Consider the following 105,664-nt stretch of genomic DNA (forward strand, 5'->3'; position numbering starts at 1 on the left):
TGATATGGCATTTGAGTTTCCTCTCTCATTAGTGCCCCATGCTCTTTGGTCCTCCCCCTAAGAGTAGAAGAAAGAAGTGACAGAGAAAACTTTGACTCTTTAACGAGGGTAGAATGTAAAATATTAGTGACGCTGATATAACATCCTTAACCAGCAGTTAGAGAAAAAAAACAGTTCAAGCTTAATTTTGATTTACAAAAAAATCATATCTTAAAAAAATGTTTAGTTTTGCTTGGATCCGTCCAAAAAGTTTCTGAAAATATGCCCATTCTTTTAATTTGAACTTTTCATTATTGGTTACAAAATAGCTAGGAATGGGTCAGTAGGTAATACAGAGACCAGTTTTGTCTATGTGCACAAATATATCTAAATATTCTTTTTACGTGGTTGGTGCCTTTGTCTTCGACCCTATGCAAAGCAACGGTAAACAACAAAAAGCACAACTTTAAATTTATTTAGGTTTTTACATATAACTTTATGATTTCGCTGTGCAACACTAGGTGCTAGTGGTTTTTTTTTCTCAAAAATAAATGCTCTTTGGCTTGTTTCTGGGAATACACGAACGATAAGATGACCCAAATGATGACAAAATGGCGTAAGTCAGCATAACTCACAACGCCAGCTGGGATCAACACATGGGCACTGTGGCATCCCATAAACATTGCCATACTTGTACGTGTAAATATTCACAAGAAAAACAACTCAATTTAAATGACAAACTGACCTGGCATGCAAGAGTGTAGCTCACAAAATCAATTGGGAGTAGCACAACAAGTTTCAGGGTACCAACACTTGCACCTTCTCGTTTAAGCTGTCAAAATCCGTTAAGCACATTTCCTCACAAGTTCGGCCAAGCTAATCACTCGACAACAGCCTAACATGCGCACATAGGATTTAGCTATAACTGGCATGCGATATATCACGAAATTGGCGCAACAGGTGTTATGGCCCTAGTAATTGCTAACTTTTGATATCAGATGTAAAATGACTTAAGCACATCTTCTTACAAATTTTAGATGTCGCTCACTCCAGAAATGCCTAAAACACACGCGCGGAATGTAGCTATAACTTTCATGCGAGGGTATACCTCAAAATATCAGTTGGAATAACAATAGAAGTTACACACCGTTATAATACAGCACCAAAACTCACACACTTTGCGTTTCAGATGTGCAACAGATTAAATAGCCTACACTTTCAGTATCACAGGTTTTAGACTTCCTCACTGTGTTAAATTCGCACATGGAAGGTTGCTACGAAGTCAGGGGCTCTTTCAATAATATGACTGAACTCCATAACGCTAAGCTTGCCATCTGAGTCCATGTCAATTTCTTCAAACACCTTTTGTACAATTTCTTCCATTTCTTCTGGTTTTAGTTGTCCGTCTGTCAATGTTTCCACCACCCTCGTAACATCATTACTATCTATGAAACCATCTCCATCAAAGTCTGAAATTACAGCGTTTCGCTATTAGCTTATTTAAAAAAAAATAATAATAAGCTTGTCATTTATATACAAGTAACAAGCCAAAATTAAACGAAAAATTTTCTTTACTGTATAGTTTTTTTAAGTGAAGGGCCAAACAAAAATTTTAAGTTTTAATACTTTTTTATATAAGTAGATAAGAAGAAAAAAAGTTCTTTTATTTAAGATTTGAGCATTTTTATAATAACAATTAACGGTATTAATGCACACTACCAACGGATTAAACCCCTACCCTGCAAAAAAGATTAAAAATAAACAATAAAAGTGATTATTTAAATGGCGCCTCAACAAATACTGCAGCCGGGGACAGGCGTAGCCCTTTGTCTCGTAGCTTCACCACTTGTTAACAATGAAGTTGTATACGCTGTTACACACTGGTCTGACAGTTGGTAAGAGAGAATTGGCCACGAGGACAACTTTCTTTGTTTGCCCCTTTGATTTTTCGTTTTTTCAATAGCAAGACAAATTCAAAGGGAGCCAGTAGGCCTGAGTATTGGAAGCAAAGAGGCACATATTGCAATCTCTGCTTCTGCTGCATTCAAACCCCCCGGCTATATATTAAACCATAGGTTCAAAGGAAGGCAGTAGGCCTGAGTATTGGAAGCAAAGAGGTACATATTGCAATCTATGGTTCTGCTGCAATCAAATCCCCCGGCTATATACTAAAGCACAAGGTTCAAAGGAAGGCAGTAGGCCTGAGTATTGGAAGCAAAGAGGTACATATTGCAATCTCTGCTTCTACTGCAATCAAATCCCCCGGCTATATACTAAAGCTAGGTTCAAAGGAAGGCAGTAGGCCTGAGTATTGGAAGCAAAGAGGTACATATTGCAATCTCTGCTTCTACTGCAATCAAATCCCCCGGCTATATACTAAAGCATAGGTTCAAAGGAAGGCAGTAGGGCTGAGTATTGGAAGCAAAGAGGTACATATTGCAATCTCTGCTTCTACTGCAATCAAATCCCCCGGCTATACACTAAAGCATAGGTTCAAAGGAAGGCAGTAGGCCTGAATATTGGAAGCAAAGAGGTACATATTGCAATCTATGCTTCTGCTGCAATCAAATCCCCCGGCTATACACTAAATCATAGGTTCAAAGGAAGGCAGTAGGCCTGAATATTGGTAGCAAAGAGGTACATATTGAAATCTATGGTTCTGCTGCAATCAAATCCCCCGGCTATATACTAAAGCATAGGTTCAAAGGAAGGCAGTAGGACTGAATATTGGAAGCCAAGACGTACATATTGCAATCTCTGGTTCTGCTGCAATCAAATCCCCCGGCTATATACTAAAGCACAAGGTTCAAAGGAAGGCAGTAGGCCTGAGTATTGGAAGCAAAGAGGTACATATTGCAATCTCTGCTTCTACTGCAATCAAATCCCCCGGCTATATACTAAAGCATAGGTTCAAAGGAAGGAAGTAGGCCTGATTATTGGAAGCAAAGAGGTACATATTGCAATCTCTGCTTCTACTGCAATCAAATCCCCCGGCTATACACTAAATCATAGGTTAAAAGGAAGGCAGTAGGCCTGACTATTGGTAGCAAAGAGGTACATATTGAAATCTATGGTTCTGCTGCAATCAAATCCCCCGGCTATATACTAAAGCATAGGTTCAAAGGAAGGCAGTAGGGCTGAGTATTGGAAGCAAAGAGGTACATATTGCAATCTCTGCTTCTGCTGCAATCAAATCCCCCGGCTATATACTAAATCATAGGTTCAAAGGAAGGCAGTAGGCCTGAGTATTGGTAGCAAAGAGGTACATATTGCAATCTATGGTTCTTCTGCAATCAAATCCCCCGGCTATATACTAAAGCATAGGTTCAAAGGAAGGCAGTAGGCCTGAATATTGGAAGCCAAGACGTACATATTGCAATCTCTGGTTCTGCTGCAATCAAATCCCCCGGCTATATACTAAAGCATAGTGTATCCTGATTCTTATACTGCAGATCGAGACACTTACGGGGGAACGATGTAGAACAACACCTGCTTATTTCTTCCATGTTAAATATTTTTTGTTTGTATGATGACAACAAACGTATAAGGGCATTTTAGTTTATATTTATTTGCTTTGTCAAGTACTATAGGCTGTGTTTGCTTCTTTTCTTTCTTTTTTTACTTTTTTTTACTTTCTTTCTTTTTTTAAATTAAGCTTTTTCATGCAAATTTCATGTCAATTTGGATAAGAAAATGGTAAATACAAGTTTGATGATTCTAACAGAGAATTGTAGAGGGCTTTGTAAAGAAGAATTTGGCTAAAAAAAAATTTCGAATTATCCCCAAAAAGGGAGTTTTCATCAATCTGGTTTTTGCTGCTGCAATTTGTTACCATCAATTTTATATTGGAAACCCCTGAATGGTTGAATAATTAGCTTCGATAGGCGGTTCACATCCAGGTAGGCGGCGGATCCAGGCACTTCAGCTGCAAGCAATTAGAAGGAGAGCGAACATTTTGGGGGAACAAGGTAATTAAAAAAAACGATAACATGAAAGAATGTCCTTAAAAACAACAAAAATGGCCCCTACACATCCAATGGGTCCATGTTTTGGGGGAAGTTCATCAGAACAACAAACATAGAGCAATTGTTACGATTATCCCAAAACTGTGAGAGGAGGCGTACGTGCCTGGTTAAAGCTTTTGAAAATTTTCTATCGAGTGGAAGATATGTTTTACAAAAAGTGTGGAGCAAAAACTAGGCTCAGGACCCGGGAATTTCGCTCTTCCCTCTCGTCGGGAAAGCTTACCATATATTTTAAAAGCATAGTGAATCTTGACATCTCTTGACGCATTTTCACTGAATACTGAAAAACAATCCAGAAAATCTTCAAAGCTCATATCACCACTTCCATCGCTTGAAAAAACACTGCAAATCCGCTGTTTGAACGGGTTCTCCTTAAAAATTGGAAATTTTCAACAAGATTAAAATACTATCAAAAACTACGAGCATAGAAAAATAATAAGAAAGAAGAAGACAAATTCGCTTCTGAGGAAAAAAAACCAACACCATCTAGCTTTACCCGACAAAATGCTAAAGCTGGTAACAAAACCGAAATAAAAATAGGAGCATGTGGTCGGAGAGCGGTAATTTATCGTAAGGGGAATCAAGGCAATCGAATGATAGCCATGAATTTTTTGGCCAATGAAGACAGGGGAGAGGGGCAAGATTTGGGTATAATATCAATTTCTGCTCTCAGTATCAAATACAGTGAATCTAGAAATTGTGTGCTTACTTAATTATTTCACATATTTTAGACCATTAGTCACCTCTTGGGATGGACAAAAACTGATAAACATAACGTGAAAAGGCCAACCATAACATAAAAATTAAAGCAAAATTAAACACACTCACTATCATAGGAAGCGCGCTAGCGCTGCCTAAGTAAAGAACAATGTGGGCACAATGTGTTGTTTTTTTTTTTGTTTTTTTTTTCTCCATACCCGGGCACTTTGTATCGAAGGAGTTGTGGTAGAAAGTTCGAAAAGGGCTCATTCGATTCCAAATTGGAGTGGCTAGTGCCTTTTTTAATAGTCGAAAGTGATAGGAGGGCAACTAGCCCCCCCCCTCCAACGCCCATCATTCCCCACAACACATTCAATCAAAATTTTGAGACAGCCATTTTGTTCAGCGTAATTGATTTCCAGATAGAAAATATCTTTTTGAGGAGGACACTCACCTACAACCCTCGGGGCAAGGGTTTTAAGTTATGCCCTGGGGGCATTTAAGGTTTTTATAGAAGGCGTTGTCGTAGAAACTTCAAAAAAGGCTCATTCGATTGGAAACTCAAAGGGCTAGTGCTCTTTCTAATAGTCGAAAGACATTGGAGGGCAACTAGCCCTCCCCCCCCCCGCCACGCCCATCATTTCCCCAAACACATCCAATCAAAATTTTGAGATAGCCATTTTGTTCAGCGTAGTTTATTTCTGATAGAAAATATCTTTTTGAGGAGGACACTCCCCCACAACCCTCAGGGCAAGGGTTTTATAGAGGGCGTTGTCGTAGAAACTTCAAAAAAGGCTTATTCGATTGAAAATTCAAACGGCTAGTGCCCGGTTTAATAGTCGAAAGTGACTGGAGGGCAACTAGCCCCCCCCCCGCGCCCATCATTCCCCCAAACAGATCCAGTCAAAATTTTGAGATGCCATTTTTTTCAGCGTAGTTGATTTCCAGATAGAAAATATGTTTTTGAGGAGGCCACTCCCCTACAACTCTCGGAGCAAGGGTTTTTAGTTATGCCCTGGGGGCATATAAGGTTTTTATAGAAGGCGTTGTCGTAGAAACTTCAAGAAAGGCTCATTCCATTGGAAATTCAAAGGGCTAGTGCCCTTTTTAATAGTTGAAAGTGATTGCAGGGCAACTATCCCCCCTTCCCCACGCCCATAATTCCCATAAGCAAATCCAATCAAAATTTTGAGATAACCATTTTGTTCAGCGTAATTGATTTCCAGATGGAAAATATGTTTTTGAGGAGGGCACTCCCCCATAGCCCTCGGGGCAAGGGTTGTAAGTTATGCCCTGGGGGCATATAAGGTTCTTATAGAAGGCGTTGTCATAGAAACTTCAAAATGGCTAGTGCCCTTTTTAATAGTCGAAAGTAATTGGAAGGCAACTAACACCCCTTCCACGCCCACCATTTCCCCAAACACATCAAATCAAAATTTTGAGATAGCCATTTTGTTCCACGCAGTTAAAGTTAAGGAAATTAGACCTTTGAGAAAGACACTCCCCCCACAGTCTTAAGAGCAACTGTGATAAGTTATGCCCTGGGGGCATATAAGTTTTTATTGAAATCTTTGTCGTAGAAACTTTAAAAAGGCCTAATTCGATTTGAAATTCAAAGGTTTAGTGCCCTTTGTAATAGTCAAAAGTGATTTAAGGGCAACTAGCCCCCCTCTCTCGCTTACCTTTTCCTCAAACACATCAAATCAAAATTTTTAGATAGCCATTTTGTTCAGTGTTGTGGATTTCCAGATAGAAATTATGTTTTTGAGGAGAACACTCCCCCACAGGCCTCAGGACAGGGGTTGTAAGTTATGCCCTTGGGGCATATAGGTTTTTTTTTTCTGAACGTGTCGTCGTAGAAACTTCAAAAAGGCCTCATTTCATTGGAAATTAACATGGCTAGTTCCCTTTTTAACGGTCAAAAGTGATTGGAAGGCACCTTAAACCCCTTCTTCGTCTACCATTTTCCCAAAAATATCCAATCAAAGCTTTCAAATAGCCATTTTGTTCCACTCAGTTAAAGTTCAGGAAATTATACCTTAGAGCAGGACACTCCCACCACAGTTTTCAGGGCAAGCGTTATAAGTTATGCCCTGGGGGTATATACGGTTTTTATTGAAATGTTTGTTGTAGAAACTGGAAAAAGCGCTCATTCGATTTGAAATTCATAGGTATAGTGCTCTTATGTTAACTTGAAAGTAATATGAGGGCAAGAGACCCCCGTCTCAAGCCAATCTTTCCCCCCCAGACCATCAATCACAATTTGTAGATAGCTGGTTTATTTAACACATTGGGTAGATGTAGACGTTAGGCCATTAAAAATGACAACCTATCCCCCCCTCACAACCCTCAGGATCAGGTTTGTAAGTTATTCCCTGGGAGCATGTAAGGTTTTTATTGAAGGTGATGCTGTAAAAACATCCAAAAGGACTCATTCAATTGAAAATTGAAAGGGCTATTGCCCTTTTAATAGTCAAAAGGGATTGAAGGGCAACTAACCCCCCTCTCACGCCCACCATCTCCCCAAACACATTCAATCAAAATATTGATATATCTCTTTTGTTCAACGTATTCGAAAGTTCTGGAAATAAGGTCTTTTAGGATGATAAAGATGCTCAGATTTTAGTATGATCAGAGCTTTCATTGCATGGTTGTAAGTTATGCCCTGGGGGCATATAAGGTTATATAGAAAGTTGTTGTAGAAATTTGAAAAGGGGCTCATTTGATTGGAAATTGAAATTGCCCTTTTTAACAGTCGAAAGTAAGGGGAGAGTAATTAACCCCCCTCTTACGCCCTCCATTTCCCCAAACACATTCAATCAAAGTTTAGAGACAGCCATTTTGTTCAACGTAGATGAAAGTTCTGGAAATTATGTATTTAAGGATGACAAACCCCCCAGAGTCCCCAGGGCGAATGTTGTAAGTTATGCCCTGGGGGTATATAAGGTTTTTAATGATAGAGTTGTCGTAAAAACTTCAAAAGAGGCTCATTCAATTGGAAATTTAGAGTACTATTGCCCTTTTTAATAGTTGAGTGATTGGAAGGTAACTAACCCCCCCCTCACGCCCATCATTCCCCCAAACACACCCAACCAGATTTTCAGATAGCCATTTTGTTTAACGTAGTAGAAAGTTCTGGAAATTAGGCCTGAGAGAATGACAACCCCCCCAGCCCTCAGGGCAAGCTTAGCAACTTATCCCCTGGGGATATATACGGTTTCTATTGAGAGAATTGTCATAGAAAATTCAAAAGGGCTCATTTGATTGGAAAGTGAAAGGGATATTGCCGTTTTTAATTGTTTAAAGTGATTGGAGAAAGACTAACCCCCCTCTCACGGCCACCATTTCCCCAAACACATCCAATAAAAATTTTGAGATAGCCATTTTGTCTAATGTAGTTGAAATTTCGGGAGATTAGGTCTTTAAGGATGATAAACACCCTTACTGCCCCTTGGGCTAGGGTCGTAATTTATGCCCCGGGGGCATATATGGTGTTTATAGGAAGTGCTGTTTTTGAAACTCAAAAAGGGCTCATTTGATTGAAAATCGGAAGGCCTAGTGCCCTTTTTAATAGTTGAAAGTGATTGGAAGGCTTGACATTTTTATAGTAAAGATCGATGTGGGTACAATGTATTATTTTTTTATTTTTTTTTGTTTAGACCAGGGCACTTCGTATCGAAGGAGTTGTCGTAGGAATTTTGAAAACGGCTGAATCGATTGAAAATAGTAAGGGCTGATGCCCTTTTTAATAGTCGAAAGTGATTGGAGGGAAACTAATCCACCCCCATACCCACCCTTCCATTTTACTTTATTTTTAAAATCTAAATGTTGCCATAAGATTAAATCAAAGTGCACTGTGTTAATGATATTTTCCAATAAGGCATCTCCGTAGTATACCAAGAACGACTGAGGAAAAGATGTTCAAACTTTTGGGGCTGCTTTTGCTCGTAAGATTTAACCAAATCAAAATAGCGTAAGTGTATTCAAGCTATCAAAGAAAGTAAACAGATTTTTTTGCGATTGGTAGCAAGTCTTCAATTTCAGGTCAACTAAACGAGGTATGAAACTAAATTAAAAGCTTCTATTTGTGTCCAGATTTTTAAGAGGTTTTATGTTGTTAAAAATTGCTGAAAATTTTTCTCCAGAATACAAATAGCAGGACTAACTATAAAGCTTAAAAAAAAAGAAAAGATTTAAAGTATTATTTTCTTTTTCTCTGAATAGACTGTATCAATATAAAACGAGCAGAAATTAATTAAAAAAACTTTTTCCACAAAAAAAGTTTTTCAAAGAAAAGTAAAGAACTCCATTAAAGAAAAATGAGCAAAAATCAAATAATCTACCAAGTGTGAAACTACCACAAATCAGCATCGATAAATACATGAAACCCAAACGAACAGAAATTAAAATAAATAACCGAGTCAAACTCAAAATGAGCAGAAATTAACATAAGTTAGGCTCAAAACCCCTATGCCTTCCCAAGGCCAGAACATAATTTGCACTTTACTGAAAAAAATACAAATGAACGTGCATTGTCAGTTTAATATACACACACTGATATTTAGTAGTCAAAATCTTAATATTAATTGATTTATTAAAGTTATAAAAGTAAAAACATTTATATTTTTTTCAGTAAAGTGCAAATTATTTTCTGGCCTTTGGAAGGCATATGGGTTTTGAGCCCAACTTATGTTAATTTCTGCTAGTTTTGAGTTTAACTCGGTAATTTATTTCATTTCTGTTCGTTTTGGGTTTCATTTATTTATCGATGCTGATCTGTGGTACTTTCACGCTTGGTAGATTATTTTTTTTCTCATTTTTGGTTTAATGGAGTTCTTTACTTTTCTTTGAAAAAATTATTTTGTGGAAAAAGTTTTTTTAATTAATCTTACTAATATGTTCAAAGAAACTTATTCAACTTTCATTTTAACCGTTCATTTTAGACGAGTAAATCTTCCGATGCCAATTTCTTTGGAACCAATTGAGTTTTCCCTAAAGTTTAAAGGAACTGGTCAACTTCAGGCCATAAACCTTGTCCAAAAGAATCAAAAACAAAATAACTGAAAAAAAACTTTGATTTCACTCAGGAAGGTCTATATTTTTAATATAGATACAAGCTTAAAAAGGGAAGGCAGAAGCTCGTTTACCTTTTCCATTATTTTTTTAGAGACCATCTCTGAAAGTTCCTAGCTAATTGGGTAGCTTAGATCAAGCATGTCCCTTTCTTTCTTCCCACTATAAAACCCACCTGTAAACAATGGGCAATCTTCAAAATCTAAGGGCTTGGCATGGATTATGTCATCCCTAAACTACAACTACTACTACTAACAACTCACTGCAGCACCAAGCCGCCTGAGGCCAACACAGCTACGCACGCTCCCCCTCCATTCCAATCTATTTAAAGCCTCTATTTTTACACCCTCACAAGAAGTTCCCACTTCCTTTAAATCTTTCTTTATGACTTCTTCCCACCCCAGACGAGGACGACCTGCTTTCTGTTTAGCCTTAGACGGTTTGCCGAAAAGGACAATCTTCGGCAATCTGTCATCCTTCATCCACACAACGTGCCCTAGCCACCTCAAACGTTCTTTCATTATGCCCCTAGAGAGTGGTTTTGAGCCCCATTTTTCGTACAGCCTATTGTTTGAAATACGATCAGTCAGCCGGGTACCCAGAACAATCCTTAAGCAATTTCTCTGGAAAATATCTAGCAAATCTTCATCCGCTTTTCAGAGCGTCCATGCTTCAGAGCCATATTTGACCACTGTCATCAGTAGCTTCTAATATTCTAATCTTGGTTTGCAGACTTATCTTCCTATTCTTCCAAACTTGTTTTAACTGTGAAAAAACACTCTGAGCCTTGGCTATTCTACTTTTAACATCTTCACTGCTCTCATTATCCTTACTAAAATACTACCAAGGTAAGTGAAGCTGCCCACCTGATCAATCGTTTCGTTACCCAGCGTCACCTTTTCATCTTCACTGATTCCTAGCCTTAGTGCACAGTTCATATAATTATCCAGTAGGCTTATCGCAGATCATTTCTGGTCTTCCTTCTCGGTGCGAACAAAAAGCTCCTCCCACTTCTTTCTGCATTAGCGGGTTAGTCTGTTTCCGATTGTTTCCAACAAAGTACATTATTCGTAATAGCGGGTTTCCTCTTGTTTCTGATTAGATAACAGTCTGACTTGTCTACCCGTGAAAAGATCTGATGCCGCCTATGTTTCTATCTGCAAAAACGTTCTCTGGAGCACTCGCACCTTGGTCCGGGTTTTTATAATGGGAAAGATCATACTGGGAAAGATCATACTGGATAATTATATAAACTGTGCCTTAGTGGCTTTGTCTTCTTAACATTAATTTTCAAACGTATTTTGGCACCCTGGACTCGCAAAACCTCTAAACGTTCATTCATTTTGCTCACACTTTCATCTAGGATGCGTAAATCGTCAGCATAATCTAAGTTCAGGAGGCTTTTTCCTCACCATTTGATTCCGTGGTCTCCCATTACCTTTCCTGTGCTCCTTAAGACAAAGTCCATCAAAATAATCCATATAAAGGGGGTAGAACACAACCCTGCTAACTCCTGATTTAATGCAAAACCAGCTGCTAACCTCCTTTCCTACCTTAACCGCAGCAGTGTTATTCTCGTACTTAGCACTAATCACTTTAATGTATTTGTGTGGTATACCATACAAGGATAAGATCTTTACTAGAGCTCTTCTATCAACATAATCAAATGCTTGCTCAAAATCTATAAAACTGAGGACCAAAGGTGTTTGAAAACTCAGGCACTTCTCAATTATATTCAAAACTTACCATGTTTACTAGATACAGGCGCATCTAAATCATTAATTCGAGAGGAAGTTTTTAAGAGGTTTCCTCCTAGTGCCAAAAATCGCGTAATCAGATGCCACAATACCCTGACATCAGTGACGTGCCACAGGCTGACAATCTTGGGAGAATGTCCATTAAAATTTAGTACAGGAGATAAAGAAATAACAGTAACAGTGATAATATGCAAGCAGCTACAATTTCCTTGTATTCCAGGAGTAGATGCCATCAGAAAATATGGGATCGTATGGGAACCCATATCCGATACAATAACCATAAACCAGGCAAATGAAAATAATAGGAAAATTTACGTAACAACAGATAACGAAAGTGACGATTCAAATTATAACCTAATAATAAGCGGAAAAATCACAATAGAAGGGGGAACGACAGCTCAAATTCTAGTGACATTAAATACAAAATAAGGAAAGGTTAAAACCATGGACGCCATGATAGGAGGATACACCATAAGAGAATACCACATGACTTTCGTGGAAAATCAAGTTATAAAAATTGAAAATGGTATAACATACTTAAAACTATCAAATCTAAGTAGTAATAAAGTAAGATTGAACCAGATAGAACTTGGATCAGTGGAAAAGATTTGAAATTCAGAAATAAAATCTCTAAACAGTCCAGAATTAGGCATAGATTTCACTAGCCACGAACATTTATCCTCATTAAAACCGCAACCACAAGAAAAGTATGGAATGTCGAAAACGGATTTTTTGCAACAATTTGATTTAAAACATTTACCAGAAAACATAAAAACGAGGGTGGATAATATTCTTTGGGATTTCAAATGGACTTTTGCAAGACACAAAGCGGATTACGGATTAACTCACTTAATCACGCACAAAATACTAATAGAGGGCCCTTCAATCAAAAAGTCATCACATATAAAACCTTATGCTTTAATATCTTTGTTCGAAAGCCAATTAAAGGAAATAAAAGAGCAAGGAATAATTAAAGAAAGTATTAGCGATTGGCATTTTTCACTAGTTATAGTCGGAAAAAAAGATAACACTGAAATGCTAGAGGTATTTTTTCAGGGGCTAAATGTCATCAAAGTTAGCAAAAGGACAAAATTACCAGGAATTGACACAATTTTAGATGTGCTGAGATGCAATAAATACTGAAATAGTTTTGACTTAATAGCAGGATATTGGCAAATCACTTTAGATGCAGAAACAAAGCATAAAGCTACAGTAATCTTAGACGATGGAAGAACGTTCACATTTGAACATATGCCTTTTGGCTTATCATTTAGTCCAAATTATTTTAGTCGACTAGTGAATTTGGTGTTAAAAGATAACGAACTAAGAAGGAAAAAAGATACCTTGGCTTATTTAGATGATGTAATTTTGTTTAATGAAAACTTAGAATACCCCTTGGTCGTACTTAGAAAAATACTAAAGAGGGTTGAAAAAGCAGTCTTAAAATTAAAACAAGAGTGGGTGAAAATAGTAGTATCAAAATTAGTTTTTCTTGGACACCTGATAAACCAAGGTACTATTTCATCAAATCCAGAAAAATTTACAGTCATAGAAAATTTACAGCCTCCTAAAGATCAAAAAAGCTGCAGATAAGTTTGTGGTTTGTTAAGCTATTTCAGACGATATATTAAAAATTATGCAACAATAGCGCAGCCTTTGACAAACCTTTTGAAAAAATCAGGTAAATTCCCATGTCCAGCGGACGCAAAACAAGCGCTAAATGAAATAAAATGGCAATTATTACTGGCACCAATACTTAAACTACCAGATTTGTCACAAGACTTCTGTTTGCAAACTGATGCTTCGGGGTACGGTATAGGAGCCATATTATTTAACATCAATTCTAAAGGAGTAGAATCAATAGGACTGTACACCGGCAGATAACTGTTGGAGGCAGACAGAAAGTATTCAACAGTTGAGAGGGGGTGCTTTGCAGTTGTAGTTTTTACAGAATATTTTTGACAATTTTTACTTGGAAAAAAATTCATTTTACACGGAGACAAAAATCCTTAATTTGGCTACATACGATGCAAAATACTTTAGCCAGACTGACACGGTTGATACTACGTCTACAAGCAAATTCAAATACCCCAATATATATAAAGAACCTTATTAACATTTTACCAGATTATTTGTAACGAAATCCTGATACGGAATGAAATTTGATAACAGCCATCCAGAAAGAACTGAAAGGGTTAGAAATACTATCTAATGAAAATATTTCGAATCATCAAGATAAAGATGATTTTTGTTTAGCGATGAAATCCTTTTTATCAAAAGGAACGGAACTGCCAGAGCACTTTAAACATTTTTTAAAGGACTTAGATAATTTTGATCTTGACGAAAGTAAAAATCTTTTTGTAAGATATCAGAGACCATCGCAAGAATATAGAAAAAAGGTTTTAAAACTTATTCCAGTATTTCCAAAATCACTGGAAGGAGAAATTTTACAGATGGCACATGCAACGATTGGCTGTCACATGGGAGAAGCAAAAACTATGGTGAGGCTAAAAGGAAATTTTTATTTTCCGAGAACGCACTCAAAAATATAAATTTTCATACAATGCTATCAAGACTGCGCCAAACAACATTCACCACCAAAGATCCCTAAGGCCGAATCAGTTCTCTACCCAACTCCTTCAGGGGTAAGAGATTTAATGTCTAGTGACATTTGGGGGACAGGAGGAAGTTTACCAGTTTTCAAGAAAGAAAACAGGTGCGTACTAACCGTAGTCGATTATTTTAACTCATACTTATACGCTTTTCCAATTAAAGACGAAAAGACAAAAACCATTTCGAAAGTTCTGGTCAATCGCCTATTCTTGGAACACGGAATTTTTCCTAGAGTTTTACTTAGCGACAATGGGCCATGTTTTAGAGCCAAATTATTAGACAAAATTCCAGAATATCTGGATGTGAGACGATGGTTTACATCGTCTTATTTGGCCGCAGCTAATAAATAGGTTGAACAACACATAGTGAATTAGCTCACATACTAGGAATACATGAATGAGAGGAAAATGACAGTTGGGATGAACATTTACCATTTGTAGTCTTAGCAATAAATACGGCTATTTCAAGTTCCTTAAAAGAAACGCCATTTTTTGGCAACATCTAAGAGATCCCAGAATTTGTTTAGATGAAATACAAAATGATAGAATATATTACAACCAAGACCAATATAAGCAAGAGATGGTGATGCGAATGAAAAAAAACTATGGAACAAGCTATAGACAATCTGGAAGATCCGAAAAAAGAACAAAAAGAAAACTATGACCAAAAAAGTAAAAATAAAAAAAATTACTGTCTAGGAGACTTGGTTTACGTGTACAAAACCACCCTTGAAGGGACGAAAAAGTTCATGCCAAAAAGAGATGAGCCGGATGGGATTATAAAGATTCTACCAAATAACTAAACATATGTTTTAAAGCATCAGCACAGTGAAAGGGAAGAAGCAGTACACCGCAATAGAATAAAAAAGGGATTTTTTTTAAAACCTTGGAAATTAGAGCCTATTCTTTCAGACGAAGAAATAGAGGAAACCAATTCACCAGTATATATCAGAAGACCGTATGAATTTTATGACCTTTTTAATGACCACAAAGGTTGGGAGGAGTGAAAGAAGTATTTAGCCCAGTCTTGGCTACAAACTCTCCACAACAAACAAGAGAAAAGTAGAAATATTCGATGCTCATCGGATACTAGCGATGAAGAACATCAAACACAACATAAGGGTTTAAAACGTGATAAACCAAATGTAAAATCCACAGATGAAGAAAAATTGGAGGGAACCAATGAATTATCTGATTTTTCTACACATTTGACGAGGCAACAAAACCGCGCTCGAATTCAGAGCCTTGTAAACCACACTATAGAGACCACGGAAAAACTTGCAAATATTATAAAGAAGAGAAGCAAAAATTTGGAGTCCAAAATTCGGACCAGGAAACGGAGAAAGGCAGAACAAGCTTAGCCCCCAGCAGATTAATATTTGAATAAAACAATTATAACGGAAAAAAATAATGAATAAAAATAAAACGAGTAAAAAGCCTCTAAAGAAATATCTACATTTTCTTTTTTTAATCAGTATGTAAATAACATCAAGTTTTCTTTCAAATACATATCGCAAGTAAAAATTATTACCGTCACGTAGAAAAGAAATTCAAAAATTTTTAGCCTAAATACTCATAAGTTCCCAGAAAAAATAAGCTCCGATCTAAAGTGACATCAAAGGTTCCTGCAAAAAATTCATCTCCGAGACTAAATAAAACTTCGCGAATTGTTTACCGAGAAAACTTTTCAAAACGAACAAGACTACGTTTCATAAAATAAGATACGTAAGGCCACATAACTTATTAACAGGTGTTGTTAAAAAAATTGAATTACACATGTTTATAATAAACATTAGAAGCAAATTATTTTTATACTTATATCGAAAAAAAAATATATTTTGGGAGAATAATTTAAAAAAGAAAAAAAACGAAAAAAAACGAAGGAGGTTAGTTTACTGAAATAGGGTCATTGGAAGCTAGCAAATTTGGAGTTGAGCTTAATCACTGCTTGTCTCTCGTCGATAAGTAAATGCGAAGCATCTATTAACCTTTGACTCTCTGAAGTGGTACTTTCAGTCGAATTTGAAAAAAATTGCTTTGACGAAAATTAAAAATAACAATAATAGGAAAGGCAGCAAGCGTTTACATTAAGTCAACCACTTGTACAAGCTAGATGTAATCTTATTATAATTAGTTATAGTATAATATAATATTTTTTTTATTAGTTACAAATAGTAAAAAGAAAAAAAACAAATTTTAAAGAAGGGCTATAAAGGTTTAAGCAGAACTTAGAATAAGCTTAGAAAGCAAAAAGAGGGCTTAGTAAAGGAAACGAAAAGCGATATAAAAATAAATTATAACCTAAAAACTTACCAGGAGGTAAAAGCCAACGACAAATCAATTAAAAATAACCAATAAATCTCATCGTCACAAGCAAACCGTAGTAGTTCAAGGTAATAATTTTAACTCTAGCGATGTATTGGATCTGACAAAACGAATTGGCACAGGAGATCCCTAGTTTAAACAATTGGCTTTCACCTGTTCCAACCCAAACACCCAAATCCCAATCCGTTGAACCCTAACAGAAACTTCCACTTTTTCTATGAAAATAAAATATAACATTACACAACAAAAAACTTGCAGTAATGAACAGAAATTCATTCATACAACGTTCCCAGATTTAAGCTTATCAATAAAGCACAGATAGTGGAAATCGCGTTCCAAGTATGTAGGCTTGCAAAGAGAATTGTTGTCTCCCTTTGGCAAAGAAAATAAGACCATAATTAAAATTAAAATAAAATCTGTAACCAGTTTGTCATAAATATTGCCTTTTTCCGAAGAACTGAGAACTAGAAAATGCAGTGAAAGACTTAATTAAAAGTGTTCCAAAAATCAGCTGAAAAAATACAGTGCTTTTCTAACACAAACACTTTTGGACAGAAAAATTTGAATAATGTCAAAAAAATGCAGGTTGCATAAATCCTTTTCAAAATAAGGAGATAATGAATTTGACCATAGAAGGGCAATCAGCATAAAAACTTTTCAAGGTTATTGGAAAAAAACATGAAACATATAAATATAGGCTTAAAAAAAGACCTATTTTACTTAAAAAGCAGAAAAAGACTTGAAAAAAAACCTTAGGCTTCATTGAAATAAAGAATCGAAAAAAACAAGAAGGGTTCAAGTTGAAAATATAGTAGACAAAACTAAAGGAGAAGAAAGTGAATGGAGTCAGTTAAACTCTGTTATACGCATATATTGAACTGACCGAACGAGACTAGTATGGAAATTGCACTAAAAAGGTACAAAATAAGTAGCATTAATACTACGGAGCCACCGTTACAGTGGCTAACTCGGGCCGAGATGAATAGAAATATTGGAGAAAAGCTCCAAGTAGACAGGAAAAAATTTTGCTCTCTTATGTGGGAGTCGTGCTCAGAAAATTTAATAACATGGCATGAAAAATTAAAAGAATGCACATAATATACGTAAGGACTTAAGTTTAAGTTTAAAATAAAGACAGACCACAAAAAGTTGAGAAGTTAAATTGAAAATAGTCATTGTCACTTGTATGTCTAAAAGTAAATTACTATGTGCCCTGAAGGCACGGTATTTTTATACAGAAGGGCCACTTTTCTGATAAAATAAAAGCCCAAGAGGTAACTGTGGCCACAAAAAAGTGTGGTAATAATATAAATAATTAATTATTGTGTGTTGAGGCTCATAATAGTCCTTTTAGCTGTAGCTGATGACAAGAGGACCTGGAAACGTTATAGGGAGCTACCAGAAGGCAGCCCTAATAAGCAAACCTTCAGAGTACAGGCACGAGTCAATTGATAATGGCTAACAGGTATAAGGTGAACAGCAAAAATTTTTAACTTATCAGATCCAAGCTGTAAATGAAGCCTTAACCCAAAAGGACATTAAAGCTGAAAAAAAGAGAGATTACAGGCAAAAATGTTATTAAACCGTCTCAAGTACCAAAAATTCTAAAAGAATTAGAAAGCTCAAAAGTCTGAATAAACAAACAGGCATATAGTAAGCTAATGACAGTTAATGAGACAAGTGGGTTCGAAATAGAACCAAAATTGTAAAACAAAGATAAGAAAATGTATATAGTCGTATATGGGAAAAGTTGGATAGGGTAAAAAATTAAATTGAGAAAATATCTTCGGTTATAATGGTTTTTTTAAAACCTTTTATCAATATAGAACTGTTACCGTAAAAAAAAAAATTGTAAATATAGAAAAGTAAATAGTAAAGTTATATCATATTAACTCCTGCCAAACCCTTATGCGGATGCTAATGACAATTCCTAGTTATAGAGCATAAATCTATTCGTTGGAGTTGTGTCTTTTTTTTAAATATTTTCATTTCAGTTATGACTTATAATATAAAAGTATTTACGGACTTATTTAAAAGTTGTATAAATAAAGTAAATATAGCACTGATTAAATAAATTATTAGAGTACATAATTATTATTTGTTTTTAACAATTAAGTTATGTATCAACATAACTTCTGTTAATTTATATATATGTAACCTAAACTATCCATGTAAATATAATGAATCAATATGTTGAGTATTTGTGTTTTTTTATTTTTATCATTCAAGAAGTATTCTACATTAATACTTCATAAGCAATTCATAAAACACTAATTGGAATTAATTCCAATGCTAGTCTATACCGTGTTTCATTTTTTTTAAATGTTTTAAGTTTTAACCAGTAGTTAAATATCCTATCGAGTTTTGCAAATTAAAAAAAATACTTGTGTAAGCTATTACACAATGCTTGTACATATATATATATATATATATATATATATATATATATATATATATATATATATATATATATATATATATATATATATATATATATATATATATATATACTATGTTTTAATTTACTTTAAGTTAACTAGTGATTTAGTGTTTTATGTAAATGTTTGACTTCGAGTCAATGTATAAATAATTTTTATTGTGAAATAATCCGTTAAGTATTAAGTTTGAAAGAATAATCCAGCAAGAAACATAATATTTCGATTTAAGCGGAATATTATTTTTGAAGTAATTAAAAGAGAGAAAAGTAAATAAAAGTAATTAAACTTTACGAAATTGAGTGTTTCATTTCTACTATATATGTAAAACTTTATGCTTTATATGTATTCTAATGTGAGTATTTATTTTAGATACAGCCTTAGCTTTTTTTTTGGAATACAAATTTTTCGTAGCATCCTTTCGGATCCATTTTTTTCAATGATTCTTTGACGCACTTATGGGAGGTAACAAATTTTGAAGCCACTTCAATTTCATCTGGTACTATAATCTTATACCATCAGAAGCCAAAAGGTACCTGATCAACTAGAATTTTCGAAACTGTAGCAGTATTGCCGACTTAATTAAAATTTCTTCAGAAAATAAGATAAAATAGGAACCTATTTTAGACCAAGATAGTGGAATACATAGCACAAATGGCTTATGTATTTAAAATATGTCAAAACGCTGTGTGCTGGAAAAAAAATATGTGAAAATTTAAAAAGCAAAAATGTTATGTGTAAATTATCCAAGGCAATGCTAAAACGAAAAATAAACGGTATATCAACCACATCACACAGATAAATTAAATTATTAATGTGAATTAAATTTAAACTCAAATAATTCATAAGCTTTTCTAATATAACTTGAAATATAATTTAAGCAAAACCACTAATATAATGTTTGGGGTCAAGTTAAAACAGAAGATGCATATGAAGAAGGGTAAAATGAGTATTTTTCAGTCCTAGAGACAGAGAAAAAGAGAAGCAAGGATGAATTTCAAATAGAAATCCTTCGACAAAAAAAAGAACATGGCCTATATTGGACCAGAAACATGACCCTAAGGAAACGCATTGAGGGTATATGCACATAATGACCCAAAGATGACAGCATAATAGCTGTAAACAAAATTAAGCTGTTTTAAAAGTAAAATATTGAGAATTGGGACAAATCTTCTTTAAATGGGGAGTATTGTGGTAAAGCTTTCTAATTTAGTCAATTATGAATTTACTAAAAATATATTAAGACGCAAATACAAAGTTTAGAAATACCACTTTTTATTAAGATAAGGAATATATCCTGCCAAGTTTTGCTTAACGGGAAATTGAGAAATCACCACTTCCTAGCTATTGCGTTGGTTGATAAAAATGTAGGTGTGGTTGATAAAAATGTATAAAAGATACATTTTATGGGAAGGGGCAGATTTAGACTGATACTGATTTTATAAATAATTTCTGAGACCACACTGCCTAATCATGATAAACAAAAAATCGCGAAGAAAGGAAACGAGGACAATTCTGGGTAGTGGTGTTTATAGAATTCCTTGTTCTTGTGGCTGTTTTTATGTTGGTAGAACCCAACAGCAATTGGGGGAGAGGTTATCCGAACACAAGTCCTCAATCGACAAGGCAATGAGGTTACGCCAAAGGCCTGAGGTTTTTGATTCCGCCTTGGCGCAACATGTGTACGAGAATCCACACCATTTCATTTTGTTTGATGAGGCCTCTATCGTTGCCCCCGTTAAAGGTCTCACGCAAGTTTTCAGGGAGGCAGTTGAAATAAAAAAGCACATTCACCAAAAGGTAGCTCTCAATAGAGACACTGGAGAAATTTTTCTAAGTCCCATTTATGACAAAATTATTAATTCTGATCGTTTTTACATACATCCACAAAGTTATATTGTGCAATCGAATAGAGTCTCCGATAACAATCAAACTGGAAAACGATCAGCCTTTAAAAGTGCTTTACGCAAAATTAAATTCTGAAATGCCATTTAGACTTGTGTTTTTTATTCAGTTACCCTTTCACCGTTACTAGGAAAGGGTCGTCTAATTTTAGTTTGGTGTTTTTATTTTAAGGTTTGGTTTTTAAATTTTTATCAGTTTTATTCTGCACTGAGGACGGTCAAGCGGAGGTCTTGACCGAAATATTTGCATAATTTTTCAATTTTTTCACTGGCTGTTAATTGTCCTCGTTTCCTTTCTTCGCCATTTTTTGTTTATACTGATTTTATGCCGGACTGACCTCTGGTCTGTTGTTTTTAGAAATACCTTGGAATCTTGTCGGATCATTGTAAGTGTATAAGTATCTTATTATATATTATTGTAGTTTTTCCGAGACTTGTGGTCTACTTGGGACAGCCAGTCCCAGTAGAAAATATATATCTGTTATTATTATATGTTAACTGAATAAAAGTATTGTGTTATGGACAACCTCTATACAATCTACCTTTAGCCCCTCGAACATACCCAGCAGGTACGCCTCATTAGTTCGGTCATAGCCTAAGGCACGCTACCAAAGTTTAAATACCTTAGGGCCATAGTTTATCTCCCCTATAAAGGGAGAATAAAGGCATCTACGACTACACCACCCGAATACCATAAAATACACTTCACAACATATCTCTTTTACCTTGACCTCTCTCTTCTTAAATTTTTCAGATCTATTTCATACATTTCCTGATAAATGATGAAAAATAAGTCAAGATGGCTAGGCCACAGTTACGTTACTAATTAAGGACGACCGATTGTCAAAAGATTGTGTTTTTTTTGGCCATTCATTTGTGGTCAAACGAAAAAAAGATCGGCCCCAAATAGGCTGGGAAGTGTTCAAAAGAAAGGATTCACTGGGAGCAGGAAATTCTTTGGTGGTTGGGGGGAGTGAAAATTAGCATATATTTGGAAAAAGGAGGAGCGCGCAAGTTGTTGAGTGGTGGTGGCTTTATGCTGCTATGAATTGTTAGTAGTAGGGCTGTGGTTAAAAATGTAAATTTTCACAGAAAATCAAAATTTAGAAAAAAAATACATTTTATCTTGGTCATCATAACCACTTCATGTATGGATAATTTTAATGTTTCAAAGTATATCTCAACTGGTGCAACCCAAACATTTTGTTGGAAAAATATGGCTAAAAACAAAATTTCAGGTTGTTTTTCAAATATGATAAATAATTGTTGGGAGGTTAGTCAAATAGAAGAATCTGAATATTTTTTCAGTTTCACTGAAATATATCACGAATACAAATGAGTCTTTCAGAGGCTAATCTGGCCAAGTCGAGTTTTTGCTTCTCTTTTTGATATAGCGTAAAGCTCTTGATTACCTCACAGCTTTTTACATCCCCAAGTGTATTAAAGTAAGGATTAAGACACAAGAATGGATAATAAACTCTTTGCAATCAAAAACTAAAATAGTTCTTCAAGAATAGTTATTCTTGCTGAGTTTCAACTCTCATTTCTTTTTTTAACCTCGGCACCCGCCATTCCCAACGGCAGAATCACATATGTGAATAGTTTTTCATCACAAATTTAATTTCCAATTTTTCTAGTCTTTTACGATGCACATCGCTAATGCTTCAACCAAACTATTTCACACAACAAGATCCCACTTTCACTGTCTTCGGTAATCCAAAAATTTACAATTTTCGTCACATGCATGGTGTGTACACGGCTAAGCGGTTATTGTCATTGTCTATAACATTCAAAACTCGTGATTTACTTACCCGCAACTCTGGAAGATCGCACACCACTTCCATAGGTAAGCGAAAGCAGCGGGCTTCATCGATGCTCAATACGTTAGGAACAATTTCTGGGGATAGGCTTTTGTACTTTTGATAGACCCTAGAGAAAAATAATGTCAATAAATAAAAAAAGAAGTATGCTTTTAAATCTGAAACAAGACTCAGATTTGAAAAGTATACAAAGAAGCATTTAGAAATCATACAGAATCCTTAATTAGTGGATAGTTTTGTGAATGTAGCAAAAATAATTTGAAAGAAGATAGTTTGCTCCTCCAAGTTTAAAAATAAATGTTTTATCGTTCTGATATGAGAAACGTGACAATTTTTAACTTTTATATCTCTAAGAGCCTCATCAACCATTAATGAAGGGATGCGAAAATTTATGGAATACAAATAAGAAGGAAAAGTAAAAAAAATACTTTTTGACCTTTTAAGCCCAAGAGCGGATCCCACTTAAATAATATTTATTTCTATAAACCGCATTTTCAACAAGAAGAGATGCATTTTCCACGAAGTGTATTTTTCTCCGACAATTTCCCAACTCAGTGAGACTTGGGAAATGCATAGAAAGAAGGGGGGATATGGGATATTTCCACCCCCGATCTCTTTTGGTCACGAAGAATTTTTTTGGATTAAGTCTTTAATAGATTGCTGTGGCGCAAAAGCCCTTATTGTAGAAATAACTGAACCGTAATTCAACAAATTACATTCCCTTGCACAGAAGGGGGCAGTGCAGAGGGTTGGGAACACGCCCTATAAAAATATTTGTATAAAATTATCGAATAAATGTGAACAACTTGACTTTTGGGAACCCTGACAATTTCTTATTTACTTTCATTGTTCTTGTGGTTATAATCATGCAAATTACATCTTAAAGCGATCTTAAAGCGACTAATGCTTAGATTGAATATGAAAATCAAGCATAAGACAAAAAAATATTTTCCTATTGAAGTATAAATGAAACTTAAAACGAACAGAAATTAAATAAACAATCAATACGAGCAAACATACAATAGACATTAATGTAAATTAATAAATAAATCTTAAAACGAGTGAAACTTAAATTGAATATGCAAATAAAGCTTAAAACGAACAAAAATCACCATAAACAAGAGTTTGGGTATGACCTCCTTCTTTCACTGTAGAAGTCTAAAACCTAATGAGTCATTGGCGCTTTAATGAAAATGAATTTTACTACAAATATTTTTTTTTGCAGTTTATATTGCTACTAATCACTAAAATTACAATAGAATTTTGAACTGATAAGCTATCAGCAATTAATATCATTATACATCATATTCAGTTTAATTTATTAGCTCTTTTTAAAGTCGTTAAAGACGAATATAGTTTCACTACAAACAAGTGTTTAGATACTACCTCCTTTCCTAACTGTAAATAAAAACCAAAAGCCTACTGCGTCATTGGCACTTAAATGAAAACGGATTATATTACAAATATTTTCTTTTCCAGTTCTTACAGCATTGAAAATAAAAATACAATTACAGTGAAATAAATTCTTGAATTGATGGATCTTTCAACAATTAATATCAATATACATCAAATATTCAATTTAATGTTGTTTTTACTTTCCAAGACTGATCAAGACGCATATAGTTTTCAGTAAAGCGCCAATGACGCAGTAGGTTTTAGACTTTTACAGTGAGAGAAGTAGGTCATACCCAAACTCTTGTTTGTTGTGATTTTTGTTCGCTTCAAACTCGATTTGCATATTCAATTTAAGTTTCACTCGTTTTAAGATTTATTTATTAATTTACATTAATATCTATTGTATGTTTGTTTGCATTGATTGTTTATTTAATTTCTGTTCGTTTTAAGTTTTATTTGTACTTCAATAACAAAATATTTTTTTTGTCTTATGCTTGATTTTCATATTCAATCTAAGCATTACACGCTTTAAGATCTATTTATTCATTTATATTATTACTTATTGTATGTTTTTGCTATGATCGTTTATTTACTTTCTGTTCATTTAGGGTTTCATTTATTCTTTAATAGTAATGTCTGATCGTTTTGAATTTGAATTTTAAAAGGTATTTGTATCTGCTGAGCTTAAGTTTAAAATGGCCTTTACTTTTCTTTGAAAACTTATTTTTCAGAAATTTTTTTCTAATTAATTTTTGTTCGTTTTTTATTGCAAAAAATTTCAAGTTTTTAAAAATTCCTTATTTCAAAATCAAACTTAAAAAAAAAAAATCGAATACTCATCAAAGAATCAAAACTGATATCAAAGTAACAATATCAAAGCGAAAAAAATGGGTTTGTGTCAACCTCGGAGTTTTTATTACCTGATGTTTGAACAATTTTTAACAAAACCGCTATCTCAAAATTTTTATCGGATGGGCTTGGGGAAAAACGGCGTGGGGGGACTAGATTAAGCTTCGGTATCTTTTGAGTCTTTGAAAGTGAACTAGAACTTTCTATTTTCAATCAAATGAGCCCTCTCTGAAGTTTATACGAGTATCCCTTTTATAAGAACCATATATATCCCCAGAGTATAACTTACAACGCCTGTCCCTGGGCCCTGGGGGGATGTGTCGAACCTGGAGTTTTAATATCTGATGGTTGAACTATTTTTAACAAAATAGTCACCAGAAATTTTTATCGGATGGGTTTATCCATCCGATACACCCAAAGGCGTGGAGGGCGGAAGGGGCTAGTTACCCTCCGATCTTTTTTCACTCTCAGAGAAATGAACTACAACTTTTAATTTCCATTCAAATGAACCCTCTCTCAAGTTTATACGAGCATTCCTTTCATAAGAACCATATATGCCCCCAGAGTAATACTTACAACGCCTGCCCTGGCCCTGGGGGTTGGGGTTGTGTCGACACAAGAGTTTTTCTTATCTAACCTTTGAACTATTTTTAACAAAATGGCCATACGTAAAAGAGATTTTTTATATGATCTTTGAACTATTTTTAACAAAATGGCTACCTGAAATTCTTTATCAGATGTATATGGAGGAAAAGGGCTTGGAGAGGGGGCCAGTTGCCCTCTGATTACTTTTGACTCTTAAAAAGGACACTAGAACTCTCGATTTCCAATCGAATGAGTCCCATTTGAAGTTCATACGACGACCCTTTCTATATGAAGTGCCTTTGGGAAAAAAATAAATGGAGCGTGGGGGAGGCTAGCTGCCCTCCAATCACTTTTGAGTCTTAAAAATGAATTACAACTTTCAATTTACAAACAAATGAGCCCTCTAGGAAGTATATACGAGCATGCCTTCCATAACAACCATATATGCCCCCAGGGCATAACTTACAAAGCCTACCCCCGGGCCCTGGGGGTGCTGTGTCGACACTGGAGTTTTTTGTTATCAGAGCTTTGAACTATTTTTAACAAAATGTCTATCTAAAAACTTTTATCTGATGCATCTAGGCGTGGAAGAGGGGGGAGGGTCAGTTGCCCTACGATCTCTTTTGACTCTTAAAAAGTGAACAAGAGCTTTTAATTTCCAATCATATGAGCCCTCTCCGAAGTTTATACGAGCATCCCTTCCATAAGAATTATATATGCCCCTAGAGCATTACTCATAACACCTGCCTCCGGGCCCTAGTGAGTTGCTTCGACACAGGAGTTTTCCTTATCTGACCTTTGAACTATTTTACATGAAATGGATATTTTAAAAATTTTATCGAATGGGCTTGGAGAAAAAGGGTGTGTGGGGGGGTGGCTAGTTGCCCTCGGATATCTTTTGACTCTTAAAAATTGAACTTTTAATTTCCAATCAAATGAGCCCCCTCTGAAGTTTATACGAGCATCCCTTTCATAAAAACTATATACGGCCTCAGGAAAACACTTACAACGCCTATCCCCCGGGCTCTGGGGGGGGTTTGTTTTTATCTAATTTTTGAACAATTTCCAAAACACTGGCTATCTCAAAATTTGTAGCGGACGGGTTTGGGGGAAAAAGCGTGGATGGGCTAGTTTAACTCTCTTGACTCTTAAAAGGTGAATGAAAACTTTCAATTTTCAATCAAATAAGCCCTCTATGAAGTTTATACGAGCATCCCTTTCATAAGAACCATACATGCCCTTAGGGCATAACTTATAGCGCCTTCCCCTGTGCCCTGGGGGGTTCTATTGACACCGGATTTTTTCTTATTAGACCTTTGAACTATTTTTAACAAAATGTATATCTCAAAATTTTCATCAGATGGGTTTTGAAAAAGAAGGCATGGGGGGGGGGGCTAGCTGCATAAGATCTCTTTTGACTATTAAAATGTGAGCTCGAACCTTCAATATCCAATCAAATGAGCCCTCTCTGAAGTTTATACGAGACTCCCTTTCATACGAACAATATATGCCCCAGGGCATAACTTACAGCGCCTGCCCCCGGGCCCTGGGGGGTTGTGACGACACCTGAGTTTTTTTTACATGAATTTTGAGCAACTTTTAACGTAATGGCTATCTAAAAACTTCTATTGGATGCATTTGGGGAAAAAGGGGCGTGGGGGGATAGTTGCCCTCCAATGTCTGTTGACTCTAAAATACTGAACTAGAACTTTCAATTTCAAATCAAATGAGCCATCTCTAATTTTTTTACGAGCACCCCTTCAATAAGAACCATATATTCCCCAGGGCATAACTTGCCCCTGGGGGGCTGTGTTGACCCCTGAGTTTTCGTTATATGGTCTTTGAACTATTTTAGAAAATAGCTATTTCAAAGTTCTTATCGGATGGGTTTGAGGAAAAAAGGGAGAGGTGGAGGGGGGGCTAGGTGCCCTCCAACCTCTTTTGACTCCTAAAAAGTGAACTCGAACTTTCAATTTCCAATCGAATGAGACCTCTTTAAAGTTTATATGAGCATCCCTTCCATAAGACCCATAGATGCCCCCAGGACATAACTTAAAACGCCTGCCCCCGGGCCCTGGGGGTTTTGTCGACACCGGAATTTTTGTTTTATAATCTTTGAACTATTTTTAAAAAAATAGCTATCTTAAAATTTTTACTGGATGCATTTGGGAAAAAAGGGTTCGCGAGGGGGAAGCTGGTTACCATCCAATATCTTTTGACGCTTAAAAAGTGAGCCAGAACTTTCAATTTCCAATCAAATGACACCTCTCTGAAGTTTATACGAGCATTCCTTCCATAAGAACAATATATGCCCCCAGGGCATAACTTATAACCCTTGCCCTGGAGACCATGGGGGGAGTTTCCTGCTCAAAAATATAATTTCCAGAACTTTCAACTACGTTGAACAAAATGGCTATATCAAATTTTGATTGGATGTGTTTGGGGAAATGGTGGGCGTGGAAGGGGTGTCAGTGGCCGTAGAATAACTTTCGACTATTAAAAAGGGAACTAGCCATTTAAATTTCCAATCGAATGAGCCCTTTCTGAAATTTCTACGACAACGTTGTCCATACAAAACTTATATACCCCCATGGCATAACTTACAACCCTTGCCCTGAGAGCTGTGGGGGAGTTGTTTTCCTCAAAGACCTAGTTTCCAGAACTTAAAACTACGTTTAACTAAATGGCTATCTCAAAATTTTGTTTGGATGTGTTTGGGGAAAAGGTGGGCGTGAGAGGGGGATTAGTTGCCCCCCAATCACTTTCGACTATTAAAACGGGCACTAGCCTCTGAATTTCCAATCGAATGAGCCTTTTTTGAAGTTTCTACGACAATACCTTCTATAAAAACCTTATACGCCCCCAGGGCATAACTTAAAACTCTTGCCCTGAGGGTTGCGGGGGAGTTTCCTCCTCAAAAACAAATTTTCTATCTGGAAATCAACTACGCTTAACAAAATGTCTATCTCAAAATTTTGATTGGATGTGTTTGGGGGAATGCTGGGCGTGGGGGGGGGGCTAGTTGCCCTCCAATCACTTTCGACTATTAAAAATGCACTAGAACTCTCGATTGCCAATCGAATGAGCCCCTTTTGAAGTTTCTACGACGACCCTGCCATGTGAAGTGCCTCTGATAAAAAAATAATAAATACATACGTAAATAATAATAAAACATTGGAGCCGTATGGCCTTTACTATAGACAACGCTATAGCGTCGCCTCTGATAAGCCCCCAGGACATAACTTACAACCCTTGCCCTGAGAGCTGTTGGGGAGTTGTCATCCTCAAAGACCTAATTTCCAGAACTTAAAACTACGTGTAATAAAATGGCTATCACAAGATTTTGATTGGATGTGTTGGGGGAAAAGGTGGGCTTGAGAGGGGTTTAGTGGCCCTCCAATCACTTTCAACTATTAAAAAGGGCACTAGCCCTTTGAATTTCCAGTCGAATTAGCCTTTTTTGAAGTTTCTACGACAACACGTTCTATAAAACCTTATATGCCCCCAGGGCATATCTTAAAACCCTTGCCCTAAGGGTTGTAGGGGAATGTCCTCCTCAAAAACAAATTTTCTATCTGGAAATCAACTACGTTGAACAAAATGGCTATCTCAAAATTCTGATTGGATGTGTTTGGGGAAATGATGGGCGTGGGGGGGGGGCTAGTTGTCCTCCAATCACTTTCGACTATTAAAAAGGGCACTAGCCCCTTGAATTTCCAATCGAATGAGCCTTTTATGAAGTTTCTACGACAACGCCTTCTATAAAAACCTTATGTGACACCAGGGCATAACTTAAAACCCTTGCCCTGAGGGTCGTGGGGGAGTGTCCTCCTCAAAAACATATTTTCTATCTGGAAATCCACTACGGTGAACAAAATGGCTATCTCAAAATTTTGATTAGATATTTTTGGGGGAATGATGGACATGGGGGGTGGGGTAGTTGCCCATCGATCACTTTCAACTATTAAAAAGGTCACTAGAACTGTCGATTTCCAATCGAATGAGCCCCCTTTGAAGTTTCTACGACGACCCCTTCCATATGAAGTGCCCCTGGGGAAACAAATAATAAATGAATAAATAAATAATCAGAGGCAACGCTGTAGCGTTGCCTATAGTAAAGGCCATACGGCTCCAATGTTTTATTATTTATTTACTATTATTTTTTCCCAGAGGCATTTCATATGGAAGGGGTCGTCGTAAAAACTCAAAAGGGGGCTCATTCGATTGGAAATCGAGAAGTCTAGTGCCCTTTTGAATAATCAAAAATGATTGAAGGGCAACTAGCGCCCCCCACACCCATCATTCCCCCAAACACATCCATTCAATATTTTGAGATAGCCGTTTTGTTCAGCGTAGTTAATTTTCAGATAGAAAATACGTTTTTGAGGAGGACACTCCCCTACAACCCTCAGGGCAAGGGTTTTAAGTTATGTCCTGGGGGCATATAAGGTTTTTATAGAAGGCGTTGTCGTAGAAACTTTAAAAAAGGCTCATTCGATTGGAAATTCAAAGGGCTAGTTCCCTTTTTAATAGTCGAAAGTGATTGGAGGGCAACTACCCCCCCCCCACGCCCATCATTCCCCCAAACACATCCCTTCAATATTTTTAGATAGCCGTTTTGTTCAGCGTAGTTGATTTTCAGATAGAAAACATGTTTTTGAGGAGGACACTCCCCCACAACCCTCAAGGCAAGGGTTTTAAGTTATACCCTGGGGGCATATAAGGTTTTAATAGAAGGGGGCGTCTCAGAAACTTCAAAAAAGGCTCATTCGATTGGAAATTCAAAGGGCTAGTGCCCCTTTTTAATAGTCGAAAGTGATTGGAGGGCAACTAGCCCCCCAACGCCCATCGTTCCCCAAACACATCCAATCAAAATTTTGAGATAACCATTTTGTTAAGCGTAATTGATTTCCAGATAGAAAATATGTTATTGAGGAGGACACTCCCCCACAAGCCTCAAGGTAAGGGTTTCGAGTTATACCCTGGGGGCACATAAGTTTTTATAGAAGGCGGTGTCGTCGAAACTTCAAAAAAGGCTCATTCGATTGGAAATTCAAAGGGATGGGCCCTTTTTAATATTCGAAAGTGATTTGAGGGTAATTAACCCCCCACTCAAGCCCACATTTCCCCCAAACACATCCAATCAAAATTTTGAGACAGCCATTTTATTAAACGTAGTTTTAAGTTCTGGAAATTAGGCATATAAGGTTTGTATAGACAACGTTGTCGTGGAAACTTCAGATAGGGCTCATTCGATTGGAAATTTAAATGGCTAGTAGTAGAGATGCCTTATTGACTCCGATCCCTCACCCCTGCTGCCACCTACAACTTTTTTTTACATAATTTATGTCTGTTTGTTGTCAGTGAGAATGAAAAAACAGGAATTTTCTCACATTGATGGTTGTTTTTATGGATGGTTATGTGTGTTGGTCAATTTATTTGATGTTTTTCATGGATGTCAACAGCAATTTATGTCTGTTTTATGGTTTTTGTCAGTAAAAATGGAAAAACAGTATTTTTCTCACTTGAAAAAACAGGAACTTTCTCACTTTAATGAATGTTTTTATGGACGGTTATGTGTATTGGTCAATTTATTTGATGTTTTTCATGGATGTCAACAGTAATTTATGTCTGTTTTATTGTTTTTGTCAGTGAGAATGAAAAAAAAGGAACTTTCTCACTTTGATGGATTAGTGAGTCTAATGGGGACAGGTCTTTGACACTTCCTTCAAGATCATGTTGTTGTTGTATGTTCTCAGCGAATGTTATGAGTTTCAAGGAAACAGTTAGATCACGTGTTTCCTTCTCAGCCAATCAGAGGGCTTGTTTACATAACAATTTGACCTTGAGATTTCGTATATAACGGGCATGCAATGTGATTAAATTATCAGAAAGTATTTTTACATAGTTCAAACAACAATGGATACATTTGATGAATTAGAAGCCATGACAACCTCAATTTGCAATGTAAGTAAATTTTTTTTTTTCAAAATAAAATTATTTTCCTTGGTCACCCTCCAGTATATTCAGGTATATCCCCCCCCCATACAATACAAACATTACAATACAATCTTTATACTTGATAGAAAACGTAAAATTTATTTTTTTTACCCTCAAAACCTAACCCCCCCATTGTTTTACAACCAAATTCTCGCAAATAGAAATAATTATCTTTTCGTTAAATTCCTGTTTTTTATTTTCAAATAAAGTTATTTTCCTTTGTCACCCTCGAGTATATTCAGGTAAATCCCCCCCACTCTAGTACAAACATCACTATACAATCTTTATACTCGATAGAAAACGTAAAATATATTCTTTTTACCCTCAAAACCTAACCCCCCCCCATTGTTTTACAAGCAAATTCTCGCAAATAGAAATAATTATCTTTTCGTTAAATTCCTGTTTTTTATTTTCAAATAAAATTATTTTCCTTGGTCACCCTCCAGTATATTCAGGTAAATCCCCCCCCCCACTCTAGTACAAACATCACTATACAATCTTTATACTCGATAGAAAACATAAAATATTCTTTTTACCCTCGAAACCTAACCCCCTCCCCCATTGATTTACAACCAAAATTCTCGCAAATAGAAATAATTTTCGTTTCGTTAAATTTTAGCCTTTCTCTAATGTGATTTAAAGTGTCTACTGACTTCTGTCAATTTTTAAAGAAAATGTCGCTCTGTTTTGACACAAGGCTCTATGCGAGGTTTAAATTAGCTGTCACCCTTTTCCCTCTGTGTTTACGAACGCGACGGCCAAAGTCAAAGGAACTATTCTTCCGTCAAAATTAAAACACTATGATGCATTTGCAATAATTAAGCGCAGACGTGATGCTCTGTTTTGGAGGTGAAACAGATTATTTTCAATTTAAGGTCTAACAATATATTTAGGACATTATGTAAAAGGGGGGAGAGGGGGCAATGCCGCACTTCTAACAGCATCGTTGTAGGTAAATTATGTAAAAGTAAGAGGGAGGGGGCAATGCCTCAACTCTATCGCCATCATTGTAAAATGAAAACAAACTGTGCAATGCTGATATGCAGGGCTAGAAAGAAAAGTCTTTGGGAGTTGCATAAAGCTTATATTATGTGTAAATTGAATAGCATTTTAACCTATGTTTGCAAAATTTAGGTCTATAGGCCGCTGGGTTAACGATATTTTTTTTATCTAATTTAAAGCCTATAGACTGGAACATTTAATATTTTTCTAAATGGTAAAAATAGAAACAATGATTTCTACCCTATGGCTATAGACTACTGATTGTCGTGATTTATTTTTTTACAAGTTGTCTAGTAAAAACGTTTGATTTCTAGGCCTAATATATTCCTCGCGAAATTTTTACTTTTTGTTTTGCTGAAAAAGGGTGGAGGAGGGGGCTTCTTTGAGATAAATTCTTTTCTAGACAAATTATGTCTGACAATAAATTCTGTAGAAGGGGGTACTACTTTCTTTCTTTAAAATAAAGGGGAAAATTATTTTGATACTTATTTTTTTCTCTTCTTTTTAAGGTTAATTATGAAGAATGTATTTCGGCCCCTCCAGCTGTAAAGAGAGCTAGGGGTAATGCAAATAGTGAAGAAGGTGCCCCACCTTCTAGTAAGAAAGCAAGAGAGGGTGAGGCAGCCCCTGTAACAGTTGTTCAATATGGCCGTTGGCCGAAACCCCCCAGCTCCACACTGCCGGCCAAAGTGCAGCCATCTGTGCAAGCCCATGACATCACTGGCTCGACTGCACAAGTCCGTACCATCACAGGTCCTACTGTACAAGCCGCAGCCCAATCTGCGCAAGAAATTAATGACGTCGGCCCGTCCGCCCTCCAACACGCACTACCTGGACCTTCGGGCACCCAAGTGCAGCCAGGATACGGAAATGTGAGCATTTTTTCCCTACCTATCTTATAGTGATACATATCTATTACTTCCAATGTTTTTTAGTCTTTTCTTTTCACTATTTTTCAATTCCAATAAAAACTTGTCACAGAGATATTAACCCCTCACCCCCAACCATTATTTTCTCTGCCCCCCCCCCCTCAGAGATATCTAAATGTAATTTTTTGCAAAGAAACCGCTCTTTTTTCTAATCTTTGCTATTTTCTCTGTTGCTATCTCTTCACTATCACATATAGTTTTAGATACCTTTGAAACTCTGTGAATGCTATTTTTTTCACATAGTTTTAAGAGAGAGATTATTCCATTTATCTATTGCACATATGGATCTCGTAATTTACACTGAATATTTCTAAATAACTTTCTATCGTGCCAAAGATTTTAGCGAGGGGAAACCAAGTTAACGGTTCCCAGCATTTTCCTCGTCTGAAGTTCAATCTTGGAAATCGGAACACTCGCGCGCGACGGGATACAATAATTAAACTCATGAGTTCACTGAATCTGTATGGAATTAGAAAGAAATAGCGAATATTTCAACTTTTGACGAGCATTCTGTAAAGGGGGCTGGGAGCCACGTGGTGGGGTCCGAAAAGCGCTGCGGGCCCAAGAAGCACCGCGGGGAAGCGCCGCTGGGTGCACCGCGGGATGCGCCGCAGGCCAAGAAAGCGCCACGGGATGTACTGTGGGCCCGAAAAGCACCGCGAAAAAAAAAAAAATGCTGATTTGAACACATTGAAAATAAACTATTTTTGAACAAATTGCCGCCTTCTATGTAAAGCGATGTTTTAGATTGTAAATATATTAAGTTGGAAATTGACTGCTTTCAGTTGAATTAACCAAATGCTACTACTAAGCGTTGACTTTAAATAATAATCCGAATTTTTAAAACAGTAGGGATGATTTGAACACTTTGAAAATAAGCTATTTTTCATTTATAGGTTGGAGCATTGGTCCCATATTCGCCATCGTCATCGAGTGAAGGAGAGGAAGAACTCATTGAAGGGGCAATGGAGTTTCATGACAATGAAACATCAGCTATCAATGACTGGCATGGTATCATTAACTCTGATGAAATACCTTTTAATATTTACGTTTTTCTAATTAATTATTTCAATGTAAAACCTAGCACAGTTGAGCAACGCAATTTTCCTAGTCCAGAGGCGGACTTGCCTTTGCTAAGTCCAAATACCCTACAAAAGATGATTTCACCAACGAATTAATTGGGAACCCTCTTCACACTGATTTCCTACTTCCACTTCAAACAACTGAGTGGAGCATACCCCAAATATTGTTGAACAACTTTGGGGAGGGGGTAATGTACAAGAGCAGGTTACAACTTTTCCCGATTTTCAATTGTCAAATTCAATATTAAATAATCTAGTTGTTTTCACTGCAATGTTTGGGGATCCATTTAATACCCTAATGGGAGGAAATTTTGTTTTTAATCCTGTAGAAATTGTGCAGGACTAGTTAGATAAAAATCGTGCAGCGCTGTCGAAGCAAATTCAGTTTTGAGGAGGTCAGGATTCAAATGAGGTTTCTATTGTTTTAAAGGTTTTTTATTTAAATGACGGGACAAGTGAAGTTTATTATCATTATATACATTCCGAGATGCGCATAATTTATCCAAATTTAAAAAATGTTTAGGGAGTTTTTTCCGAGTGGGTAGGGCAAATTATAGCGCATCTCGAGAACTATAACGAAAATGGGAGCGGGTCTGTAGTTTTATTTATTGAAAATTTAAGTGTAAATTTTTGTAAATTTAAGAAAGATTTTATTTTAAGAGGGGGGGGGCTAGGTCTGAGAGGGATGCCTTTTTAAATTATAATCCAGATCTAGTATGTTGTCAAGGTGTCCAGAAGATTTGTTTTGAAACAGATCAAAAATGTTTCATGTATGATTTCCTCATATCAGCATTCGAGCCTCTAGCACGTGACGCTACCAAGACGAATTTAGATCACTGGGCTGTACATGGGAAGGACGGGTCCAATTTCCCAATTGTAGATTTCTCTTGTTTGGAAGGAAAATACCCAGCAACGCTACGATCTATTGATATTTTTGAAAGGGCTAATGTCTATTTAAATATCGGCGTTACTGTGGTACACTACGAAACTGAATTTGAAGATGGGGCTCGTTCTAAAAAGAAGGGGGTGGTTATCCCCGTAAGGGGCCCGTCAGTTGATTTGGTTAAACATTGGGTTTGGTTATTATACACACCACCTAGTGAACCAAATGCAATTGGCCATTTTAATCCGATTACAGATATTAGTAGAGTTCTGGGGGAGGGTAAGAAACAGAGTGCCCGTTTCTACTGTCCAACATGCCTGTCTAGATTTTGGAGTGAATTAAAACTACGGGATCATATGAAGCACTGTAGACGGCATGGCTATCAGACAGTGGAAACGGGTTCAGGGGATAGGGGCATTTTACGCTTTAAAAATTATCAAAACACCCTTCTCCAGTGCAACAGTATGTCTTTAGACTGTGAAGCTAAGCTAGTGGAGGTGAATGACCCTCAATTTCCAACCTGAATCATAGAACATCAAGCCATTGCAGTGTTTCGTTCTCCCGCGCAAAGAGATAGTTCTAATACCATGCAGTTGTTAAAAATAGTTGAGACAGTGGTTGAGAACGAGTGCATGGTCAAGGCATTGACTAAACTAATTGGCACGGCTAATGGCGCTATTTCTCGTTTGAGAAATACACATTATCCAATGGTGTTGTCTGCGGAGGATCGTCTCGCGATTAAAAATAAAAAAATATGTTAGGTTTGTAAGGGGGAGTTTGTAGAGGTGGATAAAGGGACTAAAGGGAAATGAGGGGGAGGGGGAAAGTCAGAGACCATGATCACTTGTGGCAGGAAATATCATCTGGGGGTAGTAATTTTAGGGGGGGGTAGCGCATCAATCGTGTAATTTAGATGTTAGTCAACAGTTTTTTATCCCTGTTTTTATCCACAACTCTAATTATGACTTAAAATTTATTTGACCGGCACTGGCACGTATGCACAGGAAGGGATGTGGAGTAGACAGTCCAGGGGTGAATAATTCATTTACCTATTACATTATTCCCAAATCGGCCGAGAAGTTTTTGCTTCTCGAGCTGAAATGGCAGGTAGTGGATAATGGGCGTACGTGCTGGAATAAAATCAGGTTTTTAGATTCTTTTAGTTTTTTTCCCAAGGCATTGAGTCAACTGATTCTAGTGCAGAAAAGTGATGTTTTTTATAGCTTTCATTTTCTTAATCAGCTCTTTCCAGACTGTGAAATGTATGTACTTCTAACATGTCAAGACATGTATGTATTCTATTGTTGGTTTTCGTGTAGTTAATTTGGTGGGGAAACAATACTTCTGCTGTGAACCTTATGCAATTCAAAAGTCGGTCGCATCTTAACAGTAAACCAGTCAGAATTTTACAAGGAAGTGTGGGTTATGGGAAATTGTAAAAATGGGTGAGATTATTGTAGACTGTACTTGGCCAGTGACGTTCTAACTCTGTTGGATATAGTCTGTAAGAATACATACCAAATTTATTCAGAGCTCGGGTTAGATATAGGCTATTATTTTTCCATACCCAATTTAGTGTTGGATTTAATTTTGAAAATTAGTAATGAGGAACTAGGCCTAATCACAGATTTAGATCAACACCTTTCTGTAGAACATTCAATGAGGGGAGGGTATGTTTTTCACGGGGACCGCGTCTTATCAACCGATCCGAGCGGACAAAGCGCCGGTGTAAAGTCAAATGCAGTGTTCTTGGACATGAACTCGTTATACCCCTCGGCAATGTCCCACTACTCTTTGCCGTGTGGCAAGTATAAATGGCTTGAGAATCCTTGTGAGTTCACCGACATTACCACCGTCGAGGACAACGGGCCACAGGGAGGGTTCTTTGAAATTGACGGTCACATTCCACTGGCACTTCACGACTCAGTCAAAGATTTTGTCTTTCCCTGTATCAATCGACCAGTGACCAGGAACTCGCTGAGCCCCTACAATCGATCACTGGTTGAGGATATGGGGATGCATTGGACCCCCTCTAAAAAAAACGGATTGCTGATTTGGACCCTAAGGAGAATATCGTTGTTCACCATGTGCTTTTGCACTGGATGGTGAACAATGGTTTCAAGATCACCAAAATACATAGGGTTCTGCAGTTCAATTAGAAACCTTATTTGAAAACGTTCATCGATACTTTTGTTGATAAACGTCCTAGGGCAAATTCCAAGGTAGAGAAGGATTTATACAAGCTCATTCTAAATTCAGCTTTTGGCAAAATGTGTGAAAGCGTCCGTAACAAATCTCGCTGCGACGTCGTGACTGACCCTCTAGAGTGTGCACGAATTATTGCCGATCCCAATTTTAAATCATTCACGAGCATAGAGGCTAGCATGGTTCTTCTAAAAAGGAAAAAGCTATATGTAGTACTGAACAAGAATATAGCAGGCGGTAGTTCAGCACTATATATTTAAAAAAAACTCAGGTTGTCGTTCTCTTACAATTTTTTCAAGGCGCACTGCCCATGAGAGGGGACGGTTCAAAATTACTGGGTGGATACAGATTATCTGCTGTTAAAGGTAAATAGGACTGAGGATTTATTGGGTGATTTAGAAAATGGGGAACACATCAGCTCGCGGATGGATTTCACCAACTGGAATCCATCCCTCTACCCCGAGTTGGTGAAACGTCAAGCCCACAACCAACTATTAATGTTAAAATCAGATACGGGGAGTGATTTGATATCCAGGGGGGTATTCCTGGGCCCCAAAGTTTATTGCGTTAAAACACATAGTGGGGATGAAAAGCAGGCTTGTAAAGGGGTGCCTACACATTTTGTAAAGAGCAATTTCAACATGAGCGTGTACAGAGACTGTTTAGAAAGTAGCCAAGTGCCAAGAGCACAACTGCTTATAATTCGCTCTCTACAGTATATAAATTACACTGTGAGAGTGGAAAAAAATGCAATGTCATGTATATCTGACAAAGTTTATGTGCTCGAGAATGGTGTGAGTGTCCTGCCTCATGGTCACTATCGTATTTCAGATCGAGTTGAATGCATAGACTATCGTAATCAACTTGGTCTGGATAAATTAACCTAATCTGACTAACCTGCTCATAAATTAACTAACCACCACCACCACCACTGACCCAACTAACCCAACCACTAACCTGCAGTGACGACAACTATTGTTTTCTCCTCCGCGGCTCCCGGGGGGTGGGGGGGGGCCCTTCCCGCGGCCGGCTCCCGGGGGGGCACCTTTAAATTCACTGTAATGTTCAACTGTGCTAGTTCATGTTTCAAGTGTTTTTTTTGTATAGAAAAGTGTTTTTTGTACAGAAAAGTGTTTAAAGACAATAAGTGCTGTTGATGGACAAAAGTGTTGTACAGAAAAGTGTTTAAAGACAATAAGTGTTCTTGATGGACAAAAAGTGTTTTTATTGTACATAAAGTGTTATCATTGTTCATGTTGAACAAATAGAGTTTTCATGTTGACCATGAAATTTTGTCAGGTTCTTGTTGAACAAGTGTTATTTTTATCATTGTTCATGTTGAACAAATATTTGTTTTCATATTGTCGAAATAAATGCTGCCATGAAATATTGTTTTTTGTTGCTCTTGAATAGATAGATCAACGGAAAAATTATTGCTACTACTTATTCATTGGACACATATGATTTACAGTTAGTTGTAGTCTGACTGTTGTCAACAGCATGTATCAATTTAAAACACCCTTCAGATCGTTTCTGTATGGGCCCTCAATGTCAGGGAAAATAACACTTTTAGCTAAAATAATTAAAAATTGCGATAAAATGTTTTTGGAAAAGCCGAAAAAAATCTACTATTGCTATAGTATTTGGCAGGAGTCCTATGACCAAATAAAAGCTATTGCCACAACCATACCAATACAATTCATACGGGGACTTGATGTTTTCAATAGTATTGAATCGAACTCGTGGCTGATTATTGATGATTTGGCTGAATCCATTGAACAGTTCTCACAGAAAATGCTACAGCAGCTCACTGTCCGATCTCATCATGAACACATTTCCATAACCATGGTTCTACACAATCTGCTTCATCAGAGCAAATGTATGCGAACTCTTGCATTGAATTGCACTCTCTATATTATCTATCGAGTTGTTCGTGATTCTAGCTCACTAATAACTCTCAATAAACAGATATACCCCAGCGCCCCAAAATTTCTGTTGTCAGCGTACACTCAGACGACTAGCAAGCCATACGGTTACATTTTGCTGGATCTTAATCAGAGCACGCCCGAGGATCTTCGTGTAGTCACCAAGATTTTTCAACAAAGAAATTACAGTATATCTTCCAGTGAACAGTAGATAAGACTATTAGTTGACGTTATGACACTGAAGAAAGTACAAGAACAACGGCCTTTATTTTCCCTTTTAGGCACTTCAAAACCATAACTAAAAATAAACTGACTAAAACTAAACTAAGCAATAATAAAATCTAAACTAGAACATTAAACTAAAACTCCAAACTAAACTCTAGCTAAATTTCTAAAGTAAAACGAAAACTCTTAACTAAAAAAACTAAAAGTAAACTAAAACTCAAACTAAAACTCATAGGTAAAACTCTAGCTAAACTAAAACTCTAATCTAAAACTAAACTAACTAAAACTCTAAACTAAAACTAAACACTAATCTAAAACTAAACTAAAATTAAACTAAAACTGAACTAAGCTACTAAATTAAAACTCTAACTAAAACTCTTATGTAAAACGAAAACTCTTAACTAAAAAACTAAAAGTAAACTAAAACTCAAAATAAAACTCATATTTAAAACTCTAGCCAAACTAAAACTTTAATCTAAAAATAAACTTAAAAAAACTAAAATAAATATAAATTCTAAACTATAAACTACTAAACTATAACTCTAACAAAAACTAAACTACATAAAATTATACACTAAAACTAAAAAATACTCTACCAGTGAACTAAAATTAAACTATCACTTAAATAGGAAGCTAAATTAAAACTCTTAATAAGACTCTTAAGTTACACTGTAACTAAACAAAAACTTTAATCTAAAACTAAACTAACAAAAAAGGTAATGAATAAACTTAAAATAAACTAAAAATCTAAACTAAATAACTAATAAAATAATAAACTAAACTAACTAAAACTCTAAACTAAAACTAACTAAAAATCTAAACTATAACTCAAACTAAAACTCTTAACTACTAAACTGAATAAAACTCTAAACTAAAACTAAACTACTAAACTAACTAAAATCTAAACTACTTAACTAACTAAAAATTCTACACTAAAACGAAACACTAATCTAAAACTAAACTAAAATTAAACTAAAACTGAACTAAGCTTCTAAATTAAAACTCTAATTAAAACTCTTAAATAAAACTCTAAACTAAAACTAAACTAAAAACTAAACTACTAAACTAACTAAAATCTAAACTACTAAACTAACTAAAAATTCTAAACTAAAACTAAACACTAATCTAAAACTAAACTAAATTAAACTGAAAATCCAACTAAAACTCTGAAATAAAACTAAACGTTAACCTAAAACTAAACTTAACTACTAAACTAAAACTAAACTCTAGCTAAAAACACTAAACTAAAACTCTAATCTAAAACTAAACTAACTAACACTAAACTAAAAAACTAAACTACTAAACTAACTAAAATCTAAACTACTAAACTAACTAAAAATTCTAAACTAAAACCTAAACACTAATCTAAAACTAAAATAAATTAAACTGAAAATCTAACTAAAACTCTAAAAGAAAACTAAACATTAAACTATAACTAAACTAAAACTAAACTAAACTGCTAAATTAAAACTCTAACTAAAACTCTTTAGTAAAACTCTAGCTAAACTAAAACTCTAATCTAAAACTAACTAAAACTAAACTAAAAATAAAGGTAATAAATAAACTTTAAATAAACTTAAAATCTAAACTAAAACTCTAAATAAAACTAACTTAAACTAAAACTAAACTAAAAATCTAAACTAACCTAAAACTAAACTAAATTGCTAAATTAAAACTCTAACTAAAACTCTTTAGTAAAACTCTAGCTAAACTAAAACTCTAATCTAAAACTAACTAAACTAAAAATAAAGGTAATAAATAAACTTAAAATACACTAAAACTCTAAAATAAAACTAAACATTAAACTAAAACTAAACTAAAAAAATACAAACTAAACTAAACTAAAACTAAACTAAACTTCTAAATTAAAACTCTAACTAAAACTCTTTAGTAAATCTCTAGCTAAACTAAAACTCTAAACTAAAACTAAAGTAACTAAAACTAAACTAAAACTAAACACTAATCTAAAACTAAACTAAAATTAAACTAAAACTGAACTAAGCTACTAAATTAAAACTCTAACTAAAACTCTTAAGTAGCACTCTAGCTAAACTAAAACTCTAATCTAAAAGTAAACTAACTAAAACTAAACTACTAGACTAACTAAAATTCTAAACTAAAACTAAACACTAATCTAAAACTAAAATAAATTAAAGTGAAAATGTAACTAAAACTCTAAAATAAAACTAAACATTAAACTAAAACTAAACTAAAAAACTAAACTAAACTAAAACTAAACTAAGCTGCTAAATTAAAACTCTAACTAAAACTCTTTAGTAAAACTCTAGCTAAACTTAAACTCTAAACTAAAACTAAAGTAACTAAAACTAAACTAAAACTAAACACTAATCTAAAACTAAACTAAAATTAAACTAAAACTGAACTATGCTACTAAATTAAAACTCTAACTAAAACTCTTAAGTTGCACTCTAGCTAAACTAAAACTCTAATCTAAAACTAAACTAACTAAAACTAAACTACTAAACTAACTAAAATTCTAAACTAAAACTAAACACTAATCTAAAACTAAACTAAATTAAAGTGCAAATGTAACTAAAACTCTAAAATGAAACTAAACATTAAACTAAAACTAAACTAAAAACTAAACTAAAACTAAGCTAAGATTCTAAATTAAAACTCTAACTAAAACTATTTATCAAAACTGTAGCTAAACTAAAACTCTAATCTAAAATACTAAACTAACTAAAACTAAACTAAAAAAATAAACTACTAAACTAACTAAAATCTAAACTACTAAACTAACTAAAAATTCTAAACCAAAAACTAAACATTAATCTAAAACTAAACTAAATTAAACTGAAAATCTAACTAAAACTCTAAAAGAAAAATAAACATTAAACTAAAACTAAACTAAAAATCTAAACTACTAAACTAACTAAGATCTAAACTTTTAAACTAACTAAAATTCTAAACTAAAACTAAACACTAATCTAAAACTAAATAAATTAAACTGAAAATCTAACTAAAACTCTAAAAGAAAACTAAACATTAAACTAAAACTAAACTAAAAATAAATGTAATAAATAAACTTAAAATAAACTAAAACTCTAAAATAAAACTAAACATTAAACTAAAACTAAACTAAAAATATAAACTAAACTAAACTAAAACTAAACTAAACTGCTAAATTAAAACTCTAACTAAAACTCTTTACTAAAACTCTAGTTAAACTAAAACTCTAAACTAAAACTAAAGTAACTAAAACTAAACTAAAAATAAAGGTAATAAATAAACTTAAAATAAACTAAAACTGTAAAATAAAACTAAACATTAAACTAAAACTAAACTAAAAATATAAACTAAACTGAAACTAGACTGCTAAATTAAAACTCTAAATAAAACCCTTTAGTAAAACTCTAGCTACACTAAAACTCTAAACTAAAACTAAAGTAACTAAAACTAAACTAAACATAAAGGTAATAAATAAACTTAAAATAAACTAAAACTCTAAAATAAAACTAAACATTAAACTAAAACTAAACTAAAAATATAAACTAAACTAAACTAAAACTAAACTAAACTGCTAAATTAAAACTCTAACTACAACTCTTTAGTAAAACTCTAGCTAAACTAAAACTCTAATCTAAAACTAACTAAAACTAAACTAAAAATTATGGTAGTAAATAAAATTAAAATAAACTATAAATCTAAACTAAAACTCTAAAATAAAACTAAACATTAAACTAAAACTAAACTAAAAATATAAACTAAACTAAACTAAAACTAAACTAAACTGCTAAATTAAAACTCTAACTAAAACTTTTTAGTAAAACTCTAGCTGAACTAAAACTCTAAACTAAAACTAAAGTAACTAAAACTAAACTAAAACTAAAGGTAATAAATAAACTTAAAATAAACTAAAACTCTAAAATAAAACTAAACACTAATCTAAAACTAAATTAAACTAAACTAAAACTAAACTAGACTGCTAAATTAAAACTCTAACTAAAACTCTTTACTAAAACTCTAGCTAAACTAAAACTCTAATCTAAAATTAACTAAAACTAAACTAAAAATAAAGGTAATAAATAAACTTAAAATAAAGTAAAACTCTAAAATAAAACTAAACATTAAACTAAAACTAAACTAAAAATCTAAACTAAACTAAAACTAAACTAAATTTCTAAATTAAAACTCTAACTAAAACTCTTTAGTAAAACTCTAGCTAAACTAAAACTCTAATCTAAAACTAAACACTAATCTAAAACTAAAATAAAATAAACTAAAAATCTAAACTAAAACTCTAAAAGAAAACTAAACATTAAACTAAAACTAAACTAAAAATCTAAACTAAACTAAACCAAACTAAAATCTAAACTACTAAACTAACTAAAAATTCTAAACTAAAAACTAAACACTAATCTAAAACTAAAATAAATTAAACTGAAAATGTAACTAAAACTCTAAAAGAAAACTAAACATTAAACTAAAACTAAACTACTAAACTAACTAAGATCTAAACTCTTAAACTAACCAAAATTCTAAAATAAAACTAAACACTAATCTAAAACTAAAATAAATTAAACTGAAAATCTAAATAAAACTCTAAAAGAAAACTAAACATTAAACTAAAACTAAACTAAAAATCTAAACTAGTAAACTAACTAAAATCTAAACTTTTAAACTAACTAAAATTCTAAACTAAAACTGAACACTAACCTAAAACAAAACTAAATTAAACTGAAAATCTAACTAAAACTCTAAAATAAAACTAAACTTTAAACTAAAACTAAACTAAACTAAACTAAAACTAAACTGCTAAATTAAAACTCTAACTAAAACTCATTAGTAAAACTCTAGCTAAACTAAAACTATAATCTAAAACTAACTAAAACTAAACTAAAAATAAAGGTAATAAATAAACTTAAAATAAACTAAAACTCTAAAATAAAACTAAACATTAAACTAAAACTAAACTAAAAATCTAAACTAAACTAAACCAAAACTAAACTAAACTTCTAAATTAAAACTCTATCTAAAACTCTTTAGTAAAACTCTAGCTAAACTAAAACTCTAATCTAAAACTAACTAAAACTAAACTAAAAATAAAGGTAATAAATAAACTTAAAATAAACTAAAAATCTAAACTAAAACTCTAAAATAAAATTAAACATTAAACTAAAACTAAACTAAAAATCTAAACTAACATAAACTAAAACTAAACTAAACTGCTAAATTAAAACTCTAACTAAAACTCTTTAGTAAAACTCTAGCTAAACTAAAACTCTAATCTAAAACTAAACTAACTAAAACTAAACTAAAATAAAGGTAATAAATAAACTTAAAATAAACTAAAAATCTAAACTAAATAACTAATAAAATAATAAACTAAAAATCTAAACTAACCCAACCCGCAATCCTCTTTTTCTAATATTTCCACCCCTCTGATTGGCTGAGAAAGGATATGTATCCGACTCTCTGATTGGCAGAGAAGGAAACATGTGATCTAACTGTTTCCTGGAAACTCATAACATTTGCCTCGAGCAACAACATGAAGGAAGTGTCATTGACCTGCCCCCATTAGACTCAATAATCCATCAAAGTGAGAAAGTTCCTGTTTTTCAAATTTTCACTGACGAAAACCATAAAACAGACATAAATTACTGTTGACATCCATGAAAAACATCAAATAAATTGACCAACACACATAACCGTCAATGAAACAACCGTCAATGTGAGAAAATTCCTGTTTTTTTCAAGTGATAAAAATACTGTTTTTCCATTCTCACTGACAAAAGCCATAAAACAGACATAAATTACTGTTGACATCCATGAAAAACATCAAATAAATTGACCAACACACATAACCATCCAAGAAAACATCCATCAAAGTGAGAAAATTCCTGTTTTTTCAAGTGAGAAAAATCCTGTTTTTTTATTCTCAGTGAGATAACCATAAACCACGTGGTAATGTCACGATCAATAGGGGCATCTCTACTGCTAGTTCTCTTTTTAATAGTCGAAAGTGATCTTCCGAAGAGATGAAGTCTCTTCCACTCCCACTATTTCCCAAAACACATCAAATCAAAATTTTTAGATAGCCATTTTGTTCAACGTAGTTGAAAGTTCCAGAAATTATATGTTTGAGCAGGACACCCCCCCCCCCACAGTCTTCAGGGGCAAGAGTTATAAGTTATGCCCTGGGGGCATATATGGGTCTTATGGAAGGGATGCTCGTATTAGCTTCAAAGAGGGATCATTTGATTGGAAATTGAAAGTTCTAGTTCACTTTTTAAGAGTCAAAAGAGATTGGAGGGCAACTAGCCCTCCTCCCCCTCCACGCCCTTTTTTCCTCAAACCCATCCGATAAGAACTTTGAGAGTTTTTTTTTAAATAGTTCAAAGACCATATAACGAAAACTCAGGGGTCAACACAACCCCCAGGGCCCGAGGGCAGGTGTTGTAAGTTATGCCCTTGGGGAATATATGGTTCTTATTGAAGGGCTTCTCGTAAAAAATTCAGAGATGGCTCATTTGATTGGAAATTGAAAATTCTAGTTAAGTTTTTCGAGTCAAAAGAAATTGGAGGGCAACTAGCCCCCCACGCCCCTTTTTCCCCAAATGTATCCAATAAAAATTTTGAGATAGGCATTAAGTTAAAAATTTCTCAAAAGTCAGATAACAAAAGCTCAGCTGTCATCACAACACCCCAGAGCCCGGGGGCCGGCGTTGTAAGTTATGCCCTGGGGCATATATTCTTCGTATGAAGGGGATGCTCGCATAAACTTCAGAGAGGGCTCATTTGACTGGATATTGAAAGTTCGAGCTCACTTTTTAATAGTCAAAAGAGATCCGAGGGCAGCTATCCCCCAACCCACCTGATGAAAATTTTGAGATAGACATTTTGTTAAAAATAGTTCAAAGGTCGGATAAGAAAAAATCCGGTGTCAATAGAACCCCCCAGGGCACAGGCGAAGGAGTTTTAAGTCATGCCCTAAGGACATGTATGGTTCTTATGAAGGGGATGCTCGTACAAACTTCATAGTGGGCTCATTTGATTGGAAATTGAAAGTTCTAGTTCACTTTTTAAGAGTCAAGAGAGTTAAACTAGACCCCCACGCTCTTTTTCCCCCAAACCCGTCCCCTCCAAATTTTGAGATAGCCAGTGTTTTGGAAATTGTTCAAAAATTAGAAAAAAAACACCCCCCAGAGCCCGGGGGACAGGCGTTGTAAGTGTTGTCCTGGGGGCGTATATGCTTCTTATGAAAGGGATGTTCGTATAAACTTCAGAGGGGGCTCACTTGATTGGAAATTGAAAGTTCTAGTTCAATTTTTAAGAGTCAAAAGATATCCGAGGGCAACAAGCCCCCCCCCACACACCCTTTTTTCCCCAAGCCCATCTGATAAAGTTTTTATAATAGCGATTTCATTAAAAATAGTTCAAAGGTCAGATGAGCAAAATTCCTGTGTCGACGAAACCCGCCACGGCCCGGAGGCAGGCGTTATGAGTAATGCTCTATGGGCATATATAGTTCTGATGGAAAGGATGCTCGTATAAACTTCGGAGAGGGCTCATTTGATTTGAAATTGATAGTTCTTGTTCACTTTTTAAGAGTCAAAAGAGATCGGAGGGCAAATAGCCCCCTCCCCTCCTCCACATCCTAAATACATCAGATAAAAATTTTGAGATAGAAATTTTGTTAAAAATAGTTCAAAGTTCTGATAACAAAAACTCCGGTGTCGACACAGCCCCCCCCCCCCAGGGCTCAGGGGTAGGCGTTTAAGCTATGCCCTGGGGACATATATGGTTGTTATGGAAGGGTTGCTCGTATAAACTTCGTAGTGGGCTCATTTGACTGGAAATTGAAAGTTGTAATTCACTTTTTAAGAGTCAAAAGTGATTGGAGGACAGCTAGCCTCTCCCCACACTCCATTTATTTTTTTCCCAGAGGCACTTCATATAGAAGGGGTCGTCGTATAAACTTCAAAGGGGGGTCATTCTATTGGAAATCGAGATTACTAGTGTCCTTTTAAGAGTCAAAAGTGATCAGAGGACAACTGGCCCCCAAGCCCTTTTCCCCAAATACAGCTGATAAAAATTTGAGGTAGCCATTTTGTTAAAAATAGTTGAAAGATCATATAACAAAGACACCTTTACGTATGGTCATTTCGTTAAAAATAGTTCAGAGATCAGATAAGAAAAACTCCTGTCAACCCCCCCCCCCAGGGACGGGGAAGGAGTTGTAAGTATTGCTCTGGGGCATATATGGTTCTTATGGAAGGTATTCTGGTATAAACTTCAGAGAGGGTTCATTTTAATGGAAATTAAAAGTTGTAATTCATTTTCTCAGAGCGAAAAAAGATCAGATGGTAACTAGCCCTCCCCGCCCTCCAAGCCTTTGGGCGTATTGGATGGATAAACCCATCCGATAAAAATTTCAAGTGCCTATTTTGTTAAAAATAGTTCAACCATCAGATATTAAAACTCCAGGGTCGACACAACCCCCCAGGGCCCCTGGATAGGCGTTTTAAGTTATACTTTGGGGATATATATGGTTATTATAGAAGGAATACTCGCATAAACTTCAGAGAGGGCTCATTTGATTGAAAATAGAAAGTTCTAGTTCACTTTTAAAGAGTCAAAAGAGACCGAAGTTTAATTAGTCCCCCACGCCCTTTTTAGCCAAAGCCACCCAATAAAATTTTGAGAAAGCTGTTTTGTTATAAATAGTTCAAACATCATATAATAAAAACTCCGAGGTTGACACAAACCCATTTTTTTCACTTTGATATTGTTACTTTGATACCAGTTTTGATACTTTGATGAATACCTGATTTTTTTTTAAGTCTGATTTTGAAATAAGGCATTCTTCAGAGCTCGAAATTTTTTGCAATAAAAAATGAACAAAAACTAAATAAAATAAACTTCCCTAAAAAAATGTTTTTCAAAGAAAAGTGAATGTCATTAAAAACTCAAGATTAGCAGATACAAATACCTGTTAAAATTCAAGCTCAAAACGACCAGAAATTACTAGACTAAATGAAACCCAAAACAAACAGAAATTAAATAAGCAATCATAGCAAAAATATACAACAAGTAATAATATAAATGAATAAATAGGTCTTAAAGCGAGTAATGCTTAGATTGAATATGAGGATCAAGAAATGAAAAAAAAATATTTTCCTATTGAAGTATAAATAAAACTTAAAACGAAAAGAAATTAAATAAACAATTAATGCAAACAAACATACAATAGATATTAATGTAAATTAATAAATAAATCTTAAAACGAGTGAAACTTAATTCAATGCTGTAAGTAATTACAGTATTGTAATTACTTACTTTTACTTTACTTTCGGCGGGAACCAGACGATGAACTGTCCTGCCCGGCACCAAAGGATCTTGGGATGACTTTCGACGACCACTTGGACCTGTCGGCTGCAGCTTCTCCGGCGATCTTCAGCCAGTATTTGTCCAATCTCCGAACCGTGTCTCCTGAATCCTCCCCACGGTTCCAGGTCCTCCTTGAATTTTTGCCACATGTTCTTCTTTTGTCCTCCTGGTTTACCTTTCCAGGAGGGGGCTGGTTCGCAGACAAGGACGTCTCGACATATCGTGCCTTCGGGACGGCGCAATGTGTGGCCGAGGAGCTTCAAGCGACGTCTTTTAATGATAAGCGATAGCTCTTCTGATTGGCCACAGCGACTCCTTACTTCACTATTGGAAATCCTGTCCCATCTCTTAATGCGGAGGATGTAACGAAGGCAGCGGTGGTCGAACACATCCAAAGTTCTCGCATCTTCAGTCTTGATCGGCCATGTCTCCCAAGCATACAGTAGTACTGCTCGAACAGTTGCACCATAGATTCTGACTTTTGTTTTGGTTGAGATCTCCCGTCTGGTCCATAATGCTTTATTCAGACTAGTAAACACTCCCCAGGCTTTTGCTATGCGGGCCGAGATATCCCTTTCAGCTCCGCCATCTGGTGTTATGATAGAGCCAAGATACTTGAATTCCTCAACGCTTTCCATTGGCTCACCGTCGAGGGTAACTTGGCAAGAAGCAGGTTGGTGGAGAGCCAATACTTAAGCCTTTGCGCCACAGATGGCCAGTCCGATGCACTTTGAGACCTCAGAGGTATTGTCGATCATACCTTGTAAGCTGTCGGCGGTAGTTTCAAGCTCAGCAAAGTCGTTTGCAAAGTCCAGATCTGTCAGGGACTGGAGGGAACCAGCTATTTGTCCAAAAACTATTCCGCTGTGGTTTCTCATTGCATTATACATGATCCAGTCTATCGCGTAGTTGAATAATATAGGCGAAAGGGGGCATCCCTGCGTTACCCCAAACTCCACTGGAAACTTAGGGGTGTCATTGCCAGAAACACGGACGCAAGTCTCAGTGTCCTTATACGCACTTCGGAGTATCTCAATGATCTCCTGTGGCGCACCGTCTTCAGCCATAATTCTCCATAGCTCCTCTCTGATGAGAGAGTCGAAGGGAGCTGCAAAGTCAATAAAGGCGATGAGAAGGGGTAGATGAAACCTGCTGTACTGCTGAAGGATGAGGCGAATCGTCAATATCTGTTCTGGACAGCCTCTGCCTGGTCTGAAGCCTACTTGTTCAGGACGGGTTATCTTGTCACGTGCGTCTTTGAATCGATTCAAAAGAATGACGCAGAAGATCTCCATGGCATGGTCGATCAGGGAGATACCTCTATAGCGTAAACTGACTAATAACAACCGTTACTTGTCTTTCGCATCAAATCATCCAATCCAGGTAAAAAGGGGTCTGGTTATTTCTTTTGTTGATAGGGTATTAAAATTAGTATCACCAGAATACATAAGCAATTAACTATTTTTCATTAAAGATATTCTAGTAGGTAATGGCTATCTGGAAAATATGATTTCTCTAATAATTGAAAAAAAGGAAAAAAAGTTGATGGAACCAGAAATATTAGGAGAAGATGGGTCACATCAAGAAACAAATTACATGACTTTACCTTTTATCCCAATATTGTTACAAAAATTAAGAAGAGAATTAAAAAAACATAATATAAAAACAGCATTTAAAGCAGCACAAACTATAAGCTCATTGTTAAATTAAGGGAAATACAAGGTACTTATAAGCTCTTTGTTAAATTAAGGGAAAGACAAGTTACCGAGAACTATTCACAAGGGAGTATTTCATGATCTTGTGGTAAATTTTATGTGGGAAGAACACAACAGATTTGAGAAAATAGGCTCCAGCAACACAAGAACGCCATAGATTGCTCTCTAAAACAAAATAAAACACCACAAACTAGAAGCTCTTTGTTAAATTAAGGGAAAGACAAGGTACTTATAAGCTCTTTGTTAAATTAAGGGAAAGACAAGGTACCGAGAAATTTGCAAAAGGGAGTATACACAATTCCATGCTCTTGTTGTAAATTTTATGTGAGAAGAACACAACATATTTTAGAAATTAGGCTCAAGAAACAAAAGAATGCCATAGATTGCTCTCTAAAACAAAATAAAACACCACAAACTATAAGCTCTTTGTTAAATTAAGGGAAAGACAAGGTACTTATAAGCTCTTTGTTAAATTAAGGGAAAGACAAGGTACCGAGAAATTTGCAAAAGGGAGTATACAAAATTCCATGCTCTTGTGGTAAATTTTATGTTATAAGAACAAAACAGATTTGATAAAATAGTCTCCAGCAACACAAGAATGCAATAGAGTGCTATCTAAAACAAAATAAACACCACAAACTATAATCTCATTGTTAAATTAAGGGAAAGACAAGGTACTTATAAGCTCTTTGTTAAATTAAGGGAAAGACAAGGTACCGAGAAATTTGCAAAAGGGAGTATACAAAATTCCATGCTCTTGTGGTAAATTTTATGTGGGAAGAACACAACAGATTTTAGAAAATAGGCTACAGCAACACAAGAATGCCATAGATTGCTCTCTAAAACAAAATAAAACACCAGAAACGTTGGAGTCAGCTGTTGCAGAACATGTTTATAATTTTCCTCATCACAGTATTTTGTTTGATCAAACAAAAAATAGTAGAAATGTCTGCAAGACTTTTACAAAGTTTCAGGTTAATTATAGAAATAAAAAAGATAATATATGGGAGTATTAATATCAATAGAGATGAAGGGGAATTTAGAATCAACTCAATTTTTAGTAGTTTAGTCAAAAAGCAGGTAAGATTTTCAACCAGTACTGACTTTAATAATAGTTCTGAAACGAAAGATGACCTTGCGAACAAAGGTCAGAATCGGTTAAATGCTGGGAAAAGTAAACGAACTGCAGCTAACCTTGCAAGCAAACGAATCCGTTTGCAAGCAAACGAATCCAATTTATAATTCAAACACTGGTTGATGAACTTGTGAGATTTAATTAGGGGTTATGGGCCGGGGGTTCGCTGACCTTTATTGTTTTGTTTTAACTATAAATATATTCTTCATTTTTTATAGATTTCCATTTATATACTGTGAGGAGGCGTGTTTGAATCAATATAGACATTAAATTTTGTTTATACGCCAGTGAATGGAATTGTTTATTTAATATGTGAGTTTTGTTTCCTATTTATTTATATTTTTTCTTTTGTTGTTGTATTTTTTCTCTCTTTATGTGTTTAGTATGTTTTTATTTTGATGTAAGTTAAGGTTTTTAAAAAGAACATTTTTTGTTTCATTTTTTTCTTTCCTTTTTTTCCGTTGAGAAAGGCTCCCGGACGTGGGGCCGAAATATTCGGAGTATTTTTGTTTAATTAAGTGTTTATTTTATTGTATTCACTGCTTTATAAAAATTAAAACCCGTTTTTCTTGCTTAAATTTTCGTAAATACTGTAAGAACTGGAAAAGAAAATATTTGTAATATAATCCGTTTTCAGTTAAGCGCCAATGATGCAGAAGGCATTTGGTTTTTATTCATAACTCGCTTTAAGATCTATTTTTTCATTTATATTATTACTTGTTGTATGTTTTTGCTATGATTGCTTATTTAATTTCTGTTCGTTTTTTGTTTCATTTATTCTTTAATAGTAATTTCTGGTCGTTTTGAGTTTTAGTCATTATGAAAGGTATATGTTTATGCTGATCTTAATTTGAATATGGCCTTTACTTTTCTTTGAAAACCTATTTTTCGGAAAGTTTTTTTAATTAATAATAATAAAACATTGGGGCCGTATGGCCTTTACTATAGGCAACGCTATAGCGTTAATTCTGATTTCTGTTCGTTTTAGGTTTCATTTATTTATCGATGCTGATTTGTAGTAGTTTCACGCTTGGTAGATTATTTGATTTTATTTTTGCTCATTTTTTGTTTAATGGAGTTCTTTACTTTTCTTTGAAAAAATTATTTTGTGGAAATTTTTTTTGAAGTAATTTCTGTTCGTTTTATATTGACATAGTCTTTTCAGGGAAAAATAAAATAATACTTTAAATCATTTCGTTTTATTAAGACTTTATAGTTTGGCCTGCTATTTGTATGCTGGAGAAAAATTTTCAGCAATTTTTAACAGTCTACACCCTTTTAAAAATCTGGACATAAATAGTACTGTTTCCCTCCAATTACTTTCGACTATTAAAAAGGGAATCGGCCCTTTCTTTTTCAATCGAAGGAGCCCTTTTCAAAGTTCCAACGACAACTCCTTCGATGCAAAGTGCCCTGGTCTAATCACCAACAACAACAAAAATAAATACATTATACCCACATCGAACTTTTCTAAAAAAAATGTCAAGCCTTCCAATCACTTTCTACTATTAATTAGGACACTAGGCCTTTCGATTTCCAATCGAATGAGCCCTTTTTGAGTTTCTCCGATAACACCCAGGGCATAAATTACAACCCTTACCCTAAGGGGGAATCTGAAAATTTTGATTGGATGTGTTTGGGGGAATGGTGGGCGTGAGAGGGGGGTTAGTTACCCTCCAATCTCTTTCAGCTATTGAAAAGGGCACTAGCCCTCTCAATCTCCAATTGAATGAGCCCCTTTGAAGTTTTTACAACAACTCTATTTATAAAAACCTTATATACCCCCAGGGCACATTCGAAACTATAAAAAAGGGCATTGGCCCTTTGAATTTCCAATCAAATGAGGCCTTTTTCAAGTTTCTACGACAAAGATTTCAATAAAACTTATATGCCCCCAGGGAATAATTTATAACCCTTGCCCTGAAGACTCTGGGGGGAGTGTTCTAATCAAATGGAAATTGAGAGGGCTAGTGCCCTTTTCAATAGTTGAAAGAGATTGGAGGGTAACTAACCCCCCTCTCACGCCCACCATTCCCCCAAACACATCCAATCAAAATTTTCAGACAGCCATTTTGTTCAACGTTGCGGAAAGTTCTGGAAATTAGGTCTTTGAGGATGACAATCCCCCCCTCTCCAGCCCTCAGGGCAAGGGTTGTAAGTTATGCCCTGGGGGCATATAAGATTTTTATTGAAAGTTTTGTCGTAGAAACTTCAAAAAGGGCTCATTCGATTGGAAATTTAAAGGGCTAGTGCCCTTTTTAATAGTTGAAAGAGATTGGAGAGCAACTAACGCCCCTCTCACGCCCACCATTTTCCCAAACACATCCAATCAAAATTTTGAGATAGCCATTTTGTTTAACGTAGTTGAAAGTTCTGGAAATTAGGCCTTAGAGGATGACAACCACCCTCACAGCCCTTAGGGTAAGGGTTGTAATTTATGCCCTGGGGGTATATAAGGTGTTTATAGAAAGTGTTATCGTAGAAACTCAAAAAGGGCTTATTTGATTGAAAATCGAAAGGCCTAGTGTCCTAATTAATAGTCGAATAGGAAGGCTTGACATTTTTATATTAAAATTCGATGTGGGTATAATGTATTTTTTTGTTGTTGTTGGTGTTTAGACCAGGGCACTTTACATCGAAGGAGTTGTCGTTGGAACTTTGAAAAGGGCTCCTTCGATTGAAAAAGAAAGGGCTGATGCCCTTTTTAATAGTCGAAAGTAATTGGAGGGAAACTAATCCCCCTCACACGCCCACCCTCCCATTTGCCTTTATGTTTAAAAACTAAATGTTGCCATAAGATTAAATCAAAATGCACTGTGTTAATGCTAATTCCCAATAAGGCATCTCAGCAGTATACCAAGAACGACTGAGGGTACTATATTAAAACTTTCGGGGCTACTTCTGCTCTTAAAATTTAACCAAATCAAAATAGCGTAAGTATATCCAAGCTATCAAAGAAAGTAAACAGATTTTTTTGCGAATGGTATCCAGTTTTCCATTTCAGGTCAATTAGAGGAGGTATGAAACTAATTCAAACAGTACTATTTGTGTCCAGATTTTTAAAAGGGTGTATGTTGTTAAAAATTGCTGAAAATTTTTCTCCAGCATACAAATATGTTGAACAAAATGGATATCTCAAAACTTTGATTGGATGTGTTTGGGGAAATAATGGGCGTGAGAGGGGGGTTAGTTGCCCTTCAGACACTTTCTACTATTAAAAGGGCACTAGCCCTTTCAATTTCCAATCGAATGAATCCTTTTTGAAGTTTCTACACCATTGCTCTCTATAAAAACCTTATATGCCTCCAGGGTATAGCTTGCGACCCTTGCCCTGAGGGCTGTGGGGGTGGAGGGGTTGTCATCCTTAAAGACCGAATTTCCAAAACTTTCAACTACGTTGAATAAAATGGCTATCTAAAAATTTTGATTGGATGTGGCTGGGGAAAAGGTGGGCGTGAGAGGTGGGTTAGTTGCCCTCAAATCACTTTCGAGACTATAAAAAAGGGCACTGGCCCTTTGAATTTCCAATCAAATGAGGCCTTTTTCAAGTTTCTACGACAAAGATTTCAATAAAACTTATATGCCCCCAGGGAATAACATATAACCCATGTCTTGAAGACTGTGGGGGGAGTGTTCTAAACAAGAGAATTATCTCCTGAACTCTAGATTACGTGGAACAAAATGGTCATCTCCAAATTTCGAGTGTATGTTTTTGGGGGAAATGGTGGATCTTGAAGTAGTGTTAGTTGCCTTCCAATCACTTTCGACTATTAAAAAGGGTACTAGCCATTTCAATTTCTAATCGAATGAGCCATTTTTGAAGTTTCTACGACAACGCGCTCTATAAAAACCTTATACGCCCCAAGGGCCTAAATTACAACCCTTTCCCTGAGGGCTGTGGGGGGGTGTCAAACTCAAAGCCCTAAAATGGCTATCTTAAAATTTTTATTGGATACGTTAGGGGGAAAGGTGGGCGTGAGAGGGGGTTAGTTGCCCTCCCATCACTGTTGACTATTAAAAAGGGCACTAGCCCTTTGAACTTCTAATCAAATTATCCTTTTCTCAAGTTTTTTCAAAATCGTTTTCTATAACAGTCTTTAGTACCCCCAGGTCATAACTTAAAACACTTGCCCCGAGGCCTATGGAAGTGTCCTTCTCAAAAACATAATTTCTTTTTGGAAATCAAATACGCTGAACAAAATTGCTATCTAAAAATTTGGATTGGATGTATTTGGGGAAAAGGTGGCCGTGAGAGGGGGGTTAGTTGCCCTCAAATCACTTTCGACTATTAAAAAGGGCACTAGACCTTTGAATTTCCAATCGAATGAGCCCTTTTTCAAGTTTCTACGACAAAGATTTCGATAAAAGTTATATGCCCCCAGGGCATAATTTATAACCCTTGCCCTGAAGACTGTGGGGGGGACTGCCCTGCTCAAAGGTATAATTTTCTGAACTTTAAACTGCGCGGGACAAAAAGATTATCTCAAAATTTTGATTGGATGAGTTTGGGGAAATGGAGGGCGTGCAAGGGGTGTTAGTTGCCTTCCAATCACTTTCGACAATTAAAAAGGGCACTAGCCATTTCAATTTCCAGTCGATCGAGCCCTTTCTGAAGTTTCTAGGATAACACTTATTATTAGATCCTCAAAAGTCCTCATGGTATAACTTAGAACCCTTTCTCTGAGGGCTGTGGCGGGGGGGATGTCATCCTGAAAGACCTAATTTCTAGAACTATCAACAACGTTGAACAAACTGGACATCTAAAACTTTTGATTGGATGTGTTTGTGGAGAAAGTGAGCATGATAAAGGGGTCATGTGCCCTCCAATCCCATTTGACCGTTAAAACCGGCACTAGCTCTGTGTATTTCCTGTCAAATGAGCCTTTTTTTAAGTTTCTACGACAACGCCTTCTATGAACGTTACATATGCCCCCAGGGCATAACCTACAGCCCGTGCCCTGAAGGGTCGGGGAGAGCATCATCCTCCAAAACATAATTTCTATATGGAAACCAAGTATGTAGAATAAAACGACTGTCTCAAAATTGTTATTGGATGTGTCTTGGTAAATGGTGGAAGTGGAAGGGGTGTTAGTTGCCTTCCATTCACTTTCGACTATTAAAATGGGCACAAGCCACTCCAATTTTCAATTGAATGAGCCCTTTTCGAAGTTTCTGCGACAACTTTTTCGATACGAAGTGTCCTGGTCTAAAGGAAAAATAAATAAATAATACATTGTGCCAACATCGTTCGTATATGCCCCCAGGGCATAGCTTAAAACCCTTGCCCTGAGGGTTGTGGGGGAGTGACGTCCTCAAAACCATATTTTCTATCTGGAAATCAACTACGCTGAACAAAATGGCTATCTCAAAATCTGATTGGATGTGTTCGGAGGAATGATGGGCGTGTGGGGGAGGGGGGGGGCTAGTTGCCCTCCAATCACTTTTGACTATCAAAATGGGCACTAACCACTCCAATTTTGAATTGAATGAGCCCTTTTCGAAGTTTCTATGACAACTCCTTCGATACGATGTGCCCTGGTCTATGACTAAGAAAAAAAAATAATACATTGTGCCAACATCATTCTTTACTTAGGCAGCGCTACTGCGCTGCCTATGATGACAAGGTTGCATAATATTTTATTTTCACCCAATTACCTGGTATCGTTTTCCCAGTTTGGCTGATATTTTAGCAATGTTCCAATTTTCCTAATTTCGGATATTTAGCACAACATGGAAGTAAACTAATGATATGCCCTTACTTAACATATTAAATAATTAAATTAAATTTTCATGATTTTCTTCAGAAATGGAACACAGAAACGGAACGTCTTTTCTGAATGATTAAAATTGAAGCTATATCTGAGATACACACAAAATAGTCAACACCCAAAACCATCTGTTCATTTGAAAATTGTAATCACCATAGAAAGAGAGGGCTCACAATCAAATTTTTTTACATACTGAATCTGCTGCTGAAAAATAGTGGGATAATTTTTTTTTTATGCCCCCTCCCCCTTCGTAAAAAGCATTCCGTCCACCCACCCACCCCATAAGAGTTGAGGGTACTTTCTCATTGCGTGGACGCCTCTAAAAAGTCAAGTTTGGTTAATGCTAATGAAATAAAACAAAACATGATGAATATATAATAGTTTAGAAACAAATTTGGGCTATATATTTGCACATTAGGGGGGTAGGGGGTAATTGCATATATTAAATACGTTACCTAACCTGGGTACCCCCCCCTATACCCCAAAAAACAACAGTTTAAATATAGTTCCCAGAGTGAGAAACCCCTGAATACTTATTTATACAACATCAGATGGCGTCAAATCTTTGCTTTTGTCGAGTGGATGCCTCGGGTTTTCTTGACTGGTTTTTAGAGGTGTCCACATAATGGGAAAGTACCGAGTTGAGTATGTCTGAGTATATACTGACGTGTAATATTTCATCTATTTTTCAAGTATTCATACGAAAAGTTCCCATCAAAATGTACCTTCTTAGAATTTCTTTCATTTCATTTCAAGATTCATTTCTTTTTAACCAAGACTTTCATGTCTGGGTTTCCTAGAACATGTTTCTTCCTTCTACTGTAAACAATCCCTCTAAATCCAATTTATCACAACTAAATTTTACCTTTGGATGTCAATAAAATAAATTTTTATGATTTCATTATCAATACGAAGGGACATCAGTAAACTTCGATTCGTTAGGAGACTTCAATTATTTATATTTTTAACATTAGACAGCTAAAAACATGTATTTACATGTGTTGTTTTTAGCTTCAAGGGAAAGGGCATGGAAACCCCACCGCCTGGGTACAATTTTAAAGCGAGGGAATTGGACTGGGCACTTACCTTTGAATCTCTTTGCTAGTGAAGAAAGTTGCGTCCTAAAAAGAAATTCGAAAATTAACCCTCAGGTTATATTATGCTTTTAAAAAGCTAAATTAGCTTGAATAAATATAATTCACCTAAATGAAGATGTAAAGGCAAAAGCTATACAAACAAAAATCAACATGAATAAGGAAATTTAACAGATCATAAATAACGAGGCTACAGCCTTATTAGATTTTGAACAACTCATTTTAATAGTATTTTCATTTAAAAAATACTCCCCGATAATTTAAAAGATTTTTTTTTTTTTTAAGGGAAAAAACATTAACCCCTCACATTTCAGGAATTGGTGCCCCTGAATGATAATTCGAGAAAAACAGGGTCAAACCTAAAAGCTTCTGACATAGGTATAGGATGAGGAATTAATAAATATAGTATTACCAATTCATTCAATTTGGATACTTTTTGGAATCGGCTAGATTCAGTACAATTGTGTTAAGTAAATGTGCATTTTTTTTCTGATTTGTATTTTATTGATTTCCAGGGTTTTAGTCTATGTCTATTTGGAGTATGATCTAAAACTCAACTATCATTAACGATCATTATTTATTTTTTCATTACCACCAGTCTAGAATGGAGGATAACAGCAAATTTAGCATCTAAAATACTTACAATACATAAAAGGGGTTAAGGTTATAGTCTATTCTACACTTATAATAATATGAATTGCTTACAATTAATTCTTACCCTCAGTTCTACAACGAAAATAATGACAAATAATTAGTTATCATTATGATAGTTGAATAACACACTAATTGGTATTGTGTGTTTTTGGTTGTTCTATATACTTAGGTTGTTATTTTCTTCGGCGCTGAGGGTGTACAATAAATATTGTTAAAAAAATCTTTGCTGTTCTTTCACTATTACTGGGCTTGTCCGATTGGTTATTTAAAAACTGGGTACTTGTCTTATAGCCACCACACTCAAGTTCTGTCGAGAAGTGAAGTTTGGTTAATGCTAATAAAATAAAACAAAATATTATGAAAAATATAATGCTTTATCAACAAAATTATGAAAGCTACAACAAAGAATTATTCAAGGGGTGCCGCCCTGACTGCATAATATTCAACACGTAACCTAACCTAACCAAAATACAAACTAAATATATAATTAAAACATAGCTATAATGTAGTTTCCCATCGCGCCGAAGTTAATATTGTCTAGTATAAAGACCATGAAAACCAGTTCTTATCTCATGTTCGCGATACAAGATCTTGAGTGTGGTGGCTATAAGACAAAAGTACCAAAATTGTTTTGTTTTTAAGCAGCAGCGTCTCACGTCTCAATAATAAACTTGTAAGACCCCCCCCCCTCTATTCATAAGAAAAAAACAAATAAAATGAGTAATATTTTTAAGCAGACACACACACACAAAAAAAAACACTTGGACGGTATCCAGAGGATACTAGGTCTGACCCCTCCCCTCACGAAATATTTCTCCGGCTTGAAAATTGGAGTAAAAAATATAGGTAAACAAATCAAAATAGAGATCAGTAGACAAAGTCCGCGGTTGGTAAGCCCTTCTTCTTCATTATTTTTGTAACCTCCCCTCCCCCCTGAAAAACACAATTTTATGCTAAGCTCCTCCGCCTCCCGAACAAAAATCCTGGATATGACATTCCGTTATAAAAAACCGTCTTTTCACATCTTTACCATTTTCTAGAGACATTTTTACACCGCCCCCTCCACCCTCTGGAAAATTTGATGGTCATCTTAGGGTATATTCAAAAATTACACAATTTTACACTATATTCTAGCATATATATTTTTAGCACTCATAGGAACTATCTGCTCTTGTGTTAAGCACACACAAAGGGAGTTACCTTGTAATGAGGCCCAAATTTCTTGGGTGGGGGTGTGTAAATCACTGAAAAAAAAAATGGAAGATATATAGCCTAAAAAATCTTGATATTAGGGAGGGGGGACAAAGCGGTAAATTCTAGTATAAAACATAATCACATAACAAAAAAAAAAGAAATCCATTCGACACGTTTTCCAAGTATAATAGTCTTTACTCAGGGTAATAATCTTTACCCAATTATAATTAATCTCAAAGTTATGACCTCAGGGTCCGAACTAGGGGGATTACCTTGTTTTAACCCCACCCCACCCAAATTTCTGTCGGATTCATACAAGAGTAAACAATACAGATAAAAATAATTGTAGCATTTTTTAATGCCCCCTCCCCCAAGAAAAAATCCTGGGTATGCCCCTGTATAAGCTCCATATAAAAATTTGTTGACTTTATTTATATTATATAATACAACCGACTATCGATTAGAACTAACTGCAAAAATAATACTAAGGATGAAGATATCCCATTCCTTGTCGGTAACCCTTTAATTTGAAAACGAAAAAATTATACAAACTGATTATGCCCAACATCAGGGCCGTACCCTGAGAGTACGAAATGTTTGTTTCACTCGTAAATACATAACAAAAAAGGATACACACAAATTTTGTATGCGTTTTTTTGTGTACCCCCCCGAAAAAAAATCTGCCCAACATGGGCAAGCCTTTAGACTTCTTTCTAATTTAGATTTGCAATATTAAATCGATCATCACTGAACAGATTATGCAATATTTACATACCTCATAATCTTCAAGCTGTTGATCAGTAAAAGTTGTAACTTTGTTCCCCATGTTTCTTCTTCTGTTCTCAGATTATGACTAAGTCAAGGAGTGGTTTCCGAAAACTATTGACAAAAAGGAAACGCATGCGTAGCATGTGAGATAAAAGGATTGTAATAAAACACACATAATTTCTTGATTATCTCTTGCGGATTTTAATCTGGTTATTGAACTTAACAGATTACCCGGCTGGTAAAGGTCGGCTTTGTAGATGGCGTCAAAGAGGTGAAATAACTTTATTACACTTTTCCAGCGTCAAATCAGATTTCTGAACAAGATTCAGAATTGTCTCTGGAAGAAGAAGTTTGGAAAACTGGAGTGTCGAGGGATATATCCTCCCTACTTCCCAGCTGCACGCGGTAGGCTTCTATATATAGACTCTTACTGTCGCTTGTCTTCTACACGCAGACAATTTGAGGCTTTTCTTGATATCATGACGTCCAAATGAACCTTAATTAAAAGTAGCGCCATTGTAAAATTAAATTTTTTTATTGGACCTTTAACTTTTGCCTCGGCTTCTCTTTTGTTATTATGAAAGACTGAACCTTTGCTTCTTTTAATTGTTAAGTGGTGGGACAAAAAACTTCTTTTTCTTCCAACGATTTATCTAGTCCAGGTTTTTGATTTTACCAGGTATGGAAGGCATTGACGACTACCTTTGTTTATTTTAATTGTTCAGGTGGTGGGACAAAACTGTACAAGAAAATACTTATATGATGCCATATATGATATCAAAAGAAATGCTTTAAGATGTAATAACATAGTATATGACGTCATTTGGAAAAACCAAAATTAAGGCTCTTAACGATTTTTCTCAGACTTTTGACCTGTCTAGATCGTTTTTTTATGTGAGAATTACCAAGATACCAATTTTCACGAAAAAATATGGAGCCCTTTTCGAGAACATACATAAATAAGTACATGCACAGTTATTACTCACATATATATATGTATATATATTTATACATATATATATATATATATATATATATATATATATATATATATATATATATATATATATATATATATATATATATATATATATATATATATATATATATATAAATATATATATATATATATATATATATATATATATATATATATATATATATATATATATATATATATATATATATATATATATATATATAGGTGATTAGATAAGAATAGGTGATAATCCTAGGTGATTAGACAGGTGAATAAGGTAGCCTTTTTCAAGTGCTTGTTTATCTCAATTGCTAAAGTAGGAAAACAGTTCTCTCTTCTTCTTTCGTTTCCTTTGTTCTGTCTAACCAAATAAATAAATATATATATATATATATATATATATATATATATATATATATATATATATATATATATATATATATATATATATATATATATGTATATATTTATTTATTTATTTGGTTAGACGAACAAAGGAAACGAAAGAAGAAGAGAAGAACTGTTTTCCTACTTTAGCAATTGAGATAAACAAGCACTTGAAAAAGGTTACCGATCTAATAGGTTACCTTATTCACCTGTCTAATCACCTAGGACTAAGCAGTATAACCCAACAGTCAACCAAATAGAAATGTCCAAATTTGTGCAAAGTGTTCATTAATAAATGTAAGCCGTCGTAATAGTACAAGCAAAAGCACCTAAAATCTAATGAAATTTTCCCTTCTCACACCAGGGCTCCTCAGAGAAATACACACTTGCCTATATGGGTTTCGGCGCACTAAATTCCTTACACTAATCTCTTACCATAAGCTCTTTTATGGTATCCCTGTGCTAGATAAAACTTGTGAAATACATGCCTACTAGTAAAAACTTCCAAAAATCGTTTGTTTTTTTTATTTAATTTTTGCTTCCACCCCCCTTGAACCCACTCTTTACAGCAAAGTTTAACATTCACAGACCAATGCTTCGATATAAATAGTTGGTCAGAGACAAAAGTCTATTATTATCTGAATATTTTTAAATTCCTCTGAGGTGACTCATCGAAACTTGGAAGCTGTGGGCCTAAAACAGTCTTTAAGGCCGTATGTAGCCATCCCCAATTTAAGAATTGGTTGGCAAACACCCTAACAAATGGAGTTTCTGGGGTCTAATTCCGTACTTTTCTGCGAATTGATCTCTTTTGTTACTTAAAAAAGGTACTATATGTTCAATTTTTCATTCAAATGAACCGTCTTTCGATAATCATTAACTACTAGCTCGAAACGATCATCCCTGGGAAAAAAACACGCGTGCGAGTAGTTATCTAAGTACCATTTTGCTTGCGCCCCTGTACCAGACAGGTTTCTGGTGGATATAGTCTGGTTTGGTGGGTACAATCTGGTTTGGTGGGTATAATCTGGTTTGGTGGGTATAATCTGGTTTGGTGGGTACAGTCTGGTTTGGTGGGTATAGTCTGGTTTGATGGGTATAGTCAGGTTTGATGGGTATAGTCTGGTTTGTTCTTTTGAGGATTCCCCGCCTGTTCCTAAACATTGCAAAAAAAGATAGCAGTATGAACTGGGATTTCCCCACACATATTTGTTTCAACACCTAGTTTTTTTTCAACCAGGCTGGTTTTTTCTTTGGCCTTTACGTTCCATGGCACCTTTCCAGAGCATGAACCTATGGATTTGGGGCCTTTACGTTCCTTCCTGTGCTATAGAAAACCGGTAATGTTTTGAATAATAGGAGTGTGAATGATTCTAATTAGTGATTGGATTGTATGACAGTGGATAAAAAAAAAGATTAAACTGATTAACAGTTAAGGTAACCCTGAAGGGGTTGTTAACTCAGTTAATTTGTTATAAATTTGAAACAACATCAGTCTATGAAAATGGCTAACGACGATAGAATGACATTGTGAGTTGACCTAGTTTTACCTCTCCGATGCGGTCTGTATAATACACAAGTGATGTTTGAACAGTATTGTCAATTTAAAATAGGGTCTAACGTTTTAGTATACTAAAAAGTTGATGCTACGAGAGACGTAGATGGTAAGAAAAGAATTTTAATAATAAAATTCATAAAGAACTTTAGAAATCCTTGAAAATCAAGTAGTATGTTTTTTGTGATTACGAACAATCATGTATAATACGCCCCCACGACTCTAACCTGCAGAGAAATCAACTCCCCAACGGTCCCTTATCCCCCAACTCACCGGGCACCCCCGCCCTACAAAGTTTTGGCCCCTCCCCCCTTTTTTTTTCTTTTTTTTTTCTTAATAATTTAAAATGTGACAACGCAGTGTTATCAAAAACATTATTTGGACGAAACCGTTTTGGACATTTCGGCAAAACAGTTAGAGACATTTTAAAAGATGATTTTAGAATATGTTTTTTCGAAGTTCATTTTGAATTTCTGTCGTGAAATGCAAGAGTTGGAATATTTCAGTAGTTTTTTGTTGTGCTTTACATTTTCACAGTTACATTATGTTGATTTTAATTGTTAATTTTTAAATTATTTAATTGAAATGCACTAGTTGGAAAATTTAATAAGTGTTTTGTTGTGATTTAAATTGTAACAGTTACATTCTCTTAATTTTTCAAAGTTCATTTTTGAATTTCTTTCGTGAAATGCAAGAATCGGAATATTTCAGTAGTGTCTAGTCGTGGTTTACCTTGTCACAGCTACATTCTCATGACTTTTCAAAGTTCATTTTGAATTTCTGTCGTGAAATGCAAGAGTTGGAATATTTCAGTAGTGACTTGTTGTGCTTTACCTTGTCACAGTTACATTCTCTTGATTTTTCGAAGTTCATTTTGAATTTCTGTCGTGAAATGCAAGAGTTGGAAAATTGGGGCCTTAGTCCACCAGCCTGAATGGTGGAAATCCACTAGCTCAGTATTGGGGTCTTAGTCCACCAGCCCGAATGGTGGAAATCCACTAGCTCAGTATTGGGGTCTTAGTGCACCAGCCTGAATGATGGAAATCCACTAGCTCAGTATTGGGATCTTAGTCCACCAGCCTGAATGGTGGAAATCCACTAGCTCAGTGTTGGGGTCTTAGTCCACCAGCCTGAATGGTGGAAATCCATAGCTTTACCTTGTCACAGTTACATTCTTTTGATTTTTCGAAGTTCATTTTGAATTTCTGTCGTGAAATGCAAGAGTTGGAATATTTCAGTAGTGTTTTGTTGTGCTTTACCTTGTCACAGTTACATTCTGTTGATTTTCATAGTTCATTTTGAATTTCTTTCATTGAAATGCAAGAGTTGGAATATTTCAGTAGTGTTTTGTTGTGCTTTACCTTGTCACAGTTACATTCTCTTAATTTTTCAAAGTTCATTTTAAATTTCTTTCGTGAAATGCAAGAATTGGAATATTTCAGTAGTGTCTTGTCGTGGTTTACCTTGTCACAGCTACATTCTCATGATTTTTCAAAGTTCATTTTGGATTTCTTTCATTGAAATGCAAGAGTTGGAATATTTCAGCAGTGACTTGTTGTGCTTTACCTTGTCACAGTTACATTCTCTTGATTTTTCGAAGTTCATTTTGAATTTCTGTCGTAAAATGCAAGAGTTGGAATATTTCAGTAGTGCTTTGTTGTGCATTACCTTGTCAGAGTTACATTCTGTTGATTTTCATAGTTCATTTTGAATTTCTTTCATTGAAATGCAAGAGTTGGAATATTTCAGTAGTGTTTTGTTGTGCTTTACCTTGTCACAGTTACATTCTCTTAATTTTTCAAAGTTCATTTTGAATTTCTTTCGTGAAATGCAAGAATTGGAATATTTCAGTAGTGTCTTGTCGTGGTTTACCTTGTCACAGCTACATTCTCATGATTTTTCAAAGTTCATTTTGAATTTCTTGTCGTGAAATGCAAGAGTTGGAATATTTCAGTAGTGTTTTGTTGTGCTTTACCTTGTCACAGTTACATTCTGTTGATTTTCATAGTTTATTTTGAATTTTTTTCATTGAAATGCAAGAGTTGGAATATTTCAGTAGTGTATTGTTGTGCTTTACCTTGTCACAGTTATATTCTCTTGATTTTCATAGTTCATTTTGAATTTCTTTTGTGAAATGCAAGAATTGGAATATTTCAGTAGTGTCTTGTCGTGTTTTACTTTGTCACAGCTACATTCTCATTATTTTTCCAAGTTCATTTTGAATTTCTGTCGTGAAATGCAAGAGTTGGAATATTTCAGTAGTGACTTGTTGTGCTTTACCTTGTCACAGTTACATTCTCTTGATTTTTCGAAGTTAATTTACAATTTCTGTCGTGAAATGCAGAATTGGAATATTTCAGTAGTGTTTTGTTGTGCTTTACCTTGTCACAGTTACATTCTGTTGATTTTCATAGTTCATTTTGAATTTCTTTCATTGAAATGCAAGAGTTGGAATATTTCAGTAGTGTTTTGTTGTTCTTTACCTTGTCACAGTTACATTATCTTAATTTTTATAAGTTCATTTTTAATTTCTTTCGAGAAATGCAAGAATTTGAATATTTTAGTAGTGTCTTGTCCTGGTTTACCTTGTCACGGCTACATTCTCATGATTTTTCAAAGTTCATTTTGGATTTCTTTCGTTGAAATGCAAGAGTTGGAATATTTCAGTACTGACTTGTTGTGCTTTACCTTGTCACACTTACATTCTCTTGATTTTTCGAAGTTCATTTTGAATTTCTGTCGTAAAATGCAAGAGTTGGAATATTTCAGTAGTGCTTTGTTGTGCATTACCTTGTCACAGTTACATTCTGTTGATTTTCATAGTTCATTTTGAATTTATTTCATTGAAATGCAAGAGTTGGAATATTTCAGTAGTGTTTTGTTGTGCTTTACCTTGTCACAGTTACATTCTCTTAATTTTTCAAAGTTCATTTTGAATTTCTTTCGTGAAATGCAAGAATTGGAATATTTCAGTAGTGTCTTGTCGTGGTTTACTTTGTCACAGCTACATTCTCTTGATTTTTCAAAGTTCATTTTGGATTTCTTTCGTTGAAAAGCAAGAGTTGGAATATTTCAGTAGTGACTTGTTGTGCTTTACCTTGTCACAGTTACATTCTCTTGATTTTTCGAAGTTCATTTTGAATTTATTTATTGAAATGAAAGAGTTGGAATATTTCAGTATTGTTTTGTTGTGCTTTACCTTGTCACAGTTACATTCTGTTGATTTTAATAGTTAACTTTGAATTTATTTCATTGAAATGCAAGAGTTGGAATATTTTAGTAGTGTTTTGTTGTGCTTTACCTTGTCACAGTTACATTCTCTTAATTTTTCAAAGTTCATTTTGAATTTCTTTCGTGAAATGCAAGAATTGGAATATTTCAGTAATGTCATGTCGTGGTTTACCTTGTCACAGCTACATTCTCATGATTTTTCAAAGTTCATTTTGAATTTTTGTCGTGAAATGCAAGAGTTGTAATATTTCAGTAGTGACTTGTTGTGCTTTACCTTGTCACAGTTACATTCTCTTGATTATTTGAAGTTCATTTTGAATTTCTGTCGTGAAATGCAAGAGTTGGAATATTTCAGTAGTGTTTTGTTGTGCTTTACCTTGTCACAGTTACATTCTGTTGATTTTCATAGTTTATTTTGAATTTATTTCATTGAAATGCAAGAGTTGGAATATTTCAATAGTGTTTTGTTGTGCTTTACCTTGTCACAGTTATATTCTGTTGATTTTCATAGTTAATTTTGAATTTCTTTTGTGAAATGCAAGAATTGGAATATTTCAGTAGTGTCTTGTCGGGGTTTACTTTGTCACAGCTACATTCTCATGATTTTTCAAAGTTCATCTTGAATTTCTGTCGTGAAATGCAAGAGTTGGAATATTTCAGTAGTGACTTGTTGTGCTTATCTTGTCACAGTTACATTCTCTTGATTTTTCGAAGTTAATTTTGAATTTCTGTCGTGAAATGCAGAATTGGAATATTTCAGTAGTGTTTTGTTGTGCTTTACATTGTCACAGTTACATTCTGTTGATTTTCATAGTTCAATTTGAATTTATTTCATTGAAATGCAAGAGTTGGAATATTTCAGTAGTGTTTTGTTGTGCTTTACCTTGTCACAGTTACATTCTCTTAATTTTTCAAAGTTCATTTTGAATTTCTTTCGTGAAATGCAAGAATTGGAATATTTCAGTAGTGTCTTGTCGTGGTTTACCTTGTCACGGCTATATTCTCATGATTTTTCAAAGTTCATTTTGGATTTCTTTCGTTGAAATGCAAGAGTTGGAATATTTCAGTAGTGACTTGTTGTGCTTTACCTTGTCACACTTACATTCTTTTGATTTTTCGAAGTTCATTTTGAATTTCTGTCGTGAAATGCAAGAGTTGGAATATTTAAGTAGAGTTTTTTTGTGCTTTACCTTGTCATAGTTACATTCTGTTGATTTTCATAGTTCATTTTGAATTTCTTTCATTGAAATGCAAGAGTTGTAATATTTCAGTAATGTTTTGTTGTGCTTTACCTTGTCACAGTTACATTCTCTTAATTTTTCGAAGTTCATTTTGAATTTCTTTCGCGAAATGCAAGAATTGGAATATTTCAGTAGTGTCTTGTCGTGCTTTACTTTGTCACAGCTACATTCTCATGATTTTTCAAAGTTCATTTTGGATTTCTTTCGTTGAAATGCAAGAGTTGGAATATTTCAGTAGTGAATTGTTGTGCTTTACCTTGTCACAGTTACATTCTCTTGATTTTCCGAAGTTCATTTTGAATTTCTTTCGTGAAATGTAAGAGTTGGAAGATTTCAGTATTGTTTTGTTGTGCTTTACCTTGTCACAGTTACATTCTGTTGATTTCCATAGTTCATTTTGAATTTATTTCATTGAAATGCAAGAGTTGGAATATTTTAGTAGTGTTTTGTTGTGCTTTACCTTGTCACAGTTACATTCTCTTAATTTTTCAAAGTTCATTTTGAATTTCTTTCGTGAAATGCAAGAATTGGAATATTTCAGTAATGTCATGTCGTGGTTTACCTTGTCACAGCTACATTTTTCATGATTTTTCAGAGTTCATTTTGAATTTCTGTCGTGAAATGCAAGAGTTGAAATATTTCAGTAGTGACTTGTTGTGCTTTACCTTGTCACAGTTACATTCTCTTGATTTTTAGAAGTTCATTTTGAATTTCTGTCGTGAAATGCAAGAGTTGGAATATTTCAGTAGTGACTTGTTGTGCTTTACCTTTTCACAGTTACATTCTCTTTATTTTTCTAAGTTAATTTCGAATTTCTGTCGTGAAATGCGAGAGTTGGTATATTTCAGTAGTGTTTTGTTGTGCTTTACCTTGTCGCAGTTACATTCTGTTGATTTTCATAATTCATTTTGAATTTCTTTCATTGAAATGCAAGAGTTGGAATATTTCAGTAATGTTTTGTTGTGCTTTACCTTGTCACAGTTACATTCTCTTAATTTTTCAAAGTTTATTTTGCAATTTCTTTCGTGAAATGAAAGAATTGGAATATTTCAGTTAGTGTCTTGTCGTGGTTTACCTTGTCACAGCTTCATTCTGATGATTTTTCAAAGTTCATTTTGAATTTCTGTCGTGAAATGCAAGAGTTGGAATGTTTAAGTAGTGACTTGTTTTGCTTTACTTTGTCACAGTTACATTCTCATGATTTTTCAAAGTTCATTTTGAATTTCTTTTGTGAAATGCAAGAGTTGGAATATTTCAGTAGTGTCTTGTCGCGGTTTACCTTGTCACAGCTACATTCTCATGATTTTTCAAAGTTCATCTTGAATTTCTGTCGTGAAATGCAAGAGTTGGAATATTTCAGTAGTGACTTGTTGTGCTTTACCTTGTCACAGTTACATTCTCTTGATTTTTCGAAGTTAATTTTGAATTTCTGTCGTGAAATGCAGAATTGGAATATTTCAGTAGTGTTTTGTTGTGCTTTACCTTGTCACAGTTACATTCTGTTGATTTTCATAGTTCATTTTGTATTTATTTTATTGAAATGCAAGAGTTGGAATATTTCAGTAGTGTTTTGTTGTGCTTTACCTTGTCACAGTTACATTCTCTTAATTTTTCAAAGTTCATTTTGAATTTCTTTCGTGAAATGCAAGAATTGGAATATTTCAGTAGTGTCTTGTCGTGGTTTACCTTGTCACGGCTACATTGTCATGATTTTTCAAAGTTCATTTTGGATTTCTTTCGTTGAAATGCAAGAGTTGGAATATTTCAGTAGTGACTTGTTGTGCTTTACCTTGTCACACTTACATTCTTTTGATTTTTCGAAGTTCATTTTGAATTTCTGTCGTGAAATGCGAGAGTTGGAATATTTAAGTAGAGTTTTGTTGTGCTTTACCTTGTCACAGTTACATTCTGTTGATTTTCATAGTTCATTTTGAATTTCTTTCATTGAAATGCAAGAGTTGGAATATTTCAGTAATGTTTTGTTGTGCTTTACCTTGTCACAGTTACATTCTCTTAATTTTTCGAAGTTCATTTTGAATTTCTTTCGCGAAATGCAAGAATTGGAATATTTCAGTAGTGTTTTGTTGTGGTTTACCTTGTCACAGTTACATTTTCATGATTTTTCAAAGTTCATTTTGGATTTCTTTCGTTGAAATGCAAGAGTTGGAATATTTCAGTAGTGACTTGTTGTGCTTTACCTTGTCACAGTTACATTCTCTTGATTTTTCGAAGTTCATTTTGAATTTCTTTCGTAAAATGCAAGAGTTGGAATATTTCAGTATTGTTTTGTTGTGCTTTACCTTGTCACAGTTACATTCTGTTGATTTCAATATTTAATTTTTAATTTATTTCATTGAAATGCAAGAGTTGGAATATTTTAGTAGTGTTTTGTTGTGCTTTACCTTGTCACAGTTACATTCTCTTAATTTTTCAAAGTTCATTTTGAATTTCTTTCGTGAAATGCAAGAATTGGAATATTTCAGTAATGTCATGTCGTGGTTTACCTTGTCACAGCTACATTCTCATGATTTTTCAAAGTTCATTTTGAATTTCTGTCGTGAAATGCAAGAGTTGGAATATTTCAGTAGTGACTTGTTGTGCTTTACCTTGTCAAAGTTACATTCTCTTTGTTTTTCGAAGTTCATTTTGAATTTCTGTCGTAAAATGCAAGAGTTGGAATATTTCAGTAGTGACTTGTTGTGCTTTACCTTTTCACAGTTACATTCTCTTTATTTTTCGAAGTTCATTTCGAATTTCTGTCGTGAAATGCGAGAGTTGGAATATTTCAGTAGTGTTTTGTTGTGCTTTACCTTGTCGCAGTTACATTCTGTTGATTTTCATAGTTAATTTTGAATTTATTTCATTGAAATGCAAGAGTTGGAATATTTCAGTAATGTTTTGTTGTGCTTTACCTTGTCACAGTTACATTCTCTTAATTTTTCAAAGTTCATTTTGAATTTCTTTCGTGAAATGCAAGAATTGGAATATTTCAGTAGTGTCTTGTCGTGGTTTACCTTGTCACAGCTACATTCTCATGATTTTTCAAAGTTCAGTTTGAATTTCTGTCGTGAAATGCAAGAGTTGGAATATTTCAGTAGTGACTTGTTGTGCTTTACCTTGTCACAGCTACATTCTCATGATTTTTCAAAGTTCATTTTGAATTTCTGTCGTGAAATGCAAGAGTGAATATTTCAGTAGTGACTTTTTGTGCTTTACCTTTTCACAGTTACATTCTCTTTATTTTTCGAAGTTCATTTCGAATTTCTGTCGTGAAATGCGAGAGTTGGAATATTTCAGTAGTGTTTTGTTGTGCTTTACCTTGTCGCAGTTACATTCTGTTGATTTTCATAATTCATTTTGAATTTCTTTCATTGAAATGCAAGAGTTGGAATATTTCAGTAGTGTTTTGTTGTGCTTTACCTTGTCACAGTTACATTCTCTTAATTTTTCAAAGTTCATTTTGAATTTCTTTCGTGAAATGCAAGAATTGGAACATTTCAGTAGTGTCTTGTCGTGGTTTACCTTGTCACAGCTATATTCTCATGATTTTTCAAAGTTCATTTTGAATTTCTGTCGTGAAATGCAAAACTTGGAATATTTCAGTAATGACTTGTTGTTATTTACCTTGTCAAAGTTAAATTCTCATTATTTTTCGAAATTCAATTTAAATTTATTTCGTGAAATGCAAGAGTTTGAATATTTCAGTAGTGTTTTGTTGTGCTTTACATTTTCACAGTTGCATTATCTTGATTTTCATAGTTCATTTTGAATTTCTTTCATTGAAATGCAAGAGTTGGAATATTTCAGTAGTGTTTTGTTGTTCTTTACCTTGTCACAGTTACATTATGTTAATTTTCATAGTTCATTTTGTATTTGTTTCATTGAAATGCAAGAGTTGGAATATTTCAGTAGTGTTTTGTTGTGCTTTACCTTGTGACAGTTACATTCTGTTTATTTTTCAAGGTTAATTTTGAATTTAATTCGTGAAATGCAAGAATTAGAATATTTCAGTAGTGTCGTGTCGTGGTTTACCTTGTCACAGCTACATTTTCATGATTTTTCAAGGTTCATTTTGAATTTCTTTCGTGAAATGCAAGAGTTGGAATATTTCAGTAGTGACTTGTTGTGCTTTACCTTGTCACAGTTACATTCTCTTGATTTTTCGAAGTTCATTTTGAATTTCTGTCGTGAAATGCAAGAGTTGGAATATTTCAGTAGTGTTTTGTTGTGCTTTACCTTGTCACAGTTACATTCTGTTGATTTTCATAGTTCATTTTGAATTTCTTTCATTGAAATGCAAGAGTTGGAATATTTCAGTAGTGTTTTGTTGTGCTTTACCTTGTCACAGTTACATTCTCTTAATTTTTCAAAGTTCATTTTGAATTTCTTTCGTGATATGCAAGAATTGGAATATTTCAGTAGTGTCGTGTTGTGGTTTACCTTGTCACAGCTACATTCTCATGATTTTTTAAAGTTCATTTTGAATTTCTGTCGTGAAATGCAAGAGTTGGAATATTTCAGTAGTGACTTGTTGTGCTTTACCTTGTCACAGTTACATTCTCTTGATTTTTCGAAGTTCATTTTGAATTTCTGTCGTAAAATGCAAGAGTTGGAATATTTCAGTAGTGTTTTGTTGTGCTTTACCTTGTCACAGTTACATTCTGTTGATTTTCATAGTTCATTTTGAATTTCTTTCATTGAAATGCAAGAGTTGGAATATTTCAGTAGTGTTTTGTTGTGCTTTACCTTGTCACAGTTACATTCTATTAATTTTTCAAAGTTAATTTTGAATTTCTTTAGTGAAATTCAAGAATTGTAATATTTTAGTAGTGTCTTGTCGTGGTTTACCTTGTCACAGCTACATTCTCATGATTTTTCAAAGTTCATCTTGAATTTCTGTCGTGAAATGCAAGAGTTGGAATATTTCAGTAGTGACTTGTTGTGCTTTGCCTTGTCACAGTTACATTCTCTTGATTTTTCGAACTTCATTTTGAATTTCTGTCGTGAAATGCAAGAGTTGGAATATTTCAGTAGAGTTTTGTTGTGCTTTACCTTGTCACAGTTACATTCTGTTGATTTTCAGAGTTCATTTTGAATTTCTTTCATTGAAATGCAAGAGTTGGAATATTTCAATAGTGTTTTGTTGTGCTTTACCTTGCCACAATTACATTCTCTTAATTTTTCAAAGTTCATTTTGAATTTCTTTCGTGAAATGCAATAATTGGAATATTTCAGTAGTGTCTTGTCGTGTTTTACCTTGTCACATCTACATTCTATTTATTTTTCGAAGTTCATTTTGAATTTCTTTTATGAAATGCAAGAGTTGGAATATTTCAGTAGTGTGTTGTTGTGCTTTACCTTGTCAGAGTTACATTCTCTTGATTTTGCAAAGTTTATTTTGAATTTCTTTCGTGAAACTCAAGAGTTGGAATATTTCAGTAATGTTTTGTTCTGCTTTACCGTGTCAAAGTTACATTCTTTTGATTTTCATAGTTCATTTTGAATTTCTTTCATTGAAATGCAAGAGTTGGAATATTTCACTAGTGTTTTGTTGTGCTTTACCCAGTCACAGTTACATTCTCTTAATTTTTCAAAGTTCATTTTGAATTTTTTTCGTGAAATGCAAGAATTAGAATATCGTTTCTTCAACTGAAAGTAAGGAGCAACATCAAAACTTAAACCTTGGATACACAATACAGATACTTTATTCAAGAAATTATGAAAAAATCGCAAGTAAGTAACAAACTCTTTCTTGAATTCCCCATTTAGATGCACAGTACAGAAATTTAATTCAAGAAATTATGGAAAAAAATGTAAGTAAGTAAGTAACAAACTCTATGCTTTTTCGGCATCAATTGTCGGATATGTTGAATAAAATATGCAAAGTCGACATAGCTTTATTTCATTTTCTTAAGGTTAATTTAGACGAGGTTACGTGCGCGCACGTAACCTCGTCTAAATTAACCTTAAAAAATGAAATAAAGTAATGTCGACTTTGCATATTTTATTCAATATATCCGACAATTGATGCAGAAAAAGCATAGAGTTTGTTACTTACTTACTTACATTTTTTTCCATAATTTCTTGAATTAAATTTCTGTATTGTGAATCCAAATGGGGAATTCAAGAAAGAGTTTGTTACTTACTTGCGATTTTTTCATAATTTCTTGAATAAAGTATCTGTATTGTGTATAAAGGTTTAAGTTTTGATGTTGCTCCTTACTTTCAGTTAAAGAAACGATATTCCAATTCTTGCATTTCAGGAAAGAAATTCAAAATGAACTTTGAAAAATTAAGAGAATGTAACTGTGACAAGGTAAATCACAACAAAACACTAGTGAAATATTCCAACTCTTGCATTTCAATGAAAGAAATTCAAAATGAACTATGAAAATCAACAGAATGTAACTGTGAGAAGGTAAAGCACAACAAAACACTACTGAAATATTCCAACTCTTGCATTTCACGACAGAAATTCAAAATGAACTTCAAAAAATCAAGAGAATGTACCTGTGACAAGGTAAAGCACAACAAGTCACTACTGAAATATTCCAACTCTTGTATTTCACGACAGACATTCAAAATGAACTTTGAAAAATCATGAGAATGTAGCTGTGACAAGGTAAACCATGACAAGACACTACTGAAATATTCCAATTCTTGCATTTTACGAAAGAAATTCAAAATGAACTTTGAAAAATTAAGAGAATGTAATTGTGGCAAGGTAAAGCACAACAAAACACTATTGAAATATTCCAACTCCTGCATTTCAATGAAAGAAATTCAAAATGAACTATGAAAATCAACAGAATGTAACTGTGACAAGGTAAAGCACAACAAAACTCTGCTGAAATATTGCAACTCTTGCATTTCACGACAGAAATTCAAAATTAAGTTCGAAAAATCAAGAGAATGTAACTGTGACAAGGTAAAGCACAACAAGTCACTACTGAAATATTCCAACTCTTGCATTTCAACGAAAGAAATCCAAAATGAACTTTGAAAAATCATGAGAATGTAGCTGTGACAAGGTAAAACCACGACAACACACTACTGAAATATTCCAATTCTTGCATTTCACGAAAGAAATTCAAAATGAACTTTAAAAAATTAAGAGAATGTAACTGTGACAAGGTAAAGCACAACAAAACACTACTGAAATATTCCAACTCTTGCATTTCACGACAGAAATTCAAAATGAACTTCGAAAAATAAAGAGAATGTAACTGTGACAAGGTAAAGCACAACAAGTCACTACTGAAATATTCCAACTCTTGCATTTCACGACAGAAATTCAAGTTGATTTTTGAACAATCATGAGAAGGTAGCTGTGACAAGGTAAACCACGACAAGACACTACTGAAATATTCCAATTCTTGCATTTCACGAAAGAAATTCAAAAATGAACTTTTAAAAATTAAGAGAATGTAACTGTGACAAGGTAAAGCACAACAAAACACTACTGAAATATTCCAACTCTTGCATTTCACTACAGAAATTCAAAATGAACTTCGAACAATCAAGAGAATGTAACTGTGACAAGGTAAAGCACAACAAGTCACTACTGAAATATTCCAACTCTTGCATTTCACGACAGAAATTCAAAATGAACTTTGAAAAATCATGAGAATGTAGCTGTGACAAGGTAAACCACGACAAGACACTACTGAAATATTCCAATTCTTGCATTTCACGAAAGAAATTCAAAATTAACATTGAAAAATTAAGAGAATGTAACTGTGACAAGGTAAATCAAAACAAATCACTACTGAAATATTCCAACTCTTGCATTTCAATGAAAGAAATTCAAATTGAAATATGATAATCAACAGAATGTAACTGTGACAAGGTAAAGCACAACAAAACACTACTGAAATATTCCAAATCTTGCATTTCACGACAGAAATTCAAAATGAACTTCGAAAAATCAAGAGAATGTAACTGTGACAAGGTAGCACAACAAAAGACTACTGAAATATTCCAACTCTTGCATTTCACGACAAAAATTCAAAATGAACTTCGAAAAATCAGGAGAATGTAACTGTGACAAGGTAAAGCACAACAAAACACTACTGAAATATTCCAACTCTTGCATTTCACGACAGAAATTCAAAATGAACTTCGAAAAATCAGGAGAATGTAACTGTGACAAGGTAAAGCACAACAAGTCACTACTGAAATATTTCAACTCTTGCATTTCACGACAGAAATTCAGGATGAACTTTGAAAAATCATTAGAATGTAGCTGTGACAAGGTAAACCACGACAAGACACTACTGAAATATTCCAATTCTTGCATTTCACAAAATAAATTCAAAATGAACTTTGAAAAATTAAGAGAATATAGCTGTGACAAGGTAAAACAAAACAAAACACTAATGAAGTATTCAAACTCTTGCATTTCAATGAAAGAAATTCAAAATGAATTATGAAAATCAACAGAATGTAACTGCGACAAGGTAAAGCACAACAAAATACTACTGAAATATTCCAACTCTTGCATTTCACGACAGATATTCAAAATGAACTTTGAAAAATCATGAGAATGTAGCTGTGAGAAGGTAAAGCACAACAAGTCACTACTGAAATATTCCAACTCTTGCATTTCACGACAGAAGTTCAAAATGAACTTTGAAAAATCATGAGAATGTAGCTTTGACAAGGTAAACCACTACAAGACACTACTGAAATATTCCAATTCTTGCATTTCACGAAAGAAATTCAAAATGAACTTTGAAAAATTAAGAGAATGTAACTGTGACAAGGTAAAGCACAACAAAACATTACTGAAATATTCCAAATCTTGCATTTCAATGAAAGAAATTCTAAATGAACTATGAAAATCAACAGAATGTAACTGTGACAAGGTAAAGCACAACAAAACTCTACTGAAATATTCCAACTCTTGCATTTCACGACAGAAATTCAAAATGAACTTCGAAAAATCAAGAGAATGTAACTGTGACAAGGTAAAGCACAACAAGTCACTACTGAAATATTCCAACTCTTGCATTTCAACGAAAGAAATCCAAAATGAACTTTGAAAAATTATGAGAATGTAGCTGTGACAAGGTAAACCACGACAAGACACTACTGAAATATTCCAATTCTTGCATTTCACGAAAGAAATTCAAAATGAACTTTGAAAAATTAAGAGAATGTAACTGTGACAAGGTAAAGCACAACAAAACACTACTGAAATATTCCAACTCTTGCATTTCAATGAAAGAAATTCAAAATGAACTATGAAAATCAACAGAATGTAACTGTGACAAGGTAAAGCACAACAAAACACTACTGAAATATTCCAACTCTTGCATTTCACGACGGAAATTCAAAATGAACTTTGAAAAATCATGAGAATGTAGCTGTGACAAGGTAAACCACGACAAGTCACTACTGAAATATTCCAACTCTTGCATTTCACGACAGAAATTCAAGATGACCTTTGAAAAATCATGAGAATGTAGCTGTGACAAGGTAAACCACGACAAGACACTACTGAAATATTCCAATTCTAGCCTTTCACGAAAGAAATTCAAAATGAACTTTGAAAAATTAAGAGAATGTAACTGTGACAAGGTAAAGCAAAACAAAACACTACTGAAATATTCCAACTCTTTCATTTCAATGAAAGAAAATCAAAATGAACTATGAAAATCAACAGAATGTAACTGTGACAAGGTAAAGCACAACAAACCACTACTGAAATATTCCAACTCTTGCATTTCACGACATAAATTCAAAATGAACTTCGAAAAATCAAGAGAATGTAACTGTCACAAGGTAAAGCACAACAAGTCACTACTGAAATATTCCAACTCTTGCATTTCACGACAGAAATTCAAGATGAACTTTGAAAAATCCTGAGAATGTAGCTGTGACAAGGTAAACCACAACATGACATTACTGAAATATTCCAATTCTTGAATTTCACTAAAGAAATTTAATATGAACTTAGAAAAATTACGAGAATGTAAATGTGGCAAGTTAGAGCACAACAAAACACTGCTAAAATTTTCCAACTCTTGCATTTCAATGAAAGAAATACAAAATGAACTAGTAAAATCAACAGAATGTAACTGTGACAAGGTAAAGAAAAACAAAACACTACTGAAATATTCCAACTCTTGAATTTCACGACAGAAATTCAAAATGAACTTCGAAAAATCAAGAGAAGGTAACTGTGACGAGGTAAAGCACACCAAGTCATTGCTGAAATATTCCAACTCTTGCGTTTCAACGAAAGAAATCCAAAACGAACTTTGAAAAATAATGAGAATGTAGCTGTGACAAGGTAAACTACGACAAAACACTACTGAAATATTCTAATTCTTGCATTTCGCAAAAGAAATTCAAAATGAACTTTGAAAAATTAAGAGAGTGTTACTGCGACAAGGTAAAGCACAACAAAACACTACTGAAATATTCCAGCTCTTGCATTTCAATGAAAGAAATTCAAAATGAACTATGAAAATCAACAGAATATAACAGTGACAAGGTAATGCACAACAAAGCACTACTGAAATATTCCAACTCTTGCATTTTACGACAGAAATTCAAAATGAACTTCGAAAAATCAAGAGAATGTAAATGTGACAAGGTAAAGCACAACAAGTCACTACTGAAATATTCCAACTCTTGCATTTCACGACAGAAATTCAAAATGAACTTTGAAAAATCATGAGAATGTAGCTGTGACCAGTTAAACCACGACAATACACTACTGAAATATTCCAAGTCTTTCATTTCACGAAAGAAATTCAAAATGAACTTTGAAAAATTAAGAGAATGTAACTGTGACAAGGTAAAGCACAACAAAACACTACTGAAATATTCCAACTCTTGCATTTCAATGAAAGAAATTCAAAATGAACTATGAAAATCAACAGAATGTAACTGTGACAAGGTAAAGCACAACAAAACACTACTGAAATATTCCAACTCTTGCATTTCACGACAGAAATTCAAAATGAACTTCGAAAAATCAAGAGAATGTAACTGTGACAAGGTAAAGCTGTGGATTTCCACCATTCGGGCTGGTGGACTAAGATCCCAATACTGAGCTAGTGGATTTCCATCATTCAGGCTGGTGGACTAAGACCCCAATACTGAGCTAGTGGATTTCCACCATTCGGGCTGGTGGACTAAGACCCCAATACTGAGCTAGTGGATTTCCACCTTTCAGGCTGGTGGACTAAGACCCCAATTTTCCAACTCTTGCATTTCACGACAGAAATTCAAAATGAACTTCGAAAAATCAAGAGAATGTAACTGTGAAAAGGTAAAGCACAACAAGTCACTACTGAAATATTCCAACTCTTGCATTTCACGACAGAAATTCAAAATGAACTTTGAAAAATTATGAGAATGTAGCTGTGACAAGGTAAAGCACAACAAGTCACTACTGAAATATTCCAACTCTTGCATTTCACGACAGAAATTCAAAATGAACTTTGAAAAATCATGAGAATGTAGCTGTGACAAGGTAAACCATGACAAGACACTACTGGAATATTCCAATTCTTGCATTTCACGAAAGAAATTCAAAATGAACTTTGAAAAATTAAGAGAATGTAACTGTGACAAGGTAAAGCACAACAAAACATTACTGAAATATTCCAACTCTTGTATTTCAAGGAAAGAAATTCAAAATGAACTATGAAAATCAACAGAATGTAATTGTGACAAGGTAAAGCACAATAAAACACTACTGAAATATTCCAACTCTTGCATTTCACGACAGAAATTCAAAATGAACTTCGAAAAAAACACATTCTAAAATCATCTTTTAAAATGTCTCTAACTGTTTCGCCAAAATATCCAAAACGGTTTCGTCCAAATAATGTTTTTGACAACACTGCGTTGTCACATTTTAAATTATTAAGAAAAAAAAAAAAAAAAAGGGGGGGGGCCAAAAAGTTGGAAGGAGGGGGCGCCCTTCGATTTTGGGGATAAGGGACCTTTGGGGAGTTGATGTCGCTGCTGGTTAGAGTCGTTAGTGCTTATGATCCTTGTTGGTTAGTACTCACATACACCTTACAACTTGATTTGCAAGGATTTATAAGGTTTTTTCTGAATTTCATTATTAAAATTATTTTCTTACCAACTACGTCTCTCTTAGTATCAACTTTTTAGTATACTAAAACGTTAGACCCTATTTTAAATGGACAATACTGTTCAAACATCACTTGTGTATTATACAGACCACATCGGAGAGGTAAAGCTAGGTCAACTCACAATGTCATTCTATCGTCGTTAGCCATTTTAATAGACTGATGTTGTTTAAAATTTATAACAAATTGCCTGAGTTAACAACCCCTTCAGGGTTACCTTAACTGTTAATCAGTTTAATCCTTTTTTTTCTCCACCGTCATACGATCCAATCACTAATTAGAATCATTCACACTCCTATTATTCAAACAATTACCGGTTTTCTATAGCACAGGAAGGAACGTAAAGGCCCCAAATCCATAGGTTCATGCTCTGGAAAGGTGCCATGGAACGTAAAGGCAAAAAAAAAACCAGTCTGGTTGAAAAAAAAACTTGGAGTTGAAACAAATTTGTGCGGGGAATCCCCCGTTCATACTGCTATCTTTTTTGCAATGTTTAGGAACAGGCGGGGAATCCCCAAAAAACCAAACCAGACTATACCCATCAAACCAGACTATACCCATCAAACCAGATTATACCCACCAAACCAGACTATACCCACCAAAAAAAACAGATTGTACCCAACAAACCAGACTATACCCACCAGAAACCTGTCTGGTACAGGGGCGCAAGCAAAATGGTACTTAGATAACTACTCGTGCGCGACATTCCTTCCCTGGGAAAAACAAGGAATTTCATATTTTGTAGAAATCGGCTGTATGATATTCGGTCTACGCCTCATACATGATGAATTTCAAAGTAATTTTTCATGAAGAATTCAGTCGCTTTTGGGGACTTTAACCCCAATTTCTAAATTTTCATATGGCAGTAGCTTTTGATATGCAATTTTAAAATTAATGAATTTTGTATGTTTGTGGTCAGAATAAACAACAATTTTTTTTTGTTGCATATATGGTAATCAAAATTTTCAATTTTTTGCTTTCCTAGATCAAAATTTTTGCTTGTATAATGTATGTTTGCTTTCTTTAAATAACATTCTGTCACAAGTACTTACTGTATTACTATTTTAGAGCAGTTAAGACCTAGTAATTGGGTTCGAGAATATGTTCAGTTTTGCACTATTAATAAATAGAAATCACCACGGCTCGAAATAGAAATTACCAAGCCGGGTCGCTCCTTACTTACAGTTCGTTACCACGAACTGATGAAACAGATGAAATTACCACGGCTCGAACTTCTGCTAATTTTTGCACCAATGCAAAATCTTATCACTTTCACTTAAACAAAGCTAATCTAAATCTTTTTTAAGAATAAATTACATTTAACCATTCAGGCGATATACTATGTCGCGTGATACACTATATTACAGACACATGAAAAACATTGCACCTTTTTTCTGACGACACGAATCGATACAACTTAATTTTTCTTATTTTTTTTAATCGTTAAGATTCTGTTTGCCAAATCCACATGTAACTTTAACGCCAATAAATTTTTCTTTCGAAAATTTTCTTCTGCATTGGGTCCCTATGGCCCAAAGAATTACGAATCCAAGTTTCAAGCCAATTGTATAAAACTGATCCTTGCCGGGACATCATTTTTTTAGGGTTCATAAACCCAAGTTTAAACTAGTTTTGGATAAGAAACTACGGTTTTAATTTTCAAGTCACAAAGAATTTTTTTTTGCCGTCAGTCTCGTCTTCTTTGTGGGGAAACCAACGGTTTTTCAACGGTTTTTTCAGCACTTTTTTGCTGAAAAAACGGTTTTTTCAGCAACGTTTTTTAGCACTAACCAACGGTTTTTTTTTCAGCACTTTCTTGTTGTTTGAATCCCCTTAGACCAAGGATTTGAGGAGATAAGTTTCGAGCCGATCGGAAAAAAAAATTTTCTCTTTTCGCATCACAATTTTTGCGGCGCTCTGCCCAGAAAAATGGTTTGTTTTTGTGGTTCCTCTTGAAACAAGGATTCCCGGCTGTAAGTTTTAAACTAATCGGGACGAAAAGCTTTTTGCTCATTTCGGGACCTCCAAATAGTCCGCCCATCCTCCAATGGAATGTGGATCCTCTTGGTCCAGAGAACGATCCCTGAGAACCTTGATCGAATTGGGCATCCAATCGAACATGAACCCATGTTCTACTATAAGCCTATCTGTAAACATTTTCCAATTTGCATTATTTACGGCCCTTGCTCTAGGGGCTTTGGGGGTCATATCATCCAAGGGACTTATCTATTTGGCCTTTTGACTCTGTTGAAGATAACGGCTGTCTCAAAAGTTTAATCAGATATACTGGGGACTATGGGAGAGGGGTAACTAAAAAAGGACAGGGGAGAAGGAGTGGTTTCCCTTGAATAGCTTTTGCATCTGAAACAGGACAGTAGTAAAGGTGTGCACAGTTTCACGGGGGATTGCGTAATTTGTCTTACCTCTAGCATGTAAAAGAATATACACTACAGTTTCACGTGCACATTGTAAAAAGCGAGCAAACCTTTACCTATAAAGTGGTCAAACACGTTTTGAGAGTATAATTAAGATTATATGACACAACCAGACTGGTTTTGAGACAACACCCATTTCTTAGGGCCAATCAGAGAGAGCGGAGGTTACTCCATATACGATAACTTGATTGGTAATTTGATTCGAATAAAAGGACTGATTTTCATTGCAATTCATATTAGTAAGAGAATTGAATTCAGAGAGAATAGTTTATTTGAGAGGATATTAGTAGAGAAAATGAGAGGAGAATTTACACTATTGGAGATCGATGGTGGAGCCGGCAGCAGCAAAGATATACGAGTACCAAACGTGGCTGTGGAAGTAACGAAGGAGGCTGTAGACTATGCCTTGAATGGGATGATATGTATGCTAGATATGTGATATCATTAAGCAAATTTAAAATGGAGGAGCAATTATGTTTCGCTGCGAAACTGAATATTGTGCATATAAATAGACTTCAGGCAGCATTACATATGCTAGTGAAATATAGTGATAAGAACAAATATCAACAGTGGTCTATAATGTTGTGTATGTATGCTCAATAAAACATCTTCCTCATTAGCGTTATTTTTATTTCTATAAAGGACTACAATATATTTGTAGACTAGAAAAAAAATTCTTTTTAAGATGAAGCTAATTGCGACAACTGTAGGACTCTAAAAATTGGATGTAATTGAGAAAGATTGAATCATGGGGAATCTAGTGCTTATGGAAAAACGTTTGATTCTAGATGATGATTTTCTAGAGCTGTCTATTCAAAGGAAGATATTTTCTCAGGGAATGCTTGTCGATATAATGAAAACTGATTCTCCATCATTAGACTATTGCATGCAGCTTTTACGTTGTGGTCCAAATGCATTTACACAATTTATTGATATATTAATCAAGACACGGCAAAATGATATTGTGGATATGCTTTTAAACACTAGTTTAGAAATTTAGGACTCTTTTTTCATGAGAAATATGGTGTTCAAGGATGATTTACTCCTCTCTCTCTGTCTATCCCACTCAATTTGTTGTTGTTGGTGGCTCAGTTTCATTGTGGCAGTGAGAGTGTCAACACATGAAAAAATGTTCCATACATGTCCACTATGTATGTACACACTGGACAGCTGGTCATCATGTGAGAATTGCACAATAATTAATGAGTATGATGAAAAATGTAGATTATGCAACCAATGTAAATTGCCTAGAGAATATTCTGTACAAATTAAAGGTTGCAATTGATTTCTTGAAGAGTTGTGGGACTCTCAACGTAAACGTCCCTTCAGCTTGAATTGCCGCTAGAACAAATGTAAACAATGGGAGAATGAATATCCTGGTATGACCTGAAAGAATCCTAAGCGTGATTTTAGTTTATTGCTACGAGTTTGGTATCGTCGTGGTTTTAGATTGTTCTGGGAGGAGGAGCCGGGTCAGCGATTCAACTGTTGGAACAACAGAAGAATATGGTTTCTACGTCATCGTTGTGAAGACAATGGGTATTATGATTATAAGCCCACTGATTTTTATTTGGCTGTGACGGAATGTGATTCGCCACTTGAGGACACTGTTTGTGACATTGCTTCAAATAAGCAAATTGAAATATGTGAATTCTACAGAATGAATTAGAATAGTATCATTGACTATACAAAGAGATATGACAAGAGTGAAGTTACACTCTACTGTAGAATATGTGACCCTGACATTGCAACACATCAGGATCAGTATACTGTGAATTCAGATAATCTACCTGCATTAGTTGTTCTCGACAAATACCTATACCTAGTAGAAGATGAAATAAAAAGAATAAAAAAGTCGTTTTTATCCTTTATATACATATTTTTCCGACTTAAATAAGTAGTTTAACAAACTTCTCTTTAACAAGGTTTTCGTAGGAAAATAAAATAAAATTAGAACATCCTTCTACGTATGCCTTACTCCAGAAAGTCATTCAAATAAGGAAAGTTAATAGAAGTGTTACGAAATTATCTGTAGGTATTACCACGATATCGGAATATGAAAAAGAGTAGTGCATGAAAGCCACATGTCTTAGTCGTTAAATACTGTACTCTTCGTTGATTTTGAATAATAGTTTTCCTACTGCTTTCAATAAAGTTGCTGATGTATGGAGTGTAGAATTTATATGTAAGGCCAAGAGGATCAAAAAATTCAATTTTCTTCGCTGTTTGAAAGATGCATAGACAATGGCCTGTCTTCAAAGTCGATGGACTGCTATTAACAATGATTAGGGTATTTTTAACACTTGGAATTTTTTCAATGAAGTCCGAAGGTATGCAATAGGACTTGTACTGGGACATGTATGGATCTATACTAAATATGTTGATAATTTGGTTTGTGTTCATGGTGCTAGGTCTAGTAGAACACAGCCGTCGGGTGTGATTTCCTAAAAGGTTACAAATTGACTCAATGATATTAGCGTGATACTCTCAGTCAAAGCATCGGCAAATGTACACTCTAAACGTACATTCCCTATTCGTACTATTCTCGAATCCTGGGTCCCCGACAAGTCCAAAACAATTACGCCATGATTTTTTTGAAAACATTGAATCGGTTATTCCATTTTTAAATAGTTGAGAGGCATGATCTAGGGATTGCATGGTCAACTCGTACAGAGTTCTATAGGATGTTTTGTCAAATGATAGAGTGTACAGTGGAATACGATTCACTTTGCACACAAGGCTAGATAAATCGAAAAAATTAAAATCATGGGGGGATTTAGTCCAGGATCCAACGGCACTCCCAATCTTCACAAAGGCCAAAGTCAATTTTGATGGGATTTCTCCATTGATAAATGATGAATTGGTATAGCTACGAGAGCTGGTGGCAATGTGAAGTTGATTGGTGATCGTATGGGGGACAAGAAGTTTAATATTGTTGCCATTGGCTCTTAGCTTTTCCACTGCCAATGCAACAGAGCTCATAACCTGTTGTTTTCGGACGTGTAGAATTGCCGATGTGATAATGACTTTTGCATCGGGTGCTGCAGGAAGTGTTTTTCTCAAAATTAAATTCGATGGGGCCCGTTGCAACTTTATGTCAATCTTGACATTGGGGGGGGGGTAACTATTCGGATATATTGAAGATCTTATGATTTAATTTTACAACCAGCTGAGACTCCTGGCTCACTGCAGTAGTCAACTCGCCGTCAGTATCAACACCTGATCGATATTCATAGCCCAATGATTGTCCTCTCAACTCCTTGTATGAATTTGGTGTCATCATCATAAATTGTATGTAGCTTGCATAGTTGGATAAATTATTGCTAGTGCTCACCAATGTTCCATTAATAAATACATTAATTTGTTTGAACAGATTGTGTAGAATACAGTTTTTGTAGGAGAGACCATTGGCAACAGTTGGAGTTGTATTATCTGACTTTTTCTTCACCGCAACATTTAAATCAATAAATGTTGATGACAAATCAATGAAATAGTCTTCATTGGAAAATATTTGAAAGTGTATATTTCCGAGAGGAGTTGTTGGGGTTAAAATTGTTCATAGTAGCCGTACTTGACACTGACATCAACATTTTCAGCATTGAACAGATTCAGTGAGGAACTGATTGATGGATGTGATTCCTTGAGGGGGAGATAAGTCATCTTAACAGAAGAAATCCTTCTTGGATCTAACAATCTTTTTCTTTTTCTTCTTCTCCTTATTGGTCTTCCTTGTTTTATTTCTCAAAGTCCTTGTTGATGTCCTTCGCTTCCCTCCTGGGTGGAGTCTGATGAGTAAATGACGCGCACGCATCCTTTTAAAGCCCTTCCCATTTTGCTGAGATTTTAATTCCTCACCAACGGCTCTTGCTGAAGATCTAATATTTTCCTTAACACTCTCCTTGAAATTCTTACCCGACTCCCAGTCCTGTAGTGTTGAGGCAGCAAAATTTGATGCAGCAGGTACAAGATATTTTCTGTTAAGGGGTAGTGCAGAACGAAATAGCCTAGCAAACCAGCTACCAAGACCATAGCCAGACATTGTAGTACGCTTTTGCAGTAGTCCAATCCATTGCCTATTCGACGTGGACTAAGAACACCAACATAGCAATCAATGTATGGACTGACAAATGGCATACTTCTATTGTTCATTTTAGGTGATGATGCTGGTGTCGCCAGTTAAGTATGGAAAATCATATTTAATCACTACTAAGCCTTTTTTTTATTGCTAGAGGATCCCCCAATTCACTTCTTAGTGTTAACTGACAGAGTTCTAAATACGAAGTGTTTACAGGAACATACTGAAGATGCATTATATTATTGTGGTGAACAAGTTCATAGGTTGTTTTTCGTTCAAGAACACGTAGGAGGGGTACATTTGAATTACCGACTCTTGATGTCTCCACAAAGGTTGCACAGAGAAATATTCAAGAGTCCGAGGTGAAACCAGGTGGATAATCAGCAAAAATAACTTGATCCATCCCGTAACCGGTGCCAGCGTTTTTCCCATTGATCATATTCTGTTTAAAGCGAAGAACGTCTCTCAGATTATAACTGAGAATAATTATCCCGGTGTCAACAAATGATCTAGTGTAAATCCTATTATGTTCCAATGAATAGTTAAAATGGAATTTACCATTCCTACTATATGAGATTTTTCTATTGATTGTACGACACAAATCTGTTATATTATCGTATTCAATATATTTCAATTTGACATGTGGATATTCGCTTGATTTAAGTGCTTCAACCCATTCATAGTCGAAAAAGAGTGACCAATCGAATTGTATAACTTTTATATCATACACACGATCCTTTCTAAGGATGTCATAGGTATTTTTGAGAATACAATCGACAAGAGCCACTTCATACGCACCATCAAATTTGATGGCAGGGGAGAGTCTCGCCCAAAAATCACTTGTCTTATTCAAGTCGTTGTAGAGAGTTTCGGAAACGTTGGACATAAAAGTTACATAGAAATCATTGGACTTTTGAAAGTATCTTCAACACCGATCCAAGAATCAAAATCAGAGTTTTATCCTAGCCACTGAACAAGTAACTGTTTCTTACCTCTGTGAGTGCGAGTCTTTAATATCTTTTAAATTTGATAGATTTCACTATTATTTTTGAATTTTTGTAGCTCATAGTCTTAAAAGCCGCCGAGAATTTCTTCAGCTTTGGTTTTACGCAAACAATAAGTTACAGGTTTAGGTTCTATGATTTTTGCCACTTTAAAAAGTTCTCTGGACCACAAGTATTTACCCTTTTCAAAAACATTAGTTGTCCTATTAAGTCAAACAGTATCACCAACATTGAATTTTTTCTTCTTGACAATCGTTTCATTGGAATATTGTTTAAGAAAGGTGTCAATTGTATCAGGATCAGGATGATGAACTTCAATCGACAAGGGCTGAAAACATCAAGTCCCTGTATGAATTGTATCTGCACCAACCCCGTTTTGCCAATTGCTTTTATTTTATCGTATGACTCCTGCCAAATACTGTAACAACAGTAGATTTTTTTTCGGCTTTTCCAAAAACATTTTATCGCAATTTTTAATTATTTTAGTTAAGAGTGTTGTTTTGCCTGATATTGATGGCCCACACAGAAACGATCTGAATGGTGTTTTAAATTGATACATGTTCCCTTCAACAGTTCACCTAGACAACTAACTGTAGACTATAGTTGTCTAATGACTAAATAATTTCCCTATTAATAGTCGGTTCAAGAATAATAAGCAAAAAATCAATAAAGGATGATATTTTCTTTTATTATACGCATAAAAGTAATAGCACTTTATAAATACTACATTGAACATGAAAAAAATTAAACACGAAAGAATACCCTTTTTTTATTTATTTATAATAAAAAATAAGCACTAAATGAAAAAAAGCACGAGAAAAAAAACACTTTAATAAATACACTTTTTTTTAAATTTATTTATAAAAAATACAACATTTATTAGAATATGCACACTTAAAATAATATCACACTTTTATTTACAGCATTTGAAATTTGAAATGGTGTCCCCCCGGGGGCGGCCGCTGCAGCGGCTGATGGCGGCCACTGCGGCGGCCGGGAAGCGCCGCGGGGCACGCTGCGGCGGGCTGGAGGTGGCATTAAATAGTGGAATTTATGTTGAAATTGCTCTGCCTTGCACATACACACACACCCACACATTGAAAATGGTTTGTGATAAAAAATTTTTTTTTAAAACACCCATCACCCAAAAAAAAACCTCCCACCCAATTTGTACTTTTTTAATGAATTTAAGTTAATTTTTGTAGACCGAGTTGTTTTCTGTACTCTACACATTCGACTCGGTCTGAGATTAAATAATGACCGTGTGGTAGTACCTTCACACCATCCTCAAGTACATAGACATTGTCCGATATGGCTGACATGGAGTTTTTCTCAACTATAACTGTGTGGTTTTTAAATTGTATGGAATGATTTACCATGACTTTCACTCTTGGGCCAAAACTACGTTCCACGCAATTTTTATAGACACTCATATCAAAATTATTTTTTACAAAGTATGTAGGCAATCTCTTAAAAACTTGTTTCATTTCCTTGTTTTTTGTATCCGAACAGTTTTTCGGCAATCAAGAGAGCACACCGCAGGATGTCAGACCAATACTTTTTCCGTAATTTAACATTAACAATTGATAAGGAACATGGTGTTGAACTAGGTCTGGGTATAGAGATTCGTTCTTATGGTAGCTGTTCCCTTGTTAGCCAGATAGGTCGCCATGTTTAATATCATTCTATAGGTACTCAGTTTTGAATCTTAACAGGAGTAAATCGGTGTCCCCGTAATACACTTGAACTTGTCCCTCAATCGGCCACTGTACATTGCATGCATTATAATAAAATGACAACATGAGGTTTTTAGATAATTCAGTTATTGCACTCCCAGCTGCAATATTTTTATTTAAAACAATGTTTATTTTCTTGCGATGTAGAAGTACCATATTAGAGTCTATGATTGTGAACGATGTGAAGTTTGGATCCGCAATGATTCGAGCAAAATCTTTGGGATTGGTTACAATGTCACATCAACTTCTGTTTCGTACGCTTTCACATATTTTACCGAAAGCTGAGTTCAAAATGAGTTTATAGACTTCTTTTTCAACTTTCGTTTTCGCTTGTTAACGCTTACTGACAAAGGTGTCAATAAACGTTTTCATGCAAGGCTTTTGATCAAATTGGAGGGCTATAAGGATCTTTGTGACTTTGAAACCATTGGACACCATCCATTTCAATAGCACGTGATGAACAATGATATTCTGTTTCGGGTTGAGGTCGGCAATTAGTTTTTGTTTTTAAGGTACCCAGGGCATACTCTTATCCTCTACTAAAGATAAATTGTAGGGGCTCAGAGAGTCCCTACCCACCGGTCTATTTATGCACGAAAAAACAAAGTCACATAAAAAAAGAAAAACGAGCAAAAATGGGGTTTTTATAGGCCAAATGACTATACTGAAAAAACAAAGTGAATATTTCGAGAGGACAAACTCCTCTCTTCTTCAGCGCGAAACGAAACGATGTATCAATAAAAACCAAAAATTAAAAGAATTAAAACCAACTACCTAACAACCATAAAAGCGAGTTATTTGCCAATATCCGCGATTTGCACAAAATCCAAAAAAGATATGAACTGCCACCGACGGATACTAGCGAACAACCGACAAAGAGAAGGAAACAATTCATTCACTCGAAAAAACAAAACGAACCAGCAATTAAATAAGTTGGAGAACTATGTAATTTGATTTCGGATTTTAATTAATGCATTTCTTGCAGACACCCTTTGAGACCTAAGGGGTTGTTCGCGTGTTTGATTAGATGACTGGGAAAGGGGTTCAAGGTTTATTTCAGGGATTACTAAAGTATCGGCTTCTCTTTTGAGAAAACCGAAATATGACTCGTTTATTCTTAAATCACCAGAATCTCTGTTCAAAGCTAGACCTAAATGTTAGTATTTATAAATTTAAACAGCTTCTCTGTAGTGCTGGATAATACCTTTGTCATACGAAATTAAACTTGCTTGATTGAGCAAAATTGTGTGGCCCGTTTTTTCGAAAATGTACTCTGCAAGGGCAGAGTCGGACTTTTTTGTTCTTTTCTGCTTTTTAAGTGTATTATTAATTGAAATAGAATGCTGAATTAATCTATCTGTTAGTCGCTGATTAGTTCTTCCGATATACCAAAGACCACACGAACAACGAATTCTGTAGACACCGAAGTTTTCACCTATCGGGATAGGGTCTTTACCTTGATAAATTTGGGACCTGATAGTTTTTCTGGGTCTATAATAAGTGTAAATGTTATTTTTCCTTAGATTTTTTGAAATGTGGTCTGAAATCCCTTTAACGTATGGGAGACCAAGATAAACTGAATTTTCCCTTTGATTTGTGTTTTTTGTGGAACTACTGATAATCTTTTTATGTGTTTTGCAATTACATAATTAATTAAACTAATTGGATAACCATTCCCAAATAAAATATCTCTAAGGTGGTTGAGCTCTAAATCCAAGAAACGTGTAGAACAAACTTTCTATGCTCTATCAACTAAAGAAGTGACAACTCCTCTTTTCACAGCAGGAGAATGATTTGAGGACTAACTTAAGTAACGGTCATTATGTGTGGGTTTTCTATAGACACTAAACTCGAAACATGAATCAATTCGGTGCACCAGAACATCTAAGAAAGGAAGACGCCTCTCTATCCCTGATTCCTGAGTAAATTTCAGTTTTGAATCCAAGGAGTTGAGCAAGTGAAGAAAAGAACCCAGAGACTCGTCACCATGCTCCCATAAATGAAAAATGTCATCTTTAAAACGAACCCAAAATTCAGGTTTACAAAAACTTTGCAAAATAGCCCTTTCTTCAAGGTCTTCCATAAAAATATCAGCCTGTATTGGAGAAAGGGGGCACCCATGGAGAGCCCATATTTCTTTTTATAAAAAATGCCTCTATAATGGAAGTAAAAAGAAGTTCTGTTACAAAGGGCTGTAAGCGAAAGAAGTGTCTGATTCGAAAGAGTAGAATTTTCTGATATAGATGGGTTAGAATTAAGTTTTTGCTCCAAAATCAGTTCGGCCTTTTGAGGATCACAATTGGTTTACATTGAATCTGCATCAAAACTGCCAATTCTTGTATTTGGTTTAACCGAAACTTGCTTTACCTTGGAAACAAAATCAGCGAAATTTTTAATATAGGATTTTTGAGCCTGAATTAGTAGGCGAAATATCACTGATAAGAATTTCCCTATTTTTGCTGTAGGAGAATTAAAAGAAGAAACAATGGGTCGAAGTGGATTACCGGGCTTATGAACTTTAGGAAGACCATAAAAGCGAGGGGACGTGCAACCGCGTGGTAAAACCTTTTGTACAATTGATCTGTAATTTCCCCTTTTCCTTTTAGATAAGAAATCTCTTCGGACTTCCTGTACAAATTTTTCTGTGGGATTGGTAGCTAATTGTTCATATTTGTTAGAATCACTTAAAATGTCTCTGAATTTTCTGGCGTAATCATCTGAATCTAAGACAACAACAGTATTCCCTTTATCGGCTTTGGTAATAATCCTGGAATGATCTTTATGAAGTGCGTGTAAGACCAAGTGTTCATTTTTGCTAAAATAGTTTTAATTTGGATTATGAACAGAAGGTGAATCCAACAAAGTTCAAACAAGTTGTGCTCTAACCTCAGCAATCTCTCTAATATCCGCACGAGAGTCATGAAAAGCCCCCTCTGTGTTCGTGATAATTTCACTATAAGGTATTTTCGAAGGGTAACCCCTTTGAAAATTCCTTATAGTTATCGAAAATTTCAATCCTTTCGACAGAACCTGATTTTGCTCTGTTGTAAGGGGCATGGAGCTGAGATTTATCACAGCAGGACCAGGATACGCTTTTGGGACAAAAGGTGGATTATTAGAGAGTTTTTCCAACTTCAAACGGTGTAATTTCTCAGAAAGTCTTTGTCTAGAAATCCTAAAATCATGCTGAAAAGAATTGTCAGCAATAGCCTTAATTTGATGAAAATCAGCATAAGAAAGCGTACATAATATTTCTCGCTCTAGCCTGAAAATATTCTGATTTAACCTGTAGCGCTTGCTTTTGCAGTCTCTAATAACATGATTTAAAATACCAAACCCTATACGTTCTGTAAATTGCCGTTCGTTACGTGTGTTTAAGTGAAGTGAAGGTCGCATTGACTTGGGTAAAATACGGTTCATTTTACAATTATGAAGAAGATACTGTTGATTAATCAAATTAGCTTTTTTTCTCACAAGAGATATGCATGTAGTGACAACATTGGTTGAATGCTCCCCATAAGCAAGACGAAGATAATTTCCTAAACCACATTGGCCTGACATCACATAAAGAAAGAAAAACGAGCAAAAATGGGGTTTTTATAGGCCAAATGAAGATACTGAAAAAACAAAGCGAATATTTCGAGAGGACAAACGCCTCTCTTCTTCAGCGCGAAACGAAACGATGTATCAATAAAAGCCAAAAATTAAAAGAATTAAAACCAACTACCTAACAACCATAAAAGCGAGTTATTTGCCAATATCCGCGATTTGCACAAAATCCAAAAAAATATGAACTGCCATCGACGGATACTAGCGAACAACTGACAAAGAGAAAGAAACAATTCATTCACTCGAAAAAACAAAACGAACCAGCAATTAAATAAGTTAGAGAACTATGTAATTTGATTTCGAATTTTAATTAATTCATTTCTTGCAGACACCCTTTGAGACCTAAGGGGTTGTTCACGTGTTTGATTAGATGACTGGGAAAGTGGTTCAAGGTTTATTTCAGGGATTACTAAAGTATCGGCTTCTCTTTTGAGAAAACCGAAATAAGACTCGTTTATTCTTAAATCACCGGAATCTCTGTTTAAAGCTAGACCTAAATGTTGGTATTTATAAATTTCAACTGCTTCTCTGTATTGCTGGATAATACCTTTGTCATGTGAAATAAGACTAGCTTGATTAAACAAAATAGTATGGTCTGGTTTTTCAAAAATGTGCTCTGCAAGGGCAGAGTCAAAATTTTCTGTTTTTTCCGCTTTTTAAGTGTATTATTAATTGAACTAGAGTGCTGAATTAATCTATCCGTTAGTCGCTGATTAGTTCTTCCGATATATCAAAGACCACACGAACAAGGAATTATATAGACACCGGAATTTTCACCCATCAGCACAGGGTCTTTACCTTGATAAATTTGGGACCTGATAGTTTTTCTGGGTCTATAATAAGTGTAAATGTTATTTTTCCTTAGATTTTTTGAAATGTGGTCTGAAACCCCTTTAACGTATGGGAGACCAAGATAAGCTAAATTTTCCCTTTGATTTGTGTTTTCTGTTGAACTATCTGAAAATCTTTTAATGCGGTTTTCAATTACATAATTGATTAAACTAGTTGGATAACCATTCCCAAATAAAATATCTCTAAGGTTGTTGAGCTCTAAATTCAAGAAGCGTGTTGAACAAACTTTAAATGCTCTATCAATTACAGAAGTGACAACTCTTCTTTTCACAGCAGGAGAATCATTGGAGGAATAACTTAAGTAACGGTCATTATGTGTGGGTTTTCTATAGACACTAAACTCGAAACATGAATCAATTCGGTGCACCAGAACATCTAAGAAAGGAAGACGCCTCTCTATCTCTGATTCCTGAGTAAATTTCAGTTTTGAATCCAAGGAGTTGAGCAAGTGAAGAAAAGAACCCAGAGACTCGTCACCATGCTCCAATAAATAAAAAATTTCATCTTTAAAACGAACCCAAAATTCAGGTTTACAAGAACTTTGCAAAATAGCCCTTTCTTCAAGGTCTTCCATAAAATTATCAGCCTGTATTGGAGAAAGGGGGCACCCATGGAGAGCCCATATTTCTGTCTATAAAAAATGCCTCTATAATGGAAGTAAAAGAAAGTTCTGTTACAAAGGGCTGTAAGCGAAAGAAGTGTCTGATTCGAAAGAGTAGAATTTTCTGATAAAGATGGGTTAGAATTAAGTTTTCGCTCCAAAAGCAGTTCGGCCTTTTGAGGATCACAATTGGTATACATTGAATCTGCATCAAAACTGTCAATTCTTGTATTTGGTTTAACCGAAACTTGCTTTACCTTGGAAACAAAATCAGCAGAATTTTTAATATAGGATTTTTAAGCTTGAATTAGTGGGCGAAATATCACTGATAAGGATTTACCAATTTTTCCTGTAGGAGAATTAAAAGAAGAAACAATGGGTCGAAGTGGATTACCGGGCTTATGAACTTTAGGAAGACCATAAAAGCGAGGGGACGTTAAACCGCGTGGGTAAAACCTTTTGTACAACTGATCTGTAATTTCACCTTTCCTTTTAGAGTCTCGCTTCGCAGTCTAAAGCGATCTTATTGCTCTGTAGGAGCGTGTTTTGGAAATTTTTAAAACGTAAGATCACTCTCTCTCCGCTTACCGTCTCCAAAGCCTGGTATCCATGACGTTTACAGTGTTTCATTTGATGCTTTAACTTTAAATCAGAGCGAAATCTTGAAAGGCGTGTTGGACAGTAATAACACACACCAAGCCGATGTTTACCCTCGCTTAGAACCCTACTAATGTCGGTAATTGGATTAAAATGTCCAATTGAATCAGGCTCTGTGGGTGGCGTGTATAGAGGCCACACCCAATGTTCCAATGATTCAATTGAAGGAGCCCTCACTGGAAATAATACCCCCTTTATATTGGATTGCCTACTCTCGGCAACTCCGATTTCATGTGGCTAATCTGTGAGTTTAATGTTTACAGTGAATTGATGATACTTAAAAGCATCTATTCGATTTAGTGCTGCAAGAAATCAGTCGTTTAAACAAATGAAATCAGTTATGGGGATCTTAGAGCTCATACTGCTATTAACTGCCAATTTGTTCAAGTTTTTCCTAGATGCATCATCATGCAGAGGTCTGTATGCGGTAATTAAAAATGCATACTTAAATCACTGTAGCCTCGTATCGAAACAGATTCGTTGTATCCCCCTACATCCCTCTAAATCTGAATGATATTTTAATTCAATATACCCCGCTCCCCCTCTTACAATAAAATCCTTTTTAAATCTACAAATATTAACGTTTAAACTTTCAATAAATAAAACCACCGACCCACAACCCCCCTCATTATAATTTTCGCATTTACTTTGAATACTATTAACGCAATTTAGAAAAGCCTTCCCATAATTTGATAAATGCGGGCGAATTGCCAACATCTCTGTGTGCAAGTATTTCGAATACAGCTCGCTCGCATTTTCATTAAAAAAATATTTTTAGTGCTATTGATACTAGTAAACTCTCCCTTCCACCCAACACCCCCATCTGTTATTCAAGAATGGCTTGAATCTTATTAGCATATAAATGTGTAATGGCCAGGGGATCTGTTATTATATCCCCTGACATCAAAGAGTTAAAGGGGTGACCGAATTTGGCGCTGTAGACCTTTGTATAGTGCAAGGCAGAGTTAGAAAGAAAAAAAAAATTGGAAGTGGGGGTACTTGTGATGATGTTATATCATTATTAGTACTAGCTCTATCATTAACCAGAATGGTGGAGGGTGACAGAGAATTGTCAATAGCACCACCCCCAGTCTGTTCAATTGCATTGGATGGAGGTGGCATGAAATCCTCTAAGCTAGTTAGTATATTTTCCAAGGTGTTTAGGGATAGCTCATCAAGACAGCCTGTATTGTCTTGTGGCGGAATTTCTTTATGAGGACCCGTTTCAGATGGACTAGTACTACTAACAACACCTAAATGCTCTCGCATAAATATGTCGGTTCTTTCCGGATCCTCCACCATGTCAGTTTCACAAGTTAAATCATCTAGGCTGGCCATGTCCCCAAAACAATCATTTAGAAAACCCCTATGCCAGTCCATATTATCAAGAACTAGTGTAGGCTCATCTCTAAACTCCATTGGTGGTGCGAGGATTGGTTCAGGTCCACTAAAAATGAATGCTTGATGACCTGATGAAGATGGCACTGCTAATTCATTAATCTATAAAAAAGGGTTTATTTTCTATGTGAAATAACCATTATTTTTATATAGTTTAAAAACTATGTTCATTTTTCACCCCACCCTCAAAACTTAATTTTCCCCTCCTAGAATTATTTTAACTAAATACTTGCCTCCACCCTCCCCAGAAAGTTCAGAAGGACGCAATACCCTATTTATGATGAAGCATTTCAAGTCAGATGTTTACTAGGATATTAAATAAGTACCATTTTTTACACCTCCCCTCAGAACTTAATTTTCCCCCTCCTAGCTTTATTTTAACTAAATACTTGCCTCCACCCCCTCCCCAGAAAGTTCAGAAAGAAGCAAAAGAGTGGCTTCTTTGACAATAAAAAAAATTTACATTATATTTAGATATCTCTGAGAGGGCAGAGAAATTTAAAACACTGGTTGGGGTGGGGGATTAACATTTTAATATCTCTGACACACACACACTTTTACAATGTTGAAAAATGGTGAGAAGAAAAGGCTAAAAAAAAAGTTGGAAAGAAATAGGTAGATATTTCTATAATCAGGTAGAAGGTAGAAGGTGAAAATGCTTACAGTTCCAAATTCAGACTGTACTTGTGTGTCTGAAGGCCCTGGCAAAGCATGAAGGGGGCAACCTCACGATCTTGAGTAGACGGGGCTGATGCATTATGAGCAGCCATACACTCTCTTTTCAGTTTTCTGCCAGGTTGCATAGAGGTTTGTGCAGAGCTGGCACTGGCGTGAGAGGCTCCGGGCATTAAAAATTAAGTATGTAATGGGTGGTCCAGAGTATGTTTAATGAAACCTATATATCTTATGATCGAAGACCTTGCAGTTTGAATCGGTTTGGCATCGTTTTCTCTTGCTCTCTTTTCTAGGGGAGGGTAATGGTCGGAATCCTTAAAAAAGAAGAAAACATTTAGTATGGAAAAACGATTCCCCTTTTTTACAGAAGAAAAATTAGTACCCACCCCGCCCCATAACCAGAATTTTGTCTAGAAAGTATTTATCGCAACGAGGATTCTCCCCTCTTTTCAGCAAAGCAAAAAGTAAAAATTTGTAAGAAATATATTAGGCTTAGAAATCAAACGTTTTATTACACGACTTGTGAAAAATTAAATTTTGACAAACAGTAGTCTTAGGATAAAAATCAGTGTTTCTATTTTTTACCATTTAGAAACATTTTTTAAATGTCCCAGTCTATAGGCTTTAAATAAGATAAAAAAGATTGTTATCACAGAGCTTACAGACCATAAAATTTGCAATCATAGGTAAAAATGCCATTCAATTTACGCATAATAAAGCTATGTATCTTTTTTGCTTAACCCCCCCCCCCCCATACTTTTCATGCGTAGAAATAGTTTGTTTTCACCTTAAAACGAAGGTGTTAGAATTGATACATTGCCCCTTCCCCACCTCCCCCCCCCCCATATAAACACTGAGTACTCAAAATGGATAACAAATACTAACACCCCAATCCCCCCTCTTTGCATTTCAAAGGATTTACTCTCGCTAATTTGACCAAAAAATATCTCTTTCGTTCAAAATTTCTTGAATTCCATAAAATTATCTGGCATTAATCAGTGCCGATTACACAAGCGTGTGAAGTTTGTTTTATGAAAATCACCCTTTTGTAAAAAGATTAAACATACATGGTTTTAATCTACACTGCAACGAAAGCACATTTTAAATGCACGATGGGAAATGACATTTTGAACGAAAGAATCATTTCTAATGAATGAATTAAACTCGCAAACAGGGAGGGGAGGGAAGATGGGGTTTACGTAATGGAAAAAAGAGCGTATTTTACGCTTTCTATCGACTATAAACATTATATAGTAGAGTTTGTATTGTGGGGGGCTGGGGATATGCCCTGAATTTGAATTTATGTGATGGGTGACTATGTAAAATGATTTTATTTTGAAATAAATTAAGAAAATTTAGTAAACTGAACTCACATTATAAATCGATGTAGCCAAAGCGTCAAAGTCAATAATATAAAATGTGATATTCATGGTATGTTAGGTACCTTATGGTAGGTACCTTATGAAAATTTAATCGTAACGCATGCCCGTTATATACAAAATCTCAAGGACGAATGAAAATCACTCCTTTTATTTGAATCCAATTACTAATCAAGTTATCGTATATAGAGTAACCTCCGCTGTCTCTGATTGGTCCTAAAAAAATGGATGTTGCCTCAAAAACTAGTCTGGTTGTGTTATACAATCTCGACTATACTCTCAAAACGTGTTTGACAACTTTATCGGTTTGCTTGCTTTTTAAAATGTACACGTGAAACTGTACTGTATATTCTTGTGAAATTCCATGTATATTTCATTTTAATAGCAATAACCAGTCTAGTTGCGTTATATGATATAGATCTTAGTTCCAAAACATGTTTGTTCACTTTCTAAGGTATGATAGGTATGCTCACTTTTTGCAATGTGCACGTTAAACTTTAGTGAAGATTCTTCTGCAATCCCATGTATTCCTGAAATATATGGCAATAACCAGTCTACTTGTCTTATACAATCACAAACATAGTTCTAAAACGTGTTTGTTCACTTTATAGGTATAAAAGGTTTGATCGCTTTTTGCTATATGCACGTGAAACTGTACTGCATATTCTTGTGCATGATAGAGATAAGAAAAATTGTGCAATTACCCGTGAAACTGTTTCACACCCTTACTATTCAGGACATTAGAATTTCATGAATCCAATCGGAAAAGCCCCTTCCCAAGTATCTGCGATCATTCATCCATAAGAAGTAGATGAGGAAAAAAGAAAGGAACAAATAATACATAGACAACACATGGTTCTTTACTACAGGCAACCTAAAGCGTTGCCCCTGACCTCGGTGTATGCAGTGTCTATAACAAGATTTTCTCGATTTCCTTCGTTCATAAAAAAGAGGAAAAACACATGTGCTCTCGGGTGATTATAGCAAACATATAGACAAGGGTACCCACAGAAGATTTGCAGTGGGGGGGGGCATACACTAGAGTAGCAGTGGTGGGCGAGGGGCAGGGGGATATATTTTAGGATTTGTTTCCTTAGGAATAAGTTTATTTTTGAATACATTTCGAATAAAATTCTCAAATTAGAAGAGTAACTAACTATGTATGCAAAATGAAACAAAACTTAGCAATCTTTCAACGACGAGGATCCCTGTCAAAGGAGTCAATCCATTTAATCAATAATATATTTAAGCTGTATATATAATCATGCATTTAATCTTGATCCGTTATGTCCAAAACCTAGAGTAAAAGAAAATCAGACTCAAACCGAAATACTGAAAGATTTATTGTTTCCCAAGATAATAACAGGAGTGTAGAATTGCCTTTATGCAGTTCCTAAGCCTTAGAATAGGCTATAGAAGGAGTAGAGTTTGGAACTCTAATACAGCTTCCAAGGGAATATTTTAGGCTCTGATTTCATTCTTGGAAGCTTCATTTGTCTGCCCTAGATCAACAGATTTCCAAGGTTTCAAAAGCTCCCAAAGGGAAGTTTTGCCAAGATCTTTACATTTCTAAGAGTCCCTACTCAAAACTCACACTGTGTGCATGGATATACATTTTGATTTTACAATGGTCATGTAAAATATACCTCTCTCATAACGAGGCAATTCTTCCCCTCGAAGCAAAAAAAAAAAAAAAATCAAATCTAAATTTCCAATCCTGCTGTCAAATTGACCTTCCTTCTTTTGATACTCCCATTCAACTGAACAAAAAGAACAGTTTCAAATAAAATTGCTTATCACAAGAGAATCTCATCAAATAGTTTGTGACAATGACTGTAAGTAAGGAGCAACTCTTACCAATATTCAATGAAACTAAATACAGAATTTAGATGACAATTGCCACATCAACAGAAATGGCCTTTCATGCTGATTGTAAATATTTAAAATTCAGTTTATGGTTACCCACCAAAAGTGACGAATCTAAGAAAATCTGCCTTATTTTGAAGAAAGTGGGGAAACACCCACGAAAGAGCAAGTGTCTTAGTGAAAATAGTTTTATTTAATTCATCATATCAGAGAACCCTACCGTAGAGGTTTGGAGCTCGAATCTACAAAATGTGGATTTTTTTTACAGAAAGAAGATTGTAGATGCATATCTTTTTTCCTTTTCCGAGGGTTATTGTATCAAACCAAAGGCCTAGAAAATTGGAAGGGAGCTCATTTGAACGTAAATTATGATTTAGATAATTTCGGAGACCCCAGAAAAATCCTTAAGCAATTTCTCTGTAAAACATCTAGCAAATCTTCATCCGCTTTTCGGAGCGTCCATGCTTCAGAGCCATATTTGACCACTGTAGCTTCTATTATTTAAATGGCATCAGTGAAGCTTCTAGTTGTAAAATGATATAGTAAGTAGTAAGGGGGTTCCAGGTTCTATGACATCCCTAGGAAAATTAACATAAGGAAATTAACATATGTTTGATGGTTATTGTTGTTATGTTATGTCATGTTTGTTGGTTATGTTGTTTGATGGTTATGTTATGTTGATGTTATGTTATGTTGTTATGTTATGTTGATGTTGTTTGATGGTTGTTGTTGGTTATGTTATGTTGTTTGCTGGTTATGTTATGTTATGTTGTTATGTTATGTTGATGTTGTTTGATGGTTATTGTTGGTTTTGTTATGTTGTTTGAAGTTTGCTGGTTATGTTGTTATTTTATGTTGTTTGATAGTTCTTGGTTATATTGTTTGATGTTTGTTGGTTATGCTGGTGTTGTTTGATGGTTATGTTGTTTCATGGTTATGGTGTTTCTTGGTTATGTCTGTTGGTTATGTTTTCATGTTGATGGTTATGTTGTTAGATGTTATGTTATGTTGATGTTATGTTGTTATGTTATGTTGTTTGTTGTTTATGTAATGTTGATGTTATGTTATTGTTGTTATGTTATGTTGATGTTGTTTCATGGTTATGTTGATGTTATGTTATTGTTGGTTATGTTATGTTGTTTGATGTTTGCTGGTTATGTTGTTATGTTATGATGTTTGACTGACTGACCGTATTTCAAACAATATGCTATACGCAAAATGTGGTTCAATACCGCTTTCTAGTGTAAAGATTGTCGCTAGGCTTACGCAAGTTAGATATAAGTGTATTTCTCGTATTTAGTGTTTTATTACGTTAAGGTATATTTTTGGTATTTAGTGCATGTTCCCCTTCAAGGGTATATTTGGGAATGTGTTGTTTTAAGTACTTGTTTCTGCCTTCTTTTCTATTCAAGGTAGTGGGTCAACATGACCAAAAACCTGCCAGCCAATGAAAGGCTACTTTGGGGGCCATGGAACCAGAATTCTATGCTTGGGCCTTCGAAGATAAGAAGGGGGAAAAGACAACTTGTGGACAGTTCAGCTTTGAGAACCAACAGTGACAAGTGGTTAGAGGAACACCGCTGGGAGAGTTTGAGCAACCTCTACCTTTCTATAATATACGGTGCGCTGGGAGAGTTTGACCATAACCTCCATATCAACTGCCGTCAGAGAGTTCCAGTAATCTCCACTAGCCAACTATAGACAGCGATCTTGGTGAGTGAAGCAGCCACCTCCAAATCAACTGTGCCAGCCGGTGCAAGTTGACTATAGCTCGGATTCTCTACGGCTTCAAGAAGACTGTTCACGAGTGTACTCTAGTATTGTATTTTGTTTATTAGTTTATTAAAGTAGTTCTAGCAACATCTTGAGTAGATACAAACTCTGCCTATCACGCTACTCAAGGTCTTGTCCTCGTGGAGGCTTGATCACCCCTCACTCGGGACCAATAAGACGGCATTTCCCTAGAGAAATATACCATACTTCACACTAGGGCTATAATGAAAGAAAGGTTCAGGTGGCTAGGGCACGTTGTGTGGATGAAGGATGACAGATTGCCGAAGATTGTTCTTTTTGGCCAGCCGTCTAGGGTTAAACGCAAAGCAGGTCGTCCTTTTCTGGGGTGGGAGGGCGTCATAAAGAAATATTTAAAGGAAATTAGAACTTCATGGGTGGGTGTAAAAAGGGAGGCTTAGAATAGATTGGAGTGGGGGAGGAGCGTGCGTAGCTGTGTTGGCCTCAGGCGGCTTGGTGCTGCGGTGAGTTGTTAGCAGTAGTAGTAGAAGTAGTAATGAACCAGGGGTTTAAGGGGCCGGAACACCACATTATATCTTGGTTAGGCCTGGGAATGATCAATAATACACCTCCTCGTCCAACCAGAATTATCCAGTAAAAATATTAATAAGGACTTATTGAACAAAATTATTATTCATCACAATTTTTTGAAAATTTAATTTGCAATCCAACATTTTAACTCTTAAGCAGAAAAGCTGAAAAACTAGGGCATTATTTATCATTTTGCAATTAATTATATTATATTTTAACATCAATAAACCAGGGGCTTAAGGGGCTGTAACCCCACATCATATCTTGTTTGGGTCTGGGAATGATATGTAAAATAATTAGAAATTACATTTAAAAAATTAGTTTTCTCAAATAAGGAGCAGGCCATAAGCCTATTTGAGCAGAAATTATTCTTCGTGTGAGGTGGGATGCTTCCTCCTTAACTCCTTGCTCTTCACTTGCTCTGAAGTTTAAATTTTTATTCAAATTTATTAAGGACATTTACTGAAACAATATGGTCATTGAATTGGAAAAGAAAAAGATTTTCAAAGAACTTAAAACTTCAGCTTCATGAGAGAGGGGTTGAGGAGGGACAATCTCCCTTATATACAAAATAACTTCTAGTCGTTTAAAGTTTTAAAGCTGTCCTTACTTTTAGTTGAAAAATCTTTTATATTTGTTTAATTACACTCCACAAACGGTAGAGTTTTATGAACACGATTCTTTTGCTAACGCAGAAAAAACAGTTATTATTTCAACGCTCTCCTATTTATGATGGGTAGCAAAGCTTAGAGTTAGTTCAGCCGTTTGGGAATTCCCAGTCTTCCTATGGGAATTTCGATAGGGAGTTTTGTAATTCCCATTCGGAATATGGTTTGGATTTTTTTCTAGCTTTTCCGTACGGAGGGCTTAAGTGATTGTGAATTTGTAGCGATATTTTTGAAATTTGAAATACATGTCGATTGTGAGACATCATAAAAAAACCCAATTTGATTGCTCTTGTACAAAATTATCAACTTTTGTATGATGCTTCGAGTTCAGACTACAAGAAAAGCAGACTTAGCTAAAAAAGCTACTTCCAAGTCTCTATCTTCAGTCATGACAGTAGAAAGGGGGGTACCAGCGCGGACGGGGCACCAAATATGGGCATGGAATCCCCAGGGAGAATGATTGCGTAATCGGTCAATGACCTAAATTTCCAAGGTCGATGTTGTTGTTGTTGTTGTAAGTGCACGCTCTCAGCGAATGTCAAGGTCGATTTATTTGTTGTTGTAAGTGCACGCTCTCAGCGAATGTTATGAGTTTCCAGAAATAGAAAACAGCATTTATTGTTGTTTTGGACATGTACATGCTCGAGGCGAATGTCATGGTGTCCAGAAATAGAAAACAACATTTGTTGTTGTTGTTGCTCTCACCAAATGTTATGAGTTTCCCGGAAACGGTTAGATCACGTGTTTCCTTCTCAGCCAATCAGAGGGCTTTGTTTACATAGTAGCGGCAGAGTGAATATAAAGAAAGAATTTTTGCTATAGTTTTATTAGTCTGTGAATAGAATTCAAGGAGTGAGAAGAACAGTTTGACTTTACTCTTTTGGATATATATTTGTGATGGCGATGAGTGGAATGTTTACTCTATTAGAAGTTGATAGTGGAGTTGATGATAATAGTACAAGAGCACCAAACATTGCGGTGGAAATTACGAAAGGATTGCGGCTTTGTCTGGAATGGGATGCAGTATATGCAAGATATGTGATATCTTTGAGCAAATTTAAAATGGAGGATCAATTATGTTTCGCCGCAAAAGTTGATATAGCACATGTGAATAGACTTCAATGTGCTTTAAGTGCATTAGTGAAACACATTGAAGACAATAAACAGTATCGCTAATTGTACATGCTCTATATTATTGATGTTGTTGTAATTATTCAATAAAATTGTTTCGAAATCGAATATGTTCCCTTTCTTTTCTGATCAGTCTAGAGTCAGCAGTCGAAGTGAAAGGATTGAGAAATGAATAAATTTGAGAAATAGAGAATTAGATCAAATCTAGTGTTTATGGAAAAACTTTTGATTTTCGATTATGATTTTCTCGAGTTATCACTTAAACGCAGGATATTCTCTTGTCAGGGAACAATTGACGTTATAATGAGAAGTGATTCTCACCCATTGAACTATTGTATGAAACTTTTAAAATGTGA

At 34.9% G+C, this 105,664-nt stretch overlaps 1 protein-coding gene across 1 annotated transcript; it reads right to left on the minus strand.

Moving 5' to 3' along the window:
• Nucleotides 1–436: 436 nt before the first annotated feature.
• Cib2 (Calcium and integrin binding family member 2) lies at nt 437–61,520 on the minus strand. Its single transcript, XM_089096931.1, has 5 exons — nt 61,399–61,520; nt 58,768–58,802; nt 22,621–22,738; nt 4,228–4,375; nt 437–1,448 (listed from the first exon to the last, which is right to left on the minus strand). The coding sequence occupies exons 1-5, from the start codon at nt 61,447–61,449 to the stop codon at nt 1,231–1,233; spliced, it is 570 nt and encodes a 189-aa protein (XP_088953057.1). The 5' UTR covers nt 61,450–61,520; the 3' UTR covers nt 437–1,230.
• Between the last annotated feature and the right edge of the window lie 44,144 nt (nt 61,521–105,664).

Source organism: Artemia sp. Qi Xiang Cuo, chromosome 11, assembly GCF_049724085.1.
Source record: "Artemia sp. Qi Xiang Cuo chromosome 11, ASM4972408v1, whole genome shotgun sequence".
Lineage (NCBI taxonomy): Eukaryota > Metazoa > Arthropoda > Branchiopoda > Anostraca > Artemiidae > Artemia > Artemia sp. Qi Xiang Cuo.

Coding starts and splice junctions, on each gene's coding strand:
- Cib2 (XM_089096931.1), bottom strand. CDS start 61,449: ATGGGGAACAAAGTTACAACTTTTACTGATCAACAGCTTGAAGATTAT. Junction 58,803..61,398: donor AACAGCTTGAAGATTATGAG/GTATGTAAATAT, acceptor ATTTCTTTTTAG/GACGCAACTTTCTTCACTAG. Junction 1,449..4,227: donor CTATGCTTTTAAAATATATG/GTAAGCTTTCCC, acceptor CTGTAATTTCAG/ACTTTGATGGAGATGGTTTC.